General features: G+C 39.5%; 1 protein-coding gene across 1 annotated transcript; it reads right to left on the reverse strand.

The window, feature by feature from the left end:
• Positions 1-5162: 5162 nt before the first annotated feature.
• Positions 5163-89620, reverse strand: LEMD3 (LEM domain containing 3). Its single transcript, XM_081082302.1, has 13 exons — positions 87567-89620; positions 55748-55785; positions 50531-50597; positions 48215-48282; positions 21394-21473; positions 21165-21310; positions 20163-20264; positions 19642-19744; positions 18810-18988; positions 9364-9445; positions 7303-7408; positions 7136-7214; positions 5163-6916 (listed from the first exon to the last, which is right to left on the reverse strand). Exons 1-13 carry the CDS (start codon positions 89107-89109, stop codon positions 6753-6755), a joined length of 2757 nt encoding a protein of 918 aa, XP_080938428.1. The 5' UTR covers positions 89110-89620; the 3' UTR covers positions 5163-6752.
• Positions 89621-135206: the final 45586 nt, after the last annotated feature.

The following is a 135206-nucleotide window of genomic DNA, read 5'->3' on the forward strand; positions in this document are numbered from 1 at the left end:
TGCAAACAGCCATCATCCCCTCACCCAGGTTGGCCAAGCACCCCAGTGGGGACCCCCACCCTGAATGGTGTGTGACTAGCTGCAAACAGCCATCATCCCCTCACCCAGGGTGGCCAGGCACCCCAGTGGGGACCCCCACCCAGATCCAGAACACCCTTCAGGGCAAACCAGCCAGCCCCACCCATGCACCTCTATCCTATATAGTAAAAGGGTAATATGCCTCCCAGCACCGGGATCAGCGTGACAGGGGGCAGCGCCCAAACCCCCTGATCGCCCTGCGGCTCTGTGTGTGACAAGGGGTGGGGCCACAACCTCCCTATACGCCCTGCTCTGTTCGTGACAGGGGAAGGAGCCCCAACCTCCTGATCAGCCCTGCTCTGTGCCTGATACGGAGGAGCTCCCCAACCTCTGATCGCCCTGCGGCTCTGTGTGACAGGGTGCGGCGCCCCAACCCCCACCCCCCCCACCCCACGGGCCCTGCTCTTTGTATGACGGGGTGTGGCGCCCAGTAAAATTTCTAATTAGTATCAGAGAATCATAAGCAAGGCTAAAACATTATTTAAGGTAACAATTCTGGTTTTTTGGAGAGGACAGATTCTCAGAGACTGTACCCTCTTGCCCTTCCTGTAACAATGTCCTACAATAACAAAAGAAAAGTTAGGTTTAGTTTAACTTCTGCAATTCTAGGAAATGTTATTTAAGCCCTCTGACTCGGGCTCCCCAATCCAGTAATCCATAATTTAGGAAATGTCACCACCATTTAACCAGTTGCCCAAATCAGAAATGTGATCAGTATATTAAATTTCCACTTTTTTTTTTTTAAATATATTTTATTGATTTTTTACAGAGAGGAAGGGAGAGAGATAGAGAGTTAGAAACATCGATGAGAGAGAAACATCGATCAGCTGCCTCCTGCACATCTCCTACTGGGGATGTGCCCGCAACCCAGGTACATGCCCTTGACCGGAATCGAACCTGGGACCTTTCAGTCCGCAGGCCGACGCTCTATCCGCTGAGCCAAACCGGTTTCGGCATAAATTTCCACTTTAATTTCACCTCATTGAAAGGCCTTTTCAAATTCCACCTTCCTACTTTGTTTCAAATTTTTCTCAATACTTCACCCCATTCCTAACCCCCAACTAAGGGCCACAAAGCTAAATAAGGCAGAACTGGGATTTAATTAAATTTCTGCCTCTGTAGGGACTCTCTCTGGCTCACATAATGCACTTTCATGGTTTTTAACTCCCAAATTGTGTCTCTAGCTCAGATCTTTCTCAAATATCTCAAAACTAGAAATCCAATCACCTGCTAAAAACATCCCCCTGAATATTCCATAGGCATCCCAATCTCAAAATATCCAAAAATTTATCAAAATCTTTCCCATCCAATTTACTTATCATCTATTCTCTGATAGAAAACTGAACATCAATCTCTCTCTCTCTCTCTCTCTCTCTCTCAATATCCAACTACTCAAATCCTTTCTCTATTTTTCATTCCAACAAATCTTCACCTAAACTCACTTTAACAACCAATATCCAAACTTCATGTGATCCATGAAGCCTTCGATGATCTGATCATTGTTTACCTTACCTGTCTTATTGTCTTGTACTCAGTCCTTCAATCATAAAAACTGCTTGTAGTTTACTAGGTTGCTTCTCATCAATCTATCTTCTTCTTCATGTACTCTCTATGCCTAGATGGCTGCCTTTCCAATCTCAGGAGCACATGCAGGTCTCCACCCATGAAACAAAAAGTAAATCTAAGTACACTGATTCTACAGGTTTTAAAACCTAAGAATCAACACAAAGAGTCTACCTCCCAGTAAAGGTTCTTAGGTGTAGGATGCATTTCTAGTCAAACATTCTACAGTGGAGCTTAAAGGCAGTAGTCATGCATGCTGGACCAAGAAAACAAGCAAACAAGCATCCTGGATATTCAGTTTCTTTAAACCACATCTTCTGGTTTCTAACTATTTTCAGTTCTTAAGTACCTGTTCTTGAGCATCTTTTCCAAAAGAATGGCTGCCAAAATTCTGCTTGATTTAGCATCCTCCTATGAGTCATCTGGAAGTGACTTGCCGAGATAAGTCTAGGAAGAAAGGGTGAAGAAGCTATGTAGGTGGCCTACAGTAAAGTGCTGTTACTAGGAGCAGGCAGGGAGACCACAAGGTCAATCTTATTAAAGGAAATGTTCTGGACACATAATACATCAAAACATTGTTCACTTGGAAATCACAACTGCCATCCATACGGTGAATATGATACAAGGAAAGTATAACCAAGTCCAATATCAGGCTTCAGTTCACAAGATATTCAGGAACCCATAAACAAATGAGTATGAAAATGGATTGTGTAATAACTCAGGTTTCATATATTAATTTTTATAAGCTCATCACACGAATCAAAGCTCTTTTGAGAGCTCAAGGGAAAGAAGACTTATCAGTGTATTATTCTAATTAAGAAGAGTTTAAAGTTCAACTAAATTAAAATATGGCTCAGCTATTACCTCATCTGCCCTGCTGTCTTCTCCATTTATTAAGATCACTAGTAGCCGGGTGCATGGATTGGTGCACTTTGAAAGAAAATTAATTAGAAGGTGGCCAGCGGGGTGGGACTGGGCAAGATGGGCCAGCCACACCCTGGAGCCAACCTCCTGTGGTCCCTTCCCTGGCGGCCACACCTGGGGTTGTGCCATGGCTCGAAGGGCATCTGCAGAGTGAGCCGGGTCCCTCTGGCAGGTGGGGCCCCTTGGCCTGGCCTGCAGGGCCTGTGGGGATTGGGCCAAAACAGGCTCTCCAACATCCCCCAAGGGGTCCCAGAGTGCGATAGTTGGTGTTGCTGAGCAACTCCTGTGTTTAACATCTGCCCCCTGGTGGTCAGTGTGCATCATAGCTACCAGCCAGTTGGCCGGTTTAGCCTTATATATATACTAGAGGCCCGGTGCACAAAAATTTGTGCACTCGGGGGGGGGAGGGGGGGTCCCTCAGCCCGGCCTGTGCCCTCTCGCAGTCTGGGACCCCTCGGGAGATAACGACCTGCTGGCTTAGGCCTGCTCCCGGGTGGCAGAGGGCAGGCCCAATCCCTAGGTGCGCCACCCCGTCATGCACTGAGCAGGGCGATCGGGAGGTTGTGATGCCACTCTCAGACACACTCAGGGTAGGGCCGATTGGGGGGTTGGGGCACCATCCCGTCACACTGAAGGCAGGGTCGATGGGGAGGTTGTGGCGCCACCTGCTGTCATGCACAGAGCAGGGCCAATCAGGAGGTTGGGGCGTTGCCCCGTCACGCTGATCCTGGTGCCGGGAGGCCTCGCGGCTCCGTTGATCCCGGTGCTGGGAGGCATATTACCCTTTTACTATATAGGATAGAGGCCTGGTGCACGGGTGGGTGCCGGCTGGTTTGCCCTGAAGGGTGTCCTGGTTCAGGGTGGGTGTCCCCACTGGGGTGCCTGGCCAGCCTGGGTGAGGGGATGATGGCTGTTTGCAGCTGGTCACACATCCTTCAGGGTGGGTGTCCCCACTGGGGTGCCTGGCCAGTCTGGGTGAGGGGCTGAGGGCTGTTTTCAGGCTGGGGGTGACTGAAGTTCCCAACCGCTCCCTTTTTTCTTTTTTTTTTCTTTTTTAATTCTGGGCCAGCTTTAGCTTTGAGGCTTGGCTCCAGCTCTTAGGCCTCCGCTGCTGAAAGTAGGTTTCTGGCCTTTGCTTACAATGTTGCGATCCTGCTGGCTGAAGCCCGGCGGACTAAAGCAGGTTTCTGGGGTTTTGTTCAGCTTCTATCTTTGTTACATAGTTGCTTAGAGTTGCAGCTCAGAGGCCTGCAGTGGCAGAGGGGGAATGTTTATTTCCTCCGTCACTGAAGCAAGCAAGCCTCATGTTAGTTAGTTTCAAGCTGCCTGGCTGCCGGCCGCAATCTTGGCTGGCAGTTAATTTGCATATCTCGCTGATTAGCCAATGGGAAGGGTAGCAGTTGTACACCAATTACCATGTTTCTCTTTTATTAGACAGGATAGATAGATTGGGTGCCTCTCTGTTCTCCCAGAATTTCTTCTGCTCTTTTCTCTCTCACTGTATTTTCCACACTATATTTTAACTTATCTGCCCAATGTTCTTCCTCTAGACCAGCGGTCACCAACCAGTGGTTCATGGATCACTGGTAGTCCGTGAGGTCCGAAAGGCTGGCAACCGCTACTCTAGACTGTAACCATCTTGAGGAGTGGCTTTGTCTTTTCATATTTGCATCCCTAAGATATACAAACTGCTATATCTATCAACTTACTGAATGACCAAGTCTTCTTTTTACTCGATTAAACCATCAAAAAATCTAAATCATTGCTACTCAAAGTCCAATAACCATTTTTTTTATGATGAGATAGGGAGTATGAACCAGAATATATAAAAGAATGGCTTCTTTTTTTGAGTAACTCTTGCTTTTTAAAAAATGTCTAGCTAACCTAAACTGTGTTTAGTAATGCAGCTGATTTACATTCTTGCCCCACTTTGATTCAAACACTTTTTAGAAAAAGACATTTCTCATAAAGAAAAGTAAAATGCTGAGGAATAGATGGTTAAAATTAACTCTAGGGTCTTTATCCATCTTTATAAAACACACATATATTTACAGATACCCAAAAAGATATAAAATAAAGGCACCTACTTTCACTGGTAAAAAAAAAAAAAAAGACACAGGGCACTTATGAAGTTTCTTAAAAGCCAACACGCATTAAAAAAACCTAATACATTTTTAATTTTTTCCTTTTTTGTAACAGGACAAGTAACAGATTACATCAAACTTCAGAACTTCTCAAATACCTAGTTATTATACACATTCCCATCTGTCTTGCAGGGAGGGATCTTGGTCAGCTTAACAGTTTCAGGTAAAATAAGCTGCATAATAGCATATATTACAATAATAAGTGTACAATGTTTACATGAAATATGTTTTAGAAGCAAGATAAAGATGTATCTGCATCAAAATGCTACCTTTTAAAATGCCACAACTATTTTTACATTCACTCTTGCAACAGGTCACAAGATGGGGTCACTAAGCTCAGATAAATCACTATGATGCACATAAAATGGTTATTTTATATATTATATATATTTATATTTTCACACGTTAGCATCTGAGACATAAACTGCGAATTTAAAATTTATTCTCTTCAGATAACAAATCATTTTTATTCTTCATAAACATGGTGCCCACAAAAGCACATAGGTAAGGCACAATAGGGTTTTCTGTTACAGAACAGTGTGCATCATGTTTACTTAACCAGAAAACGTGCATTATCTGTGCAAGTGCATGCTGCAAACCCAACACATATACAATAAAAACCAAAAAGGAAACTGAGCTTTAAACAAAATAAAAATCGGTACAACCTTTAGCTGTTTCACATATTCATTTGGACTGACAATGATATATCAACAGGTTACTTAAAAAACAAAAAGGAAAAAAAAAGCCAGTTGTGGACATTACAAGTAAACTTTGCTCCACAACTATTTTAATCTGAAATCAAAAACAGTAATAAAGTAACTTTACTGAAACAAAGTAAATATCGAGGCACAAAGCAATGGTCACTCGTGCATTTACTATATTGCAAACGTTTCATGACCCAAAACTGTAGATATAATTTTTCAGATACACATTTTGCTGAAACAATGTGCCCTGCTTTAAACTTGACATATAACAGGGGAGCTAATATTTTATTAAGTTATAAATAGATTGGGAAAATGACTTAATCCCAATGGTACTATATCATAGCCCTAGCATTTATAATAAATACAGCTTTTCACAAAATACTTTTCCAATATCTGCCAATTGCTTCTTTATTGCTCACATAAATTTGAAACCATTACAACTGGTATCGAAACTTTCACACAAAATCATACTCAAGACATTTTTATATAAAACCTATAAAAGATATTTGAAACTTGTATCTAATACTTCCGGGGTTTTGGCTGTTTGATCTATGTGATAGTACAGCCATATGTATATATGTGTGTGTATATATACACATACACACATACATATATATATATATATATACACATACACACATATATACATATACATATATATACACTTTAGATTATGAATAAAATAGGAAGCTTATTTTACTGCTTTAATGCAGACATCCTCACAAAACAAGACTACTTTTGCCACCACCAGCAATTATACATATATAGAAAAGCCAGTTTAAGTACATGTACATCCAATTATACTTATATGTAACCACTAAATCCAAATTAGTTTTCCCATATTCCAACTGCAGCAAATGAATCTCTTACAAGCAATAGAAACCTAAGGTTAAATTGGAAAATGAACAGTTTTACCACATTAGCCTGTAAGGATCTATACAGGTTACTGTATACAAGAATTCACAACATTAGTTCACAGGAAATTATGGAAATACAAGTCTCTTTACCATGCTTTTGTGTGATTATCAAAACACTTTTTGGTGCAAAAATACCACCACCACATCTGAAAATATGTAATAAAGTCAATGTTCCTCATGCAAAACTTTAAATGCATTGGCTTAAATGAGCTCCAAAAAACTGAATGAAACAATTATTTACCTACTCAGCATTGCTGCCTCATTGCTAAGTCCCTTTGGAACCTTAAGATTTCTGGAACGTTCAAATAGAGCTGTATTCAATAAAAATATTACATACAAAAAGCATTTAAAAAGGAAGACAAGAAACCAAACTGGAATTTTTCTATTGTAAATAACAGTTCTAGGAGTGGAAGAAAGTCTTTTCAGGAACCTCCTTGAGAATTGGCTAAGCCAGTCCGCAGACGAAGATGAGACATAGAGTTCATATGTTTATTTGATGGCTTCAAGGGAGTGTTGCAAGTAAGAGCGTGGGGAAAGCGATGGTGATATCTATCTAGTCGTAAATATTTTACTGTAACCAATTTCCCTGTTGTAAGATAAAAATAGTATTTTAGATCTGTAAAAATGTGCTTAACAATTTATAAAAAAACTGTGGTAAAAAACATAAACAAAACACAAGTTAACATAATCTAAAATTATTACTGTAAAAATGCTCTTAAAATTCTTTAATTTAAAACCTAGTATACTTTAAATAGTAAGCCACAATTTATCTCTTCAAAATGTTTATAATACTCAAATTTCTTACCATCAAACCAAGAGCCATGCAATGCCTTAAAAGCTTTCCCAGCATATTCTGGAGACAGACATTTAACATATACACAACCCTACGATATTAAAAAAAGAGAGAAAGAATAGTCTTAGTTTAATAGCAACAAATTCAAAATGTAGAATTCAATATAAAAGTTACTTTACCTCACGTGAATTTTTGTCTACTGCAATATGAACAATGCCATCATTATCACTGCATTTTTCTAAAATTGCTTCTTGAATTGCCAAATGCCACTGATCCCCTATTTCCCTAAAATTAATGAAAACAAAAATCAACACCCATAATCATACTCAGTAAGAAGTCTTTTGTCTCTTAAAACATATATCCTACTAGAACGGGGATAGTTTAAAAAAGGTAGTAGTAAATAAATGCTTGATACTAGTAGGTATTAAAATACAGTGGGGCCTTGACTTACGAGTTTAATTCGTTCCGAGACCGAGCTCGTTAACTCAAATTACTCTGTCAACTCAATGCAAAAAATCGGCCAAGAGACAGCTGGCATCTCAAAGAACTCGTTAGTCTGGACACTTGTAAGTCAAGGCCCCACTGTGTGTGTGTGTGTGTGTGTGTGTGTATTAGCTTTCAGAAGCTCAGCCCTTTTCTCACTTTCCAGTGTAAGAACGCAGAGCTGGGACAAGGAAGGATTAGCCCACCACAGAAGCACAAATGTGCTGTCATTTTTATGTTTAAAATCCTATGTAGCTATAGTCATTTCTTTTTTCTTTCTACACGTTAAAAATCATTTTAATGAGTTGGGGTAGACTGGTAAACGTTGAATATTATTTTTTTAATAATACTGTCAAATTCCTAAACTTAAGCAAAATTTTTAGTAAATACAATAAGTCCTCACTTAACATTGTCAATAGGTTCTGCAACTTTTAAGTGAAATGATGTATGACAACCAATTTTAACAGAGGCTGATTAATATAAATAGGAGTTACGTTCCTACACTTCTCATCAATGTTATAATAAAATTGCATTAAACAAATTGAACAAAAAAGTGTTATTCAAGGACCCGCTATAATGTATTCTGAGCTTCTCTTCTCCAAAATAATTAGAGTAATACAAGACAAAAATAGTCACCTCAATATTAAGAGAGCTTTACGATATCCTGCTGCAGCAATGTAAATTAAGATATAGATTGTGAGGCAGAGGGGAAGGCGGCTACACTTTAAATTGTAATCTTCATCTTAAGTAATAAAATACTGGACTGGCAGTGATTTCCTAACTGTTAAGGTATGAGGTAAGATTCCCAACAGGATTACCACCTCGTTAATTATTTCTATCTCTGCAAAATAGAGGCTGTGTATATACTGACAGTGCTTCCCCATATTTCTGATTTTGCTGTCACTTATTTAGAATTTCATCGTATCAACTATTTCTTTTCTTTTTTTTAATCCTTACCTGAGGATATGTTTCTGATTTTTAGAGAGAGAGAAGGGCCTCCCATACTTGCCCCAACTGGGGATCAAATCTGCAACCTAGGTATGTGCCCTGACCAGAAATCAAACCTGAAACATTTTGGTGTACAGGATGACACCCCACCAACTGAGTCACCTGGCCAGGGCTCAACTATTTCTTGAAATAAATGAGTTATCAAATGTAACTTATAGGTATTTTATATGTAATTAATTTCCACTGTGAGGATTAAAACAAAAAAAATAGAATGTCATATCATTGAACAGATAAGCAGTTGCCTCCAGGAAGATTATTATAGAAATGTTTCTCAACTATTAAATGGACAGAAAAGTTTTTCAAATATTACATGGATAAAAAGGGTTGTGGAAGGGTAGGTATGTAACATCTTTGTAGAGAATTTTTACAAGATTAGAAATTTAAAAATAGCAGATATTTTTTATCTCTATTGCCCATTGAGGCAAACAACATTGGCATACATGACTTATGCATTTAATAAAGAGTACTGTCTGTATGGTGTGTGTCATTAATTTGACTCAAGCATTTATCTGCTATGTGGGTAAGATTTATAAAAGTTTTACAAATCATTATACATCTGGGTCTTTTAGCCAAACCTTTGGTTACAATATAACAAAAAGAGAAGAGAAAAATATAACATTTCTGTAGTTAGAAATTAAGAAGGAGAAGAGATTTTTCAATTACAGCCACAGCATTTTTAAGAATACCATTGATTTTTCAGTCAAATATTCCAAATAAAAATTACATATACCCCTTGTCATAATACTTACATAACTGGATCAAACATATTTCGAATCTTGAGACATGGCGTCAAACTATTTGGTGGTGAATTTCTTCTATCTAAATGAAATGCTACAAAAACCAAGTTAGTTTTATTATTTGCATTATTAAGGTATTCAATCATTTAATTCATTCAAAAATATTCACTGTGTATTTTTACTATGAGGCAGATCCCTGGATGTTAAGGTAAATAAGATAGTAATTGCTCTCACAGAATTTAGTTTAGTGGGGAAGACATTAAAAATAATGTCACCCAAGAAATCATAATTGTGGTAAAATCTAAGAAAGAACAGTACAGAAAGCTCTCTAGGTAACTTAAGCTTAATTCTGAAAGTATCAGATAACACTTCACCAAGGTAGTGATATTTATGCTGGGACCTAAAGAATAAATAAAAATAGGCAAAGTGAAGAGAGGAGTAAAGTGAAGCAAAGAAGGAGCTTGGTCTATTCAAGTAACTAAAAGACAGCCATTGTGGCTAGACTGAGAATAAGAAAAGATAAACCTGAAGAGAGAGGTGTCAGATTTTTCAGGACTATGTAAGTCACAAAGTATTTTAGGGATTACCATAAGTGCAACAGAAAGCCACTCAAACATTCTCAGGAGAGGAATGAATATGATGAGATCTGTCTTTTAAAGTTACAAATTTTAAAAATACACAGCCATATGGAGAATCACTTAGGTGGAAGCAAAAATGAACATAAGAGGACCAGTTAGAAGGTTATTATAACCCAGATGGCATGAATCAATGGTTGAGTGTCAACCTATGAATCAGGAGGTCACAGTTCAATTCCCAGTAAGGGCATATGCCCAGGATGTAGGCTCTATCCCTAGTGTGGGGTGTTCAGGAGGCAGCCGATCAATGATTCTCTCTCATCATTGATGTTTCTATCTCTCTCTCCCTCTCCCTTCCTCTGAAATCAGTAAAAATATATTTTTAAAAAAGGTTATTATACTTGTCTAAGAGTGAAATTATAGTAATGTGGATAATAAAGGACAATAACGCAGATGTTATAAGTGGATAGAATTGGAACCTATTTTGGAGTAGATCTAATGTAACTCATTTAAAAACTGCAAATGGAGGATAAGACAGAGATTATGGGTGACTCCTAGATGTATGGCAGAACCAACTAAGGAAAGGTGTGATTAATCAGAAAGGAACACCAAAAGAGAGGTCAGTTTGGAGAGAGAAGATACTGAGCTCGTGCATGTGTTGAATTTGTGGTGCCAATCTCCTAGTAGAGAAGGTAAATATATAGCTAAGTATAAGAATCTGAAAACTAAAACAGAATAAAAGTTCAAAATATAAATTTGGATGTTATCAGTATATATGATAAATGAAGTCACAGCAAGAGATCAGCTAGGTAAGTGAAATAAGCCAGTCAGTGAAGGAAAAATACCACATGATCTCACTCATTCATGGATAATAGAGACCATTATAAACTTTTGAACAATAATAGATACAGAGGCAGAGCTGCCTCAAAGAGATTGTCAAACTGCAGCAGGAAGGCCGGGGAGGGTTGGGGGGCAGGAGGTAGGGGGGTAAGAGATCAACTAAAGGACTTGTATGCATGCATATAAGCATAACCAGTGGACATAAGACATTGGGGGATAGGGGAGGCTAGGGGACTGTCTAGGGCAGGGGGATGAAATGGACACATATGTAATACCCTTTGTAATACTTTAAGCAATAAATTAAAAAAAAAAAAACACACACACACACACATTTCTCAAAGGGCCCAATTACAAAAAAAAAAAAAAAAAAAAAAAGAGAGATCAGCTAGGGCAGTGGTTCTCAACCTGTGGGTCGCGACCCCTTTGGCGGTTGAGTGACCCTTTCACAGGGGTCGCCTAAGACCATCCTGCATATTAGATACTAGAGGCCCAGTGCACAAAAATTTGTGCCCTCGAAGCGGGGGGGGGGGCCCCTTCAGCCTGGCCTGTGCCCTCTCAGAGTCTGGGACCCCTCAGGGGATGACCACTTGCTGGCTTAGGCCTGCTCCCCGGGGGATTGGGCCTAAGATGGCAATCAGACATCCCTCTGGCAGCCCGGGAGCCCTCGGGGGATGTCTACCTGCCAGCAGGGAGCAGACCTAAGCTGCAGTCAGACATCCTTAGCGCTGCTAAGGAGGCAGGAGAGGCTCCCACCACCACCGCTGTATTGGCAGCCATCAGCCTGGCTTGTGGCTGAGCAGAGCTCCTCCTGTGGGAGCGCACTGAACACCAGGGGGCAGCTCCTGCATTGAGCATCTGCCCCCTGGTGGTCAGTGTGTGTCATAGTGACCAGTCATTCCTAGTCTTTCTGCTGTTAGGATCAGTTTCCATATTACCCTTTGACTATATAGGATAGAGGCCTGGTGCACAGATGGGGGCCAGCTGGTTTGCCTTGAAGGGTGTCCCGGATCAGGGTGGGGGTCCCACTTGGGTGCCTGGTCAGCCTGGGTGAGGGGCTGATGGCTCTTTTCAGGCTGGCCACACCCCCTTCAGGGTAGGGGGTCCCCACTGGGGTGCCTGGCCAGTCTGGGTGAGGGGCTGAGGGCCGTTTTCAGGCTGGCCAGCGACTGAAGCTCCCAGTATCTACTTTTTTTCTTTTTATTTATTCTGGGATTTATTTACCTTCTACAATTGAAACATTGTGGCTGTCACTGGCACTCCCAGCTCTGAGGCCATGGCCGGCTGAAAGCAGCTATCTGGGGTTTGTTTAGCTTCTATAATTGAAACATTGTTGCTTTCGGGCTCAGAGCCAGGCCGCCGCAGGCGGGGAACCTTGGCTTCCTCCATCACTGGAGCAAGCAAGCCTCCTGCTCGCTTCAGCTGTGTGGCTGCCGGCCGCCGTCTTTGTTGGCAGTTAATTTGCATATCTCGCTGATTAGCCAATGGGAAGCGTAGCGGAGGTACGGTTAATTACCCTTTTTGTCTTTTATTAGATAGGATTTACATTACAATTCATAACAGTAGCAATATTACAGTTATGAAGTAGCAACGAAAGTAATTTTATGGTTGGGTCACAACATGAGGAACTGTATTTAAAGGGCCAGAAGGTTGAGAACCACTGCGCTAGGGAGACAGGTAGAATGAGATAAGAAGATGGCCTTGAGAAACTTAACACCTAGAGGTAGAAATAGAAAAGAAGACTGAAGAAATTGTCAGAGGTAGGAAGATACCAGGAGAAAATGGCATCCCCAAAGCCAAAAGGAGAAAAATTTCTAGGCAGGCTGAATTGCTAACGGTTCTAAGTAAATTAAGGTTCTAAGAACAAAAAAATCCACTGGATTTACCAATTCGGAAGTTTGAGAGCTGTTTCCTTAGAACAAAAGGGATGTAAAACGGATGGGAGTCAGCTGTAGAATAACTAAGAGGTGAAAAAATAAAGACTATAAGTAAAGTGTTTAATGCTATTTGGCTGTAAATAGGTAATAGCTATTTGACAGTGTAGAGTCCAACACTGTGTTACAGATGAGAGAGACTACAGCATGTTTAAATGGTGATGAAAAGATCTTGTATATGCAGGAATGTAAAACAGTAAGGGAAGATACTTGAGAAGACCCCAGATCAAGAAAGTCTGAACTTCTAGTACCATAACAGTGTATAGGTTCTGTTCTTAGATGATCTTTTAATTGCAGGCAATCTGACTTCCTTGAAATTCCAATATTGGCCTGGGTCAGAAGGGGATGAACCAGAGGAAAAGAACACTCATACCACCTTATGCTAGATTAGACACAAATTTCCACTAGTCAGAAGGTAGTCCCAAAGATGAAATTGATTTTTAAAATAAATGCTTTGTCTCACTAACTGAACTGTAATCACTTTCTGAGCAGAGTAAAGATATAGTAGTTATTGAATGCTACATTTTAAATACCCCAGGAACTACCTTTGGATCCTTCAAATAAAGGTTGTTAATTCCAAACACTACATCTGTCAGAGCATAAATAGTTCTCTGGCTCCCCAGCAGGTATTGTTTGATTTTAAACTGGTGCTTTAAAATACCTTTAGAAATACTAATATCATATAATCATCTAATTTATAAACAACTACCTTTTAGAAATTGAGCTAAAAATTCAATAAGGTCAGTTATTTAAAAATACTATTAAATAACAATAGCTTGCAGTGGTAGTGAATTCATATGACTACTATAATAAACAACCCTTCAGCCATGTATCTTTATAATTAAATCATAGCATTTATAAGGGGAGAAACATTAAGCTTGTTAATACATTAAACCATCTTTTTACATCAACTACCAAAACCCCTCAATATACAGCCAGATTTATACAGCATAATATCTGTTAAGATACATTTTTTTAAAAATATACTTTATTAATATTTTTACAGAGAGGAAGGGAGAGAGAGAGTTAGAAACATCAATGAGAGAGAAACATCGATCAGCTGCCTCTTGCACATCTCCTACTGGGGATGTGTCCACAACCAAGGTACATGCCCTTGACCGGAATCGAACCTGGGACCTTTCAGTCCGCAGACTCACACTCTATTCATTGAGCCAAACCGGTTAGGGCTGTTAAGATACATTTAATGAAAGCAACTTATTTTATGTATTAATATTTTTAAAAAGCTATATAAGAGTCACTTAGTTATATTTAGATAGACTATACATTTAATGGCATAAAATTAATACTAAAACTAAATTCTATATTAGAGCTACATGAGGTAAAAGATATACAAGATAACTCGGTACTTGGCATGTTTAATACACCAAAACTTTGATGAAACATTAATATAAGAATTACTAGGGCCCTGGCTGCTTTGGCTCCGTTGGTTGAGTGTCATCCCATGCACCAAAAGGTCACCGGTTTGATTCCTGGTCAGGGCACATACCCGAGTTGGGGGTTCAATCCCCAGTGGGGGGTGAGGGGGGGGGGTGGTGTGTGCAAGAGGCAGCCAATCAATGTGTCTATCTCTCTATCTACCTTCCTTTCTCTCTAAAATCAATAAAAACATTTTTTAATTAAAAGGTAGAACACTTTAAAAATTATATCAATTCATGTTATTGTATTACATGAATTACATGAATTATAGTATTACCACTACTATAACTGACAAAGTTGTATTTTATCACATTTGAATAGTCTTTCCTGAAGAAAATGACAAAGTAAAAATAAGTCTGAGGTTTTAAATCTTAGAGTTATAGAGCATCCAATTTAACACACTTAAAGTATATCATTCTATCTAATAAAAGAGAAACATGCAAATTGAGCATAACCCCAACACCCTTCCCATTGGCTAATCGGCAGAATATGCAAATTAACTGCCAACCAAGATGGCGTCCGGCAGCCATGCAGCTGAAGTGAGAAGGAGGCTTGCTTGCTCCAGTGACGGAGGAAGCCAACGTTCCCGGCCTGCCGTGGCCAGCCTCTGAGCTGCACTCTAAGCAACTATGTTGCAATTATAGAAGCTAAACAAGCTCCAGAGACCTGCTTTCAGCCAGCTTCGGCCTCAGAGCTTAGAGCTGCTGTGATGGCAACAGAGTTTCAATTATAGAAGCCAAACAGACTCAGAAACCTGCTTTCAGCCCTCAGAGCTGGAGCCGGTTCTCAGCTCCAGTGACAGCTATAGAAGGTAAATAAATCCCAGAATAAAAAAAAGAATAGAAAAAAAGGAGAGGCTGGGAGCTTAAGTTGCCCTCCAGCCTGAAAATGGCTCTCAGGCCCTCACCCAGACTGGCCAGGCACCCCAATGGGGACACCCACCCTGAAGGGGGTGTGACCAGTTGCAAATAGCCTTCAGTCCGTCATCCAGGCTGGCCAGGCACCCAAGCGGGACCCCCACCCTGATCCGGGGCACTTTCAGGGCAAACCAGCCGGCCCCCACCCGTGCACCAGGCCTCTATCCTATACTACAGGCAGGGCAGGACAGCGCGAGCTGCCATCCGGGCACCATGTGCAGCCCTGGGCAGCGGGGCATAAGCCCCGCCCCCCAGCCGGGACCCATGTGTGCCACCTGAGCCCCCAGCCGGGATCCCCATGCTGCCTAAGCCCTCCACTGCTAAGCCCTGCCCCCAGCCAGGACCCTATGACTATTAGAGAGCAGGAAAGTGCCACTGGGCCCTGGGTCGCTGTGGTGATCTGGCCATCAGTAAGTAGAAAAGTGCGGCCTGTAGGCAGCCCCCAGCTGCACCTGATCCAGGAACAGGAAAGCAAGCCCAGCCTGAGGACAGCCCCCAGCTGGGCCTGATCCGGGAGCAGGAAAGCAAGCCCGGCCTGCGGGCAGCCCCCAGCTGCGCCTTCTCCTCGGTCGCCATGAGGATCCAGGAGCAGGAAAGCAAGCCTGGCCTGCAGGCAGCCCCAAACATTGCCTACTCTCCAGTTGCCATGGTCATCCGGGAGCAGGAAAGCAAGCCTGGCCTGCGGGCAGCCCCCAGCTGGGCCTGCTCTCCGGTCTCCATGGGGATCCGGGAACAGGAGAGCAAGCCCTGCCTGTGGGCAGCTCCAAGCTGGGCCTGCTCCCCGGTTGCCATGGAGACCTGGGAGCGGAAAACCCGGCCTGTGGGCAGCCCCAGCTGGGCCTGCTCCCCGGTCGCCATGGCAATCCGAGAGCAGGAAAGCCCGGCTTGCAAGCAGCACCCCCATCCTGGCCATAGCTCAAGGGAGAGTACAGCATGCAGTGGAGGCCAGGAGCCTGAGAGATCAACACAGAGGGGTTCCTGCTCCAAGCCTCCATGGTGTGGCATCGCAACCTCCCAATCTGCCCTGCTCTGTGCATGACAGGGGAAGGTGCCCCAACTCCCCAATCGGCCCTGCTCTGAGCCCGACCAGGGGCTGCACCTAGGGATTGGGCCTGCCCTCTGCCACCCGAGAGCAGGCCTAAGCCAGCAGGTCATTATCTCCCGAGGGGTCCCAGACTGCGAGAGGGCACAGGCCGGGCTGAGGGACGCCCCCTCCCCCCCGAGTGCAAAATTTTTGTGCACCGGGCCTCTAATCTATATAATAAAGAGCCAGGGTCTTAATGACCCAAGGCTCGATCAGACCTGAAGTCAGAGCTGGGTAGCCGTGGCGACCCAGCACTGACTGGGGCAGCTGTGGGCGCCCTGACCCAGCACTGACTGCCTAGCGGGCTAGGATCAGGCCCAGAGAGAGGCCTGCAGAGAGAGGGGCAGGGTCTGATCCATAGCCTCTGTGGCAGCCACTGATCAGAACTTGCCTCTCTTTCTCTGGCCAACAGCCACGCCTCCATTTCTCTCCAGGCCTCCACAGGGGCTGCTGATCAGCCTTGCCTTTCTGATCAGGCCCGTTTGACAGGCCCAGAGACACTGACTGGCATAGAAACTGACCAATCAGAACCAAATCTGATTGTTAGGAGCCAATGGCTGCCTAGGAGGTGGAGCTTTTGACGCTAACTGGCATAGAAACTGACCAATCAGAACCAAATCTGGGTGAATGTAAGGAGCCAATGGCTGCCTAGGAGGTGGAGCTTTTGGCGCTGACTGGCATAGAAACTGACCAATCAGAACCCAAATTGGCCGGCAGAAGAGGGCAGTTGGGGGCAAGATCAGGTCTGCAGGGGAGGACAGTTGGGAGCGAGATCAGGCCGGCAGGGGAGAGCAGTTAGGGGCAATCAGGCCAGCCAGGGAGAGCAGTTAGGGGTGAAATCAGGCTGGCAGGGGAGGGCAGTTGGGGCAAGATCAGGCCGGCAGGGGAGGGCACTTGGGGGCAAGATCAGGCCGGCAGGGGAAGGCAGTTAGGGGCAATGAGGCAGGCAGGCAGAGGCAGTTAGGGGTGACCAGGCAGGCAGAGAGGTTAGGGGCGATCAGACAGGCAGGCAGAGGGGTTAGGGCAATCAGGCAGGCAGGCAGGTGAGTGGTTAGGAGCCAGTGGTCCCAGATTGTGAGAGGGGTGTCCGACCATTGGTTTAGACCCAATCCCTGGGTGGTCGGACATCCCCCAAGGAGTCCCCGATTGGAGTGGGTGCAGGCTGAGCTGAGGGAAGCCCCCCTCCATGCACAAATATCGTGCACCGTGCCTCTAGTACTACTATAAATATGTAAGAACAATATGGATTATTATTTGGGCAAGAAACTGTCTTTAGATTTGTCTTGAAAATCTCACCTTTAAAAAACAAGACAAACTATAACATTTAAAAAAAAATTCCTATGAACAAAATAATGGCCTTTTCAAGAACCTCAAAGGCATACATGAATACTAATTGCTAGCTCTATGAAGAAATCAGGCTAAGACTCCACACCTTTATAACCAGGCATTAAGGTAATAAGATCTGACTGGCTTCCACCATCTGAATTGTTTCCACCATCAAAGGGCCCTTCTGCATGCACCCTTTAAAACAAATAGTTTAGCTCTTGCTGGTTTGGCTCAGTGGATAGAGCATCAGTCTATGGACTGAAGGGTCCTGGGTTTGATTCTAGTCAAGGGCACATGCCCAGGTTGTGGGCTTGGTTCCCAGTAGGGGGCGTGAAGGAGGCAGCCAATCAATGATTCTCTCTCATCATTGATATTTCTCTCTCTCTCCCTTTCCCTTCCTCTCTGAAATCAATAAAAATATATTTTAAGAAAACAAAACAAAACAAAAAACCCCAAATAGTTTATTGTTTAGTGCCATCTTTGGCAAAGTCAAAGCTTCATATTTATGCCATGATTATATTAAGCTTATTATTCAAACTCTTTTAACAGTGAAAATTAGAAAAAATGGGATCTTATTGTAATTTCAAAATAATTTACTGATCTTTCCCATAAAAGCTATGCTTAGCAAACATTGATAAATGTGCTTTTATCCAACAAGGTTAAAAGAAACTCAACTCACTACACGTCCTGAAATGCAAATTAAACTAACCATAAGATATAATTTTTCCACTAACCATTAAGATACAAAAAATTCAAGTGAGGTAACAGTTATCACTAGTAGAGGTTTGGTTATATAAGACAACCAATCACCAAACCCTCCTATATACTTACATATACACGCTTTTGTAACTATGCAAGCATTAAAAAATATATATAGTGATGCTCAGAAAAGCTACTTGGCATGGGGGATATGCAGGCAAGTAAAAACTGGAAAAAGGAGCAATTAAAAACTTATGATTCCATTTAATATGTCTTACATATAAGCATTATATATGTAAAACATATATACATATATAAAGCATATGTGTCTTATCTGCATAAAAAAATTAGAGGAAAATGCAATTAAATCTTTAATAACTAAGTTACTTTGTTAAGTGAAAAAGGAAAAAAATTAATGTGTATAGTATTCTATTACAGAAAAGACAAATCATTTAAGTTTTTAAAAGCCAGGAGAAAGTGGAAGGACATATAAGGAGCTAACACTAATTCCTTCTATGGGATGAAACAGGAAGGGGAGCTTTGCTTTCATACCTTGCTCAATTGTACTATTTTAAATAACATAAGAGTTGTAACTGGAAATAACAAAACAAATTTATGCTTGTATTTTTTGTTGTTTAAAAATACATACCTTGACCTTGCCACACTTTTGAAGGTATTACTAATATTTTGTCACAGGATACAGAAGGCTGGATCCACCGCCAAACTAGAAAATCTGCACCACCTATTCTTCGTGTTTCTGTACGAACTCTAGACTCATTAGCAGCAAGGAAGTCAACGGCTCTATCCCAGACTTTCTTCATTCTTTTCCTATTATATCAACAAAATGATTATCATCTTGGCTTATCATTTTTTCAAATATTAATAACTGAAGGTAGTGTTATTGTTAATTCTGGCTGTTCTTAAAGTGTTTTTCAAAAAAGATTTAGTTGCCTAAACTTCACTCACCTCAGATTTACTGAATTTCAAACTCTAGAGGTAGACCATAAGCATCAGTATGTTTTCCTCCCTAAAATTTCCACTGGACCTTAATGTGTTACTAGGGTTAAGAAAGCTGCTTTAGCATATGGCATCATAATTATTTTCAAGAAGTTATTGGTTCTCTTATTTTAAAAGCTTTGTTAACAAGATTAAGTATTTAAAAATATAACTAATAAAACTTCACTGGCTACTATCTCTGTTTCTTTATCAAGATGAAAGTAAAGGAAATAAGGTAGAAATTGACAAAAAAGAATCAGATGTAACAGAATGAGAATGATTTAGAAACCTAATTGTTTATTTTGCCACTCAAAATCAGGAAGGTAACAGAAGAGAACTTAGAAAGAAGAGTGTCAAGTACAAAAATAAAGCCTGCAGAGTAAAACAGGTTTAGTTGAGAAGGGTCACAACTCGCAATAATTTTCCACAACTACAGAAAACACCAACATTCTTATTTACTTTAACTCATAATGCTTTGAACACACCTGTCATGAGGCAGTATTAAGGAATCTCGAACATGTGGAATAGGCATGAAAGGTTGTAAATCTTTGTTTTCCTGGCAAGCTTCATTATGACTTCGTAAAACATCTGAAAATAAATCAACACATTTACAAATGAATCAATCACTGGTTATCATGTTATAGTTTATCACGTAATGACTATTCTAGAAATAGTTTAGATTTTTTTTTATTTGTACTTTTTTGTTAATCCTCACCTGAGGATATTTTTCCATTGCTTTTCAGAGTGGAAGGAAGGGAGGGAGGGGGAAGGGGAGAGAAAGGGAGAGGGGGAGAAAGGGAGAGAGAGAGAGAGAAAGAAAGAAATCGATGTAAGAGAGACACATGAACTGGTTGCTTCCTGCACATGCCCCAACAGGGGGTGGGGAGGGAGCAAACACACAACCCATTGCCCTTGACTGGGAATCAAACCCGAAACCCTTCGGTGCCCGAGACAATGCTCTAACCACTGACCATGGCAATAGTTTAGATTTCTAAAAATACTATACCTATAATCTTTATCACCATATCATACATCTGTCTTGTTTCCTCTTCCTCTTTTGTCCAGCGATATTTCATGTAACGCAGAACAACACAAACCATCACTACACCTGCAATATTCATATATTTTGCATTTTAAAAATTTGTGGTCAATGGCATTCAATAACATTTATTGCGAAAAACAAGAAAAGAAAACTCATGACAGTTTCTACAGTGATTATTTTAACTGCCATAATGGGATAATGGAATGTGCCTTCAAGAGAGTGGGTTGAATTAGTTACATAATTAAAACTATATAGAAAATTTTAATATTAAACATAATCCAGAGTTTAACTTAATCTCACTTCTTTTGTTATGTTGACAACTGAACTTTTCTTTTTAATTTTTATGTTTTTTTTCAATGTTTTAAAAATTTGTTAATAAGTGCAACATTTAAATTCTATTAATTTTTTGAAAACAAAATAAAAACTGTTTCACACACTTTTTTTCTTTTGCAGCTTTAAGCTACTAGAAAAGTGAGTCTATTGGGATTAAACATACTATAACTTACTTTTTAGGTAAATTAACTTATTCTTGAGGGACTTGGACAGAAAAATAATCTCATAAATTCCTATTTTCAATCAAAATACTCATATAAAATCTAGGAACCTAAATGAAAATTTTAATTCAGGTAATACTTTTAAAATAAAAAATAATTTTAATAAACATACATACCTTGCCATATTTATATTTTACTTAAAATATTTATATTTTATTTTTAAAAACTAACCTTAATTTTTATATTTTCCAGTTCTATTTTAAAGTAGATTTCCATCTATGCACTTATACCTGAGTACTGTTTTCTAAACTGATGCTGACATTATTTTTAAAAACCTCAATATTATTATATCTTAGAGGAGTTTTGGATGTGATTTATAATGAAATAAATTATCAAACCCTAGCATTTGGTGAAATACAGACACAAAAATTATAAAATACAATGTATCTTCTTTGTCATCCTAACAACTTACCTAAACATAACAACAATAACCTGTGGGTGACAGTAATAAAAGCGCGCCGAAAACGACACCAAAAAGACATTAGTGGTCTTGTGGATTGTAAAAACTGCACATCAGTTACATTTGTCAAATGTTCGTCAGGGCCATAGCCAACACACCTATTTAAAAATAAGGGGAGAATTTAGAAGCAAAATCACTTCTTATACTACAAAATGATCAAAGTACAAATTAAGTCCTTTACCTTATTCCAACATCTTTTCCATTTTCAAAAATCCACTGTAATGACATGTTAAACATACCTTCATATTCAGGACCTAAATTCTAATAAGAAAAATAGAGACTATAACTAACTATTCTTAATAATTCACATTCATTTGACTCTTATAATTACCATACATTGCATAACACTTTAAACTATACTGCATAACAAAAAAGTATTATTCATTACAGAAAAGTAAAAGGAAAAAAATTACCATTTCCCCACCACTCTAAGATAATCATGGTTAATATTTTGCTACATTCTCTTTTTGTTTGTTTCTTTTACATTTATAAATGTGTTTTTTAATAATTTTTTTGAAGTATCATCAAAAGAGTGAATTAGCAATTTTTAAAAATGGAACACTAGCTCTAACCGGTTTGGCTCAGTGGATAGAGCGTCGACCTGCAGACTGAAAGGTCCCAGGTTCGATTCTGGTCAAGGGCATGTACCTTGGTTGCGGGCACATCCCTAGTGGGGGGTGTGCTGGAGGCAGCCTGTCGTTTCTCTCTCTCATCAATGTTTCTAGACCTCTGTCCCTCTCCCTTCCTCTCTGTAAAAAATCAATAAAATATTTATTAAAAAAAAATGGAACACTATTTTTAGATGGACAAGTGACAAAAAATTCAGATGTGGCTATTTCATGGACATTTTCTGAACAAGTGAATAAAGTAAGGATGTCAGACTCAAGAAAAACAACTGACCATATATTACTAATGATAAAATTCAAACTTTCAAGTAATAAGTAGAATTTTTAAAAACTTGTATCCATAACTATGAGCTTGACAGCTTCACAGTAACTTGAAAACCCCTTGCAATAAAACTGGTGTGATATTAATGAATATGACTTTTGGGTATGACTTAATAAAATGTGTCAACATTTGGAAGACCTACATAACCAGTAAGCCAATATCTTCCAAATGACAGCTGCAGAAGTTACAAAATCTTGCACAGGTAAAAAAATCCATTCTAGTGCAAAAAAGACCAATGGATTTTAAAGGCTGAGTATGAAAAAGTTTAGACATGGTTTCAAATTCCACACTGCAACTAATCTTTAAGAAACTACTACTTGTAGGATTTTAATGTGGTATCAAAGAATAACTACAATTATCTGAATACTAAAATACTTTTCCCTGAAATAAGTCAGTCAAAGAAAGATAAGTATCATACGATCTCACTCATATGTGCAATCTAATGAACCAAATAAACTGTTGCTCAAAAATAGACCCAGTGTCATATTGTTGAACCTGGTAGGGAAGGCAAGGGAGGGTGGGTGGGAAGAGATCAACCAATGAGCTTGTATGCATATAGGCATAACCTGTGGACATAGACAATGGGGTGCTGAGGGCCTGGGGGGAGGAGGAAGGAGAATGGGAGCGGGCTGGAAGAGGTTAATGGGGGGAAAAGGAGGACCTATGTAATATTTTCAACAATAAAGATTTTTAAAGAATACTTTTCCCTGTTATGACTACATTATCTGTATAAGACTAAATTTTTTTATGTATTTCAACCAAAACACAACATAACAGATCAGAAGCAAATATGAGAAACCAGTTGCCTTTTCTTAGGCTACACATTAAAGAAATTTGCAAAAGGGAGTCAAGATGGAGGCCGGCAGGACGGTAATGAGGGACAGAGTGAGAGTGAGTGAGGGAGTGAAAGGGGAGTATGTGGACGTGTGGTCGGTAATGAGGGACAGAGTGAGAGTGAGTGAGGGAGTGAAAGGGGAGTATGTGGACGTGTGGTGTGTGTGACAGATTCTGCAGGAGTCTCAGGGGTTGGCAGACCAGACTGTACTAGATAGGGAGCCCCTGCTATGGCTGCAAGCACTCCCAGGGCTGCTGGCTCTAGCTCAGAAAACATGCCATCTTGAAGGGGAGAGCTGCTATGACTAGGAGCCCAGCATCACCACCACCCAGACTAAGCTCACACACCATCCCGGACACTACAGCCACTCCGGCCAAAGAACTGCTACCTCATCTGCAGACTCACAGACACTGGGACCCCAGCCTCCCTGGCCACAGGCTCCTGTGAGCACTGAGTGCGCTCCTCTCCTCAGCCACAGGCCCCGTGCAGTGACTAGGCGCCTTGGCACTCTGGTGAGAGCAAAAATGAGGAGACAAAGAACAAGCCCCAAAGGCGGGGGGGGGGGGGGGAAAGAAGGAATGGCCAGAAAAGGAATTGAATGAAACAGAGGCATTCAATATATCAGAAAAAGAATTCAAAGTAAGGGTCATGCAGTTCCTAAACCGGCTGGATGAGAAATTCAACAACTTATGTAAGAATCAAGAGGAAACAAAAAATGATATAGCTACAATATAAAACCACAATGGAAGGTTTCAACAACAGACTAGGAGAGGAGGACCAAATTAGCGAGTTAGAAGACAGGGAAGTAAAACACACCTAAACTGAACAGCAACTGGAGAAAAAAATTAGAAAGCAGGAGGAGAGCCTAAGGGAGATTTGGGACAACATGAAACAAAGCGACATACATATAATAGGGGTGCCAGAAGAACAAGAAGAGGAATGAATAGAAAACCTATTTGAAGAAATAATGACAGAAAACTTCCCTGATTTGGAGAAGAAAGAAGTCACAGAAGCATAGGGAGTCCCAAACAAGATGAAGCAAAAAAGACCCACACCAAGACACGTGATAATTACAATGGCAAACGTTAATGACAAAGAGAGAATCTTAAATGCTGCAAAAGAGAAACAGAGAGGTACCTACAAGGGATCTCCCATTAGATTGTCTAATGATTTCTCAACAGAAACACATCAGGCCAGAAAGGAATGGAAAGAAGTATACAAAGTAATGCAAAGCAAAGGGACTCAATCCAGTAATACTCTATCCAGCAAGGCTAGCATGCAAAATTGAAGTGGAAATCAGGAGCTTCAAAGACCAAAAACGGCTAAGGGAGTTTATCACTATCAGGCCAGCAATGCAAGAAGTTTTAAAGGGACTGCTGTAAAAAGAACAAATAAAAAGGGAAGAAAGAACACAGCCCTAAAGAATAAAAATGGCTATAAAGAAGTACCTATCAATAATAACCTTAAACCTAAATGGATTAAATGCTCCAATCAAAAGACATCGAGTGCCTGAATGAATAAGAAAACATGACCCGTATATATGTTGTCTACAAGAGACCCACCTCAGACCAAGGGATTCATATAGACTGATAGTGAAGAGATGGAAAAATATTTTTTCAGGCAAATGGAAATGAAAAAAAAAAAAAGCTGGGGTAGCAATACTTATATCTGACAAAGTGAAGGCCATAACAAGAGATAAAAATGGCCACTTCATAATACTAAAGGGATTGATACAACAAGAGGATATAATTCTGGTAAACATATATGCACCCAATGCAGGACCACCCAAAAACAAAAAAACTTCTGGAAGGTATCAAGGAAGAGATCAACAGCAATACAATCATATTAGGAGACTTTAATACCCCATTGACATCACTGAGTAAATCCTCTAGACAAAAAATCAACAAACAGCAATCCTAAATGACTCACTAGATTAGATGGACTTAATTCACATATTAGGAACATTTCACCCCAAAGCTACAGAATATACATTCTTCTCAAGTGCACACAAGATATTTTGAAAGACAGACCACATATTGGGACACAGGGAAAGTCTCTTCAAATTAAAGAAGATAGAAATCACATCAAGCATCTTCTCAGAGCAGAATGGCATCAAATTAGAAATCAACTACAATAAAAACTGAAAAAAATCAAACACTTGGAGGCTAAACAGCATGCTATTAAACAATGACTGGGTTACCAGAGAGATCAAAAGCATCCTGGAAACAAATGACAATGAAATACAAGAATCCAAAATCTATGGGACACAGTGAAAGCAGTCCTGAGAGGGAAGCTCATAGCTCTACAGGCCTACCTCAAAAAACAAGAAAAATGGTACTTAAATTATCTAACCCAACAACTTAAATTCAAGAGGAAGGAACATTTCCAAGCTCTTACTATGAAACCAGCATTACCCTAACCCCAAAACCAGATAAAGACACTACAAAGAAAGAGAATTACAGGTCAATATCCCTGATGAACATAGATGTTAAAATCCTCAACAAAATTCTAGCAAATCAGAACCAGCATTACATTAGAAAGATCATACACCATGACCAAGTGGAATTTATTCCAGGGATGCAAGAATGGTACAATATCCGCAAATTAATAAACATGATACATCACATAAAAAAACTAAGGGATAAAAGTCACATAATCATATCAATCCTATATAATAAAAGCCCAGCGACTGAAACGGCAGAATGACCAAAGACCAGAACGACAGCGGCTAGCCGGCCCCGCCAGCCCACACTTGTGCACTGGGCCTCTATCCTATATAATAAAAGGGTAATATGCAAATTGACCCTTACAGTGACCGACCACTCGACTAGTCACTATGAGGTGAACGGACCACCTCTAGGTCCCTTTCCCCAGCCAACTAGGCTCCGATCACCCAACGGCAAATGGGAAACTGGAGGTGGGTGGTGGCAGGGGGCAGGGCTGGTGAGCAGGCAGAACAGCCAACCTCTTGGTTCCTCCCCCCAGCCGGCAGGCACTGATCACCCAATGGTGAACGGTGAACCAGGATGGGCAGCGGTGGGGGGCGAGGCCGGGTGCAGGCAATCAGGGAAGATGGCCCTGATCGCAGACCATGCTTAGGGATTGCACCTGCTCACGAATTCTGTGCTCCAGGCATTAGTTGGTACATAAAAAGCATTTGACAAAATCCAACACCCTTTCTTGATAACAATTCTCAGCACAGTGGGAATAGAGGGATCATACCTCAACATAATAAAAGCCTTATATGACAAACCTATACTAGTAGCCAACATCATACTCAATGGGAAAATAGTAGAATAATTTTCCCTAAGAACAGGAACAAGACAGGTATGCCCACTCTCACCACTCCTGTCTGACATAATACTGGAAGTGCTAGCCATAGCAATCAGACAAAAAGAAGAAATAAAAGGCACCCAAATTGGAAAAGAAGAAGTAAATCTGTCATTTGACATGATATTGTACATAGAACACCCTAAGGACTCCATCAAAAAACTACTAGACTTAATAAATGAATTTGGCAATGCAGCAGGATACAAAATTAACACCCAGAAATCTATGGCTTTTTTATATGCCAATAATGAACTCACAGAAAGAGAAACTAAAAAATAATCCAAATGACCACTGCCAACAAAAAAATTAAGATACCTAGGAATAAACTTAATTAAGGAGGGAGAAGACTTGTACTCAAAAAACTACAGGACATTGAAAAAAAAGAGCTAGAGGAAGACATAAACAAATGGAAGAATATACCGTGTTCATGGATTGTTAGAAACAACATCATTAAAATGCCCATACTACCCAAAGCAATCTATAGATTCAATCAGTCTCCATTAAAATACCAACAACATATTTCACAGACCTAGAACAAACTCCTCAAAAATTCATATGGAATAAAAAAAGACCCCCCCGAATAGCCACAGCAATCCTGAGCAAGAAGAACAAGGTAGGTGGAATCCCAATACCAAATATCAATCTGTATTACAAAGCCACTGTTCTCAAAACTGCCTGATACTGGCACAAGAACAGACATATAGACCAATGGAACAGAACAAAGAACCCAGAAATCGACCCAAGCCATAATACTCAATATTAGACAAAGGAGGCAAGAACACACAATGGAGTCTAGACGGTCTCTTCAATAAATGGAGTTGGGAAAATTGGACTTACACATGCAAAAAATGAAACTAGACCAGCAGTCACCAACCGCTGCTCCAAAGGTTTCCTTAAACCAGCGGTCACCAACCTTTTGGACCTCACGGACCACTGGTTGGCGCGAATGCTGAACTAGACCACTAACTTAGACCATACTCAAAAATAAACTCAAAATGGATAAAGGACTTAAACATAAGATGGGAAACTATAAAAATCTTAAAAAGAATCCACAGGCAGCAAAATATCAGACATATGTCATAGCAATACTAGGTGTACCAGTTAATAATGCGGATTTTTTTTCAAAAGATGGAGTAACATATATGTTGATATACATGCGATTTGATATGTATGTTATATTGTTGTATTGACAGCAAGCTTCAAAACTTCATATGTCAAATTTGCTGAAGGTGTTAACATCATAGATATTTTTACACTTAAAAATGTCAAATTTCGTGACAAAAAAGAGCATTTTCAGGAAGTATTAATTCATTACTTTATTTTGAAGAAAAAGTTATCATATACTTCGGGAAGCTTATGGTGAACATGCTCCATCTCAAGATACTTATGAACGCTGGTTTAAACGCTTTAAAAGTGGTGATTTCAATGTGAAAGACAAAGAAGGTCCAAGTCAACTGAAAAAGTTTGAAGACCAACAATTACAAGCATTATTGGAAGAGGACGCATGTCAAACGCAAAAACAACTTGCAGAAAGATTAAACGTTGCTCAGCAAACAATTTCCGATCGTTTACAAGCAATGGGAAAGATTTTAAAGGAAGGAAAATGGGTGCCACATCAACTGATGGAAAGATAAATGGAAAACCCAAAGTCATCAGTAAAATGTTGCTTCAACGGCACGAAACAAAGTCTTTTTTGCATCGAATTGTGACTGGCGATGAAAAGTGGATTTAGAGAATCCCAAATGTACAAAATCATGGGTTGATCCAGGTCAACCATCAACATCGACTGTTAAGGCCAAATCGCTTCGAAAAGAAGGCAATGCTCTGCGTTTGGTAGGATCAGGAAGGTGTGGTGTATTATGAGCTTCTAAAACCAGGTGAAACTGTTAATACTGACCGCTACCAACAACAAATAATCCATTTGAACCACGCTTTGATCATAAAATGACCAGAATGTTCCAGAAGACATGGCAAAGTAATTTTGCTTCGTGATGACGCACCATCACACACTTCAAAACCAATTAAAGACAAGTTAAAAGATCTTGCTGGGAAGTTTAACCCACCCACTATATTCACCAGACCTTGCTCCTTCAGATAACCACTTTTTCCGATCGATGGTACATGCACTTTCTGAACAGCATTTCAAAACATACAAAGAAGTGGAAAATTGGGTCTCTGAATGGTTTGCCTCAAAACAAGCAAAGTTCTATTGGGACGGTATCCACAAATAACCTGAAAGATGGGGGAAATGTGTAGCTAGCTATGGACATTACTTTGAATAAAGCACTTTTGATGTTTCACTTGAAATTATCATGTTTTCTTTGATTACAAAATCCGCTATTATTATCATTAAACTGCTAGTATCTTTACCGATACAGCTCCTAGGGCAATGGAAACTAAGGAGAAAATAAACAAATGGGACTACATCAAAATAAAAAGCTTCTGCACAGCAAAAGAAACCATCAACAACAAAATAAGAAAGCCCACTACATGGGAGAATATATTTGCTAATGTTATATCCGATAAGGGTCTAATCTTCAAAATTTATAGGGAACTCATACAACTTAACAAAAGGAAGATAAACAATCCAATCAAAAAATGGGCAAAGGACCTAAATAAACACTTTTCGAAAGAGGACATACAGAGCATATGAAAACATGCTCAAAGTCACTAATCACCCAAAAGATGCAAATGAAAACAACAATTAGGTATCATCTCACACCTGTCAGAATGGCTATCATCAACAAATCAAGAACAAGTGCTGGTGAGGATGTGGACAAAAAGGAACCCTTTGTGCATTGATGGTGGGAATGCAGACTGGTGCAGCCACTGTGAAAAACAGTATGGAGTTTCCTCAAAAAATTAAAAATGTAACTCCCATTTGACCCAGGAATCCCACTTCTAGGAATATATCCCAAGAAACCAGAAACACCAATCAGAAAGGATATATGCATCCCTGTGTTCACAGCAGCACAATTCACCATAGCTAATATTTAGAAACAGCCTAAGTGCCCATCAGCAGATGAGTGGATTAAAAAACTGTGTTACAACTACACAACGGAATACTACACTGCTGTAAAAAGGAAAGATCTCTTATCATTTGCAACAGCATGGATGGAACTGAAGAACATTATACTAAGTGAAATAAGCCAGTTGGAGAAAGATAAATATCACATGATCTCACTCATTTGTGGAATCTAATGAACAACATAAACTGAAGAACAAAAATAGATGGAGAGACAGAGAAGCATCGAATAGACTTTGTCAAACTTCAGAGGGAAGGCAGGAAAGGGTAGGGGTAGGGTGGAGGTAAGAGTAACCAATGGACACAGACACTAGGGGTTGAGGGCACGTGCAGGAGGGTGGGAGTGTCGGGGAGAGGTCAATGGGGGGAAAAGGAGACATGCGTAATACTTTAAACCAGTGGTTCTCAACCTTCCTAATGCCGCGACCCTTTAATACAGTTCCTCATGTTGTGGTGGCCCCCAACCATAAAATTATTTTCGTTGCTACTTCATAACTGTAATTTTGCTACTGTTATGAATCGTAATGTAAATATCTGATATGCAGGATGTATTTTCATTGTTACAAATTGAACATAATTAAAGCATAGTGATTAATCACAAAAAATAATATGTAATTATATATGTGTTTTCCAGTGGTCTTAGGCAACCCCTGTGAAAGGGTCATTCGACCCCCAAAGGAGTCGCAACCCACAGGTTGAGAACCGCTACTTTAAACAATAAAGAATTTTTTTTTAAATTGGCAAAAATGTGAAATGCCACTTCTCACTAAATTTTTTGAAAAATATATTTTTCATAAAACTGCATTATGTTAAAATGCAATATTATTTTAAACAACTATATAAATTTATTTTTTGTTTTGGTTTCTAATATGTAATTATGCATCTAAATATCCTGTATAATAAAAGCCTAATATGCAAATCGAACGAATGGTGGAACAACTGGTCACAATGACCAGTTGCTATATGTGCATTGACCACCAGGGGGCAGAAGCTCAATGCAGGAGCTGCCCCCAGCCCACAGGCCCCGACCAGCAGCAGTGGTGAGGGGCGGGGCCAACAAGCAGGCAGTGCCAGGCCAGCCAAGGCGGGTGCCAGCGGGGGCCCCCTGATCGCCCGGCCAGTTGCCCCGCAGATTGGCCCTGATCGCCGGTCAGGCCTAGGGACCCTACCTGTGCGCAAATTTTGTGCACCGGGCCTCTAGTAGATAGATGATAGATAGATAGATAGATAGATAGATAGATAGATAGCACAACCAAAAAAACGTTTGTGTTCCTCAGTAATTTTAGGAGTACTGGAGGATCCTGAAACTGAAGAGTCTAAAAACTGCTGTAGCCCTAGCTGGTTTGGCTTGGTGGATAGAGCGTTGGCCTGTGGACTGAAGGGTCCTGCGTTTGATTCTGGTCAAGGGCATGTACCTCAGTTGCAGGTTCCTCCCCAGCCCGGGCCCTGGTCTGGATAAGTGCAGGAGGCAATTAATCAATATGTTTCTCTCACATTGATATTTCTCTGTCTTTGCCTCTCTCTTCCACTCTCTAAAAATCAATGGAAAAAGATCCTCAGGTGAGGATTTAAAAAAATAATAATATAAATAAATGTTTAGAAAATTAAAAATAAAATAAACACTGCTTTATATAGGTGGATTAGTTGTTTTTTTAATCAAATTATTAAAAATAAAAGTGGTACCACATTACATATACTGTTTTTCACTTGTTTTTTTGTATTTGTTTTGTTTTTTCCACAAAATGAGGTATTGTATCAATGTCAGTACAGACAAAACAACCCCAAGTTTTTCTAACAAAACAATATTTCATTGTATGGCTATTTTATACTTTAATCAATCAACCTCTTATTAATAATCATGTAAAGCATTTCCAGTTAATATTTTAATATATCAAATAGGGCTGTAATAAACATCTTTGAAAATTCCTTCTTTCGATATTTATTGAGGACTCACTGTATGTTAGGTACTGTTCTAGGACATAGAACTGTAGCACCAAACAAAACAATCAAAATTCCCTATGCTCACATAGCTTCTGTTCTATTAAAAAATATGTTTTCATGTCCTTTTTGAAGTGAAAAGTACGAACTTCTAAAAGTAGAAATAAGTCAGTTTTTTTTTTGTTTTGTTTTTTAAATATATTTTATTGATTTTTTACAGAGAGGAAGGGAGAGAGATAGAGAGTTAGAACCATCGATGAGAGAGAAACATCGACCAGCTGCCTCCTGCACATCCCCCACTGGGGAAGTGCCCGCAACCCAGGTACATGCCCCCGACCGGAATCGAACCCGGGACCTTTCAGTCCGCAGGCTGACGCTCTATCCACTGAGCCAAACTGGTCTCGGCTAAAAGTAGAAATAAGTCAGTTTTTAAAATCAGTTTTAAAAAAAGGAAATTTGTAAGTAATAGCTATTACATTTTATAAACAAATTCTTCAATGGCATTGGAAATCACAAGGTTTTCATTTGATCAGTAAATTTACTTCCTAATATGAAATTGGTAAGTAATTTTACTATGTACAATTTGAAAATGTTTTATAAGAAGAACTAATCTTGCCAGGCATTATTACTTATGTGTAACTAATACCAGGATTTTCCAGATGGGGAAGATAACTACAGGCTATCTGTTATTTGAAGAAAAAAAAAAGTATAATTATTTCAGTATTATTTATAAATATTTTTAAAATTGTTGCCAATGTAATTATCAAGTGAATGAGAAGTGGTTTATATATGAAATCATTTCAATGGAATATTATGAACCCAGAAATAAACAGATCTAAACAGCTATATGCTTAAAATTGTAAAACTACGACATTCAATTTACATTTATGTATAACTATAAAAGTTATGTACTCGTGAGTAAAAACTAGGAAATGAAGAAGTGACTTTTGTTTTAATATTGCCTTAAAATATTATACAATAAAATTACACAAAAATAATTTCAGACAATTACTGTTGTTATAAATATACGACTAGAAATCACTTTGCGTATAACTAAAAATCAAACAAAATTCATAATCATTGCTCTAAAACTAGAGAAGAAAAAAACCTCTGATGAAAAAGCATCAAGAGAACATACTTCTAATTACATTGCATGAATCAGGATTAGCTAAAGCACAAGCTACAGTAGTCCCCCTTAACCTTGGTTTCGCTTTCCTCAATTTCAGTCACCTGCAGTCAACCACGATCCAAAAATATTAAATGGAAAATTCCAGAAATAAACAATTCAATAAGCAATTCCTAAGTTTTAAGTTGCCTGCCATTCTGAGTGGTGTAATAAAATCTCATGTTGTCCCCACTCCATTCCATCCAGGATGTGAAACATCCTTATGTAGTGTGTTCACAACATATACACACCCTGTCAATCACTTAATACCCTTTTCAGTTATCAGAACAACTGTTGCAGTATTACAGTACTTGTGTTCAAATAAAATTATTTTATGTAATAATGGTCCCGAAATTCAACAGTAGTGATGCTGGCAATTCAGATATGCCAAAGAGAAGCCATAAAGTGTTTCCTTTAATTGAAAAGGTGAAAGTTCTTGATATAATAAGGAAGAAAAAAATTATATGCTGAGGTTGCCAAGATCTACATTAAAAACAAATCTTCTATCCCTCAAAAGTGTGAAAAATGGGGAAAAAACTCATACTAATTTTGCTGTCATACCTCAAAATGCAAAAGTTACAGCCACAGTGCATAATAAGTGCTTAGTAAGATGAAAAAGGCATTAAATTTATGGGTGGAAGACATGAACAGAAAACCTGTTCTGATTGATGGCAATGTGTTGCAACAGAAAGCAATGAGCCTGTATGAAGACTTTATAGTATGAGATTCTCTGAAAAGAGTGAACGACATTCACATAACTTCTATTATAGTACATTTTTATAATTATTCTATTACTAGTTATTGTTGTTAACCTCTTATTGTCCCTAATTTATAAATTAAACTTTATCATAGGTATGCATGTATAGGAAAAAATATAGAATTTATAGGATTTAGTACTGCGTAAGATTCTAGGCATTCACTGGGGGTCATGGGACATATCACATGAAAATAAGGGATTGAGGGATCAGCACTATATACCGGACTTTCAAAATCCACAAAACAAGATTAATATGAGTTATCCATGAAGCTGTAGACATTGCATTGATTCTCCTTTGTAATATATAGGTTTTTAAAAAGGATTTTTGTATTCATTTAGTTCCTTTCAAAGACTTAATCGTTCAAACACAGGCACTATAGCAGACTTCAAAGACTTATTTTAAAATTCAATGAAATGGCCGAAACTGGTTTGGCTCAGTGGATAGAGCATCGGCCTGCGGACTGAAAGGTCCCAGGTTCGATTCCGGTCAAGGGCATGTACCTGGGTTGCGGGCACTTCCCCAGTGGGGGATGTGCAGGAGGCAGCTGATCGATGTTTCTCTCTCATCGATGTTTCTAACTATCTCTCTCCCTTCCTCTCTGTAAAAAATCAATAAAATATATTTTAAAAAAAAAATTCAATGAAATGTATACACTTTAGCTACCGGGATGTATATATATGAGCTTCAACTTATATTACTTCAATATGCAGGATATTATGACATTTTTGCATCCTTACGTAGAATTTTGAAGGCTAGACTATACACATTTCAAATAATATTAAAAGAAATAAATTTCTAAGTTTATTAGTTGTATATTTTAAATATAAAAATTTTAGCCCGGCTGGTATGGTTCAGTGGTTGAGCATCGACCCATGAACCAGGAAGGAGGTTAGGGTTCGATTCCCAGTCAGGGCACATGCCCAGATTTTGCAATCCCCAGTAGAGGGCGTGCAGGAGGTAGCCCATGATGTTTCTCTCTCATCACTGATATTTCCATCTCTCCCTCTCCCTTCCTCTCAGAGGGAGGGAAGGAAGAAGGAGGCGAGGGGAGGGAGAGAGAGACATCGATGTGAGAGAGACACATCGATTAGTCGACTCCCGCATGTGCAGGAGATCAAACCTGCAACCCAGATACATGCTCTTGACTAGGAATCAAGCCTGTGACCCTTGGGTGCTTGGGCCAATGCTCTCACCACTGAACACAAAACTGACTAGGGCAGTGATGGCAACCCTTTTGAGCTCAGCGTGTCAGCATTTTGAAAAACCCTAACTTAACTCTGGTGTCGTGTCACATATAGAAATTTTTTGATATTTGCAACCACAATAAAACGAAGATTTATATTTTTGATATTTATTTTACATATTTAAATGCCATTTAACAAAGAAAAATCAACCAAAAAAATGAGTTTGCATGTCATAGGTTCGCCATCACTGGACTAGGGCCTCAAAAATGTGTACTTTAAAACCCATGTCAGATGCTTTGAACATGGATTACAGTTTCAAAGTACAAAAATAATACTGTTTCTATAAAAGACTCAGCTCACTAAAAAAAATTAGTAAGAAGGGGGAAAGAAACTGCTACAGGGAAAGTCAAGCAAATATGAAAACCTATTGAGGACAATCACAAAATGGATAATATACATGTTAATAATAGCAATGTGGCTTTCCAGTTAGTAAACATTCTGGTTAATTGTGAGATGATATATGCTATACATCAAATGCTACCTTTTACATTAATTAAAATATGACACACAAAAATCAATATGAGTGAACATAATTTAACTCTTGATTATTCAGTGGGAATTTGATCTTTCATCTCCAAGAATAATGGAAAGAACATAGTCCTTAGAATCAAGCAAGCCTGGGATCAAATCATGACTCCATTATTGACTACCTATATGTATAGCCTTAAATGAGGATAAAAAAAACCCACAACAACCTCATTTATGTAGATGCATCTACTTTAATCACTTCTTCAGATTCCAACCATTATTCATGGTCAGTCCCTTGTCCACCCAATAGATGGAGGCAGGGGTTATGAACTCAGCTCTCCCATTTAAGAAGCAGAACAGTATAGTGATTAATTTCCAGTTCCATCACTTATTAGTTGGATGACCTACCCATTAAAGCCCTCAGAGCAGCAGTTCTCAACCTGTGGGTCGCGACCCCTTTGGCGGTCGAATGACCCTTTCACAGGGGTTGCTTCAGACCTCCTGATATCAGATATTTACATTACGATTCATAACAGTAGCAACATTACAGTTATGAAGTAGCAACAAAAATAATTTTATGCTTCCTCCTGCACACCTTCTACTGGGGGATCAAGCCCACAAGCAGGGTATGTGTCCTGACTGGGAATGGAACCAGTGACCTACTAGTTCATGGGTCGATGCTCAACCACTGAGCAACACCAGCCGGGCCTGGAGTGTGCTTTTCTAAAATAAAAGTAGAAGATCTTAGGCATTAGGGGAGACCAAAAAAACCCCCAATCTATGGTATTTCAATATAATGCTATGTATTTCCAAAATGTTCCACCAGAGGGACCTCTTAACTTTTCATAAAAACAATCTTTCAATCTGAAAAATGAGTAATAAAATTCTCAAGAGATTGGGGGAATTAGAAAAAGAGTGGTTAAATTATTTAAATTAATTCTTATGTTTATTTAAATTTCCTCTGAAGAAGAAGGTGGGGAAAATAAAAGCAATATAAAGAATCAATTTTAAAATAAAATATAACTGAGGCTTACTTAATTCTCTCATTTTACTAGATTAAACATTTATTAATACTCTGCTGATAACATACTATAAGTTGGGGGGGGAAACTTAGCTTATATCTATAGGAATTCTACACATTCTTTGGTTTATTTACTTCTGAATGAAAGCAATAACTAATTGTACTGATGGTGAAACCATAGGACAAATACATAAAATGTACAAATTTCTCTCAATAAAGCAGAATGTCTAAAATATGCATACCTATTATCATCACTGTTTGATACCAGCTTAGTAGTGACGTTCTTCCAATTTATGCTGAAACTTGAATAAAATAAAATAGCTACGTTGTACTAAATTTCTCGTTCCAAATTACAGAGTAACTTGGCAATATATAGCAAAAGCATTAACAAAGTTCCTGCTCTCTGAACAAGTAATTTCTTTTCTAGGACTATTTCCTAAGGAAATGATCAGAAAATCAAATACTATATACAGATTAAGAGTGCCTTTATAATACTACCACACACACACACACACACACACACACACACACACAAAACAACAGCATACAATGCAATTCTATAAAGAAATTATTACCAAGTGATATAAAGAAACACTTTTCAAAAATCTGAACAATGACATGGAAAATGTTTATACCGTAACTTTAAGAAAATTTTTTTATTTATAATATGAAATATTTTATACTGATACAAATTCTAGGGGGAAAAATATAAAACTAGAAAAAAATGGACCAAAACTTGTGGTTAAACTTAGGTGGTAAATTTGAAATACCTTTTTTCCTTTTATTTTCCACATGAGTTAAATCATAAACATTTAATCTTATATTGAAAAATATAAGCATTATTTTTTTAAAATATATCTTTATTGATTTCAGAGAGGAAGGGAGAGGGAGAGAGAGATAGAAACATCAATGATGAGAGAGGATCATTGATTGGCTGCCTCCTGCACGTCCCCCACTGGGGATTCAAGCCCACAACCCAGGCATGTGCCCTTGACTGGAATCAAACCTGGCACCCTTCAGTCCGCAGTCTGATGCTCTATCCTCTGAGCCAAACCAGCCAGAGCAAGCATTATTTTTAAAACAATACTTAAAAGCTTTTATCTAAACCGTAAAACTTATTTTTTTGGAAAAAAATCCTGTTTAATGCTTTTTTTATGTTTTTAGCAGCAGTCCAAACTACATCTTTGGTGGTGATTAAGACAGATGAAGTTTTATAGCAAAACTGAACATGGGATTCCAAGAAGAAAAGGTTCACACACTCATAGCTAAACATAAAAGGGTATTGTCATTTGTACATAAAATAATTTAACTACCTAAAAAATTGGTCAATCCAAAATGTTTTATAAACATATACATAAGAAATTCTACTGAATCTAAAAAAGAAAAAGTTAAACTTAATCAGAAACATAAAATAATTTCAGGGAAAAGATATGAGAATCTTTTAAGACTGAAGTTCATTAATATCAGTTTTTTCTTAAAACTCAATACAAGCAGTTCCAACTCACCTCATGCATGGGTGCTTTCATTAACTACTTTGCTGACCATCCTTAGTACTAGTAGAACTAATCTCCTGTACACTACTATTCCCTGGCTTAGACTCCAACTTGTCCCAACTCTGGTCTGTATCCCGTCTTTTTACCATATCCTATTGCTGACCCACAGCTTCAATCTAATGGTTGGGGAGGAAAAAGAGAAGAGGCTAATTATCCTTCCACATTAACCCCCCTTCCTCTTCCTCAGCTCCAGCTTACCTACTGGATCAAGCCCTATTCTGTCTCCAAACCCCGTGTCCCATCCCTTTAGTCCTTCAAATATAGTATTTAGCAGATTTTAAAAGTCTCAGGGTTCTTCTGAAATGTGTAATAATCTTGTTGCAGGAATTTATTACCAACACATACCTGTGCCATTACATAAGAGATTTAACCAGAAATAAAAAAGAGAAAGCCAAAAGGAAGCACTGGTTGGGATCAGTTTTTCCTACTACTAGATATAAAAACACTTTCAAATATCTCAGAAGGAAACGCTTGCTTGTTTTGGATTCCCACACGTTATGCCCTCTTCCTGGAATATTTTATCCTATGTCCCCGTTAGTGTACTAAATCCAATCCTTTCCATGCCCCCACCCAAACAATCCATCTAGCAATTCTTCTATCACTTAAGACACAGCCCCATAATCACAACTCCTCCCTATTTAAGACCAATGTACATACTACTTCTTTAGCTATCCAATCCATTAGGTATTATACTACCAACAAATTTGTCTGTCATCTAGGCCAAAACTGAAAATAAAGAACAAGGCTGAGAGGCAAACCCTATAGCATGTTATTAGGAACCTCTCTCCAGGTGACACTGGTTTAATTAGTTAGGAAACACAGCGAAAGAAATAAAAACATACTGGGAAGCTACTACAATCATCAGGCACTGAGCTAGGTCATCCTAACTAATAATAGAGAAACATGGTAATTAACCATAACTTCGCTACCCTTCCCACTGGCTAATCAGCGAGATATGAAAATTAACTGCCAACCAAGATGGCGGCTGGCAGCCAGGCAGCTGAAGCCAACAGGAGGCTTGCTTGCTCCAGTGATAGAGGAAGCCAAAGTTCCCCGCCTGCCACTGCCGGCCTCTGAGCTTGCACTCTAAGCAACTATGTTGCAATTATAGAAGTTAAACAATCCCCAGAAACCTGCTTTCAGCTGTCAGAGCTGGATCGAGCAGGACCGCAACAGTGTTACACTTATAGAACCCAAATAAACCCAGATACCTGCTTTCAGCAGCCGAGGTCTCAGAGCTAAAGCCGGGTCTCAGCTCCAGTGACAGCCATAGAAGGTAAATCAATCCCAGAATTTAAAAAAAAAAAAAAAAAAAAAGGAGAGGTTGGGAGCTTCAGTCACCTGCCAGCCTGAAAACGGCCCTCAGCCCCTCACCCAGACTGGCCAGGCACCCCAGTGGGGACCCCCACCCTGAAGGGGGTGTGACCAGCTGCAAACAGCCATCATCCCCTCATCCAGGCTGGCCAGGCACCCAAGCAGGATCCCCACCCTGAAGAGGGTGTGACCAGCTGCAAACAGCCATCATCCCCTCATTCAGGCTGGCCAGGCACCCAAGTGGGACTCCCACCCTGATCCAGGACACCCTTCAGGGCAAACCAGCCAGCCCCCACCCGTGCACCAGGCCTCTATCCTATATAGTAAAAGGGTAATATGAAAACTGACCCTAACAGCAGAAAGACTGAGAATGACTGATCACTATGATACACACTGACCACCAGGGGGCAGACGCTCAATGCAGGAGCTGCCCTCTGGTGGTGAGGTCGCTCTCACATGGGAGGAGCTCTGCTCAGCCAAAAGCCAGGCTGATGGCTGCCAGTACAGTGGTGGTGGTGGGAGCCTCTCCTGCCTCCTCAGCAGCGATAAGGACATCCGATTGCAGTTTAGGCTTGCTCCCCGCTGGCAAGTGGACATCCCCTGATGGCCTGCCAGAGGGATGTCTGATTGCCATCTTAGGCCCAATCCCCCCCGGGGAACGGCCTAAGCCAGCAGGTGGTCATCCCCTGAGGGATCCCAGACTGCGAGAGGGCACAGGCCGGGCTGGGCCTCTAGTCTATACTAATAAAAGAGAAAGTTGCAAATTGACTGTCTCTCTGTGATCCCCACAAGCCATGCCCACCAGCCAATCAGGAGTGAGTATGCAAATCAAGCCAACAAAGATGGTGGGTTGATTTGCATATGCAGGTGTCAAGTACCCTGGGAGGCAACGGTCGTGCCTAGCCACGCCCACGGGCTCCTGGGACCTTTGCCAGCCGAGAGCAGAGCGGGAGAGCAGGAGGTTTGGAAGACTTGGCAGAGCAGGAAGCCACTGGACATAGAGCAGAGCGAGAGAGAGGGCGGTTTGGAGGGCGTGGCTCCCTCTGTCATCCCAGCTTCCTCATCAAAGTTGTGGAAACTGACAGCAGGGAGGAGGAAGTCCCACCCCCACAGAATCAACCAGAATCAGCCGTTGGTCAGACAGCTCTCAGCAGCCTGACAGCCAGGACTCTCATTCATCTACATCTCAGACTGTGACAGTAGAGAGGTAGGACTATGTCTAAAGAACAACTGTTGGTACAATGTAGCTCTGCAGCCGAAAGATATAGGCATTATTGACAGAAAATGTCTGAAGAACAACATGCATCTGATCTTGAAAGAAGGTGGCGCCTGCGACAGAATGTATCTGAAGACCAGCTTTTGGAAAAACGTCGCTTGATGCCGAAAAACACCGGCATCATCGACAGAAAATGTCTAAAAACCAATGTGACTTTGAAGTTGAAAGAAGGCAGTGGCGACGACAAAATATGTCTAGAGAACAGTCATCAACAAGTACTACCAATTCTGGTAGGAACTGCCTTCTCAGCAAAAATGGAGTACATGAGGATGCAATTCTCGAACATAGTTGTGGTGGAATGACTGTTAGATGTGAATTTTACCTATCACTAAATTTCTCTGATGAAAAACCACCCGATGGGAAATTTACTTGATGTAGCAAAGGGAAAATCTGTCCAAATGATATATATTTTCCAGATTATCTGGCATATTTAAAAAGATTAATGACAAATGAAGATTCTGACAGTAAAAATTTCATGGAAAATATTCATCCATAAATAGTTCTTTTACTTTTGCTTCCATGGGTGGAAATATTGCATCGCCATCAGGATATGGGCCATACTGTTTTAGAATACATGGACAAGTTTATCACTGTACTGGAACTTTACATCTTTCGGATGGTGTTTCTCGGAAGTTTGCTCAACTCTGTATTTTGGATACAGCCGAAGCTACAAGTAAAAGATTAGCAATGCCAGAAAACCAGGGCTGCTCAGAAAGACTCATGATCAACATCAACAACCTCATGCATGAAATAAATGAATTAACAAAATCGTACAAGATGCTACATGAGGTAGAAAAGGAAGCCCAATCTGAAGCAGCAGCAAAAGGTATTGCTCCCACAGAAGTAACAATGGCAATGAAATATGATTGTAACAGTGACCCAGGTAGATATAATTCTCCCCGTGTAACCGAGGTTGCTGTCATATTCAGAAATGAAGATGGAGAACCTCCTTTTGAAAGGGCCTTGCTCATTCATTGTAAACCAGATCCCAATAATCCAAATGCCACTAAAATGAAACAAATCAATATCCTGTTTCCTACATTAGATGCAATGACATATCCTATTCTTTTTCCACATGGTGAAAAGGGCTGGGGAACAGATATTGCATTAAGACTCAGAGACAACAGTGTAATCGACAATAATACTAGACAAAATGTAAGGTCACGAGTCACACAAATGCAGTATTATGGATTTTATCTCTCTGTGCAGTACACGTTCAATCCTATTTTAAATGCAGGAAAATTAACTCAACAGTTTATCGTGGATTCATATTAAAAAATGGAGGCCAATCAGATAAATTTCATCAAAGCAAACAATCTAAGTTGAGAGTTGGAAAATATAGTGGTTTTATGCATTATCTCAAATCTAGATCTGAAAATGACAATGTGCCAACTGGTAAAATGATAATACTTCCATCTTTTGAGGGTAGTCCCAGAAATATGCAGCAGCGATATCAGGATGCTATGGCAATTGGAACAAAGTATGGCAAGCCCAATTTATTGATAACCATGACATGCAACCCCAAATGGGCAGATATTGCAAACAATTTACAACGCTGGCAAAAAATTGAAAACAGACCTGACTTGATAGCCAGAGTTTTTAATATTAAGCTAAATGATCTTTTAAATGATATCTGTAAATTCTATTTATTTGGCAAAGTAATAGCTAAAATTCATGTCATTGAATTTCAGAAACGCGGACTGCCTCATGCTTACATCCTCTAATTAATTCCCTCTCAATGTGCACGAATTTCATGCACCGGGCCACTAGTTTAATATATTGACTTAAGTCTCCAGTAACTCTGACAGGTATCACATTGAGAAACAGGTACAGAAAAGTGAAGGGACTTTACCAAGACAAACAGCTTCTATGTGAGACATCTAATCTCCATCATATTATATAGTCTTAACATCTATTGGCTATCTACATATAAGTCATTAATTAAATGAATGAGTACTTCTCTTTTTGGCAAGTATATCAAGACACTGTTAACAAAACCTTGATGAAAGGCTTAGAACTATACTACATTCTTAATTGTTAAAAAGCAGGGATGATATCAGCAAGATGACAGAAGAGGAAGTCCCAGACCCTACTTCTCCCAGGAGACAGAAATTCAACACTATACAGACAAATTTCCCTTGTAACAGATCCAAAAACCCGTCAAGAGGCTCCTGAATCCAAACAGACTCAATAAAAACTAGCTGCATAGAAGCCAGTAGGAAAATTTAATAGCATTCACTCACCAGAGCCCCCTTTCCTGGCACAGCATGGTGCAGTCAGGACAAAATTCCCTGGAATCTCCTTGAGGATGGAAAGAGAAGATTGAACCATATGTCTAAAGTTCAGACTTTTGGGGGAGCTACCAGAGGGACTGGTTTTAGTCTTGCCTGAAACTAGGCATTGACAAGTAAGGGCACCAAGTTGGGAACTGCCAAGAACAAAGGCAACGAACGGTTCAAACTAGCACACAGGCACTCATCATTGCCCCCCCCACAGCTCAGTGAGGAATGAGTGGGAGAAAGCCCCAAACTCCAGGCTTCTCCCTGAGGAGGAAAAGAGTTGAAACATGTGTCCAATGTTCCAGTTTCTTAGAGAGCTGCCCCAAGGGACTAGTATCTGTAGCACCTGTCTCAGAACACTGACAAGACCTGACAGACTATATAGATGGGTGGATGCTGCTGAGAACAAAAAAACTGCTACTGCCCCAGAGGACCTGCCATACAACAGACAGACACCAGAGGGAGCAAGAAATTACAAGCTCCTGAAAAAAGAAACCTACAAAAACTTCTATTTAGAGCCCTGACTGGTTTGGCTCAGTGGATAGAGCGTCGGCCTGCGGACTGAAGGGTCCCAGGTTCGATTCCGGTCAAAGGCATGTACCTTGGTTGCGGGCATATCCCCAGTAGGGAGTGTGCAGGAGGCAGCTGATCAACGTTTTTCTCCCATTGATGTTTCTAACTCTCTATCCCTCTCCCTTCCTCTCTGTAAAAAAATCAATAAAATATATTAAAAAACAAAAAAACTTCTATTTAGAAATTTATACCCACAAAAAGATGCATTCAGAGAAAAAATTTAAGACCCCAGAATTTCTGAGTTACTGTTGAAGGTTTCCCCTGAATAAACTCTGGGAGATATGGCTGTTCTCAAATACATACATCACAACCCAAAGTAGCAAGGCAGAAAAAGGAAACAAGGAAATATGGCCTGATTAAAGGAACAAAATAAATCTCCAGAAACTGACCCTAATGAAACTGAATATAAATTACCTGACAAAAATATTCAAAATCACTGTCATAAATATGCTCAATGAGCTCAGGAAAATAACGCATGAATAAAATGAGAACATCAATAAAGATAAATCATTTTTTTCTAACATTTTTATTGATTTCAGAGAGGAAAGGAGACGGAGAAAGATAGAAACATCAATGATGAGAATCACCGATCGGCTGCCTCCTACACGCTCCCTACTAGGGACCGAGCACACAACCCAGGCACGTGCCCTTGACCGGAATCCAACCCAAGCTCTATCTATTGAGCCAAACCAGCTAAGGTGAGAAATAATTTTTTTAATGGAAATTTTGGTGCTGGAAAATATAATAACTGAATTGAAAATTTCACTAAATGGGTTCCACAGCAGACTTAATCAAGCAGAAGAAAGAATCAAGGAACTCAAACACAAGTCATTTGAAATTATTCAGTCAGAGAAACAAACAAACAAAAACAATAAAGAAGAGTGAAGGAAGCTTAAATAACTTAGGGGCTATCATCAATCAGACTAATACATGTATTATGGAAGGCCCAAAAGGAGGACAGAGAAAGGTGGAAAAGGCATATCTGAAGAAATAATGATGAACATCTGTGGAAAGAAAGGGACATTCAGATTCAGGAAGCCCAACAGCCTCTTATGAAATACAAGAAAAGCAGTACTGAGACAGAAGTTTAGTGGTAAATGTCTACATTAAAATAGAAAGAGCTCAAATAAACAACTCAATTTTGTACCTCAAGAAACTAAGAAAAGAATAAATTAATATTAGCAGAAGGAAATAATAAAGTTAGAGCTGAAATAAACAAAATGGGGGGGGGGGGGAGGTTAAATCAGTAAAAGTTTTTTTGTTGTTGTTTTTCGAAAGACCAGGAAATTGGCAAACCCTTAACTAAGAAAAAGAGAGAAGATTCAAATAAATAAAATCAGAAATAAAAAAGAATATTACAACTGATGTCACAAGAGAGTAAGAATTAACACTAATCATTCTCAAATTCTTCCAAAAAATTTAAGAGGGAACACTTCCACACTTATTTTATGAGGCCAGCATTATTCTGATACCAAAGCCAAACAAAGAACTACATGAAATACAGACCAATATCCCTAATAAATATAAATGCAAAAAAATTCTTAGCAAAATACTAGCAAACCAAATTCAACAGCACAGTAAAAGAATGATACACCATGAGCAAGTGGAATTTATTCCTAAAATGAAAGAATGATTCAACAATTTTGAGCAAGAACAAAAAAAACTAGAGGCCTCACACTTCCTGACTTCAAAACATATCACAAAGCTACAGTAATCAAAATAATATGGCACTGGCATAAAGACAGGCATAAACCAATGGAAGAAAATAGAGAAATTCATGCACATATGATAAACTGATTTTTTACAAGGATGCTAAGAACACACAATAGGAAAAAGATAGTCTCTTCAACAATGTTGGGGAAAAAAACAATTTCCACATGTAAATGAATGAAATTGGACTCTTTTATTACACTAAATAAAAAAATCAACCCAAAATGAATTAAAGACAAATACAAGACATCTATATATAAAAAAGGCTAAGTGTCCATCCACCCGACCGGTAGCTATGACATGAACTGACCACCAGGGGACAGACGCTCAACGCAGGTGCTGCCATGAGGTGCACTGGCCATTTAAGAATAAACTGCACTACAGACCTGGCGCTGACAAACCAACACTCGGCTTCCCCCAAGTGGGACACAGGCCCCGCCACCACCCTGGAGCAACACCCCACCAAATCGCAGCCAATGCTGCCAAGACCCCACAGTGCAAAATGCAGCCCACGGCCTACAGCCCAGCCCGGAAACTGTCACTGTGGGCACCAGGTACTGACATCACGTAGCAACGCCTGGCTTCCTCTCCCTAGCCAACTAGCCTCCTTGGAGTTTCTTCAGCCCAGGAACCGACTTCCTTTACAGCCAGGTGCAAAAACATTTTACAATTTAACCAAATGTTGTGAAGCGTTTTCCGTGACTCATCTCATTTGATCCTCACAGAGGTCCTGGAGTAGGTAGATAGGAGACTCAGTAGAATCTTATTTTCTTTTCATTAGCAAGATGCCAATAGTGATATTAAAATATTTCTTCTAATTAATTTCCTTTGAATGTGCATGAATCTGTGCACCAGGACACTAATGAAACTATAAAACTCCTAAAAGAGCCCTGGCCAGTTTTCTCAGTGGTTAGAGTGTTGGCCCTCAGATCTAACTATGACAGGTTTGATTCCTGGTCAAGGGCTTGTACCTTGGTTGTGGGTTCAAACCCTGGGGCACGTGCAGGAGGCAACCAATGGATGGGTCTCTCTCTCATGTCGATGTTTCTCTCTCTCTGACTCTTCCTCCCCCCCACCACCCTTTTCCCTCCCTTCCACTCTGTATGAGAAAATATCTTCAGGTGAGGATATTTTTTTTAATTCCTAAAAGAAAATACAGGGTAAAGCTTCATGTCTTGGCGATGCCTTTCTGGACATGACACCAAAAGCACAGGCAACAAAGCAAAAACATACATGTGGGACTATATTGAACTAAAGAGCTTCTGCACAGTAAAGGAAACATTCAACAAAGTGAAAAGGCAACCTACAGAATGGGAGAAAATATGTGCAAACCATATATCTGATAAGGGTTAATATCCAAAAATAAATAAGGAACTCCTACAACTCAATAACAACAACAAAATCAAATAACCTAATTTTAAAATGGGCATGGATTTGAATAAACATTTCTCTAAAGACATAGAAATGTCCAATAGATACTCAACATCATTAATCATCAGGAAAATGCAAGTAAAAATCACAACGAGGTATCACTTTACAACTGTTAGCATGACCATTATTAAAAAAAAAAACACGTGTTTTCAAGGATGTGAAGAAAGGGGAACACCTGTAAACTACTAGTGGGAACATAAAATGGTGTAGCTGCTATGGAAATCAGTATTGAGGTTCATTAAAAAATTAAAAATAGCCCAGCTAGTTTAGCTTAGGGGTTGAGCGTCAAACTATGAACCAGGAGGTCATGGTTCAATTCCGTCAGAGCACATGCCTGGGTTGTGGGCTCAATCCCCATAAGGGGCATGCCGGAGGCAGCCAATTGATGATTCTCTCTCATCATTGATATTTCTCTCTCTCTCTTTCTCTCTGAAATCAATTAAAAATATATATATGTATTAAAAATTAAAAATAAAACTATCATGCAATCCCACTCCTAAATATGTATCCAAAAGAACTGAAAAGAAGATATAAGAGATATCTGCAACCCCATGTTCACTCTGGTATTATTCATAACAGCCAAGAAGTAGAAGCAACCTAAATATCCATACAGATCAATAGTATTCAGCCTTAAAAACAAAAGTCTTGTCATGTTACAACACGGATAATGAACTGTGAAGGCATTAATGCTAAGTGAAGTTAGCCAGTCACAAAAGGATAAATACTACATAATCCCATTTAAATGAGGTGTTACTATACTCCAGGGGTTCTCAACCTGTGGGTCGCGACCCCTTTGGGGGGGGGGGGTCGAATGACCCTTTCACAGGGGTCGCCTAAGACCATCGGAAAACACATATATAATTACATATTGTTTTTGTGATTAATCACTATGCTTTAATTATATTCAATTTATAACAATGAAAATACATCCTGCATATCAGATATTTACATTACGATTCATAACTGTAGCAAAATTACAGTTATGAAGTAGCAACAAAAATAATTTTATGGTTGGGGGTCACCACAACATGAGGAACTGTATTAGGAAGCAGCATTAGGAGCGGCATTAGGAAGGTTGAGAACCACTGCTATAGTCAAACTCACAGAAGCACAAAGTGAAATGGTGGTGGCCCAGGACTGGGAAGAGGGGAAATGAGTAACTGCTATGCAATGAGAAGAGAGATTCAGTCAGACACGATGAAAAAGTTCTAATACAATGATGTGCATGTAGTTAACAATACTGTACTGTACACTTAAAAATGTGTTAATAGGCTAGATCTCATGTGTTTTTTACCACAATAAGCAAAGGCAAAAATGAAGTATACTAGTATATGACATGACTTGCTGGTAACGAACCATGCCAGCTTCTGGAGATCAGCATTTCCATTTGTAAGTACTCACATCTTTATGGAATTTTATTTACAGAAGTGAAGCTCACCTGTATGGCTTTCAAAATCCACTGTCTTTTTGGAAATCAGAATGGCACCTATCCATCTTAACCTTTCCTTTAATATAGGATTTCCTAAATATTATTTACAGTGGTTTCTAAAATTCATCTGCAAATTCTCTTAGAACCCTGAGATGACATTAATCTGCGACAGATTTAAAATAAATGACAACAGTTAGATACATACGTGCTCTCTTACATGCTATATACCTACCTCAATTTCTTTCTCACAACTGTTTCCTTTCCAAATTAATGTGCAATGTCTCAGAGAAGCAAACTAAAACAAAAATGTTGAGTATTTCTGCTTTTTCTATCTGCTCCATTATATCAAACAGCAGGCCCAAGCTTTTAACAGTGCAATTAATAAAATGCATGGTACTTTTTAATTTTTATGTGTTAGTCCTCACCCAAAGATGTTTTGCTTTTTATTATTTTTAGAGAAAAAGGAAGGGACAGAGAGAAACATTGATTGATTGCCTCCCGTATGCACCCCGACCAGGAATCAAACCCACAATCTAGGTGTGCCTTGACAGGGAATCAAACCTGCATCCTTTTGGTGTACGGGACTATGCTCCAACCAACTGAGCCACTTGGCCAGGGCAAATGAATGGTGCTTTTGATATAAGTTGTTATTATTTATATAAACTTTAAGAATATAGTTATTAAAATTATAATTTCACTGCTTACTTTTAAATATGCAGCTGCCTCTTGTACAGAAAGTGTTCTCTGACTAGAACTGCCACATTCATGATCTCCTGGAAAGATTAGCATATTATTAATTTTGGATCAGTACGATGTTCAATGGAAGAAAACAAATATTAATCAAAATATTCTACAAATTGCAATTACAGTTATTATATTCACTAAAGAAAGATGAACATTATTTATATTTATTTCCTAGGAAAAATCCAAGTAATGTAAATAAACAACTACCTTTACATAAACCACAGCCTTTAACATGCATTACAGTCTAGATAAGAACTTATCTTCCCCTTATATTCACAACTACATTGTTAGCTGGGTTAGGAACCATGTCACACTATGCCTATCCAAAGATCTTGGCACATAGAAGGCCCTCCACAGATTCATTATTTTTCAAGTGGGAAAATTCACTGTTCTAACATACACATCTATCACTAAAACTAATAGTTCAAGTGTTCAAATAAGTTTTAATTAAAACATACATTTTCAGAATATAACTAAGCCTATCTTTAGCAAATAGTGCACATGCCTTAAAAATTATTGTAACACATCAACAGGGAAATTAGAAGATTCTGGCTATAATCTGGTTTCTACAGAAAAGCACATTTTCCTTTTCTTGTCACTATAAAAGAATCCAAAGCCTTTTCTGTTAGTCTATCTATAGTTATTAGAGATCAATTATCCTCATAATGAACTTCAAATTTAAGTTTTTCCTGTCCTGTTTCTTTCAAGTAATTAAAAAAACTTTAACCTAAAAGTTCAATAGTTAAAGTAAAATAAAAGTCTTGGCAAATTTTCCTATCATAAAAGAAATCATGTTCCTATTCATAGTTTTGTTCGAGTAACCAGTTGATAGTGGTTGTAGTTGTAAAAAGGGAAGAAATACCTATTAGATGAACAAGTAAGTTTCAAACTTTATAATGTATCCTCAGAGATTCAGATGCCTTAGATCTACAGCAGGGGTCAGCAAACTACAGCCCATAGATCAAATCTGGCCTACCACGGGATTTTACTAGTATAAATGAAGTTTCATTGGAACACAGCCACACTCATTTATGTATTATCTATGGCTACTGCTTTCATGCTATAATGGCAGAATTGAGTAGTTGCGACAGAGACAGTCTAACCCACAAAGCCTAAAAATGTTCTACACTACTTGGCCCTTTCACAGAAAAACTTTTCCAATCCCTGCTCTAAAGGAAGGAATCTATATTTTTAAAAGCACTTCAGATTATGCTGACGTAGCACACTTCATAAAACAATGCTATAGAGACAGCTGTAGACGCTTGCGGTAGCAACATCAGGAATTCCTGGCTAAAGTATGTACTTAAACTATTTCTAGTTGCTACACATACTGAATAAATGTCATTAACTTGCAGTGTATAAATATGACAGTTCAAAAGTCAACGCAAATAAGGCTTTTAGTGATATACACAGAATTGTGAGCCTAAAAAAGTGATCAGAATTAAGGACCCAAACTAAAAAAATAAAGATTGATAATAGAATGGGGAACTGCCAGAATTCTAAATGCCTCCATGCATTAAGAAAAGTTCCCCAATTACCTACTAGGCTTCTACCAATGATGTGGTTTCCACAAAAAGGATCTGCTACATCAAGAGTATGAACAATTGCATTTTTATTTTCTTGTAACTGTTTATAAAAAGAAAACCTCTTCTATAAGAAGAAAGTCTCTTCTTTTGGTTTAAATGTATAATAAGAAAAGTTAAAAGGTAACAAACTTTGAAGCTGCTACCACATTTTATAGGTACTAAACTTAATACCAATTCACCTATATTACTGTTATTAATAACCTATATGCAAATATTTTAATACCTGAAAGCTTTCAAAGACTAAGAGCAGAATATAAAGAAAATGCAATGAATCAGGAAGAAAAAATTCTACAATATATTTACTTTATGACATCTATATAACCACTAAAGAAAAATCTGCATTTTTATATTTAATCTAGGATTTTAGTTAATTCATTGCTTTTCCAATTTAATTTATACGTTAAGCTTTCAGAATTTTGTTAATATTAATGCAGAAAAAAATTGACTTTAGAATATTATATAAATACATTTTGCACTAATACATGTGGCAGGCAGAAAAAAACACCTTGATTAAATATTATCTACAAAAATAAAAACCCACTCCATATAGGTAATAATAACCTCAAAAGAGAAAATATTTCACAAATATAACACTAGACTTGAGAAAAACTATTTCTATTGCTACAGCATGCTACATATGCAAATTAATTTTCAAAACATTTTTAGAGTCTGCAATTGTTAAAATAATTACCTGCAAGCTGTGCCAATCGATCATGAAGCTTGTATAAAGTGTTCATCATAAGATTTTTTTCATTTTCCTAAAATTAAAAGAAATTATTTTAAAATATCTATGTAACTCCAAGAAAAACACATACACCAAATAGTAGTCTTACCCAAAAAGAAAAGCATAAGAAAATTTAAAATCATAGATACTATATAATCTAAAGGACTAATTTATATTTAAACAATGGCTACCATATTTTAAAGAAACTTAAGCCTAAAATCTAAATAATCACTTTATATATTTTACTTTCTTGAGGATGATCGGGAAATTGGCACTAAGGTTAGTGCTAAGAAAGGTCTCATACACAACAAACTTCGCAAACCACCAAAACAATGCTCCTCAATACCCCCGCCACCCCCATACAATAGCATGCTTATGTATATTGTCCTTATGACACTATTTTCTTCTAGGCTGCCCTTCATGTTTTGTTTAATCTGATTCAACCACATAATAAGGGAATGAGTACTGACGCCTTGATTGAACCTCAACATCTCCTAAGCTCCCAAAATGGCCCTGAATAAGTTTATGAACCATTAAAGTAAAAGAAACATTTAACGAGTATTTACTATGAGTTAAGATTGTTCTCCGCACCCTAACCGGTTTGGCTCAGCAGATAGAGCATCGGCCTGCGGACTCAAGGATCCCAGGTTCGATTCTGGTCAAGGGCATGTACCTTGGTTGCGGGCATATACCCAGTACGGGGTGTGCAGGAGGCAGCTGATCGATATTTCTCTCTCATCGATGTTTCTAACTCTCTATCCCTCTCCCTTCCTCTCTGTAAAAAATCAATAAAAAATATATTTAAAAAAAAAAAAGATTGTTCTCCACAAAGCAAGAGATCCAGTGAACAAGATGATTCTTGTTCCCAAGGGTAAAAAACATATCACAGTTGCATACAAAATATAATGTAAACATAGAAAAGAGAGAGGGAAGGGAAGATCTATTTATGGAAGACAGAATATTTGAGTTGAGTTTCACAAGAATAGAATTTACCAGCATTCCAAGCAGAAGAACAGCAATGAGCAAAGGCATAAAGGTATAATGGCATTGTTATATTTCTTACATAACCAGTAGCCTACTTTGACTCAGAAACCTACTAGAAAAGTAGTTTGGAATAAACTGCTAGAGAACCCTAAATACCAAGACAAAGAGTTTGACTTCATTTTGAAAGCTTAGGGGGAGGAAAGTAAAACAGACATGTGCATCAGGACCTTTACTCTGACCACATGAAAGGAAATTAGAGGAGACTATTGGAATGTCTATGCACCCTACCAATTAGTCTAAAGCAATAAGAGCCCCAATTTAAGAGCAATCACAATTAAGAGAGACCAATATAAGCAATGGAGAATAATAGGTTAGGAGAGCGGGTAATAATAGCTTATTACACTATTTGAAATAAATTCATGATTCACGAGGGGGACTGTATTATTATTCCCTTTTTCCCCCTAAAGTGTCTAACAAAACAGGATTACTGTATGAATACAACCAAAAGCAAATTCAGACAAGATACAAAAATCTGGAAAATTGTATGTCCAATAACATGCAGCTTCATCCATTTATTTTCATGCTATATATTCAGAGACAGAAGAAAAGTTTGGACACTATAAGTGGCATGCTTTTGTCAATGCAGTGACACTAAAGAAAAAAAGAAAACTTACCAAAGGCTCCAAATCCTACCACCGGAGTCCCTGGTTTTATGTGAGATTGTTGGTAAGAGACAAGTGATATTCCTTCAGCTGACTACTTGCCTTCCAATCCTTTTGATTTCCTTCCACCTCAACTCTATCTCAACCAGATTCTGAATCAAGACAGTCCTTATCTTTGCATAAGCTTAAAAATCCAAATTGCAAAAGTCAGACATCAAAAATAACTGCAGGAGTCCTAACCGGCTTGGCTCAGTGGATAGAGTGTCAGCCTGCGGACTAAAGAGCCTCAGGTTCGATTCCAGCCAAGGGCACATGCCTGGGTTGCGGGCTCGATCCCCAGTAGGGGGTGTGCAGGAGGCAGCTGATCAATGATTCTCTCTCATCATTGGTGTTTCTCTCTCTCTCTCCCTCTCCCTTACTCTCTGAAATCAATAAATATATTTAAAAAAAAAATAACTGCAGGGGCTAAAATCCAGGATTCTGAAAGCTATGCATTTGTGATATATTACATCACAAAATTGTTTTTAATAAATATGTTCAGCCCTAGCTGGTTTGGCTCAGTGGATAGAGCGTTGGCCTGCGGACTGAAGGGTCCCAGGTTCGATTACTGTCAAGGGCACATGCCTTGGTTGCGGGTTCGAACCCCAGTGGAGGGCATGCAGGAGGCAACCAATCAGTGATTCTCTCATCACTGATGTTTCTATCTCTCCCTCTCCCTTCCTCTCTGAAATCAATAAAATATATATATATATTTTTAAAATATTTTTATTGATTTTTCACAGAGAAGAAGGGAGAGGGACAGAGAGCTAGAAACATCGATGAGAGAGATCGATCAGCTGCCTTCTGCACGCCCCCTACTGGGGATGTGCCAGCAACCAAGGTACATGGCCTTGACTGGAATCGAATCTGGGACCCTTCAGTCCACAGACCGATGCTCTATCCACTGAGCCAAACCAGTTCGGCAATAAAAATATATTTTTTAAAAATAAATGTATTCATTATAATAGAATGAAAAGGAATTCAATGATAACGTAGGCTGTGGACTTGATACATAAAATCAAGGTAAATCTGATTAGGCTCAAAGATTAAAGTAGCTGAGAGTAAAAAAATAAACAAATAAATAAAGTAGCTGAGAGTTTTATCATTTGTCTCCTCCGTTATCTGGAAGTGACTGATTTCCTTTTTGCTTTATGTTTATGATGAGTAGATCCTCATCAAACCCATCCCCACTTTCCTACTGAAAATAAAACTAAATTCAAAAATTTGACACTTGCTGTCTGTGATTACATCTTTAATGAACACCAGAGGACTAGGAATATACTTCATCTTTTGATTCACAAATATTAACACTGGACTAGATAAGTAGAAGAAATAGCAAAATCAAATGTAAATGAATCTCATACTGGATAACATACGTACTATTACATTCTCATACGAAGAATTTAAGCACTCAAAAAGCTCCACTATTTTTTCATGAATTATTTTTCTAGTGATGACTTATTCAAAAAGAACATCTATATAATATAACAAGATTCTCAAGTGCCATCCAAATGGACTATGTTATTAATGTGAACAAATCAATTTTGAGAAAGAGAAAGGCTTTGTTTGGTTCAATTATCTTTAGCACCAGTATGCTAAACTGGAAGTAAATCTAAAAAGTATGTAAATCAAATATTAAAGTTATTTCTTTATAGGAACTTATATTGGCTTATAGTTGCATTACATTCTTCTTCAATTCAGACTGCTTTTTAGATTGACACTTCCAATATTCAGCTTGAAGGTGTCTAACTAGTAGCTTCCCTAATCACCCCCAAAACAAGTTAATGATCTACCAATAAGTCCATAATTAAAGTAAGCTTTCAAGTAATCTTTCATTAAACAAAGATAGTTTCACAATTTGACATAGCTACCTTCTAACTGTCTGTTTGGTAAGGTCCAGATTTTAGTAACACATATACTCTAAAGCAAAGTTCTTATTCTTGGGAGAAAAAAATCAAACTGTAAAGAAACTATACCAAATTTTCTCATATATTGTCCCCTTTAAATATTTCACTCTTCTATCCTCAGCCAATTTTCTCCTCAAAAATATTTTCAATTGTTTGTATCATGTATCTGATTAAATGATAATGAATTTTAAACACTTAACATGGTGCCTGGCACAGAATAAGTGGCTGTCATCATCTTTATTATTACTATTATTATTTAGAGCCGGGGTGGGGAACATCCAACCCATGTATAAAGCCCACAAAAGCATTTGGTCTGGCCCTCCTAAGGCATTAGCGTGAATTAATTAAAAGTTTGACCAAATATAACAGGCTAATTTTTAAGTTAATTATTCTGTATGGCCTGCAAATGATGTTATAAATGTCCAAATGGCCATTGGCAGAAAAAGTTTCCCCACCCCTGATTTAGAGGTTCTGAACTTCAGTTTCCCTCATGGGAAAAATTATACAGAAGAAAATGAAGTCTTGTATTTCCCATGTTCATTGAGTACATTGTACAAATTTAAATTATGGTACCAGTAGCAGTGCTGTACTTAAAAGTGTAACTGTCAACTCTTTTAAAACAAATTATCTCAACAGAATATTACAAAAAAATAATCATTACAAAGTCTCACCCTAACAATCTAGAGTAATATTCTGTGGAACTAATTATACACTATTACACATCCCTCATCACAACAAATAATGTATTCTACACAGTTCTATATTACTGTCAAGTCCTACAATTAAAAAAATTAAGAATTTTGTATTGTAATTCAAATATCAATTTCTGAAGTGTCTATACGATGGTAAGCAAAAAATATTTTCATGTGAATAAAATTGGTTAAAATTAACATTATAGATCCTTTAAAAAAGAAATCATAAATAGCCAGCCTAAGGGATGTTTATGCCTTCCTGATGGTGGAACAGGCATGCCAATGAGCAAAAAGTCCAGAGAGAGACAGGATGAGGTCAAAGAGGACAAAAACTACTAGGTTAGGATATCCAACAACTTATGAAAACATGCATACTTTTAAGGATAAGGCCAGGTAGACAACACACCACTGCCATTTTACTGGCCAGCTGGTTTTTACCTTAGAGTGATAAACAGTTCAGCTCTTAGAGAAAATCTGTGTCAGATTTAATTACACTACAGTTAAGGAATACTAAAAAGAGAAAACTTACTGCTTCAGCCTAAAAGAACCTTTTTTATCTTTTTAAAATTGATTTTAGAAAGAGAACAGAGGGAGGGAGAGAGGGAGGGAGGGAGGGAGGGAGGGAGGGAGGGAGGGAGGGAAACATCAATGTGAGAGAGGCACATTGATTGGTTGCCTCCTGCATGGGCACCGACAGAGGCCAGGGATCGACCCTGCAACCCAGGTATGTGCCCTTGACCAGGAATTGAACCTAAGACTCTTTGGTGCATGGGCCAACACTTTAACCACTGAGCACACCAGCCAGAGCAAGGACCTTTTAAAAATTATTATTTTTAGTTGGTAATACTTTTATCATATAAAACATGAGACAAAATATCAGTATTATCATCTTTTACTTACTTGTATTGTTCCAAATGTTTCATCAAAGGGGTTTTTTACTATCAAGGAAAAAAAAGAGAAGAACTATTAGCATCATTTAAAAATGAAAATAAGAATCCCCCTAAATAAGTCCTCTTAAATGCCAGCATGTTTTTTGCTAAAACTGAATATAAACATGCAAATAAAATGTAAAACACACTGATGATAGTAACAGTCGGGAAAAGCATTTTTTCAGACTTATTATACTTAACCATTCGCACTCTGAATTTGTGGTGTTCTCCATAGTAATAGCAGGTGCTCTGATGTCAGAGCTGCTGGGTTCAAGTCCCAGCTCCATCACTTACTAGCAACGTGACCTTGAACTAACATCTACTTTGCCACTCTAAGTTGTAGTTTCCTTTTCTATAAAGGAAGGATGTAACAATGGCACCTACCTTAGATTGTTATTGTGAGGATTAAATGAGATAAATCTTAAAAAATGCTTGGCATAGTCTCAAACACTTAATATATATTACCTATTGTTACTGTTAATGACTGAATCATTTGTTTCCTCTTTAACTTGGTTTCTCTTCAAAACACTTCTAAAAGAACTTACTACTTGTGCAGTTTATAACATGCTTTAAAAATGAATAATTTAGAATTCTGACTTCTAATAATTAAAAAAAAAAACTTCCTAATCCTTGCTAATATTTTGGAAAATGGCAAGAAATAAATATACAGATCAAAGTACTTAAGGATTATCTCAGTACTAAACAATTTTGCATTTCCGATAAATATTATAAGGAAAGAATTAACCACTTTCTATCCAACCTCCCTATACTCACCCATCCTCCAGTAAAGATACCAACAAGTTTATGGGCTGAATTATGTAGCATCACTCATGATTATTATTTAGAAAATCCTCCTTATCATATATTTTTAAATCACATGTAAAAATAGTCAAAGCTTTGATACCTGGATCTCTATAATCCAGGTCACAACTAAGACTGAGCCTACAAAGTACTTCACACTCACCAGGTTTCCTTTCTGAGGTGCTTTTTTATTTTCATTTGAGAAAACAGGAAGTCCCATAGGAACCAGGAACTGCCTGATTCTGAGAATGTTCATGTGTAAGACCAGTTTAACAAAGTACAATAAAAAAAAATTTAAAAAAAGGGAAAAAATGTATCCGGCTAGCATCTATAGCAGTGGTTCTCAACCTTCCTAATACTGCAACCCTTTAATACAGTTCCTCATGTTGTGGTGACCCCCCAATTTCATCATTACAAATTGAACATAACTAAAGCATAGTGATTAATCACAAAAACAATATTGAATTATATATGTGTTTTCCGATGGTCTTAGGCGACCCCTGTGAAAGGATCGTTTGACCCCCAAAGGGGTCGCGACCCACAGGTTGAGAACCGCTGATCTACAGGGATTTTGCTAATAGATTTTTTAAACAATATTTTTCTATAGAGTAACAAAGTTTTAATACTGGGAAAGAAAAATTTTTGAAAGACCAAAAGTACCCAATAGGGGAAATAGAAGGAAGGAGAAATATAGCTTAAAGACTAAATAAAATGTAAAGAATTGGAACATGCTTGAACTAAAAAGACTCTTTTTAATAACATTCATTTTTATTCATGTAACATCTGAACAATTTAAAATAAAGCTATATTTAGTTAAATAAACCAAAAGATGCCCTGTCAATCTAGTTAAAATTAGAAATTTGATTAAAATTGGTCTAACAATACTAAAAAACAAGTCTTTTATTTGCTCTTCATAAATCTAAAATATTAAAACATAAAATTCTTAAAAACTGGTTTTAATGTCTATGGAAAAAAGCAACGATAGCATTATTTTTTTACTATATACAAAAGTATTTTTTTATCAAGATTATTAAATAAAAACCTAGCTCATCAAGTATCACTATGAAAGTACTAGAGGCCCAGTGCACGAAATTCATGCATGGGTAGAGTCCCTAGGCCTGGCCGGTGATCAGGGCCAATTGGGGCTTCCCAACTGCTGGCCAGGGGCTTTCATTCTGTGCTGCCCCCTGGTGGTCAGAGCACGTTAGAGCAAGCGATCAAACTCCCAAAGGAATACTTTGCATAATAGCCATATATATATATATATTGCTGTAGATTGTAGATGTTCTCCCAATAGACTGCTTTACTGTGAGTTTCTCACAACAGGGGCTGTGTGTCATTCATGTTTGTATGCCCAGAGCCAAACATAGTACTGAACATACATAGTTAGTGCATGAAAAGTGCTGGTTGTGCTACCTAGGTTAAATCCACTCTTCTTTATTCTACACTGCATGTTAACACTGAAGGGAAAGTATTAAATTCTGCAGGAAGTTGGAGAAGGCTATGTTCTGGGAAACAGGGAAGGGAGAGAGGGGATACGATAAAGGGAAAGCCAAAGAGCAGAACAATAATTCTGTTGAAAACCGTTACTCTGTCCTTTATATCTTTCTAGATTTCTGCCTCTTGTCTAATGGGCTAAAATACCCGAGAGTTTAACATATCTAAAAAGCCAACAATATACTTCCCATCCTACATATCTTCTGTTAAAAATAATTTTCCCCTATTTCGCTTGACAACTATCATCTACTAAATTGACAGATCTATAGAATTAATAGAAGTAAAATGTAGCCTTGGTCAAGTTTTAAAAAGAAATTCCATCTAAAAACAGCACTTCTGACAAACCAAAAGGCCTCAAATTTCTAAAAGAAGCATCTTTATACATCTAACTTTTTCTTCTGCCAACTCATTTTAGCATTTCTAAAACCACATCAACATCTTCTATCTCATCCAAATTACCTACACTTTTTAATGGGAACAACATATGTTGTTAACCCTAATGAAATACTCCTTCCTCCTCTGCCTATTAGTCAACAGTAGACGAGCAACCATATTCCAAAAGCATTCCACACAGCACAGCAACACACTGCCACTTCATTTATTAGCTTCTTTTCTAGGGGTGGACCTGAGAATAAATTATAGTTCTTATTACTTACCCTAAAGCAACAATAATGCCAAATTGCTATTTTAAACTTTATTCTTCCACCCCCTTAAAGGCACAAACTTGAAGTGACTGCAGATGTTACTGTCCTCTTAAATGTCCTATACCCCCAACATTACTGCTTTTTCTCAAATTCCTCCTTTTGTCCATTTCTCCTTCAACTTACAGATTATTTCAAACCTCAAATATATCAAACTTTTCTTTGTAAATGTCCTTAATATTTTTAGTTCTCTTTCATTTAAACTATCCTAATGACTGTAAAAGTCACATTCCTAAATATGTTTAATTATACTACTAGACTCCTCAAAATTGTCCAATGATTTCCCATCGTATTTTGCTTCAAGGAACTAAATTCTAATCTTGTGATACTTTCCTACTTACTTATAAGACACACATTGACTCCTTCTCCAAACCTCTTTCTCTCTTTTCCTCTCACATCAATTCTAAAAAATGTTACTAGTTTTACTGATCCTTTCTGTCAACTGTAAACATTTTTTCATTCTCTCAGGCTAAGATCAAATTTATCAACCATTATGAATTTCCAGATAAAAGGATGGAAATGAAATATCTCCACCGGTAAATGTATTCACAAAATATATATTCAATGTTGACCAAATAGACTGTTTTCCTCAGAAAGGCTTCATTTCAGTCACTCTGTGACAGTTAATAAAAGTCTGTGATGAACAAAGTTCTTTTATAACTCAGAAAGAAAGATAAACATTTAAGAAATACTTATGGAGTACTTTTGTGCTAGGCAACAGAAATAAGGCAGTGACTAAAATAAAAAAATCCCTGCCCTTAAGGAGTTTATGTTCTAGAGAGAAGAGACAATGAACAAATACAAATGCTTGACATGTGAGAGCGATAAGCAATCTACACTAATAAAAGACAAACATGCAAATTGACCGTACGTTCACTGTGCCTTAAGCCACGCCCACCAGCCAATCAGAGCAACTATATGCAAATTAACCCAACCAAGATGGCGGCTGGCAGCCACGGAGCTGAAGCGAGCAGGAGGCTTGATTGCTCCGGTGATGGAGGAAGCCAAGCTTCCCGGCCGGCTCTGTGCTCCACTTAAAGCAACAAAGTTTCAATTATAAAAGATAAATAAACCCCAGATACCTGCTTTCAGCCGGCCGTGGCCACGAAGCTGGAGCGAGCAGGAGCGAGCAGGAGCCAGCTCTGAGCTCCACTGAAGGCAACAAAGTTTCAATTATAGAAGGTAAATAAATCCCAGAATAAAAAAATAAAGAAAAAAATGAGAGGCTGGGAGCTTCCGTCACGGGGGGGGGGGGGGGGGGGTGGCCAGCATGAAAACGGCCCTCAGCCCCTCACCCAGACTGGCCAGGCACCCCAGTGGGGACCCCCACCATGAAGGGGGTGAGACTAGCTGAAAACGCCCATCATCTTCTCACCCAGGCTGGCCAGGCACCCCAGTGGGACCCCCACCGTGATCCGGGACACCCTTCAGGGCAAACCAGCTGGCCCCCACCCGTGCACCAGGCCTCTATCCTATATAGTAAAAGGGTAATATGCAAGCTGACCCTAACAGTAGGACTGGGAATGACTGGTCACTATGACACACACTGACCACCAGGGAGCAGATGTTCAATGCAGGAGCTGCCCCCTGGTGGTCAGTGCACTCCCACAGGGGGAGCTCTGCTATGCCGCAAGCCAGGTTGACGGCTGCCAGTAGAGCGGTCGTGGTAGGAGCGTCTCCCGCCTTCTCAGCAGTGCTAAGGATGTCCGACTGCAGCTTAGGCCTGCTCCCCGCTGGCAAGTGGACATCCCCCGAGGGCTCCCGGGCTGCCAGAGGGATGTCTGACTGCCAGCTTAGGCCCAATTCCCCAGGGAGCAGGCCTAAACCAGCAGGTGGTCATCCCCCAAGGGGTCCCAGACTGTGAGAGGACACAGGACAGGCTGAGGGATCCCCCGCCCCCCCCACCGAGTGCACAAATTTTTGTGCACTGGGCCTCTAGTCCTATATAATAAAAGCCTAATATGCTAAGTGTCCAGTTGACCATTCAACCAATCAAAGTGTAATATGCTAATGATATGCTAAGGCCACTCAACTGCTCGCTATGATGTGCATGGACTACCAGGGGGCAGATGCTCTGACCAGTAGGTTAGCTTGCTGCTGGAGTCCAGCTGATCGGGACTCAGTGAAACAAGCTAGACATGTCCTGGAACCCTCCCGGGGTCCCTCCCCAGCTGGCCAATCTCCCGCATCCCTCATCAGCCCTGATTATGCCCTGGTGGGGTCCCTTGGCCTGGCCTGTGCCCTCTTGCAATCGGGACCTTGAGGGATGTTGGGAGAGCCGGCTTTGGCCCGATCCCACAAGCCAGGCCGAGGAACCCCACGGGTGCATGGATTCGTGCACTGGGCCGCTAGTATTAATTAAAATGGTCAGGCCCAGCTGTCATGGCTCAATGGTTGGACATCAATCTATGAACCTGGAAGTCATAGTTCAATTCCCAGTCAGGGCACATGCCCAGGTTGTGGGCTCAATCCCCAGTGTGGGGCATGCAGGAGGCAGCCAAGCAATGATTCTCTCTCATCATTCGTATTTCCATCTCTTTCTCCCTCTCCCTTCCTCTCTGAGATCAATAAAAATATATATTAAAATATATATGTAAATAAACAAATAAATAATATGGTCAGTGAATGCAATAGCCATACTAAGAAGACTGCACTTAAATAGAAAGCTGAGGAAGCAGAAAGAACAAGCCATGGACAATCTGCTGCAAGGAAGAGGTAAACAGTATTCAAAGCTGGGCTTCAAAACCATGGTATTCAAACCTATGTCTGACTCCAAAGCCTACACTCTTTTCATTATAGGAAAAAACAACTACAGAAAAGAAAATATTTGTCTTACGGAAAGCATTCTTCTCTAGAACCTTCAGATTTGGAATCATTAAACTTTAATCTCCTTATGATATAATGTATAAAAAATGCCCAAAATGGGGGTAATGAGGACAAGACACTGCTATTGGAGAATACAATGCTGTGTGCTAGGTGAGGAAACTTCAAAACCACGTTCTCTAATTGTAGTTCAGGAAAAGACTTTCCATGATATATCAAAATATAAAATGTCCCATGACCACCACAGGCAGCATTAATCATTCCCCTTTTCTCTGCTGCCATGGCACTTTTTCATAAGACTGCTATAAAACTTACCACAAGTCATCCATTAAAAAAAAAAAAATCATTCTCTTCTGATTATGCACCATACTACATTTAAACAACATTTTGGCTTCACCTTCCAACATAAGACATTCACAAATATATATCAAATGCTGCCATGTGCCAGGCATTATGCTAGTTGCAGGAGATTTTAAAAATGAAATTATGCAAGCCCCATCTTCAAAAAGTTCAGTCTTGAGGGCAGTAACTCTGCAGATATGCACTTTCAAAGGCAGTCTCTTATAATTTTATAAATCCATAACCTTAAACCTAGGTTTTAGTATTTGGAAATTTCAAGTCATCTAGGCAGTTAAATTCAGCTGCCTAAATGACCAATTATCTCTCCGAGTTGTACCTTTTTGTAAACAGACATGCAAATTCTCAAATCCCATCTTCTAGCATTAATGATTTAAACAGAGTATAATTATATGTGAAGTTTGGGTGCGGGGAAATGTTTCCAACAGCTGCAGAACACTGCACCTGTGCAGCACACACTTTAGCATTTCACCACCAGCCAGACTAATCTAAAAATGGACAGGGTGAACAAGGCAGTACATTCTTTAGCAACACAGCACGTTGCACATTTGTTCTCTGAAAGTTTTCCAATTCTTCATGACTATTAAATAGATGGTCATTCTAAAAGACAGGAACAATTCACTTAAAGTATACTTTAAAAAGTACTGTGAATATTGGGATTAAATCAACAAACTAGACAAAGTTTTATGGACAAATCTGTCTTCTATAAAACTTGCCAAAGGTAAACTCTTGTACCACCCTGTTCTACTCATAAATAACTTTTCCATTTTAACCCTACCAATCTATCTGGATTTACAGAGGGACTGACCTAGATGGAGATAATGAATGAAAGAAAAGGGAAGAAGAACAAAAACTCAAAAGCTCCACAACTTCTCATATCATATTAAACTCTCAACTTTTCACTTGCCCAGTTTAAAAGAGACAATTCTGTGCTACTTCCAAATAAGCTATTCTTAAAGAACAACAGAAATACACAATGAAAAGGGCTTTAAGCGTAGGCATCAAAGTACTAAGAATATAACAAAAACTGAAATGTGTCCAAGAAAATAAAAGGTCAAAATTCCTAATTGTCAACAGCCTTATTATGTGGTTGGTTCTTATTCTTTATCTCTATATGATAAAGAACATATGGTTTCTTTCAACTTTGTGGTCATTTAAAAGTCTCATTTACTCACAATAAATATGAGGATTCCCTAGGGAAGGAAAAATGATAAAAGACTGTAACTGAAATTTGTCTTCATTCAAATGTTAATTTCAATTACAGTTATACCCAAAGTTTGGGATCTCTGTAACAAAAGCTGTAAGAAAGACTTCTAACCACAAACTGGTTGGCAAGTATTTATAGAGCATATTCTATACACCGTGTTCTGGGAGCATTACTCTTAAGCAGTGTTGGAGATAAACCAATGATGATATATAATGTAATCAAATACCACCTGGGAGTTTAGTATAGTGTGCTTAAGAATTCAGGAAGGGGCAAATAACTTCTGCCTAATACACGTAAGCCTTACAAATAAACCAAGAGTAATAAAATGGAATAAACTACTAAAAAATGCAACACTGATGGCATGGCTCAGTGGTTGAGCATCGACCTATGAACCAGGAAGTCAAAGTTCAATTCTTAGTCAGGGGACATGCCCCAGTTGTGGGCACAGTCCCAGTAGGGGACGTGCAGGAGGCAGCTGATTAATGAGTCTCATCATTGATGTTTCTCTCCCTTCCTCTCTGAAATTTACTTATATATGTATATACAAACAAACACCTCACTCTAGTTAATATACATGAAATATTTAAGGGAAAAGTATCCTGTCTGAAATACATTTTTTCAAGAAGACAGAATAATGAATAGAATAATGGATAAAATATATACTAAAACAAATATAGAAAATGTTAACTCTAGAATCTAGATGTGCATATATGAATGCTCACAGCAAAATTCTTTTAATTTTCTGTTTGAAATTTTTCATAGTAAAATGCTAGGGGAAGAAAAGTATAAAAAACAAAACAAAAAATATTTGTTCGTGGTGCTAAATTCCAACCAGAGAACTGATAAAAGATCATTTCAATACTTAGGTATGTTAGGTAAAAAAAAAAAATAATTTTTAAAGCTGCAGCTTATTATACAAGAAAGAACATTTCTTCCTTTCACTTCAATCTAAATTCTTGAAAACTAAAAAGAAAAGTTCCTTTTTTTTGCAAAAATAAAAACCAAAACCAAAACCTAGAAGCGTTATTGTACTGTAAGGGATTGTTTTATTTTAGAAAGACCTGGATAATAATATAATAATAGTCTTATTAACTTCATACAATTTACATTTACAAATTAGATTTTAACTTATCTCTTTTACTAAAATAATGTCAGAAATTTGGCATATACAAAAATAGCCAAAATATAGGAGTTTATGTCTAATAACTTTTAAAAAGTAAATGTTTAACAAATAGTCAAAATTACTAACATGCTTAACCTATGGAATTGGAGGTAATAATTTAACAAGACTGGCTTCATTTACCTAAAATAAAATTACTAAATTAGAAAGTTAGATCTCTAGCAAATCAAGAAAATAATAATATACTACACATTTGAAAGACCTTAATGAGTTTATCCCTTCCAAAAATGAACTCTGATATTTTAATATAACACCCATAACTCAAAGAATATTTGACAGAATTATTAATTACTGAAGGTAACTAGTTTCCATTGAAACAAATGTTTAACCCAAGGGAAGACTTTTAAGAATATATCAAGAGCTTACTCTAAGATAACTAGTTAATAATGAATCTCTCCCCCAACCCCCTAAGTCTTTAATAGCTTAAAACTTCAGAAGGAAACAATTAGGCTGCTGCTTCCACCTAATGTCATTAGCTACAGACACTCCTGTTAGTTTCCCCAATGTTGGGAGGAAAGATAATATAAGAACACATGCTAATAAAGACAAGCTACTGTGTCTTACATAAATTATAGGAGCTTTATCTTACTATACTTCTCAAAGTCCAAAAGTTTAGTGATCTGCTTTTTCAGTACTTTCACAGAACTCTTGAAAACTTTACACATATGCCATTTAAAGAATTATATTACTGTAGGGTAACAAGTGAAGTGAATAGAAAAATAAAAGCAAGTCAACCCACAAAGGTTAGATATAAATCTATAAATAAAACCAAGCATCTGTGCAACAGATAACTTGGCAGCCAAAGCAATTTATGTTAATGCATACTGTAATTTATTAAACATGGTGACAGCTCACTGTATTAAGAGATTTTAAGCATTAACTGTTACTAACTAGAGACTGTAACACTTTCTCAAGGTTTACACTATCAAGAATACAAGTGAAACTCTATTATAATTAGGTTTGTTCTGAAAGAATACTGCTAAATGAGAATTTAGAGTCAAAATGGATCTGTGACATACTATGTAACCTATCTCCAGTGCAATGCAATAAAGCAACATGCATTTCCCATACAATTAAATACAAGAGGTCTTCTACTTAGTAACATTCTCAATCAAATGCATGTGTTTAATATTTTCAATGACTAGAGACAATAAATACTACCAATATAGTTTTGTGTAGAACAAAGACAATATGCAAATAATAAAATTGAAGAGAGAAAAGCTGCAGTGCAATGAAAAGGTAAATAGAACTAAAAAAATATTTTTAATTATAGTGTTACTAGTAACCCAGTGAACAAATTCATGCACAATGAAAGAAAATTAACTAGAGCAGTGGTTCTCAACCTGTGGGTCGCAATCCCTTTTGGGGGTCGAACGACCCTTTCACAGGGGTCGCCTAAGACCATCGGAAAACACATATATAATTACATATTGTTTTTGTGATTAATCACTATGCTTTAATTATGTTCAATTTGTAACAATGAAATTGGGGGTCACCACAACATGAGGAACTGTATTAAAGGGTCACGGCATTAGGAAGGTTGAGAACCACTGAACTAGAAGAAATATTTTAATATCACTATTCACCCTTTCTCTATAATAGAAGTGTCAACCAAATTCACAATCAACAATGACAGATGGAAACACACATGTGCGATTGGCACCAGAGAGAGTTTTATATGTATCACGCATGCGCAAGTCAACTTAGCCTTTTAAACTAATAGATATAGAACAAACTTGCTTAATTAGACCTGCTTTCTGATTTAGCTAAACTTTTTTCAGCCCAGTGAAGCACCACAACTTCTCTTTCAGGTAATTGTCAGCAACACAGCAGTAAATATCAACACAAAGCAGATTATTATTGTAGATCATGCAGGGAGAACAAAGGGTAAAATATTTAACTGCAGCAGTGTTTGACTATATTCTGCACAGTGAGAAAACCTTAAGTCATTTTCAAGGTCCAGCATTTCTTACTTCTTTTCAGTCGGGTCAAATTTCTAAACTTTCTAAATCTCTGTTTTCCAGCTAATGAAAAGAAAATAGGATTCCACCGAATCTCCTATCTACTTATTTCAGGACTTCTGTGAGGATCAAATGAGATGAGGCACGGGAAAACGCTTCACAGACATTTGTTTATAGTGTCAAGTGTTTCCACCTGGCTAAAGTGTTCCAGGGCTGAAGAAACTGCAAGGAGGCTAGTCACTAGGGAAAGGAAGTCCAGCGTTGCTACGTGATGTCATTACCTGGATGGAGGGAAGGACACTTAGCATATTACATAGATAGGTAGGTAGGTAGGTAGATGATAGATGATAGATAGATAGATAGATAGATAGATAGATAGATAGATGATAGATAGATAGATGAGAGTTGCATGGCCTGCTCTTCTCCATTGCTAGTGGAAGTGGAGTTCTTGGGGTGCTACTGGAATAAGAATTTCCAGAGGTCACCAGGAGAGAATGAAATGTGGTAGAAAGGTTTATTCACATGGAATTATATCCCTAGGTTTCTAAAGTCCCATTTCCCTTAAACCAGTCCTGAAAAATGTGCAGATGGGGATCCAAAAAAAGCTAAAAAACAAAAGCCAGTGTCCAAAGTTTCCATTCCATGGTGGACTTGAGTCTGGCACAGAATCAGGCTAGATCCAGTCTATCAGTTCATTGTGCATGGGGTTCACATGGCTGTGAACCATGTGGGCGAATGCAGATAGCCCCACAAGCCAGGAATCAGGTGCAAGCAGCAAGAGCGAAGGGGTCAAGAAAGCCAAGAGAGAGAACTCTTTTTGTTTATGAGTTTAAGTATCAAATCTTCCTGCGCTTGCAGTGGCCACATCTATTCTGGCCAATGACTACTCCCAGATGTGACTGACAGGTAATCCCCTTCCCCTATGTTACCTGGACTTTACTGGGCATGTATCTATCCCGTCTTTGTCCAGTCCCCTCCCCCAGGATCTGTGGGGCACAGACCTGGCGAGTGTTAAACTGCAGCTTTCTGGCACAAATGGCATGCCTATATTATCTGGCCTTCCCTTTACTCCTTTCCTGTTAATTAATGAATAACTGAGTTAATTATAATGGTATCATTAGTTCTCATTCTACTCATCAAATGGGGATAAGCAATGTAATTCTGATAAGAGAGAAAAGGGCTTTATATGTATAGACAAAGCACAAACATGAACTAAATTTGAAGCTAAAAAGGAAACTCCCCCCTCATTTACTTTATGAGCAATGTGCTTAAAAGTTACATCTTGACTTTTAGCTCGGGAAGAAACCAGACAGAAATGAAAAGTCACTTGAGAAATAGAGCAGTTTAAGTAGGTCATTATTAGGTACAAAATAAAACCACTAGATAAAACAAAATATAAGCAGGTATTACATGCAGTAAACTAGGCTAAATAAGACCTTTTTTGTTGGTTACAATATATGGAACCTTAAGAGTGAAACCCATACTTCCACATAAACACAATGGCCAGAAAGTACAACACACACTGAAATCATATCAGATTTTCACCTAATGTCTATTTCTAACTTCTACAACTTTTATTTGTAGCAGAATATCTGTAAATTGATGCTAAAAAATAAGACACGCAGTTCCCCACAATCATCTTATTGGCTGTTATGGTCAATAAATAAGCACATGCCCTAGAGCAGGGATCCTCAAACTACGGCCTGCGGGCCACATGCAAATACAAATACTGTATTTGTTCCCGTTTTGTTTTTTTACTTCAAAATAAGATATGTGCAGTGTGCATAGGAATTTGTTCATAGTTTTTGTTTTTAAACTATAGTCCGGCCCTCCAACGGTCTGAGGGACAGTGAACTGGCCCCCTGTTTAAAAAGTTTGAGGACCTCTGCCCTAGGGCAGGGGTGGGCAAACTTTTTGACTCGAGGGCCACAATGGGTTCTTAAACTGGACTGGAGGGCCGGAACAAAAGCATGGATGGAGTGTTTGTGTGAACTAATATAAATTCAAAGTAAACATCATTACATAAAAGGGTACGGTCTTTTTTTTCAATAGTTTCATTCATTTCAAACAGCCATATCAGGGCCGTAGTTTGCCCACGGCTGGTCTAGGGCCTAGACAAATTCTGAGATGAGAGAAATGACAATGTCATCCTATCACCTACTCTCAGTTGCCCTGTGGCTCTTACACTGTAAAAACTTCAAACACTGAGTATGATTATAACGTTTAAAGATGTACTATGGTCATTAATACTTCATTAGATACTAAAAGAGCCTATCTTACATGGGAGGGGAAAAAAACTGGTCATTATGAGAGGCCATATGGCAGTCTCTAAATCTAGGGGACTTAGTATCATTTTGACTTAATTTTTGCTTTATGCTCTGACTTCAAAACCTCACTTTAGCCCCTGGCCGGGTTGCTCAGTTGGTTGGAGTGTCGCTGCATACACCAAAAGGTTGCAGGTTCGATTCCCGGTCAGAGCACATACCTACCAGGTTTTGGGGTTGTTTGATCCCCAGTCGAGGTGCATACAGGAAGCAACCATCCATGTTTCCCTCTCGCATTCTCTCCCTCCCTTTCTTTTCCTCTCTCTCAAAATCAATTTTTTTAAAAAAAGAAAACAACAACGTATCCTTGGGTGAGAATTAAAAAGAAAAATATCACACCTAACTGCACAGAACTACTATATACTAAAGATGGAAATTTGAACTGGTCAGTAACAAAACAGTTTTCTAAACCAAGTAAATAAAACTGATACTTTAATGACACCCATTTAGTAAATGTTCAAGGCATCTTAAAACTCCCAAATTATTACTAATTTCAAACTTATTTCCCCACATACCACATCTTATTTATTAAATTCCACTGAATAAAGTACTAAGGAATACCAGATGAAAACTCATTGTACCTTCCCACTTTGGAAGATCACAGGCCATTTTGAGAAGTTGATAAAATCTATGAGCCCTCTCCCCAGAAAACTGCATACACATTTAAAAATGTGCAGCCCTAGCTGGTTTGGCTCAGTGGATACAGCGTCATCTTGCAGACTGAAGGATCCTTGGTTCGAGTCCAGTCAAGGGCACATGCCAGGGTTGTGGGCTCGATCCCCCATAGGGGGCATGCAGGAGGCAGCCAATTGATGATTCTCTCACATCACTGATGTTTCTCTCTCTCTCCTCCCTTCCTCTCTGAAACCAAAAAACAAAAACAAATATATATATATGAAAAGTGCATATAATTTCAAGGAGTTCCTATTCACCTGGAGTCCATTTATAGCTTCTTTAAGGATCATGGGCCATTGGAGTTAACTCCTTGCCTGGTAGAATATGAGACTTTTTTTTTAAAATATATTTTATTGATTTTTTTACAGAGAGGAAGGGAGAAGGAGAGGGATACAGAGTTAGAAACATCGATGAGAGAGAAACATCAATTTAGCTGCTTCCTGCACACTCCCTACTGGGGATGTGCCCGCAACCAAGGTACATGCCTTTGACCAGAACCAACCTGGGACCCTTCAGTCCACAGACTGACACTCTATCCACTGAGCTAAACCAGTCAAGGCTATGAGACTTTTTTTAAACGGGGAGGTAGAAATAATTCCAAAGGAAATCCACAAACAAATACAGAGAAGACACAAACAATATAGATAGTATATGGATTCAAATCTTGCCACTTACTAACTTTGGACAAGTTCCTTACCTCCCTAAGCCTCAGTTTCTTCATCTAAAAGTAATGATAATACCTGGCTCTTGGGATTGTTTTAAGAAATAAAAGCATGCATGCAAAATTCAGCACAGTACTGAGACAGAGGCAGACTCACAAGTACAGACCTAGAGTTCTTTGAGTCTCTACAGTCCTAAAGTCTCTACAGTCCCAGTCCATATACACCCCCAAAGCAAACCATCAGTTTAAGACTGTCTTTATGACCAAACTAGTTTAACCCAACTAAAATATCTTTTCTCAAACCCCATTGCCCAAAGTAGCAAGTGACTTCTAAGAACTCCTTTAATTCTTATGATCTTATGTGCCAAAAATGTTGACTTTTAAATGTATCTGCTTTTATTCATGCAGTATGACTTCCCCCAGAACCAGGATTCATAATAAAAAATTGACAAAAAGAAAACTTTGGCAACAACCCTGTAACAAATTAATAGTAAAAGTTCTTGTAAATTAAAGCACAAAATAACGTATTTATTTACATTTATGTTCTACTAGTAGCTACAGACTGACTTACCAGAATTTTGACTTGCTACTGTAAGCTGTTTATTCCTTCCCCCATTAATTATATACCCTAGTATAAACTATCTTTTTAAATATGTGTATGGATTTTTATTTATTTAACTATAGTACTTATACTATGGTTCTTTACCACTAAGCAGCTAGTGATGAACCTCAGTGTCTTTTAGTCCACATTAAATCCCAACAAAATTAAAGCAGAAAAGAGAAATGTAAAGAAAATAGATGTGATTGCTTGAAAAAAATTAAATAAGCAACTTAAACTAACCCAATAGAGTGTTACACTCCTATTTTTAAAAATGCATTTGGACTGCTATTCTGCCCCCAAGCAAGGACACTAAGTCACCATAGTTCCTCTCATTTTCCAGCCCCAAAATTACAGAATTGTTTTTAAAGGTACTAAATATTTTTTAAGTAATTGGGTGGTATTTCCTTTTTCCTTCTTTGATGGCAGAGTATTAGTATAATTTATACCTATTTTATATTAATTTCAACCTAGTACAATTTCTAAAATTTAAACTACAAATTAAATTTTTAAAATTTAAATGAAGTATACATTTTCCTCTACGTAATGTTTACTTCTGAAGTTATGTCATTTAGATAAATGAAAAGTATCTCTCCACATTGAAAGGCAGAAGGGTAAAATGGAAAAAAAATCTCTGGAGTAAAGAATACTAGCTCTGCCCTGGCCTGGTGGCTCCATTGGTTGAAGTGTCACCCCACACACCAGAAGGTTGCTGATTCGATTTCCAGTCAGGGCACATACCTAGGTTGCGGTTCGATACCTGGGTTGTGGGTTCGATCCCTGATCAGGGTGTATATGGAGGCAGCAATCAGTTTCTCACATTGATGTTTCTCTCTTTCTCTCCCTTCCTTTCTCTAAACTCAATAAACACTAGAGGCCCAGTGCATGAAATTCGTGCATGGGGTGGGGGGGGGGGTCCCCTCAACCCAGCCTGTACCCTCTCCAATCCAGGACCCCTCAGGGAATGTCCAACTGCCAGTTTAGGCCCGATCCCGGGCCTAAACGGCAGTTGCACATCCCTCTCACAATCCGAGACTGCTGGCTCCTAACGGCTCACCTGCCTGCCTTCCTGATGGCCCCTACTGGCTCCCTTGCCAGCCTGACCACCCCTAAACGCCTCTGCCGGCTGGCCTGGTCACCACCCCCCCCCCCCCCCCCGCCAACCTGATCGCCTCCAACTGTCCCCCCTCCCCCGGCTGGCCTGGTTGCCCCTTACTGCCCTCCCCTGCCAGCCTGATCTCCCCACGCAGCCTGCTGCTCAGTTGTTTGGTCGTCCCTCACTACCCCCCCCTGCCGGCCTGGTCGCCCCACTCAGCCTGTTCAGTCGTCTGTTTGGTTGCGATGGCACCTGGCTCTTTATATATATATATAGATGTCTCCAGATGAGGATTAAAGAAAAAAGAATACTAACTCTAACATTTATGACTTGTGATCTTAGGCAAGTCATCTTCTCTGGGACTTTAGTAACCTAATGTAAAATGGGATGTTTTTTGACTATGCACAGCAATATGAAAGGGGAAGGAATTAATAAATCTCAGCTTTTTCTTCTCTTTCCAATCCTAGCATGAATAAAAAAAGGCACTCAAACTGTTGAATCTCAGAGGAAGGAAAGGAGAGGAGGGTGTGTGGGAAGAGAACAACCAAGGAACTTGTATATGCAAATATGCATAACCCATGGATAGACAACAGGGTAGTGAAGGCCTGGGGTGAGGGGCGGGGTTGGACTAGAAGGGATCAATGGGAGAGTATATGTAATACTTTCAACAATAAATATTTTTTAATGGCGCTCAGTTTACAAATTAACACAATATATCACTACTCCATTCCTCATTTGTCTCTGTCATAGAGGTAACTGAGAAGAAATGACAGAATTCTTAGAAAATCTGTTAGGAAGAGACAACTAAGACAAGGCTCCTGCCAAAAGTCTTTTATGTCTTAATTTTCACTAACTGCCAAAAATGTCACTAATCAGAGATAGAATCTAGGTTAATAAAGATCTTGTATTTAAAGTACAATCACCTCTGAGATTAAGGGGCTTTTACCAGTTGGTAGTTTGGTCAGTTAGTCATTTAAACATTATAACTGATCCCCTGACATCCACTATGAATGTTTTAAAAACAAATGTTAAACTATAAACAGTACATGTAATTTCTTTACAGCATGCTTTAAGCAATGATTTTATACTCTTTAAGTAAAAGGACCTCTTCACTTATATCCCCACAATTTTAGTATTCACTTACTAAGAAAATATGACAAAATATATATATACCATAAGTATAATAATTATTTGTATTCTAATCACAGCAATATTGATACTATACAGTTGAAAAACAAAAGTGTAATAATGAGAGGGGAAAATCATGTGTTAGGTCCTCAAACAACACTTTGTAATGGATATACTTCCCAAAATGTTCTCAGCCCACAAGTTAAGAACTACTGACAAATTTTAACTGAAAATAAAAATGTAAGCAACCCAACTAAAACACATATAAGGATAAAAGATGATTTAGAGAGGCTGGGCTAAACTGATTCCATTGGCTCAATCCTTACTAAAGACATTCACATTATCAAATTTTATCACAAATTCAATTTTTTAAATCACTTATTTTTTAAATTACTTATTACAATTTTTAAAATTACTTATTTTTTTAAATCCTCACCTGAGGATATGTTTTTATTGATTTTAGAGAAAGGGGAAGGGGAAGATAAAGAGAAACATAAATGTCAGAGAGAAACATTGATTGGTTGCCTTTGGTACATGCCCTTACCGGAGACCAAACCAAAACCTAGGTATGTGCCCCGACCAGAAATAGAACCCACAAACTTTTGGTGTATGGGATGATACTCCAACCAACTGAATCACTTGATCAGGGCAAAGTCATGTAATTTTTATTGTCAGAATTCTACAATGAATTCAATCAAATGGCTTTCCCTAACATTTACCTAAAAGTAGCTGAAGAAATAAAAGGAGTAAGGATTGGTAAATGGGAGGATATATGAAAGTGGAATGCACTATAGTGCAATGGTTAGAGGATAAGCTTTCAAGTCATATTTAACAACATAACTCCATAACTCCTCTCTCTGATCTATAACGATGGACAAAGTAATTGACCTAATCCTCCATTAAAATTACCCGGTTATAAAATGATGTAAAAAGTGCTTAAGCAGACTAGATATTTACACTTGCCAAGCACCCAATAAATGGACCTACTATTTATAAGGCATTATGCTAAGTGAAATAAGTCAGAGAAAGAAAAATACTGATCTCACTTATATGTAGAATCTAAAATAAAAACACACTGAACTCATAGATAACAGAGGACAGATTGGTGGTTGCCAAAGGTGGGGTAAGGAAGTGGATGAAATGGGTGAAGGTGGTCAAAGGTACCAACTTCCACATATGAAATAAGTAAGTCCTGGAGATATAATGTATGGTGACTATAGCTAACAATACTATATTGTATATCTAAAACTAAACCAATTCTACATTAATGCTAAAATATGCTTCTATGGGCTAGTATAGGAACTTAAACTTAAAAACAGTATAATTAAACATGTTCTAAGTCAATGGTTCTCAACCTTCCTAATGCCGCGACCCTTTAATACAGTTCCTCATGTTGTGGTGACCCCCAATTTCATTGTTACAAATTGAACATAATTAAAGCATAGTGATTAATCACAGAAACAATATGTAATTATATATGTGTTTTCCGATGGTCTCAGGCGACCCCTGTGAAAGGGTTGTTCAACTCCCAAAGGGGTCGCGACCCACAGGTTGAGAACCGCTGTTCTAAGTTCAAACAACTATTTTTCACATATCTGGAAGACAACACATATTCAAAAATTAAAGACTGCCCAATTTTCCTATTGGAAGCAAACAGCCTATCTTTGTGAGCAAATATTTGCTAGAAATCCAAATGTAATACAAATAAATTATTCAAATTCATTAGCCTATTTGGCTCAGTGGATAGAGTGTCGGCCTGCAGACTGAAGGGTTCCGGGTTCGATTCCGGTCAAGGGCACGTACCTTGGCTGCAAGATCCTCTCCAGCCCAGGCCCTGGTCAGGGCATGTGTAGGAGGCAACCAATCGATGTGTTTCTTTCACAGTGATATTTCTGTCTTTCCCTCTCTCTTCCACACTCTCTAACAAATGGGAAAAGATCCTCTTAAAAAAAAAAAAAAAAAAAAAAGATGCTGCTAAGTATAAAACTACCATAAAATAACACCTGATAATAGAACTGAGGTAAGTTTTACAATTCAAAAAGCACAATGAATAAAAGTATCGCCCTCCCCCCAAAAAAAGTATCCCAACGTGAGGTACTAAAATCCTTAAAAACTGTTTTACACCAATAAGTTTTGTTTTGTTTTTTTCTCAACAGAAGCTGACTCTTCCCTTATCTCCCAGGACAGTCATGTGCCAGAATCAAAAGGCCATTTCTTCCTTCCACATGTCTAATTTGAAGAGCTGTACAAAGCAGTTTACAATAGAAAATGGTGAAAAGAACAAAAGAAAATATTCCCAATAAGAAATATGAGGCCCAGCCAGTGTGGCTCAGTGGTTGGGCATCAACCCATAAACCAAGAGGTCCCAGGTTCGATTTCTGGTCAGGGCACATGCCCCGATTGTGGGTTCAATCCCCAGTAGGGGGCGTGCAGAAAGCAGCAGATCTATGTTTCTCCCTCATGGATGTTTTCATCTCTCTATCCTTCTCCCTTCCTCTCTCTCTAAAATATCAGGATATCACTTCTACTTTAAGCTAAGAAGTCCTATATTTCTTAAAATAAAGAGTAATTACATCATTAGTCACTGCAGTGAATTGAAAATAGCTGAGCAATGGCAGAACTAAATCTCACTTAGCTACACTAGATGGCTATGCTTTAAAATAGTATAGTGAACATGACAAGATTTTAGGGTCGTACTCAGTAATACGTCCCTGCTCTGCTACAAGGATTTTGACCTTAGATAAATTAACCTTAGACAGAAATTTTATACTGATTATATGTTGAAAAATAATAAACTATATATACAGGATTAAATAAAATATATTAATAAAATTAATTTCACCTGTTTCTTTTTACATTGTAATGAGGCCAATAGAAAAATTAAAATTATGTATGTGGCTTGTATTATATTTCTATTAACTCTAATCTAAACAAATCACACATTTGATTCTTTCAATGCAAAATGTGATGAAAATTTCATTAAGTGCCTCATATGAACAGTTTAGACTAAAGAGCCCTAACGCACTTCAAATTCCTTATATTCCATGATGTTTAATATCCTGTTTATCAAATCCATTTTATTATTTTACTAGAGGCCTGGTGCACAAAGTTCATGTACTAGGTCTGGGGGAGGGGAGGGCGTCCCTCACCCTGGTCTGTGCCCTCTCGCAGTCCAGGAGCCCTTGGGGGATGTCTGACTGCCGGGGAGCGGGCCTAAGCTGGCAGTCAGACATCCTTAGCACTGCCGGGGAGGCAGAGGCGGGAGAGGCTCCCACCACCACCACTGCGCTCACCAGCCATCAACCCAGCTTCTGGCTGAGCAGCACTCCCGCTGTGGGAGTGCACTGACCACCAGGGGGCAGCTCCTACATTGAGCATCTGCCCCCTGGTGGTCAGTGCGTGTCATAGAGACTGGTCGACTGTCTGCCCCCTGGTGGTCAGTGCACGTCATAGCGAGCAGTTGAGCATCCTTAGCATATCATTAGCATATTATGCTTTGATTGGTTGAATGGCGGACTGGATGACCAGACACTTAGCATATTAGGCTTTTGTTATATAGGATAACCCTAATCTCATGATTACCTCCATTCAATTTATTGCCCATTCATAGGGACACACCTCATCTTCCCACTTTAGCAATAATAGTCCTCTTATTATCTTACAAACTAACTGAAGAACAGCGTGTGACAGGCCATCATTCTCTACCAGCTATATGCACTATCTGTTCTTCAGATAATGTTAACACAAGCTTACTCTAAGACCTATCCACATTCCTAAGAATATTTCTTAGGAAATATTTTTGTCTCAAATTCACTACTATATTTTGGACTAAAGCAATATATCCCATCCCTATCAGCAAATCTACCTTTCAGTGGCCAATAAGGCTAAAATCTAGTTTTAAATTGTGCTTCATAACCTATTAAATAAATATAACTGAAAAAATAAGAATATTATTTTTCAGTGCCTAGAGGTAAGGTACCAACTGTAAAAAGATAGTTCCTTTTATCTGTTAGGACAGCTTGAGAGAAAGGTGTAAAACTACTGATAATGACTATAAGTTTAACCCACTCTTCTATCACTTATTAACATTACTGACAGTACATGTCATAGTGCTGAACATGTGTTGCTTAAATGAGACACTGTAGCTGGGAAATTCTAACTTACAGTATTAAAAATATACAGTTATATATCCCTTCAAATGTCTCTAAGGCAGTGGTTCTCAACCTTCTGGCCCTTTAAATACAGTTCCTCATGTTGTGACCCAACCATAAAATTATTTTTGTTGCTACTTCATAACTGTAATGTTGCTACTGTTATGACTCATAATGTAAATATCTGATATGCAGGATGGTCTTAGGTGACTCCTGTGAAAGGATCGTTCGACCGCCAAAGGGGTCACGACCCACAGATTGAGAACCGCTGCTCTAAGGCATTTCCCTTATCTCCTACAAAAGTCATTGGCTGGAAGTAACCTGATTTTACTATCCCCTCATTTGACAGATGCAAAAACCAAGGCCCAGAGGTTATAAAGTGACTTACCTGCCCGAATAAAGTTAACAAGTGAGAAAAGATGCATAAAAAAATCTTTCACTGCCTGGTAGCTAAGACTGTGGACTGGGAGATTGTGGGTTCAAGTGCTGGCTCTAAAACTTAGAAACCACCAGGCCGGCATGTTCAGTGGTTGAGTGTCGACCTATGAACATGGAGGTCACAGTTCGATTCCTGTGACATTTTCATTTTTTGCAAATTCATTCTACATGTCTTTCCCTTCTTTACTTTTTAAATTTCTTATAAAAACGTGCAAGAAACGAAACTATTTCTTTTGTGTAGAGTACACATTTGGTAAATTTTACCATAGGGCATACCCAACAATGTGGGGGGTGGAAAGGAGGCAGTGTGTCTGGGAGAAGTGTCATTCCTATCATTCTAGAAAGTATATACTCATTTCCTGGTATTACTTGGTACATGATAGGTGCTCAATAAATAATTTATGGGTGAGTGAATAAAGGAATGGAAGGAACTACATAAATATTTCCTTAAAGTGAGCTAAATCAAACAAGTAAGCATATGTGATACTGTGGAAGGTACCATTAAAAACCTAGAAAGTCATCAATAAGGCTAACCATGGTTCCAAGCCATAGCTTAGGGACTAGAAGAAACAGATACTCTAAAACGTCCCCACTTCCAGTGAGCACCAAAGCCCCACTGAAGCAAGTCTTCCCCCGGAGGGGTGTCTCCAGCACAGAAGTTCTCCCACTGCAGACACAGCTGATTCTCACAGCCAATTGGCCTGGAGGTCAATTCCTCCCAGTGATACCTACAACAATCAAGACTTAATTACAACAAGACTGTGCACAAAACCCACAAGGGGGTGCACCAAGAGTGTCCACCTCAGGTAATTGGGGAGGCTAAGCCACTGGGCCCTATAGGACACCTAGCACAGAAAGCCACTCTATCAACACAGGGAAGCATAAAAAATGCAGAGACAAAGAAACAGGTCACAAATGACAGAAATGGAGGAAAGAAAACTAGTGGATATAGAGTTCAAAACCACACTTTTTCAAGAACTTTCTAGAAACCGCCGATAAATTTAGTAAAACCCTCAAAAAGTCTGGTGAGACCGCTGATAAATGTAGTGAGACCCTCAAGAAATCTAGTGAGACCCTGGAGGTAATGAAAAAGGACCAACTAGAAATGAAGCATACACTGACTGAAATAAAGGATATTATGCAGAGTTCCAACAGCAGACTAGAGGATCGCAAGAGTCAAGTCAAAGATTTGAAATATGAAGAAGCAAAAACATCCAACCGGGAAAGCAAAATGAAAAAAGAATCCAAAAATACGAAGATAGTGTAAGGAGCCTCTGGGACAGCTTCAAGCGTACCAACATCAGAATTATAGGGGTGCCAGAAGATGAGAGAGAGCAAGATATTGAAAACCTATTTGAAGAAATAATGACAGAAAACTTCCCCTACCTGGTCAAAGAAATAGACTTACAAGTCCAGGAAGCGCAGAGAATCCCAAACAAAAGGAATCCGAAGAGGACCACACCAAGACATATCAGAATTAAAATGCCAAGAGCAAAAGACAAAGAGAGAATCTTAAAAGCAGCAAGAGAAAGACAGTCAGTTACCTACAAGGGAGTACCCATACGACTGTCAGCTGATTTCTCAACAGAAACTTTGCAGGCCAGAAGGGAGTGGCAAGAAATATTCAAAGTGATGAATGCCAAGAACCTACAACACCAAGATTACTTTATCCAGCAAAGCTATCATTCAGAATTGAAGGTCAGATAAAGAGCTTCACAGATAAGGAAAAGCTAAAGGAGTTCACCACCACCAAACCAGGATTATATGAAATGCTGAAAGGTATCCTTTAAGAGGAAGAAAAAGAAAAAGGTAAAGATACAAATTATGAACAACAAATACATCTATCAACAAGTGAATCTAAAAATCAAGTGAATAAATAATCTGATGAACAGAATAAACTGGTGATTATAATAGACTCAGGGGCATAGAAAGGGAGTGGACTGACTATTCTTGGGAGGGAAAGGGGTGTGGGGGATGTGGGAAGAGACTGGACAAAAATCGTGCACCTATGGATGGGGGGGGAGGGGTGAGGGCGGAGGGTGGAGTGGGAACCGGGTGGAGGGGAGCTATGGGGGGGAAAAAGAGGAACAACTGTAATAATCTGAACAATAAAGATTTAATTTTTAAAAAAATTAAATAAATAAATAAAATGTCCCCCCTTCTAATTAATTTCAATGGCTCTCTCTACATGTAAGCTTAAGTTTCCTTTGTAAATATAAAATGCTTTCACGAATTAATCACAATAAGCAAATTTCTTATATATTTATATAATTATGTTCTGCAATGTGATAAAATTCTCACTGCTACTAAAGGACTTTTTTTCTTCTATTCATGTCACATTCAGGAAAGAAGAGTAATTGTTGGTGCATACTTATCCCTCAATTAGTTTAGAACAGCTGAACTCAACTCCTTAACAGTTTGCACACATTTGTTCCTAAATGTTAGCTTGCCATTTGATATCAACATAGCTGTAAAGATGAATTCTGAAGTCATCTTACAAAAACATTTTAAGCAAAAAATTATGGGCATTGAGCAATACATCTGCTATGCAAACAAAGGCAGTGGTAAAATTTTAAACTCTATACATCTCAAAATTAAAAAAACAAGTTAAGAAATTATAGAAGTAATACATGATGGCTTCCACATAATAGATCTGTTATCCTATTTTCAGACATTATTACCTGTTAGTATAAATTTTTATAATCTTTAAAAAACAAATTTCCTTAGAAATGTTTTCAAAGGAATATGGCAAATATAAAACAACTATAAAATGTTTGATAAATAAATATTAGAACGTAAACCCTGTTGTTGAAGATATTTTAAGGTTTTCTTCTTTTTTTTTAACAATCACTTGTGTGATTTAAGTTAAAGCATGCATTATTAAAACAAAAAAAAAATCCAAAGATTACTACTCAAATACACTGTTACTAGTTCACTTTAAAATCAATTAAAAATAAATTCTGAGGATGAAAGTCAAAATCTAAAGTTATGAGGCAATAACTGTTATAAGAATTTCCACAATTAGTACTGGGCTGGGTTTCCAAATTAAATGGTAGCAATATCTATGTATAATAAATTAATGTAGGATTAGAATAAAGATATGCCATTAGTAATATAATTTCTATAAAAAAGTTACTATTTATCATATATTTTGGAGTTTTCTGATAGTTTAAGTTATACTTCATTCTTAAACTCCTTATAAACCAGATTAAATATATTTTGCACTAAAGTTCCTTTTATTTACATAAAAGATATTTTTCAGATAGGTAAAGTTAATATAGAATAATTAATGTGCAAGCAGCAGCTAGTTTTTTGTTTTTTGTTAATTCTCATAGGAGGATTTTTTTTTTCCCATTTGATTTTTAGAGAGAGTGGAAGAAGGGGGAGAGACAGAGAGAGAGAGAAACATCGATGTGAGAAAAACATATCGACTGGTTGCCTCCTGCATGGACCCCGGCCCTCAAGCCTGCAACCAAGGTGCATGCCCTTGACTGGAATTGAACACGTTCTAACCACTGAGCAACCAGCTAGGGCAAGAAGAAGCTAGTTTTAAAGCATCACAACTCTACTGTGGAATTATGAAAATATTTCATTTTTAAAAGTATTCCTGATCCCTGAAATTGCAGAACACTTCATTCCCACTGAAGCAAATACATGTATAGGGAAAGTACATCTAAAGTTCATTTAAAAGGAGCAAAAAAAGGAGAACACAAAAGTTCAGCAACTTGCCTTTAATAAAAAAAAAAACTAGCAAGCAGAAAGGACAATATTTAAATCCAGGTCTGCCTCCTTAACAATCTAAGCCCTGACAACTATGTTTCTCAACTAGACTTCATGGATAGTCACAAGGGGAATTCATAAATTTTCATCCAGATTATTTTTAAATTATTCTAGAGCCTGGCCGGCATGGCTCAACAGTTGAGCGTTGAACTATGAACCAGGAGGTCACAGTTCGATTCCCCGTCAGGGCACATGCCCCAGTTCATCCCCGGTGTGGCTAGTGCAGGAGGCGGCCGACCAATAAATTGATGTTTCTCTCTCTCTGTCTCCCTTTTCCTTTGAAATCAATAAAAAATAGATTTAAAAATAAATAAATTATTCTAGAGATAATTTTTAAATGAAAGACATTTTCACAGAGTAAATTTTCATTTCTTAAATCATCAAACTGGGATATTCAAACCCCAGTATTCCCAGGAATATTCTTGGAGGTAAAGAAAATTTTTTTTCCTCACAAAATAGTCAACTTTGAGAAAGTTCAAATGTAACATTCAGCTTTCATTCTTCAAGAATGAGAGGAACAACACTTGGTGTCCACTGAATAAGTCATGAAATTTTGTGCCTGTATGCCTTTATACATGTTATTCCCTTCTTCGGGAAGATTTTTTTCATCTCTATTAACTACTAAGTTTATTCTTAAAAAAAAGTGTCACCTGTGAAAATCTTCTCTCCCTGTCCTCTTTACCCTAGCATTTGGCCCATCATTCTCTGCTTAAATAAGATTTTATGCACCATTGATAGCATTTATTAGTGTACTATAATTGTCCTCTGTGTCCTTGAGATAATCTCTTAATTTTTTGTTGTTGTTGATCCTCACTCAAGGATATTTTTTCCATTGATTTTTAGAGAGAATGGAAGAGAGAGGGAAAGACAGAAATATCGATGTGAAGGAAACTTATCGATTGATGCCTCCTTCACGTGCCCGACCAGGGCCCGGGCAGGGGAGGAGCCTGCAATCAAGGTACATGCCCTTGACTGGAATTGAACCTGGGACCCTTCAGTCCACATGCTGATACTCTATTCAATGTGCCAAATAGGTTAGGGCAGTGGTGGACAAACTGCGGCTCGCGAGCCACATGCGGCTCTTTAGCCCCTTGAGTGTGGCTCTTCCACAAAATACCACATGCGGGCGCGCATGTACAGTGCGATTGAAACTTCGTGGCCCATGCACATTAGTCAGTATTTTGTGGAACAGCCACACTCAAGGGGCCAAAGAGCTGCATGTAGCTCGTGAGCCGCAGTTTGCCGACCACTGGGTTAGGGCCAAATTGATTTTTTTAAGAAGGATAAACAGGTGGTGGTATAGGTAATGGAGTGATAGGCACTAGGTGGCAAATATGGAGTGATGAAAACCTGAAGGAGGTTGATAACTACCAGGATGGAGTGGGGTCTGTGATTGAGGAAATCCATTTGAAGAAAGAAATACTTGGTGACTGTTTGGATACAGAGAATAAAGGAGAGTCAAGGATTATTCTGTGGTCATGAGCCTAGATGATTGATAAGATAGTGATACCACTGACAAGAATTAGAGATGTGGCAAAGGGATCTTGTTTGGGAAAAGGTAGTACAGAGAAAATGGTTTATTTGGAGTTAAGTTTTTGAATTGTTCAAGTAGAAATATCTTGCAGGCTACTGTAGTCCCATAATTGGATTAGAGACTGGTGTTCAATGTACTAGAACTGTTTATTGAAGGTATAGATACCTTGGCATTTCAAAGGGGTATATTATTTTTTAAAACATATTTTAGCTTTTGCAAGTAATTAGACTAGCCAAAAGGCTCAACATTTGGTATCTATAATGAAATAGTCATAAGGATATTGAAAAATAGTTGTTCCTCTCTCTCTTTTTTAAAATCTTTATTTTGAAAGCATTACAGATGTCTCCCCTCTACCCCCTTTGTTGACACCCTCCACCCAGCTCCCGCCTCCTCCCTAGGTCTTCTCCACAATACTGTTTGTCCATGGGCTATGCATATCTATACTAATAATAGGGTAATATGCAAATTGGTTGGGACACTGTCACAGTAACAACTGATCAGCAGGCTGCATGCACAGCAGGCGCAATTGGGCAGGGACTTGCAGCATCAGGGATGGCGCTGCAGCAGAGGCCCCTCCACATGCCTGCGCCGGGGTTCCACAGGCACACAGAGAGGCCCCTCCACCACAGCCCCAGCCAGGGGTCCGCAGGCGCAGAGGGGCCCCACAGCCACGGGCCTGGCCAGGAAGCCTCTGTGAACCTGCGCTGGGGGTCCGCAGGCCTCCCCCGGCTCCAGCCTACCTCTTTGGGGCAATCCATTGAGGAGTCCCGGATGGGTAGGTGGGGCCTATCTCTTTGGGGTGATGGATCAAGGGGCTCCCACACTGTGACAGGGAACAGGCCAGGCTGGGGGACCCCCGCCCCCCCGCCACGTGCATGAATTTCATGCACCGGGATGTATATAAGTGCTTTGGTTAATCCTCCCCCCACCTTTCCTCTGAAATACCTCAGTCTGTTGCAATTGAGTAATTGGTGACTCAGAGAAGAATGGATGGTAAACCAGACAGGGGTTGGTTGAATGAATGAATGGCAGAGGAGGAAAGAGGTTTAATATTGGCTAAGATACAGTATTGTACCCAGGATACAATATTAAGTGAAAAAAGTTGTAGAATATGTATAGTATAATGTCACTTAAAATAAAATTCAGACTCCTTTCTATGGCCTTCAAGTCCTTTAGGTCCTTTATGACCCATCCCCTGCTTACTTGTGACTTTATCATATGCCATGCCCCAGTCACACTGACCATTCTATTCTGATGCTTTAACATGCCAAGTTTGTTTTTGCCTCAGGGTCTTTATACTTGCTATTATTTCTATTAAAAATTCTCTTCTCCCTGTGACTAGTTAGTTCCTTTAAGTCATTCAGATCTCAATTCTCTCGCATATATATACTTTTTAATTGACTTCAGAGAGGAAGGGAAAGAGAGAGAGAGAGAATCAATGATGACAGAGAATCATTGATCGGCTGCTTCCTGCACATCCCTTACTGGGGATCAAGCCCACAATCTGGGCATGTGCCCTTGACTGGAATCGAACCCAGGACCCTTCAGTCCATAGGCTGACACTCTATCCACTGAGCCAAACCAGCTAGGGCTCAATTCTCTTTAGAGAAGCCTGTCCCAACTGTTGAATGAAAATGTATACACAAAGGTATATATAAGTGTACATATTACATGAAAAACATTTAAAAAGTTCTGAAAGGATTATTTGAACTTATATCAGAAGTGATTATGAGACTAGAAGTATCCAATACCCATTAATTTTTGCTTCATAGATCTCTATGTACATTTTCTACAAAAATCATGTCTTCTATAACTGAAAACCATTATCTAAATGATCATATAAGCCTACGGTAGTCAGTCTATTCTGCCTATTATCTTTTGATGGGTTGCCATGATCTGACTGTAGACTGATCCTTGAGTTGTTTTGGTAGGGCAGTTCAAACTTAGAATCTTAAACCTTGGAACTGGAAAGAGCTTAGAGATCCAACCCCACAATTTTACAGAGGAGGAAGCAGACTCATAATAATTCAATTAATAAAACTAGGCATTGATGAAAATTCTTCAAAGACCAAATGATTAAGAACTACTTAAAAGGCTAAGCTATTACACGTTATACATAATTTAAATAACTAATAAAAGCTTACTAAAGCTTTCTCTCACATATAACCTACAATCTTCTGGTGAATAATTACTCAAAGTAAAACTATCCCCTTAAGCACACTATTTGACCAATGAACCCTATGGTTAAACATCAGTTAACCATTATAATATGACAAAGGATCAGAATATTACATAAATATAGGGAGTGGAAATTATTCACCGTTAGGTGTGCAGCCTAACTGAACTAGTAGGCATAGTTTTCAACCAGGGTATACAGTTAAGTCTGTAATACATTTAAGGATTCATTATGCTTTGATTCAAATTTCTGTATCATTATCTACAATGTGTATTTAGTGGAATTTAATAAAAATTAAATGTTGAATAGGTAAGAAATACACTAAATGTCATTTACAGAAATTACTTATTTCTCTTTACATAATATAGATTACCAGGAATATGTTTTACCTAAACTTTTGAATAATACCAATTTATGTTTGTTTAACAAACTATCTCATTTGATCCTCACAACAATCCCACAGACAGCAGAAATTGTTGTTATCATTTAATACAAAAGAATGAAGCTCAAAGGTTAAGAAACTTGACTAAGGTCATTCTGACAAGTCCTTATACCCAAATCCTCAACCTCTTATCTACTGTTCTTTGCATCCCTTTGGCTTCCTCACATTTACTATGTATTAAAATGCAAAACGCTTTATAATTTCCTTTCTTCAACACTGGTGGAGGTGAAGAAGGAACCAAAACCCTAGCAGTCCTATGCTTTTCTATTCCATTTGAAGTTTTGGTACCTGAGAAAGTAGTATTCATTTTTCTTAACAGTGAGGAGAAAGATATGACAATCATCTAAATTGAGAATTGTATTCATCAGCAATTCTGTTTTAAATGCCACCAAATATTCAATTGTTTCCTTAATCCTAATAAAAGTACCCTCTTATTTAGAAAGTTCTCCAGAAGCAATACCCAAAGTAGTGTTACCAATATGGTTTTATAGTTGAAAAAATCTGAAACAAAATCTTAGTCCTTCACTCACTAGCTGTTCAACTGTGGGTACATTTCTTAACTTCCTTGAATCTCACTGTCCTCATCTACAAAATGAGGATAAACACCATCTGTCTCTGTGAGTTGTTGGGAAGATTCAACGATTTAATATGTGTAAAGTACTTAGCTCTTAGAAAAGGTCCAGGTCATATAGTTAGTGTTGTCAGAGAAACAGATGCAAACAAGTACTGCTGATAGATAATGTCATTTAACTTATGTGAACTTTACTAACGGAACTCCTAGGGTGACCTTGATACTTTTTTTCACAAGTATCTGGGGCAGGACAGAATATATCACACTTGCTCCCAGGATACCAATTAAAATGAGTGCTGTATTTCAGTCCTCTTCTAACTCCTTTAAGCAATATAGTAATAATCTATTCTTTAACTACCTTAAAATTGGCTGCATCCAAATCCAGGCTTACACTATTTTCACTCCTACTCTTTATCTAAATCTAACTGCATCACTCACTATTTTGAAATAAATCTAATACTAAGCCAATTTTAGAAATACAAATCATGATACAGTGAATTCACATTGGGTGAAATGGGTAGGAAGTTTCAGGGGGAGTGAGGAAAAGGAGCTGAGAAATTATGTATTCAGCAGTCTATCATGCACTAATTTACTTTCTCTCTTTTATTCTTCACAGGCATCATTCTAATCAATATTAGCATCATTTTACAGATTAGAAAAGGAAAGCTCAAACTCTTGTTCATTCCCCCTGGCTCAAAGTGCTCCAACCACTCTAACCTACAAGATTCTTGCTCAACTAAAAGCCTTTCCTCTTACAATCTCTTCCCCAAATGCTCTCCTAGCTCCCTGCAATGCTGTCTCCTGCTTCAGGTCTCACCTCAATCTGTACCTACTCTTACCAATCCTAAAGTAGCATACACCAAGTACTCGATTCTTACTTCCTTCATAAACACAAAATGACCTGCATTCATCTTCTTGTGTCGAAGGACAGGAATACTTTGACTTTACACTGCTGTTCCCTGAGTGCTCAGCATAGATGACGCTAGCTTAATGAATGAATGCACACACCTCCCTCTAGCCATTTAACAAGTAAATGGCAGGGCCTGGAAACCAATCCAGATAAATCTGACTGCAAACACCTACATGGCCTACCACTACTTTTTTCGTGGGTGAAAAGAGAGATGCTTTCGGCTGGGAAACCAATTTAGAGGAGTGCCTTCCTACTTTCTATATTCATTCACTTTTTTAAAACTCACAGAACTATATACCCATATACTTAATACTACAAAATATTGAACCAGAATTTCAAGAGATCTTACACTGCCTTTCAGAATCACAACTCAATTTGAAAAAACAACACTGTATTTATGATGCCTTCTAACAGTCAAAATGATTCAAAACTTTTGAATCATTGATATGTATACGTATAGTTATATTTAAGTCTAAAGAAAATGTAAATACATGCATTTTACTAACAGGCTTGTAATGTTTTGTTCTTTTTTTAAAAATAAGATGTTTTGGAGTTCCCCTATCATACACAAAAATTTTTACATCAAGCCATGGGATTATCATTCTGATAACGGTTATAATGTTCTTTCTTAAAATGGCACAAATGCACTCAATCTGTTGCCTTCACTATTAAACCATGTTCTTGCACGCAGACGTCACCCCACGTCAAATGCCCAGTGCAGCCGGGGCAGATCACTAACATCCCCTTTGTTACCGTACCCACGGGGGTTTAATACTTACTGCTGAGTCCTCCATCCTCGGATACGCTGGTTCCTCTCATTCCTAGGTAAGTCAGTCCCAAAATTAGGAAAAACAAGCAGGCAGCAGTTAAGAGAAACATCGACAAGTAGTGGGCACTGAAACCCCCGGTGGGGGACACCTCCTCCCGCTTAAACTGCTGGAGAAGTTCCTCCTCGGGCTCGGAGAGCTTCGGCTTGCCGTACGCTTTCTGCAGGTAGGTGTGATTGGCGCCCGTGTGATTGGAGTGATTGATCCTGAGTGAACCCGGGGCGGCCACCGCCGCACTGGGAGGGAGGCTGTTGGGGAAAATCCTGGAGGAGTCCACCCCGAGGGCGCCGCCGCCGCCGCCGATATGATTATTGGTTTTGAGCAGGGAGCCTGCGGACGCGTCCAGGGTGGCGTCCATGTCGGTGAGCGGCGGGGCCAGGAGCGGGGCCAGCTTCTTGGCGTTCACACGGTATCGAGGAACCGGGCTGGAGTCCAGCGCCTCACACGCCCCTCCCTGCCCCGCCGCCGCGGACTCCTCGAGGTTTCGACTTCTGTCTAGACTCCCCGCGGCCGCCGCCCTGTCATTCATCGGGATTCCTCCCCCTCCCGGGGCCGCCGGCTCCGGCCGGCCGCCGGCCGATCTCGCCGACTGCGGCGGGAGAGGCTTACCGTGGCTCCGCCGGGGCCGGGGCCGGGGGAGGGCGTCGTCCTTCGGTACCTGCCGGCCGGAGGCCACGTCGACGGCCTCCTCTTCCTCCGAGTCCGAGTAGTTTTCCCGGCAGCTGTAGGCGAGGAGCCGGCTGCCATTCACGGTGCGGCTCGACCACAGCGCCTCGCCGGCCTCCGGGTCCCGGTCCTCCCGGTCTTCGCCCTCGTCGTCCCCGTCCCGCGCCGCTCGGTCTCTCCCCGACGGAGGCGGCAGCTCCGGGGCCGCCGGCCTCCGCGCCCCCCACCACGCGTGGGGCTTCCTCCGCTCGGCCGCCGGGCTGTTAGTCACCTCGCCGCTGGCCAGGGACGCCGACGGCGGTTTGAGCCCGCGGAACTGGAGCGCAGCCCGGTCTCGCCTCCCGCCGCCGCCGCCGCCGCCGGCCTGGTCCCGCGGGCTCATCTCCACGTCCGACTCGTCCGAGCTGAAGCCCAGCAGCACTTTGCTGCCGGCCGTGGGGGCGGCCGAGGCGCCCCCGGGCCCTCCCAAGGGGTTCTCGGGGCCGGAGGCCGACACTCTGCCCAGGCCCCCAGGAGTCCGAAAGTGGGCGAGGTCTCCCGACACCGGCCGGACCCCCATCCCAACGGCCCCCGCCGGAGCCGGTCCCGTGGCGGCGACCGAGGCGGCTGCCGTGTTATTGTTATTACTGTTCCGCGTCTTGTGGCCGCGGCCCCCGGACCGGTGCTGCTGCTGCTGCTGCTCTTCCTCTCGAAGCTTCTTCAGCTTCTTGAGGTAGACCGGGCGGGTGCTCTCCGTCACGGGGCCGGGAGACAGGCCGTAACGGCGGAGCTGAGAGAAAAGCTCCTCGTCCGAGAGCTGCTGAGGCGCCGAAGCCGCCGCCGCCGCCATTTTCTCTCCAGGGTGTTTTACAAGCTCCGCGCTACCGGAAGTGACGCGCCGCCCTAGACCCTGAACTAGACCGGGCTGCGTCGCCCGCCCAGCGCCGCGCGCCGCAGCCAATGGGAGGCGCGGGAGGAGCTCACCTGAGCGGGAAAGGGCCACCTGGGCGCCGTGCGGCTCCCGGGCGGCGAGGCTTCCCACCCCCTCCCCTCGGCGCCCGCACGCGCGCCCCCTGCCTCCCTCCCCTCCCCGCTTAGCGCTGTCCTCCGCCCTGCCCTTCGCAGAGCCCCCCCGGAGCTGCCTCTCGCTCAGCCACCTTGACCTCCTCCTGCCCGGACCCCGCCACGGGGCAGGAGCAATTGAAATGCAATCTCCCTGGAGGCTCCCGACGTTAGTTTTCTGTAGTCCAGAACCCCTCTGCGACGGGAAGCCTCCCAAGACTCAAAAAGAAACGGCCAGACACGATTGGTGATGTCCCTGCCTGACTCCAAGTTCGCTTTGCATGTTGTCTTTCTGCTTGACTTACAAAAAAAAAAAGTGAGTTTCCCCCGCTGCTCTTTTTTGAGAAGCCTCCACTCTAGGGAGAAGATACAGGGTAGACCAGTCACAATACTATTTTCTTCAAAAGTAAGGTCTATTCATGTCCTTCGTTTGTTGTAAGGTATTACCATGTTTTTCCCCTTTTTAAATCTAGTGACCTCGATAGGTCATCATTTTTTTGTAAATGAGAGAGCCTATTTGCTTCATTCTATGACTTAGCACCTTTCTCACCTATAGTTATTTATCTTTGTAAATGATTGCTTTTATGCATCTATATTTTTAATTACTTAAGTTTTTTATTGTGCTAGCCCTTTGGACCCTAAGCTTCACCAGCAGAGGACCCTTGCTTTCATTGTTCTCAACGTCAGCCCGATGGCAGCCTAGTAGTTCAATAAACATCTGTTGAAATAATTAATGAATTGCAAAGCTGGAATAGTATGAGGTTAATATTTTGTCATGGTATTAAATAGTGCCAGATGAGGAGGAGAAACCTTCACACAAAGTCAAAAAAATATAAAACAAACCATTAAGACCTAGATATCCAACTCCCTCATTTACAAAATGAGAAATGAATCCCAGAGAGGTGAAATTTGGCCAGTTTGGTAAAGATTGCTTCCCTTTTCCTCAAACTCTGGCAGAGCTGACGCTTCGTGAGTACTTACACCCTGGTAGCTATACAGCAACACCTAGCACAATATCTGGCATGCTATAGTAATTTTGGGGCGAATGAATTATTTTACCCTATACACATCTACAGAAAAAAAAAAGTTAGTTTAAAACTTAAATACCAGCTTTTCAATATCCTGAATCCAACAGCAAAATAATACTCAGTAACCTGAACTTTGGATTTCTTTTAGCAAAAGTTCCTTTACAAAAAGACAAGACTTTTATCTGGAGGGGCACCTAGTTGTTCTTTACCAACAGACTTAAAAATCTACAAATGTTCCTGAAGCTATGACTATTAAAGCACTTTTAAGGAGTTCAACACAGTACATTTTAGCCAGTATGAGGATCATGATCCAGGATTTATTACCATAATTGGTTGGGTGGGGAGTCAAGTTGTTACAAACTTACCTGAGCTGTGTCTCCCTGTAGCAGGGTGGTTAGGCTTGGGTGGTAAACAACACTGGATATGGACCCAGCCCTGTCTTCTCTTATTCTTAGTTCAGCATTTGTTCCATACCCTACTGGCTCTTCAGGTAGGAATCATGGAAGTCTGTTGGTTCAGCCTCTGATTTTCATGAACCTTAAATACCCTTCTATAAGGATTGTAAGGCCATTTATATTTCTGCCTGTGGCTTTGAACAAGTTATTTAACAGTTCTGAGCCTTAGTTTCTGTGTGAACAAAGGAGGAAGGATAAGGATTAAATAAGAGTGTGTCTGCATAATGCTTAGCACCACACCTAACACACAATGTGCACTCAGTAAATGTTAGCCAATAATGTAAACCCAAGCATTGTATGTGTGTTTGGTAGCATGGTTCATGAGAACTCCAAGTAACAGCAATTAAAATGCCACTGCACAGATAGAAATATAAATGGTGAAACTTTTATATCAGCTTATATTGAAGGACCTTCTAAAGAATGATATGAAACCTAACAATATGTTCAAATAAAGATATTGCTGAGGGATCATTTCCTTAAAGGATTTAAATAATCAGATTTAATAGTTAATGAAGATGAAGGGCTTTGTAACCATGATTCTTGGTCATTTTAACCCTTGGGGGCAGCAAGGTTTGTAATGAATTAGGAATCAAAGGTCTCAGAGTCTCCAAGTTACATGACAAATCATAGGCTCTGTGAACTTCAGTTTATCCTTTTCTAAAATGTTGATATTGCCTACCTTTTTTAGCAAACAATTAGTATTCAGTAAGTATTTGTTGAGAATGATGAAAAATACTGTTTGTGAAAATTCTATTCAAATATGTTATTTACATATTCTATATTATAGCCAGATACTAATAACAATGAAAACTACAATTGATATGAACTTTACAATGAGCTTTCATATACATGGGCTCATTTAATCTACAAGAAATCTTACCTCTGAAGATACTGATTTATTGTACAGAACTATGGGGTTATAATTATCCTTTGTTTGGATGTTTTTGATCAGATCTGACACTCTCAGAACTTTCACTGCCTCAGCATTTTCACTACTTGCTTCCAACATTCTCCACATTTACCAGTGGATCTTACTCCTACTTGCAGATTGGCTAACTTTTAAAGCATGAGACTCTAGATGGGCAATCTGCAACCACATATTGACAGGGAATGCAATTTCAATCTCACTCCTGCTTCCAAAAATTTGACTAAGGGAAACATTTATGATGATTTCCAGAAGGATTGCCAGTCCATCCTTCCCTCTAGATTTTCTTTTTTAAGAGAACAATCTTTTTTAAAAAAATTTTTTTTTATTGATTTCACATAGAAAAGGAGAGGGAGAGAGAGATAGAAACATCAATGATGAGAGAGAATCATTGATTGGCTGCCTCCTGCAGGCCCCCCACTAGGGAACAAGCTCACAACCCAGGCATGTGCCCTGACCAGGTATCAAACCATGACTCCTGGTTCATAGGTCAACACTCAACCACTCAGTCACGCCGGTCAGGCATCCCTCTAGATCAGCGGTTCTCAACCTGTGGGTCGCGGCCCCTTTGGGGGTCAAACGACCCTTTCACAGGGTCGCCTAAGACCATCGGAAAACACATATATAATTCAATATTGTTTTTGTGATTAATCACTATGCTTTAATTATGTTCAATTTGTAAGGATGAAATTGGGGGTCACCACAACATGAGGAACTGTATTAAAGGGTCGCGGCATTAGGAAGATTGAGAACCACTGCTCTAGATGTTTTTAATTTTATCTCTGTCTTAAGCCTGCTCTCCAGAGACCAGTGTAGCTTGAGCCATATTACTAACACCACACTCACCCTGGTTCCCAGAAACATACCTTTCCCCGTGTTGCCGTTTATAGTTATGACATCAGCTTACATTGAAGGACCTTCTTAAGAATGATATGAAACTTAAGGTGTTCAAATAAATATATTGCTGAGGGTTCATTTCCTTAAACAATATTCTTTCTGGTCTCAATATTAGAAATAGTTGCACTTTTCCAACAACTCATTTGTTTTTTGTTTTGTTTTTGCTTCATTTTCTTTTTAATGGTGGTGAAATTCACATGGCATCAAATTAACCATTTTAAAGTGTACAATCAGCAGTATTTAGTACATTTACAATGTTGGACAACTATCACCTCTTTCTGGTTCCAAAACATTTTTAATCACTGCTAAAGTAGATCTTGTACCGATTAAGCAGTCCTTCCCTAGTTCTCCCTCTCTCCAGACCCTAGCAACCACTAATCTACTTTCTGTCTCTATGGATTTAACTATTCTGGATATTTCATGTAAATGGAATCATACCATATGTGACCTTTTTTTCTGACTCCTTTCACTTAGCGTAAGTTCATCCATGTTGTAGCATGTGTAGTATTTACTTCTTTTGCTGAATAATATTTTATTTATTAATCCATTGATAGACATTTTGGTTGTTTTCACCTTTTGATTAAGGTGAATAATGCTATTATGAACATTGGGGTACAGGTATCTCAATACCTGTTTTCAATTATTTAGGGTATATTCCTAAGAATTACAGATTATATAGCAATTCTATATTTAACTTTTTGAGGAATCACAAAACTGCTTATTTGTTTTTAACTTTATGGGTGGACACTGTTGATTTGCTGACTTGCTATGTATCCCTCTTTGAGAGAACAGCCAGAAAATTCAGACTCAAGTATGTAGTACAAATGTAGAAAGTGTTTAGGGTTCCATCACATATATTTTATAAGTTATTCCCACTGCTGATGCCACTTAAATTGCTTAATTTTATTTTTGTATGTTTCATTTTTAAAAAATGGTTTTAACTTTATCTTCTTAATATGACATGCATGTTTTTAGCTGCCTTTAATCATTTTGTGAAAACCATACAATTCCTCTTGTTGTAGGCAGTGGGAAGAGCACCAGGTGTCTGACCTGTGAGGTCAGATGGGACCTGGGTCAGCAACTTCGGTACTTCATTTCTGGCTAGGAAAGAATTCAGAGCCAAGACCCACACTGTAAGAGAACATTGATTTGGTAAATCATAGAGGTAGAAGAAGTAATTCCTAGAAAAAATGGGCTTAGGAAACAAGCTATAGAGGTAAAGGAAGGGCCCTTGGAGCTTCAGAGTGAGGAAGCTAAAGGTAACAGGCCTGGGGGCAGGTGGAGGGGAAAAGTCCTGGAAGAGTTGGTTGTGGGGGGAGGGGAGAAGAGTGCTCTGGGTCCTCTGTCCTAAAGGTTTTAAGGGTGGACATTTTAGGGGAGGTCCCAGGAGAAGATCTCAGTAGAATATTCAGCAGTTTTCCTGGTATGTCCTTTTAAGGTTGTGGTGATCTCCACTGACTGATTAGCCGGCACCAGGGCAGTAGGTCATTACTCAATGCATATGGTCCTGACGTCAGCCCGTGTCTGGTTTTGTTGCTTATCTGGGCCTGGAGCTGGAATACAACTGAAACATAGATGTTATCTCTAGGAAGGAAAGGTCAGGGGATCCCACCCACATGACCAGCAACTGGCTAGGGGAGGAAAAGTCACCTTGGGGGTGAGGTCCCACCCTACAAGTGATTGTCCGTTGCTAGGCACCTGGGACTTTCCACCCTGGTGACCTTCTATGCCGGCCCATCATCCTTATCTGTCGAACTGCCTACCACACTGACAATCCAAGGAGTAGGTTTCATTAATCATCTTTTTCCATATGAAAAAACTGAAGCAAGAAAAGTTACTTGATTGCCCAGCTGGTGTGGCTCAGTGGTTGAACATCCATCTATGAACCAGGTGGTCACGACTCAATTCCCAGTCAGGCCACATGCCTGAGTTGCGGGCTTGATCTCCAGTGTGGGGGGTGCAGGAGGCAGCCAATTGATTATTCTCTCTCATCATTGATGTTTCTATCTCTCTCTCTCTCTCTCCTCCATTCCTCTCTGAAATCAATAAAAATGTATTTAAAAAGAAAGAAAAGTTACTTGATTCAAGCCTTAAAAGAGTTAGATGAGAATCTGAAACCCATGACCTCCAAGTCCAAATTCCTTCTTCTTTCCATTACAGCATACCACCTCTTGAATACCTTTCTTCAACCATACAGTAATATATGTAAAGATAAACTTAGTTCCTTCTTTTGTCAACCACCCTAAGAGGAAAATGTCTATAATGGAGTGAGGAAGAAGTCAAATCTTTTACAGTTATATTATTCCTTGGTTTTGTTGCTATATACAGCAACTGGAAAGGAAACTCAAAAATATAGAACTGATTATAACACGTAAGATTTTAGCAGATCAAAAAAATAACACTGAAGAAAGACATGATTTGCAGGGAGACCAGTAGCAAACTGTTGGAATAAGTGAGAACAATGGAGAAAAATAGATTTGAGTTAGGAGATTAAAAAAAAAAAAAAGTAACAATATTATAATGATGTTATCATTTAACTTCTTTTTAAAGTGCCTCAACAATGTATTCACTAGTTTTGATTTAGAAGATTCCTGATGTTTATTTTTCTTTTTAATTGCTCAACTTTTATTCAACACTAACGCTGCTTCTAAAGGAGAAGCCAGAATAAACAGATTAAAAATACAACATGGTATTGAGAAATGTAGGACAAAATTCTTATCCGATGTCACTGTGAGAATCAGCCAAAAAGTTTCACAGCAAGAGCATCTGTTTTATTTTTCTGTATATAACTCAAACAGGTTAGGAATAGTCATATGATTCAAGTAAACAACATACATATGGTCGATAATTATATTCTACTCTAACTATGGAAGAAGACAAATAGCTAAATCATGTACTAGAAGTCGTGGAGAGCATTTCATATTCATACATGATGGGCAAGGGCCTCAAAATTAGAAGGTTTGAGTTCTAGTTCCAGTTCTGCAATTAATTAATTGTAGCAATAGTTCACATTTTTATATTACCTCATAGTCTACAAACCCTTTTCATCTTCTCAATCTTTACACCAACCCAACCAGCAATCATTATCATCTCAGTTCTGTGGAACTTCTAGAAAACTAAGGCTAGAAGGTTCGATCATGTGTCCGTTGTGAGAGCTAGTTAGGGCTGCCACCCAAAACCACACCTAGGCTGTCTAACCCTAACTTCAGTATTCTTCTTTCCAGCCCATGATGCCTCACATGGGTAGGCTGTAGTGCACAGAATGAGTCACTTCACCTTTTAATTTCTTCATCTCTAGAATGAGAAAGAAATACTGCCAGGAACCAATTCCAGCATGTCATAATTTTAAGAGTTTCATCAAAAGGTTGATGAAACTTGGGGACTCAACAGGGTTGAGTCACACGTGTAGTCAGTCACCTGTTGGGAATGGCTAAAGGCATTTCCCCAAACCTGAATAGGAAACTGATTGTGGCTGCCAGACAGTTAAAGGGCATCTTAATCTACATGTGATTGCCTCCTACTGGCCAAACACCTGAACAGCCCTAGGCTATTCCCCAAACTGACAATGCTTCTGTACCTTTGAAACCTTACCCTTTGAAGTGTATTATCTCCACCTTGCCTTAGGACAAATTGTGTGAATAAAAGCAAGGGTCCTAGACAAGGAGGGAGTCTTCAGTTCCTTTAGCTGAAGCTCCTCTGACCCCCAATGCCTTTCAAAATTATATTTCGTCTCTGGACTCTTTATTAGTCTCTGGATTCCTATATCATCTGCGCACAGCCTTTTCCAGATTCCTGAACCCTCTTGATGCTGGGACAAGAACCTCAGCCAAATACTTGATCAAGATCCCATAAAATCAAAAACTTTCTGAAAGCCCTTTCTTATAGTACTTACTAGAGGCCTGGTGCATGAATTAGTGCACCAGTGGGGTCCCGCAGCCTGGCCTGCAGGATAGAGTCGAAACCGGCTCTCTGACATCCCTCGAGGCATCCCGGATTGCAAGAGGGTGCAGACCAGGCCAAGGGACCACACCATGCATGATCGGGGCCAGGGAAGGACACAGGAGGTTGGCCAGCCAGGGAGGGACTGCAGGAGGGCTCCAGGGCATGTCCAGACTGTCTCACCCAGTCCCTATCGGCCAGATCCCAGCAGCAAGCTAACCTACCGATCAGAGCATCTGCCTCCTGGTGGTCAGTGCATATCATAGCGAGCAGTTGAGCAGCCTTCACATGTCATTAGTATATCATGCTTTGATTGGTTGAATGGCTGACCGGTCGACCGGACACTTAGCATATTAGGCTTTTATGATATAGGATTGTACTTTTTATTACAGCTACTTATACACTTGTTTTATTTCTCCCACTATATTCTATGTTCCTTGAGATAAGGGTCTGTGTCTTATTGAAATGTGTATCCCTCTCAGCTCCTAGCTTATTGTTGAATGTGTTGAATGAACAGTAAAGTGATACCACATATCACAAAATAGCATTTAGAAGACTTTATGGTGACATATAAACAAGAAATACATTAGGGATAGGACTCCTGTGTGATTATCTAGAATCAGGAGAGAAATGCTAGTCTAAATTGAGCATGAAGTTTAAGGAATATACCTGCAAAGAGGCTCCTGACAGGCTGCTCTACAGGTTTGATTTCCTTAAGTAGCAAATGGCATTTTAATACCAATGATTTCCTGCCCTACATCATATAAACAAAGAGATCTGAACCCCTCAGTTTATGATTATTCCTTCTTTTCAATGCAGCCCTTTCTTTAAATGACCTTTTATTTGAAGTAAGAGAACTTCGGATGCAAAAGGCATAGAGAATCATCAGGTTTGTATTTCACATGTTCAAACTTTGGTTAATGTATCCGTTGATGCTTCCTGTGTGTTCTTCACAGAAGCATAAGCATGGATAGAGAGAACTGCAGGGGGAGAGAGCCACTATTCGTGTTTGTAGATGGGATTGAGAATTTGCTCCTGACCTCTGCTGCTTGCTTCTCTCTGAGAACATTTTCTGCCCATCCACATAAGAGAGATGTTTAGAGTTGTGTGTGCTTTCATTGTTCTATTGGCCCCTGAAGAACAGGTCCACATGAGCAGCAATGCCCCTTGGATTCCCCTCCCTGCTACAGTCCTGAAACTTCTCTCAGATGGAGCTGGGACTATTTTAGATTCACCTCATTTGTTCCCCTTTTCTTGGAATCACTGTCCTGCATTGCCTGGTGCCCATTATTATGACACTGTTGTTTCACTTTATTTTCAGTTGTTTCAGGTTAGAGGTCTTGCTACTCCATCTTGGCAAGGAGTGTAAGTCCCAATAAAAGGTAGTTTAATTTACTGTACTAAACTCTCTACATTTTTAAAAATATATTTTTATTGATTTCAGAGAGCAAGGAAGAGGCAGAGAGAGATAGAAACATCTATGATGAGAGAAAATCATTGATTGGCTGTCTCCTGCACACCCCCCACCAGGGATGGAGATGGCAACCTGGGCATCTGCCCTTGATCAAAATCGAACCCGAGACCCTTCAGTCTGCAGGCCAACACTCTATCCACAGAGCCAAACTGGCTAGGGCCTGATTTTGATGTTTATCATTCTCATGCATCATTTCATTCCTCTTTGTCTCTCTCTCTCTCTCTCTCTCTCTCTCTCTCTCTCTCTCTCTCTCTCCATACACACTATATAAATACATAATATATAAACCATGTTTTAGTTATTTTAAAATTTTATATATGATATATATTCATTATTCTGTAACTTACACTTTTGTTCAATATTGTGAAATTCAGACATATATAACTCTAGTTCACTGTATCCAAACAATGAATGACACGTTTACTTTTTAGCTGCTAATGTATATTTTGTCAAGTCTCTGATTAAGACTACCTGGTTTGTTCATTCATTTGTTTATTAAATATTTATTAAGTACTTATTGTGGGCCAAACATTGTTCTAGGTAATGTGGATACTACAATAAACAAAATAGACATCCTAGACCTTACATTTAGCTTAGAAGACAAGATAGACATTAAACAAGTAACGTAATATGTCAGTTAGTGATGGAGCTAAGAAGAAAAACAAATCAAGATAAATGGGATAGAGAGTAAAGGTGACAGGTAGATGATACTGTTTCATATAGGTGGTTAGGAAGACCTTTCTGATAAAGGGACATTTGAGCAAGATCTGAAGGAAGGCGGGAAGTGAGCCAGGTGAGTATCTAAGGGAGAAGGGAATGGCAAGGGCAAAAACCAGCAGTGGGAATGTGCAAGTGGAATCATGCTTGGAACAGAAAGGAGGCCTGGAGAGCTGGTGTAGGGAACGGGGATGAGACCTGAGCCAGGAGGGATGAGGTCTGACCAGTGGTGGAGGAGTACAGATCTTGGAGGGCTGTTCGGCCATGGTAAGACCATGGATTTCACTCTAAGTGAAATGGGAAGCCATTGTAGAGTTTTGAGAAGCAAAGCAACATGATGTAACTTTATTTTTTAAAATAATCTTTATTGTTAAAAGTATTAAAAATCTCCCTTTTTTTTTCTCATTGACTCCCCCTCCCCCCCACACCACCCCCAGCCTTCACCACACTACTGTTCATGGGCATTCATGCATGTAAGTTCTCTGGTTAATCTCCTCTCGCCCCACCCTAATCCCATCTTTCTTCTGAGATTCAACAGTTTGTTCCATCCTTTTATGTCTCTGCATCTATTTTGTTCATCAGTTTATTTTGTTCATTAGAGTCCACATATGAATGTGATACTTGTTTTTCTCTGACTGGCTTATTTCGCTTAGCATAATACTCTTCAAGTCCCTCCATGATGTCTCAAAGGGGAAGAGATTCTTCTTTTTTACAGCTGCATAGGATTCCATGGTGTAAATGTACCACAACTTTTTTATCCACTCATCTACTGATGGGCACTTGGGCTGCTTCCAGATCTTCGCCATTGTAAATTGTGCTGCTATGAACATAGAGGTACATACATTCTTTCTGAGTGGTGTTTCAGGTTTCTTAGGATATAGTCCTAGAAATGGGATCACTGGGTCAAATGGCAGTTTCATTTTTAATTATTTGAGGAAATTCCATACTGTTTTCCGTAGTGGCTGCACCAGTCTACATTCCCACCAGCAGTGTATTAGGGTTTCCTTTTCTCCACATCATGGCCAACACTTGTTGATTTGCTAATGATAGCCATTTTGACAGGTGTGAGGTGATACTTATTGTCATTTTAATTTGCATCTCTCTGATGACTAGTGACTTTGAGCATATTTTCAAATGTCTCTGGCCATCTATCTGTATTCTGCAAAGTGGACATACAGATGTCCAAGAGACCTAACTTTCTTTTTGAATCTGTTTACACAATTTACAACTTTTTAAATCTGTTCTGTTGAGAATATACTTTAGGAGAAGAAGTGGGAAAGGAAAGAGATAAGTAGGAGGCTATTGCAAGAGTTAGGTGAAAATAATTATGGTTTGGAACAGGGTTCTAGTGGGAGGAAATGAGAAGCATTTGGATTTTGAATGTATTTTATTTATTTTTTATTTTTAATCCCCACCCGAGGGTATTTTTCCATTGGTTTTTAGAGAGAGTGGAAGAGAAAGGGAAAGACAGAGAGGAATATCGAAGTGAGAGAAACACATCAATTGGTTGCCTCCTGCATGAGCCCTGACCAGGACCCAGGGTAGGGAGAAGCTTGAAACCAAGGTACATGCTCTTGACCAGAATTGAACCCGGGACCCTTTGGTCTGCAGGCTGCTCTGTCCACTGAACCAAACCGGCTAGGGCTGGATTCTGAATATATTTTAAAGGTAAAGCTAAGCAGGATTTGCTTACAAATTGGACATTGGATATTAGAGAAACTAAATAATGAGTCCAAGGTTTTGGGGCTGAGTACCCAGAAGAAAGGAGTGGCTATTTACTGAGATATAGTAGCCTGGGGATACAGTAGGTGTTGGGAGGAGTAAAGAGATTTATTTGGATATGTTATGGTTGCGACTTCCAAGTAAAGGAGAGTGATAAACAAATGTATACACAAGTGTGGGGAAGTTCTGGGCTAAAGTTCTAAGTGTGAGTATCAGCAGCAGAGAGTTGAAAGTTAAAGCCAGGGAAATTAGCAGTCTAGAAAGGAAAAAGGTGAGAAATGAACCTTGAAATACTCTCATATTTAGGATAAAGAAGATAACAAGGAACCTGCAAAGGAGACTGAAAACAAGCTAGTGGTGAGATGGAGGAAAACCAAATGATTGATGTCTTGGAAACTGCTAAACCAAATTTCTAAAGATTTCCCCTCAGTCATACACTCTCCCTGTGGATAAGGATCTTCCCATGAAGGCCTATGGCTGATTATTTCCAAAATGATAAGGAACTCCAATATATGCCTATATATTAAGAAGTAATAATAAAATTTTAAAGTTGCATTATAGTAGTGGGATTATAATAATATAATATTAATTTTATTTTAATTGTCCTAAATGTTTAATCATGTTTTTAATAAAAAATGAGTTTCATTAAAATTTTTTTTTGAATTAACATCCGAATCTGTCATTCTTTTCTATTGTACATATTAGCCTAGGTTCTCTTCTTAGCATTTTGGTATTTTTATGTGAAAGTCCAAGTGATGTATTTTTTCTAATGGAGAGAAGAAATAACTGATTGCTAATGTCTGTATCTTTTAAACCTCATGTAAAAAGATTAACTATTTTTATTTATGCAAGATGCATTATTGTTAGTAAAATCTTTAAACTCATAGGTTTGGGTAGGGATCTAAGTTATGAAACTCATTCATTAAGTAGAAATTTGTTCTAGGTTAGCACAAGCAGTTCTTTAGTTACTTGAACTAAATCATGTTGATTTCCATTTGGTGTTTTGGGGCTCATTTAAAAGCCTTTGGCACTTATGGGCACTGCACCTCTGCTTCTATTTGCAATGCAGTAGGAGGATCATAAAGGCCACCAGACACGCACCTTGATGAAGACAAATGTGCAAATAAGACGTGTCACTCTTGAGTGTAGGCCAGCATGACAGATTTTTTTAAAGTTCAAAAACCTGAGAGTGAAATAAGAATGTATGTAGACATATCCTGTTGTTTTCTAAGTTAAGAAAATGAAGCCTATCAGGTTATATTACTTGTCCAAAGTGTCTCAACTGATTCGTGAGAAAATTAGGCTTAGAACCCAGTGATCCTAACTTCCAGATCAGGATAAGAGAAGCTAGTCTTATTGTAAGTTGATTTAGGGTCTCTGGCCATTTTCTGCCTTTATATCAATACTCCATTGATTTAATACTTCCATGATTTCACTGAACTTTAAGATAACCCTACCAACTGGCAGATATGAGTTATCATCATTCTCATTTTATATAGATGATAAAATTGAGGTATGGAGTTTCAAACACTTCTCCAAGATCACAGAGCTAGTAAATGGAACAGCACCCAGGTCTTCTGAATCCTATTTAATGTGTTTTTCTATAAGTAGTCATATCAGGAGAAATATTTAAATGATCTAGCAAAATAATCTCCGCAGAATAAAAGAACACTTTTGTGTTGCATACCAGTTGGAAGACAAGGGGACAAGCTGATGATGGGAAATGGAATGCCTGAGAAAATAGAAACTAACAGTGTTGCCATAGTAGCAAAACTGAGCAATTACAGACATTGATGCAAATTTCTTTGAACAAAAAGAATCAAATTCTATGAAAGGATAATTTTTGGTCAGTTCTTACAGAATTTCAAACCAACAACTGCACAAGTGCAAGAATGAGTAGATTTGAATTAACATCAGTTTTTGGGTGAGATGTGGAAATTTTTGTTCACTGCAAACAGAATGTGATCCAGTGTTATGACATGGCTGTCAAAAAAGCTAATGCATTACTAGGCTGCACTGATAGAGGACGTATGGAGTAAACATCCCTGGCTATACTAAAGTTGAATCATATGGTCACATCTTGGTGCCACATTTTAAGAGAGATTATATAGAGCTAAGCTTCACCGAGAAGGATGACCAGAATGGAAGTCTGGAAGCCATTTTCTCAGAGGAATGCCAGGAGCTGGTCCATGCTTGCTGTTTCAAGGGACCTGGCATATATGGCATACTGTTCTTAATATGTTTGCTCACCTTCTAGGCAGTATGTGTTTTAACCAAGGTCTCTGAGAAAGGTTGTTTCCCCAGGTAGGGATTTTCCCCTGAAGTTAGGGAGGGAATAAAACCTCTTAACTAAGTGCCAGGTGGGTAATTAATCACTTTAACTACAAACAATCATGCTTAAGCTACATAATATTTACTCCCTGGAATGGAGATAAGAAACGCCCTAACCTTTGAAATAGAGATTGATAGGATTGGAATCAACTGGTATAAATACAGATGAAAGAAGACAGAACGAGGAGAGACAGAAATTGGTACAGAACCTACACAGAACGTTCTCTAGAGACAGAAGAACTTCGCTGGAGAGAACATGGCAAAAGATCCTGGACAGAAACTGGCCTCAGAACCTAGAGACAGAACCTAGCGAGAGAACATGGCAAAAGATCCTGGACTGAACCTGACTACAGAAATTGGCAAGAGAACCTGACTAGAACCTGGTGACTGAACCTGGCTGGAGAACCTGGACAGAACCTGGCTAGAGAACCTAGCGAGGGAACTTGGCTACAGAACCTGGCTGGAGAACCTGGAGAACCTGGCTGGAGAACCTAGCAAGAGAACATGGACACAGAACCTGGCTGGAGACCCTAAGCAGAACCTCTCTGGAGATCAAGACCAGAACTTGGCTGGAGATCCTAGCTAGGCTGCTGATCAACTGAACACTGTCTCCGTGTCCTTCCTTCTTCGCCGACTCCGTCCACACCTTTGGGGACCCCTGGACCTGCTGGGGTTGGACCCCGGCAGAGGAACTTTTGAAGAACTATGATTTTAATTTGAAAAGAGGAAGAATTAAAGGTTCTTTAAATGTATTCATTCACTCAACAAAAATGTAATTAGTGCCCATAATATAGCAGAGTAGATAGGGTTTAAGTGACTCCAAAGAGCTTGCCAAGTACCTGAATGCCTTGGAGAGCCGTATGGAGAATCTTAGGTATAGGAGTGACAGTATCTCACATGTTTTCAAGCATCATTTTGGGAGTTAACACTGAAAACAGGCTGTTGGGGGTGTGGCAAATGTGGAAGAATGAAGACAAGGCAAGAGGTTATTACAATAATTCAGGCAAGGGCAGATACTGTCTGGACCAGGGTGGTAGCAGTGGAGGAAAAAAGAAGTGATTGGAATTTGGATATATATTGAATTTGAGATATATTCATACAAGTATTAAGAAGATTTTTTAAAATAAAATAGGTTAAGCTTAATTTAATCACAGTGTCTTCAGAGGATAGCACTATGGATGGTGTTGGGTGGGGGAATGGGAGCAGGAGGAGGAACTTGCCAGTTGGTAGATATTTCCTTTTCTTTTTTATTTTATTTTAAAGAACAGTTGACTAAGATTGCCTCCTGTCTTTCTCCTCCTCCTCCTCCTCCTCCTCCTCCTCCTCCTCCTCCTCCTCCTCCTTCTCCTCCTCCTCCTCCCTCTTCATCTTCCTCACCTGAGGATATGCTCATTGATTTTAGACAGAGGGGAAAGGAGAGAGAGAGAGAGAGAGAGAGAGAGAGAGAGAGAGAGAGAGAGAGAGGAGAGAGAGAGAGAGGAGATTGGAACATCAATGTGAGAGAGAAGATCAATTGGCTGCCTTCCATATATGCCCAGACTGGGGATCAAACCTGAAATCTAGGTATGTGCCCTGACTGGGAATCAAACCTGCAACCTTTCGGTGTATGTGACAATGCTCTAACTATCTGAACCACATGGGCCAGGGTGGTAGACTTTTCAGTGGTAGAGAGAGGAAGTGGGTGGTGGGTAGAAAGAGCTGGAACACACCTCTCTCCCTCCTATCTCATATTATTTTAACTCAGTGTCAAAGAGGGAGAAAAAGCTCATAACAGAAGTATTATAGAATTTCAAAAAGTTCATGAAATTAGCAATATAAACTGCAAAACAAAACTGCTATTATATTTATTATACCATAGTGTAGAAAAACAGTTTTTAAAAAATATAAAATGAATATAAAGTGCTTGAGAAATCGCTTAGAATTACTACTTCCAAGTAGTCTGCATGACCATCACCACCTCACATCCCCATTCATCTTGTACTGTACAACTATGAATAGAAGAAGAAACCAATAAGAAAATGAGCACTAAGGCGGAATGTGAACAAATATTTCTATGTCAAAATGGTCTGATGGAAAAGTAACTGAAATTGGACTTGAAGGACATAAAAACCATACCTATGCCATTAGGGGAAGAATTGGAATGTGGGCTGAAAGAAAGCAAGACTAATGTAACAGCAAAGGAGAACTCTAGCTACTATCACAGTAATGGGCTGATTTTTTAACACTATGAGTATCTTAGTAGTTGTTAGAAATAATTTGGTATGGTAATATAATCATGAATTTAAGATTCAATCATTAATCATAAGCTAAGCCTCATCACTGTTGTTATACATTTGTTGATGTAAGAGATAATTTATTGATTCTTTAATATTTATCTGACTGTCTTCTATGTGCCAGGCAAGGTATCAGGGATATAATCCTAAACAAGACAAATACTGTCCCCTGTCCTAAAGTAATTTAGAGTCTGGTTTAGTAATTCCCAAATGTTAATGCACTTGGAAACAACCTAAAGAATTTGTTGCTTTGGCCTATGTGTTTAGTGGTTAGAGCATTGGTCTGTGCATCGAAGGATGATGGGTTTGATTCCCAATCAAGGGCATGTCTCTGGATTTCAGGTTCCATTCCCAGCCCAGTTGGGACACATGCAGGAGGCAACCAATCTTGGTTGTGAGAGAGAACATGGATTGGCTGCACATCTTTCTATCTCTCTCTTCCCCACCTCCCCCCCCCCCACCCCTCCCCATTTCTCCCTCCTTTCCACTCCCTCTAAGAATCAATAGAAAAATATCCTCAGGTGAGGATTAACAAACAAACAAAAAGAAAAGAATTTGTTACAAATGCAAATGGCCAGCTCCTTCCACTCTTGTCCCTGCAAGAAGTGCTGACTCAGTAGATCTAGAGTAAATCTGAGGAATCAATTTCCATTTGAAATAAACTTCCACAGACATCACTTTGAGAAATCTTGGAATGTTATAGAGAGCCACTGAGAAGAGATGATTTCCATCAGCCTCTGAGGGGCAACAACTGTTGACTAGAGTCAGGATGACTACAAATAAGCAGGTATCCTTTGGTGAGAAATATTATTCAGCTGCACTTTTTCAAAGTGTCTGGCCATGTGGGGATCATTTGCCTGTCAAGAGCATATTGGACCGATCAGTCAATTTGCTAGGGGCTCCCAACTTCACATTCTGCCACACCTGCTGCCTACAGAAGGATGAATATATAATTAACCTATCCTTACCTTTTTCCTAGTTGGTTTGACTAAAGATGAAAACCTAACCCAAAGCCAGTCCGTCTACGGGCTGGTCAGAGAGGGTATTTTTCTCGTTTAATAATCTGAACTGAGAGACATACAGTTGTAGGCACTCAGTTGTAGATTAAGCTAAAGCGTCATGAAGAACTGATATGAGATGGTTAAACAGGAACCCAGCAAGAACAGAGACAAAAATATGTGTAAAAAATACTGGTGGAGCCACAAGAGAGAGACAAATATGAAGTAGGACACTTGACCCCTGAAAAATCAGAAGAATAACCACAGCTCCTGACTTTGCATTTCCCAGCTCCGTTTCCCCTAGACTCATTCTAATTCCTGTCCTTAGTGCTTTGAGTGTTCTTTCAATAAAACTCTAATTTTGTTTTTAAATCCTCACCCAAGGATATTTTTCCATTGATTTTTAGAGAGAGTGGAAGAGAGAGGGAAAAACAGAGATTGATGTGAGAGAAACACATAGATTGGTTCAGCGGTTCTCAACCTATGGGTCGAGACCCCTTTGGCGGTCGAATGACCCTTTCACAGAGGTCGCCTAAGACCATCCTGCATATCAGATATTTACATTACCATTCATAACAGTAGCAACATTATAGTTATGAAGTCACAACGAAAATGATTTTATGGTTGGGTCACAACATGAGGAATTGTATTTAAAGGGCCAGAAGGTTGAGAACCACTGGATTGGTTGCTTCCTGCACAAGTCCCGACCAGGGCCCAGGCTGGGAAGGAGCTGCAACTGAGGTACGTGCCCTTGACCAGAATCGAACCCGGGACCCTTTGGTCCGTAGACTGATGTTCTATCCATTGAGACAACCGGCTAGAGCAAAACTCTAATTTTTTGAGTAAGCTAAAGTGGGTTCTGTCCATTGCAACCAAATTATCTCTAAGATGAGCAGAGACAAGACATTTTGGGGGGAAAGAGCTACCTACCCATTCATATATAGTGTTTTGGTGAGGTTTGAATTGGAAGCAAGAGAAACAAACTCTAAGGTAAGTAAACTGTTAAAAGGCTATTGAGGGCCCTTAGAATGGAAATTAGAGGACCACATTCTGAACTGAGCGATAACCAAGGTGACACAAATTGATTTGGAAGCACAAAGTTACCCTCTGTCCCATAACTAGAATGTGCAGTTGGCACAGGACCTCTATGCTGAATGACCTCTAGCCACTCCTATTCATGCCACATTCTCTCAGGATTAAAAAAAAAAAAAAACTGAAGAGAAAGTATAAGACTGGCCAAAACAAGGGCACATACGCATGCCTGGTTTTTTGAGGGCTAGGAGAGGAAAATGTGCCCCTTCTTTCCAGAGTGGGAAGCAGGCACCCAGGTCTCCTCCTCTGAAAAATAAGCAGCAAGAGGCCGTATGCTTTCCCTCAGACAAAGAAATTACAGAGAGTTCATTTGGTATTCCACATACAAGATAATGGTTTGATTATTAGAGAAATGGAATAGCCAAGTTTGTGAAATAACGAACTACCTCCCTGCCACTCTGATGGTTAAAGCAAGGCATAGATAACCATTACTCAGTAACACTGAGGGGGTTTCTAAATTGAATGACAAGTAGGTTCAATGACTTGTCTGACTACTTACAGTCCTTAATTGTATATGAAGAAAACACATTTAAAGCCATATGTGTATATTTCACATCTTGGGTAATGAGTACCATGTAGCTACTAAATGCTTTATGAAGTAGATATGCCTTTTATTTGCTTTGAAATTACTCTGTTAAATTTTTAACTGCCCTCCTTATTCGCCTGACCCTGTATCTCTCCAATTGTCATTGCTGAGATTGCTTCAACTTAAGCTAAAGGTATACTCTTGCCCTGGGCTTTGGAGCCAAATGTGTTCCCTGACTTAGGGAACAAGAGGAGCCACAGGAGCCCCAGGACAGAGGCTTACCAAGCGTTGCAGAAGCCTGTCCTGACATTGGTATTATGGTTCCCTGATAGCTAGAGTATTGCGTTCTTTTCTTGTGATGGAGACTTTGCCTGGTACTCTTACCACCCAAGGACTTAATTTCTTGTCCCTGAACTGCCTGTTTCTGTTTCTGCTGACTAAGCCTGTAGTGAAGGTCTATCTGGTCTGTATCATGCAGAGTTCAATGCTGGAAACAAACACCACTTGAAGTACGGTGGGGCCTTGACTTACGAGTTTAATTTGTTCCGAGACCGAGCTCGTCAAGGAGCTCGTTAAGGAGTTTGTTAACTCAAATTACTCTATCAACTCAATGCAAAAAATCGGCGAGGGACAGCTGGTATCTCAAAAAACTCGTTAGTCGGGACACTCGTAAGTCAAGGCCCCACTGTATTGTAAGCAGGAAGGGGTTTAATGCAGAGAATTAGATCATTACAGAATCATGGGAAGGGCTGGGAGATTGGGTTATAAGCTGAAGTCCAGGCATGAATTCCCTGAACAACATGAAAAACTGACCTGCCAGGGCAGTTATCTCCTCTGCCATTAACAGGAAGGGAATCAGGAGTCTGCCACTAGAACTATTCATGTTAAAAACATACAAAGAGCACTGGCCGGGTGGGTCAGTAGGTTGGAGTGGCATCCCATGGAACAAAGGGTTGCAGGTCCCATTCTTGGTCAGGGCACATACCTGGGTTGCAGGTTCAATTCCAGGTCAGGTCACATATGGGAGGCAACCGCTGGGTGGTTCTCTCTCTCTCTCTCTCTCATCAATTTTTTAAAAATGTCCTTGGATGAGGATTCACACACACACACACACACACACACACACACACACACACACACACACACATACACAACACTGTAGCCGCAATCCAGAGGTCAGGAAGCTGATATTACTGCCACTACAATTGCCTCTTGAAATCCATGAAACTGGAGACTGGGGAAAACTCCACAGTACCATGGCTGTCATCAATAAACAGCCTAAGCGGCAGTAAGAAAGCCTCCCCTTTAGCTTCATCTTTCAAATGTGTGTAGGTGCATCTGACTGGCAGAATTTAATCAAACGTTAAAACTCTGTCCAGCTGGTATGGCTCAGTGGTTGAGTGCCAACCTATGACCCAGGCGGTCACAGTTCGATTCCTAGTCAGGGCACATGCCCCGGTTGTGTGCAGGAGTCAGCCAAACAATGATCCTCTCTCATCATTGATATTTCTATCTCTCTCTCTCTATCTCCCTTCCTCTCTGAAATCAATAAAAAAATATATATTTAAAAAAACAACAATTCTGGTGGCAAGGAAGTCTGGGAATTTTAGTATTTGCTTTTCCATCTACTTCACACTAGAAGGAAGTGGCAGTAAAAGCCGAGTGCAATGTCCAATACATCATGCCCACATTGTGCAGGAAGTCCTAATCAGTATATTAAAGCAAGAAAAATACTAAGAGGCATAAACTATTCCTATTTACAGATCATATGATTTATATAAGGAAAATTATCACAAACCTACCAATAAAAAACACACAAAACTTTTAGAAGAATTAAGTATCTATATCAAGATCCAGGATATAAGACCAATATTAAAAAGTTCCATTGCATTTCTCCATAGGAGCAATGAACATTTGGAAATTAAAAAGTTCTAAATACCATTTATAATAGCATTTAGAAAACAGGAAATACTCAGGGATGGATTTTATAAAATTGCATAAGATTGTACATTGAAAACTATAAATTATTGCTAAGAGAACTGAAAGAAGACCTAATTAAATGGAGAGTTGTATCATATTCACAACCTGGAAGACATACTATTAAGATGTACATCCTCCTCAAATTCAATGCAAGCTCAAACAAAATCTCAGCAAGTTTTTTAAAAAGACATTAATAATTTGACTTTTACATTTATATGGAAATGCAAAGAACCTAGTATACTCAAAACAATGTTAAACGACACCCCATGTTTTATAAAAATAAAAAAGGAAGAAAATAAAAAGAAACAAAACAAAGTTGGATGTCTTACACTACTTGACTTAAAAGACTCTTTTGGGTTCCTGGACTCAATTCCAACGTGTGTGTTGAGGGCAGGCTCCCACACAAACTAAGCAATTCTCTGGCATCAGTAGGGTGCTTGAAAATTCAGCTTAGTTCTGACACTATCTACCTGGAGATAGCATCAGATTCCACAAGTAAATGATTCAGTCTCACAAGTAAATTGACTCACCCCTCATACTTCTGACTGACTGGGTATATATCAGAGGTTCCCACAATCTTCTCCTTGAGTTTGATTCATTTTCTAGGGCAGTTCACAGAACTCAGAAATACATTTTACTTACTGAACCATCCATCTACTTATATAAAAACCCTGGGTGTAACATCATGGCCAGAAGCACCACCAAGTGGAAGGAAGTCAGTCCTGCAGGGGTTGTCTTGGAAACAGCTGCACCCTCCTCCCCTGCCCCCCCCCCCCCAGCTGTTTCCTGGAGTTATTTTCTGTAAGGGTGGGATTTGAGGCAGGAACCCGCCCTTGGAGCATGGAGGCATATCTTTATAAAGTGTGCTGTGCCAGCATGGCCAAGGGTGAACCTGAGTGGAGGTGGCTGAAAGGCTTAGAAAAGACAGACAAGAGAATGAAATCTGGGTCTCGGTGGGACGCTGCTTCTCTGAGAGACAGTGACCACGCCCACAGCCATGCCTTTATTTTATAGCAGATGCCACGAGGCAAAGTAAGGGCATGACCAAGATGTTTACAACATTCTCCTGGGTTTTAATCCTACTCAACTACATGCACCTGAACTCTATCAAGCCTACAACACTCAGGCACATGGGGCCACGTGTTTGGACCATAGGTTCAAGCTTACAACTATAACTGTTGGTTATAATTGTGCTGGGAAGGCCGTGCCCTCCAAGCTGGGACTTGCACGTGGCAATGAGAGGACTGTGCCCTCTCATCAGTCCAAGGCTTGAACCTGTCCAAAAGACTGTAGTGGCTCCCCACAATAAAGTTTTAATACATTATATTAGAGGTTGTGGTGGTACTGTTTTACCCACAGCGTCTACAGGAATTGCTGCAAATTTACTTCTCGGTGGAAGAACCTTTCATTCCCAATATAAATGACCAATTCCATTAAATGAAACTTCAATTTCTAGACTCGATATAAACAGTGAAGTTGCTAAAACTATTAAAAAGGCCCAATTTCTCATTATTGATGAATGCATCATGGCATCCAGTCATGCTATAAATGCCATAGACAGATTACTAAGAGAAATTATGAATTTGAATGTTGTATTTGGTGGGAAAGTTCTCCTTCTTGGAGATGATTTTCGACAATGTCTCAGTATTGTACCGCATGCTATGGGATCGGCCATAGTACAAATGAGTTTAAAGTACTGTAATGTTTGGGAATGTTTCAATAAATTGTCTCTTAAAACAAATATGAGATCAGAGGATTCTACTTATAGTGAATAGTTAGTAAAACTTGGAGATGGCAAACTTGATAGCAGTTTTCATTTAGGAATGTATATTATTGAAATCCCCTGTGAAATGATTTGTAATGGATCTATTATTGAAGCTATCACCTCATTAATATAACCAAAGACACCTTTATGATTCTCATCACTGTAAGAAATTCTAAGTGTTTTAGGAGCTTTGTGACAGAAATGGGGATGAAGAACAAATAAGAAATATATGTAACAATAAATAACAATACTACAAAGACATTCTAAAGTTACAGTAATCAATATAGTATGGAATCAGTATAAGAACAGAGGTATAGATCAATGGAACAGAACAGGGATTCCCAAAATAGACTCCCACACACATGTTCAATTGATTTCACAAAGTTGTCCAGGTAATTAAGTGAAGGAAAGGATAATATTTTCAACAAACAGTGCAAACAACTATGATTTCCATAGGGGGAAAATGAAATTTAATCCTTCATATCATATACAAAAATGAACTCGAATGGATTATGAACACAAACATAAAGCTAAAATAGAATACCTCTAGAAGAAAACATAGGAAAATCTTTATGATTTTGACATATACAAAGATTTCTTAGAATGCTGCATAGTTTTTAAGATTCAAGTAGACTCTAGTTCTGTCACTGATGATATTTAAGCTTATAGTCTCCTTATTTTACAACTTTAATCCAAGTTTCCTCTTCAGTTGGGCTTTTTATAAAAATTAAATGAAATATTATATATTAACTATTTAGCACACTGCTTATTTCATAGTATAGACCCACAAAATGATAACTATTAATATAAACAAAGGTGACTGTCACATACATGGTCTTTTATAAGATTTGCCTAAATTTTAGCCCAATTCTGCAATTTTAAAGCATTCCAGTGAGTGACAGCAAGGTAAAAAGTTGAAGCTGAGGGTTACATTTTCTTAAGCTGAAGTTCCTAAAGTTCTGGTCATTAAAAAAAAAAAATAGCCCTAACTGGTTTGGCTCAGTGGATAGAGCGTCGGCCTGCAGACTGAAGGGTCCCAGGTTCAATTCCGGTCAAGGGCATGTACCTTGGTTGCGGGCACATCCCCAGTAGGGGGTGTGCAGGAGGCGGCTGATTGATGTTTCTCTCTCATCGATGTTTCTAACTCTCTATCCCTCTCCCTTCCTCTCTGTAAAAAAAAATCAATAAAATATATTTAAAATAATAATAATAATAATAAATTGGATGTTATTAAAACTAAAAATTTCTGCTCTTTGAGAACAATCTATAATAATAAAAGCATAATATGCAAATTGACCAGATGACCGAACAGCAGAACGACCATCCGGATGACCTTCCAGATGACCACGCTATGACATGCACTGGTGCCAGGCCAGCCAAAGCGGGTGTGATGCGATTGGTCGGGGGGCCCACCACCATTGTCCCATGATTACCCCACAGAGGAAGGCCCAGGCCAGCCAAGCGAACATACCCCACGCCAGTTGCCTGCAGATGGAGGTGACCAGTGGTGGGGGAAGGGGGGCAGCACCACACAGATGGCAAGCAGTGGCAGTGGAAGGGGCAGGGCCAGCTGCTGGCAGCTAGGGGAAAGAAAGCCCCAATAGGCTCTGATTACCGGCCAGGCCTAGGGACCCTACCCTTTCGAAGTGTCCCAGATTGCAAGAGGGTGCAGGCCGGGCTGAGGGACACACCTCCCTCCTGCCCCATGCACGAATTTTGTGCACCAGGCTTCTAGTATTTAATAAAATTAAAAGGCAATTGGATTATTTTATCTTTAATAAGGAGACAAATAACCCAATTGAAAAATGGGCAAAATATTTGAAGACACTTGTCAAAAGAAGATATACAGCTGGCCATAAACATATGACAGTATGTTCAACATCACTAGTTATTAGAGAAATGTGAATTAAAACAATACAATACCACTACACACCTACTACAATGTCTGAAATTCAAAAGGATGACCATATCAAGTATTGGCAAGGATGTGAAGCAGCCATTACTTTCACTGGTGGGATTGTAAAATGGCTGTGGAGTTCAGAATGAGCCACCCCAAGGTGTGCCTCAGTGGTATGCAGATTATTTTGAGATAAAGTCAATTTTAGCTTCAAGCTCAAGAGAAACTTTATGACTGTGCTTGTCATCAATAAACAGCCAGCATCTATCTAGAAGAATTTAAATGAAAGAAAGGCCTTGACCATAATAGTAGATTATGAGAGGTAACTTCTTTTGACCTATTTATAGGACAGGGAGAACTTCTATTTACTAAATGTTTGTTCTTGGCATCCTGCAATGACCTTTTGAAGTTCCCAAGGTACATTACCTCATTCCTTGCTCAGGATGTCTTATATATGTCCATCCCCCTTTCTATCTCTGAAGCTCATGTGTATGTGGGTTCTCTGACTCTCTCATGTATGTGGGGTTCCTGTATGCATAATATTAAATTTGATTTTCTCTTGCCAATCTGCCTCCTATTGATTTGCTTATTTGGTCATCCAAAAAGAACCAGAAGAGAGAAAAGGGAATTTTTTCCCTTCCCCACATGGCATGCCCACTTTGGATAACAATTTGACAGGTTCATATAAGGTTAAACATACATTTACCATATAATCTAGCAATTCTACTCCTAGGTATTTGTCCAGGAGAAATGAAATATATATCTACATAAAGATTAAATATGAATGTTAATAATAAAACTATTCACAATGAGCAGAAATCTGAAACCAGAATCTATCAACAGGTGAATGTTAACAACTAAAAGTGGAACTACTAAAATGGAACTATTTTGGAACTACTCTGTAATAATAAGGAATGAACTACTAATACACATCAATCTGGAGACATTTCAAAACTTTTTTAATTAAAAAGCTAGACATAGAAGAGTATGCAGTATATAATTCCATTTAGTTAATTTTTTAAAACAGAAAAAATTAATCCATAGTAAAAGAAAGAATAATAACATTTGCCTTCGGTGGAGGGTGGAGAGAGAATGACAACAAAGGAATGTGAGTGAACTTTCTTGGGTGATGAAAATTTTTACATTTTTGTTAAAACTTACTTAACAGTACACTTAAAAGGGTGTATTTTATTATATGTAAATGATATGTCAATAGAGTTGATTTAAACAGTAAAAACCTAAATTATATATTATATGTACCTCTGATCATAAAACTAATTCCCAGTTTATACTCCCTCCCAAGAGCATATAATCATATCTTTTTTTTTCCTATACTGTTCACAACTCTGGAGATGATTAATCTTTTAAAATTTTGTTCCACTTTGTTATGCAAAAGAGGTATCTAATTGACTTGCATTTCCCAGATATTAATTACTTGTCTGAAATGCTAACTTATTTTTTTTTTGTTAATCCTCACCCAAGGATATTTTTTCCATTGATTTTTCAGAGAGGATGGAAGGGAGGGGGGAGAGAGAGAATGAGAGAGAGAGAGAGAGAGAGAGAGAGAGAGAGAGAGAGACGTCAATGTGAGACAATTGGTTGCCTCCTGCACACGCCCTGACTGGGCCAGGGATCTAGCCTGCAATTGAGGCACATGCTCTTGACTGCAATCAAATCCTGCTCTGGCTGATGCTCTGACCACTGAGCAACCAGCTAGGGCTGAAATGCTAACTTTTAAAGGGGCAAAGTGAGAGCTCTCCTTCCCAGGAGCATGCCCTCGCCTTCCCCCACCCCCTTCTTTCTCCACAGGCTGAATCTCCTAAAACTCTAACGGACCCCAGGAGGCTTGCAACCAGGGCAGCAATGGGCAGTTCAAGCCAGGCACACCCCCTGAACCTGTCTTCAGGTCCCCTTTTTCTCTGACTTCTTAGTGAGCCAAAGTAGACCAGCCTAGGCTCATTTCCCAGCCCTTTCTTCCTTTCTTCCTTTCTTCCTCTCTTTCTCTCTCTCTCTCTCTCTCTCTCTCTCTCTCTCTCTCTCTCTCTCTCTCTTTCTCTCTCTCCCTCTCTCTCTCTCTCCCCCTGTTGTTACTGTTTCTGTCCTCTCTCTAAGCTATTTTTGGTTGTTCCTTATCCTGATCAGCATAATCATTTACAGGTCAATTGGTAAGTCCTTTGTAATAGTTCTTGTATCAGCATCATTTCCATCCTCTCCATTACTTCTGCCTCTTTAGTTCCTTTGACCTCTTTTTACTCTATTATTAACAAGCCAACTAAGTCCTTACCTCTAGGTTCTTTGTCCAATCCAACCTTCTCTTCTCTCCGTAGCTAATTTTCTTGAAGGAAGTCTCTATAATGATGCTTACAGAATAAAAAAGAAACAATAAAAATATTTCAAGGGGCTGCTTACTAAATAAAATCCCAATACCAGCATTGAAGATACTCCAGAATTGGGCTGCAATCTGCATTCCTAGACTTATGTTCCATTATTTTTTTATATCTACTCAGGCTGTGCAGTGTAGTGGCTGAAAGCTGTTTTATTATTATCTCTGCATTAACAAAAGCAACATGGAAAGCCAAATGTTTTTAAATAAGCTGTATGCAGAGAAACCTCTGGCACTTCATCAAATATTCAGAAAGGCCTCATTCATATGCCACAGATGTTTCTGTGGTCTGGTTTTCTTGCAAAGTACATGTTTCCTTAAGGTCTACCACCATAAAAATGGCATGTGCCTTTTCTGTGTTATTTGGAGACATATTTAGCTAGTCCATTCTCTAAACCAAGATTCATATTCAGAAAACAGCCTTTTGAACTTGAACAAACCCTTATTGTACATACTCTAAGGAACCTTGGTTACGCTTTCAGAATAATCTTTTTCTTTGTCTTAAGTAATGCAATCTGTATTAAGTTAAACAGATATTAATTGAAGACAAACTGTGAAATATGCTGTACTAATAAGGGCCTACAGAAAATTAAAAGATGAGTAGGGCAAAGCCCTTTAAACATCTTACAATCTGGTAAAAGGTCAAGATAATAAACCCTGGACATCTTTAACTGAACGTAAAAATGTTTTCATTGCTACTAGAGGCAAACAGAATGCTCTAGTGCAGCGGTTCTCAACCTGTGGGTCACCAACCTGTGGGTCGCGACCCCTTTGGGGGTCGAATGACCCTTTCACAGGGGTCGCCTAAGACCATCGGAAAACACATATATAATTACATGTTGTTTTTGTGATTAATCATTATGCTTTAATTATGTTCAATTTGTAACAATGAAAATACATCCTGCACATCAGATATTTACATTATGATTTATAACAGTAGCAAAATTACAGTTATGAAGTAGCAATGAAAATAATTTTATGGTTGGGGGCCACCACAACATGAGGAAGTGTATTAAAGGGTCGCGGCATTAGGAAGGTTGAGAACCACTGCTCTAGTGGCTTAAAGAAAAACCAAGTCACATCTGGTGCATTGATCAAGGTTTTTTGACAAGACCTTTGACAAGGAAGGATAGACAGAGATGTTTCAGGAAAGCTTTCTAGGCAGAAGGAATATTAAGAATAGACCCAGACAGTTCAGAAAGTGTTTGGAGTTTTCAGGGAGGAAAGAGTGTGCCAGGCTGACTGACCCACAGTGTCCATAAGGGGGGGCAGTTAGTGATATAAGTTAGACCTCTGTTCATAGAAAGCCTGGAGTGGCAGGCTGAGGGGTTTAGATTTAAGTCCAGAGCAAGGAGCCTGTTAGTTAGTACATAATAAATGCATGATTGGCACAATGTTTGAGGAAGGTTAACCTGTAAGGATAGAAGAAGGGAGAAGAAATCAGAAACTAAGGAGAAAAACTAGGAGTAAAACTCAACACTGGATGAAAGTAATACATTGAGAGGAGAGGAAGGTAAATAGAAGTGGCATTTTTAAGTTTTTACAGGGCATAGCAATGCATTAAAGGGGGAGAAGGAAGAAGACTCACTTTGTGCAGCTACATGATACAGGCACTGGGCTCAACTGTCTTGTTGAGGGAATTTGGGTTAGATAAGACATCTCCAAGGTTTCCTGATTAAGGGATGGAGAGAATGTTTGTTCCATTAAGAGGAATTGAGAGATTAAGTGGTAGTTTAATTTGGATGTGTTGAGCTTAATGTGCTGGTGGTGATCTTTAACTGAAATTGAACATAATACAAGGGAGCTAAGGAGCGGTGTCCAGGCATGTGATATAGGCTTGGAAATCATCCAGGTAGTAGTGATAGTGAAAACTGAGGGTAAGATCACCAAAGGAGAGCATGTAGAGAGAGAAGGGCTCTGTGCTGAATGGTGATAATAATATTGATAATCCTCAGCATCATTAAAAACACTACTGAATGAGTAGCATCGTGCCAAACACGTTTTTGGTCTAGCTCATTAAATTATTACAATAAAGGAATCTGTGAAAGCTATCATTATGACGAACTAATTATTAATACACTAGAGGCCCGGTGCATGAAATTTGTGCACTGGCGGGCGGGGGGCGGGGGGGGGGGGGAGGCAGGGGTTGTCCCTCAGCCCAGCCTGCACCTTCTCCAATCTGGGACCCCTTGAGGTATGTCTGACTGCCGGTTTAGTCTGCACCAGTAGTCTCACAACCCTCTCACAATCCAGGACTGCTGGCTCCTAACCATTCATCTGCCTGCCTGCCTGATTGCCCCCTAACTGCTTCTTCCTGCCAGCCTGATCTCCCCCGAACTGCTCCCCTGCCGGCCTGATTGACACCTAACTGCTCCCCTGCCGGCCTGATCACCCCCTAACCACTCCCCTGACAGCCTGATCGAAGCCTAACTGCTCCCCTGCCAGTCTGATTGCCTCTAACTGCCCTCACCTGCTGGCCCAGTCACCCCCAACTGCCCTCCCCTGCAGGCCTGGTTGCCCCCAACTGCCCTCCTCTGCCAGCCATCTTGTAACAACGTGGGGGTGGCCATCTATGGTGGCCATCTTGTGGCAGCCATCTTGTGACAACATGGGGTGGCCATCTTGTGATGACGTGTGGTGGCCATCTTGTGATGATGTGAGGGCGTGAGGGTCAATTTGCATATTAACTCTGTAATAATATATAGGATAATGTAAAAATTTAATTTTTAAAAGTAGAATCCTAGGTGATTTCAAGATGTCAAGTAGTGAGGAGGGTGCCTTAGAAGGATAAGGAAAGAGCACCAAAGTTCAATGTCTTCTTCAGAGAATGCTGATTCACTCCAGCGGTTGGTTAGTAAAATGGAAAAGGTGAATTAAAAAGTGTTGAAGGGATACAGTATGCTGTCTAGTCACTGGAGGGAAAATTAGAATGTAAAAAACAAGTGCCTGTAAAGGTATTTACAGTTATGAACCTTTACAATTTAATAACATAGCTTCAAACCATACTTATAAACTGCTAGAAATAGAGAGATACTTAAAAACCCACAATCATTGTGAATGCTGTTAACAGCCCATCTTACAAAAAAGGCTGGGTTGGAGGAAGTGGCTTATGTGTCTGGCAGCCTGAAACAGAACTAGGCATGCCTGCCCACCCAGCAGAAACACACCTGGATAACCAGAGCCTCTTCACAATGGACCTAATGGAAAACATTGATGGCATAAGGAAGCCGACCAAGATGTGTGTTTCCTATAAGGAGATGGCTCTCACGAGGGAAGAAGGGACAACTACACTACTCTGCTTAGGGTAAGAAAAGGTGAATTAAAAAGTGTTGAAGGGATACAGTATGCTGTCTAGTCACTGGAAGGAAAATTAGAATGTAAAAAACAAGTGCCTGTAAAGGTATTTACAGTTATGAACCATTTCTTACCCTAAGCAGAGAAGTCACTCTGTCTTCCTTGGGGAAGTTTGAGGAGCTGTGTAGAGGAACAGGATGCGTAGGAAAAATCTTTCTCATGAAAATCAGAGGAGTGTAGAGGACGTATAGCCAAACAAACTGGATCAAAGGATGTGAAGGCTTTGTAAGATCTACAAGGCTAGGTCACTTTCCAACAGGATTTTTCCAAACAATATGTAGTAACTACTAAAGACAGAGGTGTGCCAGGCACTGCACATTGCCTATGCAATTTCCCTTTCCCTCTTTTCCTTGTAACCGATTATGATTTGAGAATGGCATGGTGCCCTGCTTGTAAATTCTCAGCCTCCCTTGCAACCAGGGATGGATATGTTATACATTTCTTACGTAGGAGATGGAAACCAGAGTCGGCCAGTGATTCCTAGAAAGTTTTGCTTTCTGGATTTAAACGCCATCTTTTTTCTCCCTTCTTATTCCTGCCTGGAACACAGAAGTGATGTCTGACTCTGAAGCATCCACCTTGCAACCAGAATGAGAACCACTCGAGAGTGAGACAGAACTAGAGGCATCCTGGAAGACATTACTGAGCAGCTACATCTGTCCTTCTGGGTCTTCTCTGTGGACCAGTCCATTTATCAACACAAAGGGACATTATTCCTACTTAATGAGTTCAGCTTTAAATTATTCTATATAATAAAGAGGTAATATGCAAATCAGCCATCACTCCAACACACAAGATGGCCGCTCTCATGTGGTCAAAGATGGCGGCCCTAATGTGGACACAAGATGGCCAGAAGGGGAGGGCAGTTGGGGGCAACTAGGTATGCAGGGGAGGGCAGTTGTGGATGGACCAGGCCAGCAGGGGAGAGCAGTTAGGGGTGACCAGATCAGCAGGGGAGGGCAGTTGGGGGTGGCCAGGCTGGCAGGGGAGGGCAGTTGGGGGTGACTGGGCCAGCAGGTGAGGGCAGTTAGAGGCAATCAGACTGGCAGGGGAGCAGTTAGGCTTCGATCAGGCTGTCAGGGGAGTGGTTAGGGGGTGATCAGGCTGGCAGGCAGAAGTGGTTAGGGGCAATCAGGCAGGCAGGCAGGCAGGCGAGCGGTTGGGAGGCAGCAGTCCTGGATTATGAGAGGGATTTCCGACTGCCCGTTTAGGCCCGATCCGGTGGGCAGTCAGACATCCCTTGAGGGGTCCCAGATTGGAGAGGGTGCAGGCTGGGCTGAGGGAAACACCCCCCCCCCTCTGTGCACAGATTTCGTACACCAGGTCTCTAGTATGTCTTATAATTATCTGTCTGGTTTGTATTTGCAAATGAATTATTTTACATATCTTTCTTTTAAATAACCTGATTTTATTTTTCCATTCCAATCTGAGTTTTGACTTTTTACTAAGAGAATTAAATTCATTTACATTTACAATCATAATTCTTACAGTTATGTATTTGGTTGGAAGATGTAGAAATTCATGTTGAATTAGCTTAGGTGAAATGGAAATTCAATGGCGCTTGCAGTTAGAAAAGGCAAGAGTGCAGCTGGAGACTCACTGAGCCAGAACCTTGATACAACCCAATTCTTTTGCTCAGCCTCCCTTTTTAATTCTCTCTACTTTTAATCACACACACACACACACACACACACACACACACACACACACACAGCTGTATCTTCAAAGTGAACAAAAACTTTCACACGGGTCTAGTTGAACAAACCCTGGAGGAGAAGTATGATGTTCATAGTTTGTGTCAGCTGTCTCTGTGCCTGTGCACAGTTTCCAGGGCTGGGTGGTGAGGGGTGAGGATGATGAGGTTCTAAGATTGACACAGCTTAACTCAGATATTCACTTCCAGATCATCTAGGTAGACGAGGTCTGTAAGATCATGTCCAAGGATGGTATCTCCACTTGAAAGCTATGGTTAGAGTGGGGGTGGAGGCATGGGACTTTGTTCAGAACAATGCAGGGGTACTGGGCAGAAAAAGAGGTAAATGACCATTTTAATTGTCTCATTTAATACTACCTGAGTTCCTCGCCTTAGATGTAGACTGTTCAGTTTGTTCTTATTCTCTGTAATAATTAAGAAGGAAAGCATCCTTTTTCAATGAAACAAAATTCTCAGAATTTTTCCTTCTAATTATTAAAATTGAGAGCAACATAAGACTTTACTCCCCTCTATGAAGGATGTGGAACCCAGGACGTTGGTTTCCTTTGGTGAAACTTCTCCTTTCTCTTCTGTGTTTATTGTTCATTTCATTTAGACTGTAGTCATAAACTGACTATTGTCTTTGTGTTAAATCATTTGTTTCAAGTAACTTTATTTCAAATGTATACACTATTTTTATAAATTAAATTTATCTGTATATATTTAACTTATTTATTAAATATATTTAACTTATTTATTGCTGCAATCACTTCAGCTACTACTTTTGTTTTCCTGAATCTAAATTTTTATTAATATGTTGGGGTTCTGAAGAAGGCTATTATTAGGGCATTTATTTGGGGAGACAATCTGAGTCCTTGGACACCTAAAAATGTCATGCTAGGGCTTTCCTCCTGGATAATAAATGGCCTCCATAGCTCAGAATGGGTGGGACATTAATGCCTTGGTTACTGAGTCATGGTCACTGTGGCAACAAGTAATGAGCAAGAACAAGGTTCTTGTATTTTAATCCTACTTCACAGACAGGCAGGATTATTTTGTTTCTTAACAATATCTGACTACATTTTTTTATTGTACCATATGTTCATAGAAGACTTTCATTATTTAATATATTTTCCTGGTTAATTAGGAGGGCATCTGGAAGAGATTTTTTAAATTGTGTTCTTTGTCACCACTTTAAGCAAAAGGTGTGAGTAGTTCTGTGATTCTACAGCTGGGCTTGGCAGCTTCCAAGCATGAGCAAAGAAAATGGATGTAAGAGGTTCCCTGAGCTTGAAGCCTGGCAGATAGGCTAGGGCACAAGTTTACATACTGGTGAGAGAGTTTGGTCTAGTGTTCAAACAAGAGCACCACTGAACTGTGTAGAGTCATACTGGGCAGGAAGGTAAATGAAGTTGCAGCAGGTAGGTAATCGGAAAGAACAGGGAAATGTAAAGAATTGAATTTATTATTTGACAAAAACAGCTAAGCTCAATGGGATACTGTGACAAGAAGGGGAAATGTCAGAATTGAAAATCTCATTGCATCTTAGTTGTTCATGTCCTCAATTCAATGTTTCAAGTTTATCCTACATTTTACTTGAATGTTAGTCATTATCAGTCTGATGCCACTGGTCCATTATTGGGTTGTCTTTCTATTGTATAATTTTTAAAATCACTTTTCCTCTGGCTCTTACAAATGTTGTATTTGTCGCTTATTTTACATAAGTTAGGTTTCTAACCTAACTTTTGAGCTTTTGAGCTTTCTTATCTCCTACCCTAATTAAGAGTCAGGGATAAAATACCCAATTTCCCCTCTAAGAATAATGCCACCTCTGTTTTAACCATCAGCTCTGGTTTTTAAATTTTCATTCTCAATGTATCCAGTATACCAAAAAAAATTTTGTAATTATGCATATGCAGGAGAACAATGTGTGTGTCTGTTCTGAAGCAGAGAAGAGTTAAAAGGAGAGACTAATGTTAACTTCAACTTGGTAAATACAGACTTGTTATGCATGCCACAGAGCATTCAGAATGATGAAAAAGTTCTTCGTGATTATATAATTGGGCTTTATAAATTATGTTCTACCACATACCTTGCTGAAGATTTCATGAACTGCTTCATTGTGGTTGTGACAAAGCCCAGACACAAACTCTGGTGTTTAAATTCCAAGTTGTGTTCTTTCTACTATTCCACATTGCATCTTCATTTGTGTCTTGTGTGTCCTCTGAGACTATAACTTCCTTGAGGGCAGGCACTCACTATATTTGTGGTTTAAATTTGCCTAAGTCCATGTGTGTAAAAGGACTTATGTAGAAAGAAGTTGGAATATGAAGAATTCCATTGCTAGAATATAATTCTTATTCCTTTATTTTTAAGCACAGTTTATTTTATTAAGTATAATAGAATTTAAATTGATTAACTATAATACAAATAATTATATAATATTAAATGTGGGAGTAATACTGAAACCCACTGGAAATAAAGGAGGAAATGTTTTAATTGGATTTACACCTGTGGTTCAAAACGTTCTCTCAGAAAAATATAATATACTGGCAACTCAAATCCTCCTTCAATAATCTATGTATGTAGTCATTGTCATTTGACCTACTCTTTCTTTCCAGTTTTCACCTCAGTTTGAACCTTATACCAGGCACATCCACACATAATTACAACATTGGAAGCATTCTCTAACGATGGCTTTGTATCTTATTCTCACTCAAACATTGCATCCTTAGCATTTCCAAGGTCACTGTAGATATGCATTTAGCTTCCCCTACTGTTAAACGTGTACCTGCTTTCTAATGTTTTTGCTATTGTAAATTATACTACAGAGAACACTCTTGTACTTAAGTCTGTGTCTGTATCTTTGATCATTTCCTTGGGATTAATTCCTAAATCAGCCAGGATTTTAGCAGGAAATTGATGGCATATTTAAAGTGTTCAATTTAATGCACATATTTTCATTTAATAAAGGGACTGATTAACAACAAGTGGTGTGGGCAGGATTAAGGGCATCAACAAGGAATGGGGAGGCACTCGGGGATTGGCAAACAAGCCCTTACCATTCCTAGACCTGAGGTAAAAGGAGGGGTGTGGGGAGATATGGGATTTGTGGAGCACAGAGAGAGCCTCAGCTGAGCACACCTGCTGCCCCACGGGGAACTGTGCCCTGAAAGCTGTGCTTCTCAAAGCTGGTGCTTACACCACCAGCAGCAGCAACACCTGGGAACCTATGAGAAATACAAATTCTCAGGCCCTGCCCCATCCAACTGAATCAGAAACAACGCACCCGGTGATTCTGATGTGCTGACGTTTGAGAACCACTGGATTCAAAGAACAAAGCCACTCATCAAATCATGGAAGCAGGGAGGGAACAGGTGGCAGGAAGTAAATGTCCCCAAATATCCCTTCGTCTGCCCTCTCTCTCTTTTCAGCGTCTTCATTGGCTAAACCCAACCAGAAGCTAGGAAGCAAGGCAGCACAGGCATCTAATATGTGGACCACACAGAGTAGGACCAACAGGGGTGGAGCGTGATATGAAGGAGCAAAAGAATAAATAGCCCAATCCCTAATGTAGAATCACTGCGTCAAAAACATAAACATGTTTATACATTTTAATAAATATTAGCAAGTTGTTTTTCACAACCTCATAAATACACACTATTACCAGCAGTGGCTAAGACGGCCAGTCTGGTGACATTCTTGCTAACTTTGAATATGAGTTTTAGAAAAAGTCCATTCTGATTTTGTAAATTAAAAACGGTATCTCGCCCTAACCGGTTTGGCTCAGTGAATAGAGCATTGGCCTGCAGACTGAAGGGTCCCAGGTTCGACTCCGGTCAAGGGCATATACCTTGGTTGCGGGCACATCCCCAGTAGGGGTGTGCAGGAGGCAGCTGATTGATGTTTCTCTCTCATTGATGTTTCTAACTCTATCCCTCTCCCTTCCTTTCTGTAAAAAGTCAATAAAATATATTTTAAAAAATGGTATCTCAGTCTTACTTTGCATATGAGATGATTTTTAAAAATATGTTTACTGACACTTGTGTTCTTTCTGGGTATTATCTATTTATGTCCTTTGCCCATTTTTCCATTGGGATGCTATTTTTTTCTTCCTAATTTGATAGAGCTTTTTCAATTTTAAGATGATTTCTTCTCTCTCTGTAATATTTGTCATAGGTATTTTTCTCAGATTGTCACTGGTGTTTTATTTTGGATGTATGAAATTTTGCATCATCAAATTTATTATTCTTATTCTTCGTGATGCATTCTTTTATTTGGTTAGCTTTTTCTTCTTTAAAAATTATTTCTTTGGACTGTGATGATGATTGATAACTTGGCTTCTGTATCAGTTTCCTATTACTGTAACAAATTGCCTCACAATTTGTGGCTGAAAATGATACGAATTTATTATCTTACAGTTCTGGGGGGGTCAGAAGTCCGAACTGGGTCTCACTGGATTAAAATCAAGGTGCAGGCAGGTCTGTGTACCATCTGGAGGCTCTAGAGCAGCGGTTCTCAACCGCGGTGAAAGCGGTGACCCTTTCACAGGGGTCACCTAAGACCATCCTGCATATCAGATATTTACATTACAATTCATAACAGTAGCAACATTAGTTATGAAGTAGCAATGAAAATAATTTTATGGTTGGGTCACAACATGAGGAACTGTATTTAAAGGGCCAGAAGGTTGAGAACCACTGCTCTGGAGGAAAAACTGGTTCCCTGCCTCTTCCAGTTTCTAACAGCTGCTTGCATCCTGGGCAAGTGCTCCTTTCCTCTCCCTTCAAAGTGCATCATTCTAATCCATGCTCTCTCCTCACATCTTCACTAACTCAGACACCCCTGTCTCCCTCCCTTACTTATAAGGACCCTTGTGATCACATTGGCCCACCTGGATAATCCAGGAAAATCTCACTAAGCCAAGGTTCTTAACTTAATCACACGGGCAAAGTCTCTTTTGCCATAAGAAGGTAACATATCCTTAGGTTCTGGAGATTAGGACAAGGACATCTTTAGGGACCTTTATTCTGCCTACAGCAGCACCTACCACCACACCCTAGCCTCCTGCTCAGCGTGGTCCAGTGTGGAAACTCACTAGGTACATTTGCTTCTTCCAAGAGATATATTCCAGACACCCTCTCCAAGTTTACATTACCTTTTGTTAAGGACCGTTTTATCACCCCCGTTCTTTTAAAAATCACCCACAGGATAGTAAACGATTTTGTTGACTCTGGTAATTTCATCCATATCCCAAAGAGAGCTTCTCGTGACCAAATTCCCCACCTTCATAGCTTGTTTTTCCTTTTACTTACCATTTGGCTGAATCCTGTGACCTATTTTGCACATCTACAGCTAATTTATTTGTGAAGCTAAATATCTGTCAAATGTCACACTACCTCTTATACTTATGCTAACTTCCAATTTGCATCACATTCAAAGCATGAAACCTCAATTTTAGAGGAGTTCATCATATTCCAATATTCATGATTTAAGAAGTATATCCCTATTCATTGGAATGAACATTTACTTTTTCAGTCACCAACACTGTGCTTAGTGTTGGGGATATAAAGAAAAAGAGGACATTATCTTTTATGTCCTCAAGGTCAAAGGGAAAACATGGTTTCAATTACCTTTGTCATATGTTTTCAAATCAAAAATAAAATAAGAAGTTCATATGTTTGTCTTTTTTATTGACACATAAGCTCATTGAGAACTGAGAATTAGTGTCTTGTATGTGTATTCGTATATGCATGTATATAGATTCACTACATATTCTGAAAAGAGAATGTGGTATATAGTGAGCTTATAATAATATCATTATTATATTGACCCAAATCTTGGTTCTACCACTTATTTGCTCCTTAATCTTATTTGAGTATTTAACGTCTATGAGCCTTAGTTTACAGATCTGTAAAATGAGAGTGAGAGTACCCACCTCACTGGGACTTTGTAAGTATTAAATAAGATAACATAAGTAAAAGCATGTAGAATAGCCTGGCATATAGTCAATCCTAAAATGTGTGGGTGAAGTCAGAATGTAAAGCAGAGGTGGTTTCCTTATATTGCAGAATGATTAATAACACACACTCTATAGCCAGGCAGCTTGGTTTTAAATCCCAACTCTACCATTTAATGTCTGTGTGAACTTGACTATAAAGTGGGGATAGTGAGGAGAGAACCAAGATGGCAGCATAGGTTAACGCCGGAGTTTGCTGTCTTGAACAACTACTTCAAAAGTGAAACTAAAAGACGGAACGGACATCACCCAGAACCACAGGAACGCTGGCTGAGTGGAAGTCCTACAACTAGGAGGAAAGAGAAACGCATATGGACACTCAGAGGAGGCGCAGTGCTGAAGTCAAATTCTGAGGTGCGGAGTGCGCGGAGTGGGCTGGCAGCGGAGGGCGCGGTTGGCATTTTCAATCGGGAGGGAGTCGCAGACTCTGAGCTCCAGATACAGGCGAGTCTTTAGGGACCCAGACTCAAACGGGAGAAGCGGGACTGTCTGGCTTCGGTCAGAGCGAGTGCAGCTTTCTCTCCGAGGTTTGCAGCGGTTGCTGGGACTCAGAGAGGCAGAGCCCCTGGGGACAGGACTGAGAGCCGCCATAACTGCTCTCTCAGGCCCACCCTGTTGATCCTGTGCGACCCGCCCCGCCCAAGCCCTGCACACAGGCATTTGCCGGATAGCCTCAGGCAAACGCCAGATTAGCACCTCCCTAGAGGACAGAAGTTCTCTCACTGCTGACACAGCTGATTCTCATAGCCACTTGGCCTGGAGGTCAAACCCTCCCTGGTATTAGCTACAACAATCAAGGTTTAACTACAAGACTGCGCACAAAGACCACTAGGGGGTGCACCAAGAAAGGATAACAAGCAGAAACTGGTTTGGCTCAGTGGATAGAGCGTCGGCCTGCGGACTGGAGGGTCCCAGGTTCGATTCCGGTCAAGGGCATGTGCCTGGGTTGCGGGCACATCCCCGGTGGGGAGTGTGCAGGAGGCGGCTGGTCGATGTTTCTCTCTCATCGATGTTTCTGACTCTCTATCCCTCTACCTTCCTCTCTGTAAAAAATCAATAAAAAATATTTAAAAAAAAAAAGAAAAAAAGGATAACAAAATGCGGAGACAAAGAAACAGGACAAAATTGTCAATGGAAGATATAGAGTTCAGAACCACACTTTTAAGGTCTCTCAAGAACTGTTTAGAAGCCGCCGATAAACTTAATGAGATCTACAAGAAAACTAATGAAACCCTCGATGTTATGATGGGGAACCAACTAGAAATTAAGCATACACGGACTGAAATAACGAATATTATACAGACTCCCGACAGCAGACCAGAGGAGCGCAAGAATCAAGTCAATGATTTGAAATGCGAGGAAGCAAAAAACACCCAACCGGAGGGGCGGAATGAATAAAGAATCCAAAAATGCGAGAATAGTGTAAGGAGCCTCTAGGACAGCTTCAAGCGTACCAACATCAGAATTATAGGGGTGCCAGAAGATGAGAGAGAGCAAGATATTGAAAACCTATTTGAAGAAATAATGACAGAAAACTTCCCCCACCTGGTGAAAGAAATGGACTTACAGGTCCAAGAAGTGTGGAGAACCCCAAACAAAAGGAATCCAAAGAGGACCACACCAAGACACATCATACTTAAAATGCCAAGAGCAAAAGACAAAGAGAGAATCTTAAAAGCAGCAAGAGAAAGAAACTCAGTTACCTACAAGGGAATACTCATACAACTGTCAGCTGATTTCTCAACAGAAACTTTGCAGGCCAGAAGGGAGTGGCAAGAAATATTCAAAGTGATGAATACCAAGAACCTACAACCAAGATTACTTTATCCAGCAAAGCTATCATTCAGAACTGAAGGTCAGATAAAGAGCTTCACAGATAAGGAAAAGCTAAAGGAGTTCATCACCACCAAACCAGGATTATATGAAATGCTGAAAGGTATCCTTTAAGAAGAGGAAGAGGAAGAAAAAGGTAAAGATACTAATTATGAACAACAAATATGCATCTATCAACAAGTGAATCTAAGAATCAAGTGAATAAATAATCTGATGAACAGAATGAACTGGTGATTATAATAGAATCAGGGACATAGAAAGGGAATGGACTATTCTTGGGGGGGCGGGGGGAAGGGGTGTGGGAGATGCGGGAAGAGACTGGACAAAAATCATGCACCTATGGATGAGGACAGTGGGTGGGGAGTGAGGGTGGAGGGTGGGGCGGGAACTGGGAGGAGGGGAGTTATGGGGGGGGGGGGGAAAGGAACAAATGTAATAATCTGAACAATAAAGATTTAATTAAAAAAAATAAAGTGGGGATAGTAATAATTATTGTTATTAGAGTCATCACAAAGAGGCCAATGCTATAACACATGTAGCATGCTTGGAATAGTGGCTATCAACTGGTAAATGCTATATAATTGTTGGTTATAATTATATATCTCCCTAAACTATAGTTCCTCAAAATAGGGCATTAGTTATATTAACTGATACAGTTATATTAATTTTATTAGCTATAGTTCCTCAAAATAGAGTATTAGTTATATGCTATATAATAAAAGCATAATATGCAAATCAATCGAACGGCTGAACAGCGGAACAACCTTCCAGACGACCATCCAGACAACCATCTGGGATCACGCTATGACACCCACTGTTGCCAGGCCAGCCAAGGCAGGAGCAATGTGATTGGTCGGGGCCCCAGCCATCACCCCATGATCTCCCCACAGGGGGAGGGCCAGGCCACCGACAGACGGGCTGTGGCGGGTGGGCGGGGTCTCCCTATGCAAGAGAAGCCTGGGTCCCGGGTGCTGGAGGGAAGCTGGTGCCAGCAGCCAGAGGAAGGAAGGCCTACTCTTGCAGGAATTTCATGCATTGGGCCTCTAGTTGACTAATTGTTATATCCATTTCATTAACTAAACTTATAGTTTCTCAACATAAGGTATTTCAGCTTCTAGTGCAGTGCAATACGAAGAGACCAGTGTCCTGGGTTGACCCACATTTTTAAGCAAGATTGAACTGGTATCATCCTCCAGGAAATAGCAACACTATTCTCTGCCTAACCCTGGATTCTCTTATCATCAACACGTTAGTATCACAGACAACCCAGGCTTAAATCCTGATCACTGGATATTTTACCTTGCATGAGTAAATATGAATGTTTTTAAATGGAGAAAAATGATTTCTATAGCCTGCATCAGAGTTCTTCCTAAGGGGTTGGGGGAGGTGGAGAACTGTTTTAATCTAGGAAAACATCTTAACAGTGAGTTGAAATGGAAGTGGGACCTAAGAGTATCTATTAAAAAGGGGAATTTTAACTAAACTATAATTAATGGAGAAATAAAACAGAAATCAGGAATGAGGGAGAACATGAGAAGAAAGAGAGGATAAAAGGGGCATGAAAACATGGCAGGAGGCTGGAGGCTGGAGAAAGCTAGCCAGCCAGTAGAAATATAGGGTGAATAAAGAACTTGTAGGAAAAGGCATGTCTAATATTTAAGTCTATGTTTGCATTTCTACAATGTAACCCCCCATTTCCTCCCCAAGACATCACTGAGTTCTGATGTGTCTGCCTGTGTACGTGTGTAGGCAGGGAATAAAGAGCCAGCAGTGAGCACATGGCCTTCCCCACATTCACTGCTTCCTGACACTGTGTGAGTCTAAGAACATGGTGTGAGAATGACGATAGATTTGGGACTTGGGGTGGCAACCAGGAGCAAAATGCATGGTGGTCCAGAGAAGCATCTCCTCTCCACCATAGTAGAAGGGGGTGACCTTAAGAGGCTGAGAAACAGCTTGGAATACCTTATTTCCTACTGTATGGTATTTGTGAAATATCTCAAATATAGGGATTCCTATATAGGGTTGTTTTGTTTTGTTTGGGGGGGGGGGGTCTCTTTTCTTCTTCTTCTTCTCTTAATTGATTTAACAAAGATGCACAGAATGCCAAGTAAGTGCCAGGCTCTATCCTAGACCCTAGAGACACAGCAGAACAGACAGAACTTAGTTTTAGGGAGTGCTGAGATGGGAGAAGAGAGACTATTTCGTGCATAAGTAAAAAAGATATGTCAGCCCTGGCTGGTGTGACTAAATGTTTAGAGCGCCAGCCTACTTTCCAAAAGGTCACGGGTTCAATTCAATTCCTGGTCAAGGGCACATACTCTGTCAGGGCACGTGGGGGAGGCAACCAGTTGATATGTCTTTCTCACATCGATGTGTCTTTCTCACATCGATGTTTCTCTCTCTCTCTCTCTCTCTCTCTCTCTCTCTCTCTCTCTCTCTCTCTCCTTCCCTTCTAATCTCTCTGAAAAGCAATGGAAAAAATATCCTCAGGTGAGGATCAACAACAACAAAAAATACACACACACAGATGATGAATACATGCTACAAATCAAAAGAAAGCAGGCAAGAGAGATCGAGAGTCTCAGAACAAGGTGGAGAGAGGGTCTGTTTTAAAACAGGGAGGGACAGAAAACTCTTACCACAAAAATGAATTTGAGCAAAGACTGGAAGAAGATGAGGGAGTAAGACTTGTGGAAGTCTGAGAGAAAAACATTTCGGGAAGAGGAAATAAGAGCTGCGCTGGTCTTGAGCTAGAGTGTGACCAATGGGTTGGAAGATCAGTGTGGAGCCAGTGTGGCTGGCTCTGGGAAAGTTGTAGAAATTCAGAGAGGTAGGGGGTGTTGTGCTGGGGAAGCACGATTGCACAGGCAGAGGGTCTGAACCCTGAGTGCAATCAGAATCACCTGCAGAGCCCGCTCAGCTGCGGAATGTCAGGGTAACTTGGAACTTCTTTTCTGGACTGTCAGGAAGCAAACAATGGCGCCAGGACACAGACCACAAATTCCCTCATTGTTGCTGTTATCGTGTTAATTGTTGACTGTTAACTATCCCTACGCCCACTTATGTAAAAGAAGCATGTGTCTATCTTTTACTTTTTGTCCAATCCCAGAGGTTTCCCCACTACTTTCTCCCACCTCCCTAACCTATCACCAGTGGATTTCATGTAGCCCACTTACAGCTCCTCCTTTGATGGTAACTTACAAAAATAGATGAAAACCGCCATCTCCGGAGCATTGTCTAAATGCATTGAGATTCTGCTTCCTGGCAATTGTCTATAGTTTGGCTCAAATAAACTCACAAAAATTCTTAATGGGTCTGAATGTTGCTTATGTTAACAGCAGGTTTTAAAAGAGCCCCCGGAGATTCTAGTATGCAGCCAGGATTGACCACCCCTAATGGGAGCCGTGAGAGCAGCTGGAAAGCTTCTCCCAGAGAAGGAAGGGAGGCTGCTGCACAGTTTGAAGCAGAGAAGTGAATTATATGTTCTGATTTAGAGCTTACGTCCCTGGCTTGTGTGAATGAAAAGAGGCCACGTGCTAACCTGACTAGCTCAGGGAAGGCCTACATGGCGGTCTTACAAACTCAGAGACCTAAAGTAACCACAAAGGATGGTCTGAAGTTAAAACCTTGTAATTAAAAAGCAGTTTATAGTGGGTGGTCATGTCCTAGGCCAGTATCTTCCCTGACAAAAGGTCAACTTCAGTCTTTACTGAGCCTATTGTCTTTTTGCATCTAAGATAACATACCTGTGGAATGTCAGGGTAACTGAAACTTCCCTTTTTCCGGATCCCTCAGGGCACAATCAATGGTGCCAGGGCACAGACCACAAATTCCCTCATCTAATCTATCACCAGTGGATTTCATGTAACCCACTTACGTCTCCTCCTTTGATAGTAATTTATAAAAATAGGTGGAAATCTGCCATTCACTGGAGTATTGTCCCAATACGTTGAGATTTTTGCTTCCCGGCAATTGTCGACAGTTTGGCTCAAATAAACTCACAAAAATTCTTTACATGTTTGAATGTTTTCGTACATTAACACTTGAAAATGTATGCCATCCAGTTATATTCAATGTATCTCTTAAACCACTTTAAAATCTCTCTTGAAATACCCATGGTAAAAATTTAAACATAAAAGTACTTGGCACTCTACAGTCGCTAAATAAACATTAACATATTACCTTGTGTAAGTGTTTTGTTATGGTTTCATAAAGGATATCAAAATTATAACAAAAATGTTGTATGCTTACAGTATTTTTGGTAAAATTCTGTTTAATAGTATCCTTCATTTTCTGATGGAAATTTATTGAATGATACCTAGTGAATTTAGAAAAGATTATGCATAGATGTATTTTGTTTCTGACTTCTGAATATGAGAATAATAGCTTAATGCTTATCTACAAAACCTTGCCTGGGATTGGAAATACTGCCTATCTGTGATAAACTATATGAAACTCCTGTAAGGGTGATAAATAACGATTACCCTTGTTATTTATCAGGACAGGAATTAAATGACAAAATTTTTTCTCTGCTGGGCTAAATGCCATTTATAGCAATTCCCTGTGAAATGTTTTATTGTCATGTAAATTATATGCCATTTTCAGTCTGGCAGTGTACAAATTGCTTCTCTTTTTTTGCCAATAAATAAATAAATAACTAAATAAATAAAAGGAAGAAAAGAAAAATATTCTGTTAATAATGGAAAATATTCTTTTCTGTTCTGGAGTATTTGAAAAATAGCTATAAAATGTGAATTTCAATACAGTGTTTCAAATATGTAGTAACTTTTAGAACTCTATAAAATTGAAATCCAACCACAGCTTTTGAGAACCCAATATCTACCTTCACCAGGGGAGTTATTAACCTTTTCTATTACCCATAGGTATCATTATTTCAAAAATGTATGTATTATAATCATAAGAGAAATTGGATGAATAGAAAATGGAAAAAGTAGATCATTGTAGTATGAGATTGGTAATACAAATCCACAACAAAAGCTATTTTTGTTTCAAAGTGAGTAACTGAAATAAGTGATGGGCATATTCAGTCTAATACAGAAAAAAAGTTTTAACACATATTTCTCCTCTTTCAATGTATAATGTTCTATTATGAAAAATATCAGGCATTTACAAAAGTAGAGGGCATAGTGTAATAAACTGCCACATAACTAAAATCCAGCTTCAACAATGACCTCTGGTAATATTCCTTGTCCTGAAATAAATTTTCTCTGATATTAATAAAGCCTCTCCAGCTTTATTATGAATAGTGTCTGCTACCCTTTTACTTTTCACCTACCTGAATTTTCATACTTAAAATACTTAAAAAAATAGACAGCACTGTTGTCTTCCTTTTTAAAATCCAATTTGATAATCTCTGCCATTGAAATGGAATATTTAGACATTTATAGTTAATGTAATTAAAGATATGGTTAGCTTTAAATGTACTGTTTTGCCATTTGTTTTCTATTTGTTACATTCCTTTTCCACTTCTTGTATATTGTGCTACACAGACCCCCATAGCAAGAACGATGGGCCAGGTACAGAAACTCACCAGGGCAGAAAGCTCCAGATGCCTAGCAACACTGGGAAAACAAGAACCTCGCCCCCAGGGTAACCTATCCTCCCCTAGCATCTCGCTGGTCATGTGGTTTAGACCCCCTGACCTTTCCTTCTTAAAGATAACATCTAGGCCTTACTTGTATTCCAGCTCCAGGCCCAGAAAAGCAGCAAAACCAGACAAGCAGCACTGTGGCTGCCTCAGGAACAGCTACACTGACTAATGACCCCCTGCCCTGGCACCGACCAATCAGTGGAGACCACGATCCTGAAAGCGCACACCTGGAAAACTGGTGAATTTTCTGTTAAGACCCTTGCCTGAGACCTGTCCTAAGATTTCCACCTGCAAGAAAGAGATAAATACACTCAGGACAAAGGACCTAGTGCACACTCTCGCTCTAAGGAGTACGCTATTCCCCCAGGGGCACGTAGCCCCTTACCTCTGAGGGACCCCCTGAGACTTGCAACCAGAGGAGCAATGGCAGTGGCAGCACGTCCCAGGCTTCCCCCCGAACCTGTCTCCAAGTGAGCCAACGCAGCCCAGCCTAGGCTTTCCTGTTGGGGACATGGGGTCGATGCTGCCATCAGGGACCCAATGTCCTCTTGGCTCAGTGCTGTGCTGTCCTTCCCTTTGGATATCCTATTCCCCCATCTCTTTTCCCTAAATAAATTCAATTTTTCTTAAGTCACCGCCTGAGATGGCTATTGGTAGTCTGCCCTCGCACCCCACCAAGTTCATCTTTCATATTGTATATTCATTTTTATCTCCATTATTAGTTTGTTAACTATACCTCTTGATTTTATTATGTGTTTTTTCCCTAGGATTTACAATATTTATCTTTAACTTAGTCCAGTCTACTTTCAAATAACATTGTACTAAGCACATATAATGAAGAACCTTATTATAGTATACTTCTGTTTCCTCCTTTTTATTCTTTGTGCTATTGCTCTTGTATCTTTTACTTTAAACTTCACAATGCATTATTATTTTACCTTTAAAAAGTCACTTTTTAAAAAGATATAAT

Source organism: Myotis nattereri (assembly GCF_964212035.1).
Source record: "Myotis nattereri genome assembly, chromosome: 2".
In the NCBI taxonomy this organism is placed as follows: Eukaryota; Metazoa; Chordata; class Mammalia; order Chiroptera; family Vespertilionidae; genus Myotis; species Myotis nattereri.

Excerpts from the sequence above, each read along its gene's own strand:
- LEMD3 (XM_081082302.1), bottom strand. The coding sequence starts at position 89,109 with ATGGCGGCGGCGGCGGCTTCGGCGCCTCAGCAGCTCTCGGACGAGGAG. Across the intron at positions 19,745-20,162 it reads TATGGTGATAAAGATTATAG|ATGTTTTACGAAGTCATAAT; the intron begins GTATAGTATTTT and ends ATTTATTTTCAG. Across the intron at positions 7,215-7,302 it reads TAGACAAAAATTCACGTGAG|GGTTGTGTATATGTTAAATG; the intron begins GTAAAGTAACTT and ends TTAATATCGTAG.